The following is a 141,269-nucleotide window of genomic DNA, read 5'->3' as shown; positions in this document are numbered from 1 at the left end:
GGCCTGGTAAGTGCCACTGCCCCTGATGCCCTGTGAAGGCTGACCTAGAACAGAGACTGGGCAGAGCTAAAGAATGAAGTAGAAGGCCTCTGTTTATTGGAAGGCCTCAATGGATGCACCTCGGGCAGCACAAGAGCCTGGCCAGGGCTACACCCAAGATGAACCAAAATGGGCACAAAATGGATGACCAGTCACGGGGCCTCACACTTGTATAACTTTTGGTCCATTTGCACATTGGAGTTAATTGTCCGAGTCCCATCTTTCTTGTTTTTCTCTCTTCAGCCCACGATGTTTATGCTCTTGGGCCTGAGATTTGGATCATTTGTCCTTGGTCCCCAGCTAGAGAAGGAATTGTTTTGTCTCCCTGCTCTGTGAAGAGAGCTTACTATGCCGAAATATGAAGCTCAGAAATACACACTAAAGCAGCACAGAATCTGAAAAATATAAAATCTAAAATCTGAGGCATCACTCCTCCTAGGGACAATTCCCAAAGGATGGGTCTGGCTACAGCAGCGTGGGCACATTGAGAGCCCCTCTGCCCTGCACCAGTGGCTCCAGGCTTGATGGCACTGGAGGGTTGTGTTTGTCAACACAGAGCTCGTGAGGGACACGGTAGGAGCTGAGGGCACAGAAACACTGATTATAGCACACAGGAAAAGCAGTCCCATCCCAGTCCTCTGAAAATGGCCCTCAGCAGCAGGACACACACGGGCTGGAGGTCATCGCACCCAACACCACAATGCTTCATCCTCATCCAGCCCCTGAATCAACCCTGTGCTCATCCTGGGGCTCAATTCAATATCCTCTCTCTCAGATGTGCAAGCAGTCATGAGCAAAATTAATTCCTTCAAGTAGCTCCAAAGGACAGGCGATGTCTGTCCAGGATTAAATTTTGCCATTTTTAAATATGGATCTGAGCAGCACTGCAGAATCTGTTTAACAGCCTTAACTGAAATTAATTTAATAGTCTCATTTTATCACTCTAAGCAGTAAGATGCAAACCATTATTGGATTTTCACTGCTTTTAAGATCAGATTTGTTTTATATTTCATTTCTTTAGTCATTTCATAACAATCTCTCAAAACCCAGGACATGTTACAAGAATGCTTAGTTTGTCTTATCTGCCAGAATTCCTTGAGGCCTTTTGTTCAAAATTTTCTTCATTGTTTAGTTCACAAGTCTTGAGGGTAGAGCTGAAGTATTTTAAAATCAGACACTTCAGTGATTTTTTTAATCGATACTTTGACTTTCAGTTTTAGAAGTCAGCATTTATTTAACTGTTTCCTTTTTTCCTGACAAGATGTGTAAGTGACAGAAGCTTTGTATTTCAGCACAGAAATTAGGACACCATTTTCACTGAAGTACTGATTTATTTTTTTTCCCTACAGCTGCAAGCAAGGAAATCTGTAAACTCCTTTGGGAACCAAACTTGTCAAAAAAAGAATAGGCTTCATCTGAGATTACACAGGGAGAACAAAGCATTTTTCCCACAGATAGTATCTGTACAGCAGGACACAAGATGTTGCTATTGAAATGTCAAATAACTTGGATGGAGTTGTTTTTTATTATAACCAGCTTAATGACCTTCTAGGGCTCAAATCCAGTTCCTTGAAAAACTTAAAGTCTTTAAATTTATTTTTTTATAAACTGTAATGTTCACTGCTACTTGGAGTAGACCATAAGAGCTATTCAGATCACCTGTAGCAGAAGAGCTCAGCTGGAAGGAGAACACTGACTTTTTGCACCAAGGACTGGCCATTTCTTCTTTTCCTTGAGCATTCTGGGGCCCATAAAAATCAGATATCTTACCAATATATTTCCATAAAGTCCTTCATGCAGGACACACACTTCAAGTGAAAATCGGGGAGTCTGGAAATGTCCTGAGGAAAGCAGATCAAATGAAAATTATATCCCAGGTCCTACAGCCAAGAACTTTGGGAAGGGCCATGGTATTTCAAAGTTTACCTGGTTTTTGTGTTCTGACTCTAGGTTGAGTCTCACCCCAAATACTTTGCATACTAAAAATCTTCAATCAAGCTACTTAAAAACAAGTCTCAGTTTACAGTAAACTGTGTATGATTTCAGATGGTACCTGGGCAGCACAAAATTACATTAGTCAAGGTCTGAGTGAGGTCTGGCACCAACACCTAGCCCAGCTCTGTTACAGTGGTGATTTCATCTTACACTCTGTTGGGCCTCATAGTTCCCAAAAATAGTGTCCAACACAGTAAATATTTTTATCTTTCTTAATGGAAGATTTTCCACTGTCTTTGATCACTTCTTCTGCTTTATTTCTCTTCCAGACCCATCTCCTGATACCCTTCAAACCATTTAAACAAGAACAAAACAAAACAAAACAAAAAAAGCAAACTGGGTAATTTCCAACTCCCTCCTGCCTCCCCAAGACAGCAGCTTTTTTAGACCATCTAAAGTTCTCCCCAGTTCTTCACGTGACATTAAAAAAATTTCCTTTTTTGCTTTTTGTTCAAATATTAAACTGAATATTAAGTCAAATTGCCTGTCTATGTCCATGCTCAAATGCTTTATTGGATGCATACACGGATGTGAAATTATTTTTTTAAGAAAGATGAAGAGCTTTTGACAACTCTTTGTTTGATGCAGATTAAGATATTAAGGCATTCACCACCTGGTTTTGCTACAAGGAACTGTATTGGCCTTTATTTGCCAAAATTATCATTTTGTGACCAAAGAAGCAGGCTGTCTCACCACTATAAATTGTGATGAGAAAGTTATAATTCTATTTCTTCTCTTGTTCTCAGCCCTGTACTGTCCAGTGCTTTGGGATCCATCTTCAGCAAATGGGACCTTCCTGTTTTCACTCTGCCCTTCAACATTGTGGTGACCCTATACCTGGCAGCCACAGGACACTACAACCCCTTCTTCCCCACAACCCTCATCAAACCTGTAGCTGCAGTGCCCAATATCACCTGGTCTGACATCAATGTGCCACTGGTAAGCTTCACACCAGCAGGTTTATGGTATTTCACTGAAAAGGTGAGCATGAAGGTGTTCTCCTCTGGATGACGCTTTTGCGTGGGTCAGAATTCACAGAAGTACATGGGTTCGTTCAGTGCCACAGAATCCCCAGGGACAGTCCTGGTTCATCCAGCAGAAAGGCTGGTGGAGCCTCAGGGAGCAGAGAACCTGAGCCTCTCATTCCCCTCAAATGTGGGTTGTCCCAGAACTTGTCTTGAGTGTACGTCCAGCACACATCTGGATATGACCTCCTCCTGTCCGGGTTAAAAAAACATCAGCGACACTGTCAGTGGCAATATGAAAATTCAGAGGGAACATCAGGATTTCAAAGTGACAGAAACTCATTTATACCCAGTCCCCTCATGTCTAGCTCTAGCTCTGGAGGCTCACCTTCCCAAAGGAGAACAGGATAATTGATCCAGAGGGTTGTGGTCAATGACTCCCAGGTGGTCCCTCAGGTGTCCATCTGGCCACCAGTGTTATTGAATATCCCCATTAATGACACAGCCAGAGGGATCCAGGGCACCCTCAGAGGATTTGCAGATGGCACCAAGCTGAGAGGTGCAGCTGACACACCTGGAGGATGGGATGGCATCCAGAGGGACCTGGACAGGCTGGAGAAGTGGCCCAGGGGAATCTCACGAGGTTTGACAAGGCCAAGTGCTGGAGCTGCACCTGGGCCAGGACAGCCCAGGATCAACCCAGGCTGGGGATGGGCAGAGGGAGCAGCCCTGGGAGAAGGAGCTGGGGGTGCGGGGGGTGAGAGCTGGAGCTGCCCCAGCCTGAACCCCCCTGCCCTGGGCTGATCCCAGCGTGGGCAGCAGGGCAGGGGGGATCCTGCCCCTGTGCCCTGGGCTCAGGTGAGACCCCACCTGCAGAGCTGCCCCAGCCCTGGCTCCAGCAGCACAAGGACGTGGAGCTGCTGCAGCCAGTGCAGAGGAGGCAGCTAGGTGATCAGAGGGATGGAGCACATCTTTTATAAGAAAAGATTTGGAAAGCTGGGTTTATTCAGCCTGGAAAATATGGCTTTGGGGTGACCTAAGGCTTTCCAATACCAGGGGAGATTGTGCAGGAAATTTGGAGGGAGACGACTTACAGCTGGGGGGATTTTGAAGGCATTTCCCCCAAGGAGAAATGGCTTCAATTTGAAAGAGAGAAAGTTTAGATTAGATACTGGGGAAAAAAAATCTCTTCCCTGTGAGAGTGGTGAGGCCCTGGCACAGGGTGCCCAGAGCAGCTGTGGCTGCCCCTGGATCCCTGGCAGTGTCCAAGGCCAGGATGGATGGGGCTTGGAGCAACCTGGAATGGTGGAAAGTGTCCCTGCCCAAGACAGGGGGTGGAACAAGGTGATCTCTAAGGTGTCTTCCAATTCAAACCATTCTGGGATTCTATGAGGTGCTCAGACTCCAACACAGAGCCAAGGTTTCTTGCTTCCCTTTTCAGCCAACAGCTTGGACAAAACATCTGCTGTGTCCCTCAGGGCACAGACAGACATTAAATAACAAGCCCTTTTCTGCCATCTGCTGCAGCTCTTACAATCCATTCCAGTTGGGATTGGTCAAGTGTATGGTTGTGGAAACCCCTGGACTGGAGGCATTTTCCTTGTGGCTCTGCTCATCTCCTCCCCACTGATTTGTTTGCATGCTGCAATTGGATCAGCTGTGGGGATGTTTGCAGGTAAGAAACACCGACCAAATTATTTTTGCAACCAAGGTATCTTCATCCAACCCAGATTCTGTCCAGACTTTATAGTTGCATCGGCTTGGCTGTAGCTGGGACAACACTCTCATCTTTCAAACTGTCTCCTAATTTGAAAGCTCTTACTAAAGGTCACAACACAGTGGACACAAGAACAGAAGCAGATTTTCTTTAAATTTCACATTTTTTTGTTAGATTTGTAACTCAGCCAGGTGCTTTGTTCCATCTTACTTAACTCTCTAGCAGCTGGGTGTGATAAATCCCATGGAGATCATGAGGAAACCTAGAGAAAGACTTTCAGAACTGATTTCTTGCCACCACAATTTCTTTAAATGATGACCACAGGCAAAGGTCTGCCTCAGAACTAATCAGACAAGGAAGAGAAACAGACTTTTCTGGGATGCAGTTTGCTCAGCCCTACTGTGGATTTGCCAAAATAACAAAATGAATGCCACTAAAAATGTCCTGTTTCTCCACTAACCAGAGAGAAACAATTTTGAGAGACACAAAACAGACCCTAGAGGTTAGGCAATATTAATGCCTCTTAAGAGACCAATTTTAATAAATACAGATGATAAGTGTAATCTAATTCCTTGGAAAAGGCAGCAATCCAAAAATTTCTCTGTGCTCTGAAGCACTTAGTACATGAAGTAGTTCTCTTACATTCATAATTTTAAACAAAACTGTCCACAATTTGTATGGCTAAGAGCATATGGCAAGTCTTGTAGAGGTGAGATATTGATTCTAGAAGGGAAAGGTCAGGGGAAAGTTTCTGGGGACAAGCACAGTGATAAAACAGAGGACAGATGAGGACAATACAGAAGGAAATGCATTAATATTGCTAGTGTCAGGAAAGTTGTCTGTGCATTACATATTGAGCTCTCCTTTTCATTGGTACTCCTGAAGCCTGTGAGAAGTTTCTCAGAGGTCAAATTTGGGGCAGACCCCCAGCTCCCATCCCCGTGGAGAATTTCCACTACACAGGTGAAGTGACCATCTCTAGTAACTAGACCATATCTCACTAGGAAAAAATGGCAAACTCTGCTTGCTCCCACAAAAGACGTGCAGTTGTGCCTCTGATATTCAAAATTAAGGTGTATATGAGGTTTAAACAGTGTGTGTGAGCACAGCTTTCTGCAAGGAGGACGTCCAGGTGAGACTGTTTCCCCACACCATGGCTGGATCCTCCACCTGTGTGTGTGGATATAACACACTCAGTGAATACACAGGAAGTTTTGTCTGAATTAAACCTTTGAGACTGGGCCAAATTCCACCACAGGGACATTATCAGACCTCCAAAATAATGAGCCTCCTTTGACATCCTCCTTTTTCTGCGTGTGCATGTGTGAGAACAGAGAAACCCATCTTGGTGTTATGAGGAAGAGATGACAGATTGCTCCCGTAGGTTCCCCTCATACCTGAGCTCACAGCCTCGCCTTTGTCCTGCAGCTCTGAGCATTGCATCCCCGTTTGACAGCATCTACCTTGGCTTACACAACTACAACTGTGCCCTGGCCTGCATTGCCATTGGGGGCATGTTCTACGCCCTGACCTGGCAGACACATTTGCTCTCACTTGCCTGTGGTGAGTATCTTTTACATAAAGAGAAGGCAAAAATTTGTGCAGGTGGGCAGCTTATAAGGAGCTGTCTTGGTTTGAAAAGGCAGGTGTCCTCTAAGGGAGGCAGGAGCCTCCCTTGAAATGGAAAATGCAAACCCCCTCCCTCCAAATTATTATAATTTTGAAATTAAGGGGGTCTCAGGCAAAGATGTGAGAGTAGGAAAAACAGATCTTTATTAGGAAAAATATAAAAAATTAAAAGAAAAAATAAAAATGAAATGCAGTAATACAAAACAACACTGACAGAGGAAGAACAGGCCCTGACGCCATGTGGGTCAGGGTGGTGGCACAGTCCCATTCCATGGTGGCTCAGCCCTCCTGCAGTGACAGCTGTGGTTCTGCTGGAGCAGGGATCCTGCACAAGGGGGGAGTTTTCCTCTGAAGCTCCAGGGCTGCTGGAGATGGGCCTGCTCTTCCTCTGGGAATGCAGGGGAGAAGAAAGCTGCTCCTCTGAGAATGCAGTGGGAAATGGCTGCTGTGCTGTTCCAGACCTCCAATTATATCCAGGTAGGAATGCTTGGCTCCTCCCCTGGGCGGAGCATCTCCCAGTGGGATGATGGAATTTTATCAGTCATGCAGGGACACACACTGGCCCATTAACAGAATGTATTTTCCAGAGGGAGGATTGGTTGTGGAAGAGATTAAAAAAAAACCTGCCCCACCTGGTTTTAACTGGTGGCCCAATTAACAAAAGATAATTGCCCCATGTCTAACAGATGGTGACAGAATACACACCCTCCCCACCCACATCTTGCATTTCTAACCAAAGACAGGAGCACGGGCTTAGAGCCAATCATCATTCTGTCTGTCCACAAAAACAGGTACTGTGCAAGACCTGTTTCTCTGGTAGCATCAGCATTGGGCTTGATTGTGCAAGTACAGAGAGAACACTTTTAGACCCTGATAATATGGAAACACCTAGAAAGTGTGGAATTACTGTTTGTGGAATGAGCACAAGTTAATCCATGAGCATGTTTAATCAATTAGCAATTCAACAGATTCATAAAGGCAATCTTTTCATTATTATATGTATGACTGGGGGAAATGTATCATAAGAAGGGATCTGTTTCACCAGGTCAGTTTAAAACCCATCCACCCAAAGACCCCACATCCAACAGCAGCCAAAACCAGGCACTATGGGAACAGTTTGAGAAAATTCCCAGTTAAGACATTGCGGTGAAGACATGCCCAGGCTCCAGTTGTCTTTATCTCAGCGTCCTGAGCACAGTTTCTGGATTTCTCAGTAGCTTTACCTTCTTTGACTTAACCCTTGGGTGCCTGACCTTGCCTCCTGTTCTGCCATCCCTGGAAAACTGGGACAAAGAGACTCCTTGGTAACTGGTTATGGTATAAAGCCACAGGGCAGAGAATTTCTGAAGTCCAGCACCGCTAGAGAATTTCTGTAATTCCCACTGCATGTGGGTCAGGTAGTGCCAAATAAAAAGAAATTAAACATAAAAGAAATGCCACCATCTCTTCATCTTGACAAAACCATGTTCTTCATTCACCATCCATCTCTACAGAGCAGATAGGACCAAATGTAGTCAGAATCATTTGTGTTGGAAAATACCTCCAAAATTATCAAGTCCAACCGTGCCCGCAGCACTGCCAAAGCCACCACTGACCCACGTCCCCACATTCCACATCCACACAGCTGCTGATCCCTCCAGGGATGGGAACTCCACCACTGCCCTGGGCAGCTGTGCCAGGGCTGGACAGCCCTTTCTGTGAAGAATTTTTCCCTAATATTCAACCTAGATCTCCCCTGGTGCAACTTGAGGCCATTTTCTCTTGGACATTTCAACTAATTGTTGAACTCCAGCAGTGATCCTCACATTAGGTAGCTGGGAGGATATTTTGCTGTGCATTTCGACCATGTTGCTTTTTTTTTTTTTTTTTTTTTTTTTTTTTTTTTTTTTTTTAAGAGTTGAACAATGTTTTTCTCATCCTGAGCTGTCTTTGGTCTTCTCTTCTCAGCATTATTTTGTGCCTACTCTGGAGCAGCTCTTGCTAACGCACTCGCTGTGGTAAGTGTGGGGTTTTGTGTTTTACCTGAGGGGTTGTTGTTTTGGTTTTCTTTTTTAACTGCATCTTGATTTGTTCAGATATAATGTTAAGGAAATGCCTCAAAATTCTCCATGTCAGCTTTGACAACACTGAAACGAGAATGTTGCAGCCAGTTGGAAGGTCTTGTACAAACCCCATGTCAACTGAATTGTGCCCCTGAAGACTTTATATCTGATAATAAGATTTCAAAGACCGTTGGAGTATGTTATCCACAACAGGGTTGTGCACGTATATGTCAGTTACAGCAACAGGATATGGTTTGAGATTAAATACTTAGCTGAACATTATCTTTCAGCAATTCCAAATAATCGAAATTTTCATTTTCTTCATTCAAGGTCTTTCTCCAACACTGCCCATAAACCTTACTGATGTTTGAACTTATTGATGGGTATGAGAACTAAAATGAGGGGGGTACTGTTCTCTTAAGTACAAAGTTATTATATTTGGACAAATCAAGAAAGGAATGAAAACAGAAATGACAGGCTGTTTCTTCTTTAAGATCTGAGAGATTAAAGCAAAACCATATTTTAATTAAATTGATTTACTAACTTTGAAAAAAAATATTAGAACTAGCAGTTTCACACACTGAACATTTTCATCTGGCATCATCTCAGCACTATGCAGGTCTCTGCATATGGGCTGCTTTAAGCACACCTGCTTTTGGGAAGCATCAGGAAAAGGACATCCACTTTTTATCGCTGTGGTCTTGCTTTTGGAAGACCTCAATTCAGGTCCAGAGGTGGGGGAAACAGAGAGGGCTGAGGTTTGGATGCTGACAATATGATGCCAGCGTCATATTGTCATTGGGCAGAGGGAATTTGCATGAATAATACTCTCCATACACATTTTACAGTACAGGGAGGGTAGAATTTGGCTCTTCTGTTGGAGAACTCAGGTGTCCACGTGTGAGCTGGGTGTCTTGGCTTTCACTGAAGTGACCAGAGCTCTGGAGCCTGACCCAGTTGCTTCAATGCTGGTGCCAGGTTCCATCCAGCAGCAGCACTGGAGCCTTGCCTCTGACAGGACTGAGGTCTGCAGGGTCAGGTGCTTTGTGCAGCCCCACGCCCTCCGGCTGAAAAGCAGACCTCTGTGTGGCCAGCTGCATCAGCACTTGGTAGCCACTGTGTCTTCAGGGAAAGCAAGGCCCTCCCAGCTTCCCAAACGGAAGAGTTTAGCCACAGGCAGGCATAAGCACAGAGACCAAAAAGCGGTACCAAAGCGCTGCCCTGTGTGTGTTCTGTCCCCTGCCAGCTCGGGCTGCCAGTGTGCACCTGGCCCTTCTGCCTCTCGGCGCTCCTCTTCCTGCTGATCACCTCTGAAAACCCGGCCATCTACAAAATGCCCCTCTGCAAAGTCACCCACCCAGAAGCCAACCGGATCTACTACCTGAGAATGAGGAGAAGGGCCTCGGAGAGCAGGAGGGAAGAGCAGAAGCGAAAGGAGCAGAAACCCTCTGAGGGCTCAAAAATTATCAGTGGGGGCACCCCACTGTGCACCCCCAAGAGCCGCCACGCTCACTGATCGCAGGCACACACAACCCTGCAGCCTGGGGGCAGCTTGGGGGCAGCTTTTCGGACACCACCCAGGCACAGCACAGCCACAAACACCACTTTTGCCAGCAGTCTGCAGGCTGGGGATTCAGCATTCCGCACTGGAGAAATCGCAGTTTGCCCTTGAGCTAAGCTTTCCAAAAAGCACTCAGGTAACATAATAACAGCTGCCTTATCAATCCACTGGCTGTTAACTTGAAAGTCACCTCTTATCAATAATAATTATAAGAATAGGCAGAAGAACATTAAAGCTGACAAGAGGCTGCATTTAATTTCAGAGGTGTAATTTAACAAAATAAATATGCTGAGAAGGCATTGGTGTCTAATAATAATAAATAATGTAAGAACTAAGTCAAGAGCTGCACTTCAAATTAAGAGCATGTATATTTGAAAGTGAAATAAACAGACTGTTCTCTTCCTTTCTTGTGTGCCATCAATGTCTAACCCATTTAATACCTCTTAACAGCTACAACACACACAGGTAAATATTCTTACAGAGCACATCCTGTAGCACTTTTGGTGCCATCTCCTGACTCCTCATTAAGTGCCAAGGCAATGAATATATATGCTTTAATCAGACTAGAAGAGCAACGAGCTAGCAGTGATCAAACATTCTTCTTTTCCTTGAATAATTTTCTGTCTTGCAAATTGAAGATCTCTCTCTCCTGCTGATTGCAGGATAGCAAGTCTGAATCCCTACACACATCTACTGGGAAATAAAAAACTTCACGTAAAGAATGGGATAAACATTTACTGCTGGTGACAGTTTTTTCTCTCCCTTTCATAGAGGAGCAGATCCTTTTCATTAGATCATGAGAAATTTACGAGTCAAAGTTCACCACTGCCACTTCATGCCTCCTCAAAATCCTTACAGCAGGGAATCTCCAACTGCCCTAAGGAGGATTTTCTCAGGAACCTTTGCCAAAACCTCTGTGAAGAAAGCCTGACAGAAAGGCTTCCTCACTCTAAAGTTGTTTTAAAAGGTCAGTTTAAAATCACAGACCCAAGGGGTATGAAGATTTAAAATGCAAAGGGACTATGCAGCCACAAACACTCCGATCAGAAGCTGTCCTCTCTGCCTCACGATGTAGGGCTGTTTTGCAGATCCATGTGGGTATTTTTGAGCAGGTGGGATCCCAGCTACAAAAACCACTTTTTAAAAAGATGAGTCTGAGTGGTGCTCATGGGATTATTTGTGCTTTAATCAAACTAAAATCCAGCAGCACCAGCATTTGCCACCCCTCCAAATGTCCCCTAGAAACAGCACTCAAGAATTTATTCATCCTGGGATACAAAAGCATGGTGTTGTTTATGTTCAGATATTTGGTTTTTTTAAACAGGGGAGGCCATTCGAGGAATTCTGGTAAAATTTAGGTCCTACTTCCTCCCCTCTTTTCCAAGACATCCTTTGAGCCATGATATCAGCCATCTAATGCTAGCACCAAAACCTTCTCCCATGGTCACTGCAAACTGCAAGATCAGGGACATCCCCCTGTTGCTGCCACTGCAGAGAGACAGAGAGAGGCAGAATAACACAAGAGGTGACACACAACTGTCTTAAGACCTTCTCTCTGCAGCAGTCAATAAAATATGAAGCACACAGAAACTAGGAGAGGTTATTCATGAACAGTTTAATTTAGCTCATGCACAGCATTAGAGAAATATTTGAATAGTAGGAATGCAAGGTTACTGGAAAAATTACTGCAAAATAATGCTTTTCTTCATCATAAATGTGAGGAAAAACCACAACTGCAGTTAGTTATGCCAAACATATTGTTTGTTTTCCTAAAAATAACAGTGAAGCCCAGGCACAATATGGCTATAGGACAGGATTCGTCATGTAAGTGCCACTGCAGGCATTAATTCCTCAGCCACAAGAAAATCCATCCTAAAATCAATTAGTAAAGCAATTTCTAGAGTTGAAGCCTTCCATAAAAAATAGAGTATAAACAGCTTTTTTAAGTCTCTAGCTAATCAAAAGATTTGAGTAACTATTGCCAGTACTAATAATTCTTGAAAACAGGCAAGACAAATCAAGTGTCTCCGGCAAGGGAACAGCAGACAATAAAAGCACTAACTGAAGCTATCAGTGGTAGCCCAGCAGTCTGATACCTAGAGAGTTCTATAAAAAATTTCATTAAGAGAGAAAAAATGTACAGTTTTCAGTGGGACTAATAATTTTGCGACAGCTCCCAGAGGTCTAACATAAAACAAATATGACCATTAAAGGAATAAAAAAAAAAATCTCTTCTGCAGAGCCATCACTCCACCCAGCTCACCTCCACCTTAAAACAGTATTAAATAAATATTCCTGTACAAATGAACATCTGGCCCAGCCATAGCACATGAAAAAACCAACCTTCTAAAAATTTTCTTTAAAAATTAAAAGCAGAACAGACTTATCAAAGTGAAGGAATTTAATTGCAAGAGAGCTTCCCAGTGAATAAAGACAATTCTGTTATAAGGGGAGTTCAATGTAAAAAATAGTATATACACTATGCAGTTCCAAGAAAAATGTTTACTTTATTGCTTCAAATATTATTTCTCTTACTCTGGCATTTGCTTCATATCCCCTAAAAAGAAAAAAAAAGAAGGAAACTTTTCTCTTTGAGCGGAAGTTCTCAACTCTTCTCCCGTAGACATTGGTGCTTCTGTTGATAAGATCAGTCACAGAACTTTACAGAAAAAGCTGGGGCAAGCCCTTTAGATGTCTTGGCTTGGGTATTGGTGGCTCCAGGATGACTGACCTGGTAATGACTCCTCATTAATAATTAGAAAGGTGAACGGAGGGAACCTAGAGGGAAGGGATTTGCTTTCCCAGTGGACATTTGCAGCAGAGGTCAGAGCCACGCTGCCACCTGCACTGGAGCATCCTCTTTACTGGAGCACAAACTTTCCCTCCTGATTCACAGAAGCACAGAATCCCTCTGACTGGAGAAGTCCTCTAGGATCCTCAACTCCAACCATTCCCCCAGCACTGCTAAACTTGCCACTAACCCATGTCCCCAAGTGCCACATCCACACGGCATTTAAATCCTTCCAGGAATGGGTGGGATTCACTACCCACCACTGCCTTGGGCAGCTGTGCCAGTGTTTGACAGCCCTTTCCAAAATGAACTTTTACCAGATCTCCACTCTAAAACTGGTTTCCATCATCAGATCTTCTTTAAGACCCAATCAGCTCCTCACAGGGGTCAAGAGCAGATGGGAAGAGCAGCACACAGGGAGAACACAACAGGAGGTGGTGACAGCAGGGAGGTGCAGACCTGGAAAACCCAGTGCTGTTCTTCCAAACTGTGATGGGGAGCAGTGGCTGCAGCACTGCATGGTGCTCACAGGCCAGCAAAGCCTGGTGGGTTAAAGTTTGATTAACAGATTTTGCTATTGAACTCTCAAGCAACCAGAGCTGCTTTGCTGCATAGCCTGGACCCTACTCCTTGTTCCATTCAACACTGAGCTTAAAATAAATATTGTCATTTTTTTCAGCCCTTCTGCAATGTGACACCTCTTCTTCCCGTACCTGCAAGCAATCAGTGCAGACCTGCACTGATTCAGGAGCTTGAAATCATCACATACAGGGACAGTATGCATCTCTCCCCAGCACCTAGGCTGCTGGCACAGGGAGCCAGCCAGCATCCCAGCAGGCACCAGAAAATACCAGGAAGGGCTCTGTGTTCCAGAGGGGCAGTCGAGCAACATGGGGCCTTCCTACCAGCTGCAAAACCCAAAACTTCAAAACTTGTCAGAATAAGATAATTCCTAAAAATATCCAGCTGATGGGGAGTTGCTCTGTGCTCTGTCCGTGCCAGACATCTCCAGTCTGCAAAGACAGAGAAACTACAGAATTATTTAGGTTTTCTGTAGATCACATTTGCCAGGGTTGCAGAAATATCACCACTCTGAGGGGGAAGCCTGTTTGCTGAACACTTTCGCTCACTCTCTCTTCCTCTACATCAGTTTTAATTTGGGAGATGGAAGTAGTTCAAACAGGAAACAAGCCCTTGATTGCAGTTGATTTTACAGCTCTCAGGGGGCTTTTACAAGCTCCTACAGCTGTTGCCACAGCTGGAATTCACACATCCCAGTGGTGGGATAAGACATGGGATGGCTCTGTGGGAAGCAAGGTTTCTCTCACCACGTTTTGACTGGCAATGAGTTTGAATATCTCTGACTTCTCATTCAGCAGTCCTGAGTGCACTGAGTAACCTCTGTGCATTCAGAGCTTATAGTCTCACAGAGCTGTATCCTCACATCCACCTTCAGGGGTAGTTTTTGCATGGGCAGCTGAGGCAGACACAAATCCCTGCTCCCAAAATGTGCATCTTCACACAGCACAGCAGGATTGAAGCACCAAGTGTGTGCAGGAGCCCTTCCAAAAACATCCAACTGTGTCACCACCCAAAATGCACAGTTGTTGGGGCTGTTTAGCACGTCCCAGCCCCTGCAAATTAAACTGTGCTGTGCACTGAATTGCAAAAGGCAAAGACAGAGAGACAGAGGCATCCTTGACCTGCGCAGCTTAGGATGGTCTGGAGTATTTTTCCCCTGGCACACCCTGTCCTGCACCTGACGCTGGTTTTCCACACTTCCCTCATCTCAACCCAGTGCTGACAGGTCTGTTGCTCTGTCTTCCAAAAATCTCTGCTCTGCAGAACCACTCAGCCAGAAATCAGGTACAGACTTCCTGTCTTTGGAGAAAACAAAAAAGTCAGAGGTGATGACAAACTGTCAGCCAGCAATGGTTTCTTGCTGTTGCCAAGTGAGCTTAATTCATTGTGCAAATTAAATCACGTTTAGGACATTTGTCCTTCACAGAAACTGAGTTATCCAATAGATATTACTTACTCAGTCTGTTTGGGGTTTTTTGCCTACCTCAAAATATGCTTTTTTTTTAAAATGGATTTATACCTGTTTGTGCTTGTGCATGAAAATGTCACACTGTAGCACTGCTTGCAAAACCCTATAACCACCCACAGTCAGAGTACTCTCCCTCTATCCATTGCACTGACTATTAATTTTTAGTTGTTTCTATTGTCTGATGCTTCATTTCTGAATGCTACCAGTCCTCTTTCTGTTGTTGATCAGCAACCCATCCTATGTACATTCTCTTCCACTTTTAGTAAGAATTACTTGGCAACAAAGTAGTAATCACTGGGATTTATAGGCTGGAAGAGCTTCTTGCTGGAAAAATTATGGTAATCTGCTCTATGTTAAGGCCTAACACATACATCTCCTGCAACATACAGGTTTGTGAGGAAGGATTATTTCTGTGGAAGCAGCCATACCCTGGGTGACACTCACAGCCCTACCACCAGGGCAAGAGAAGCAGAAAGGGCAGGGGAGTTTATTAAGGTGAGAGTGGATGCAGAGAAGTGAATTGGCTCTCAAATTCCAGAAGTAAATGAAGAAGCAGGGAAACACTTTGCCTTGTCTCATAAAAAGAGGCAAGTCTGGCCAATTTTGTTGTTTCTAACAGGATCCTGCTGTCTTGAGGTAGGTTTAGAAGAAGAGCCTTTTTGAATTTGGGCTTTTCCTTGGAGCCAGGAGAACAGGAGAGGGGTTTGAAGCTGTAACTTAGAATTATTTGAGTTTCAATTTCCCATCTTTACTGAAATACAGCAATACAGTCAACTTCAGGCTTCCAAACCCTCCAGTATTTCAGACTGTTTCAATATAATGGTTGGACTCAATCATCTCAAAGCTGTTCTCTGAACAACTGTTCTATAATGCTGTGATTCTGATGTGGTTGATCCAGTCTGCCATGCTAGAGATGACCAGAAAAACAAATAGTCTCAAGGTTCAGACTCAGGCATGAACCAGAGAGCTTTTCTCCCTCTCAGCTTCTGAGTCCCAGGATTTGCTACTCAATCTCATCACCACAGGCAGCCAGACCAGCCTGGAGAAATGTCCATTGCTCCAGGAAAAACGACCTGGCTGACTGGAAAAAGGGAAGGGGAACAAAACCAAACAAGGGGAACCAGCCAGAACAATGCACTGGGCTTTTCTTTGACCTGTATTTCACTGGGTTTCATGACACACATGACTGTCTGGTCCTTCCTGGAGCCTCAGAAGGACCTTTCCTGAGCTGGACATCCTGGGAATCTTGACACTGGTGAATGGGATGGTTCCAGAGGGCAGCTCCTCATCACCAACCTGCTGAACCACCACTGCAGTCTTTGGCATGTGGTGCCTTTCCAAACAATTCCCCCCTCCCACTAGCGGCAAAGTTTTGAACAAATACCTTGAAAAACTTGCAGCTGAAACAGAGGAGTTGTTTTCTACCCCAGCACTCAGAGCACCAGCCTGCAGGAGGAGAGTCTGCACCTCTCTCTAAAGCTGCCACTTATTTTGCCATGACAGAGCAGAGCCTTTTTACACACTACCGTAGCTGTAAGACAACTACAACCTGCTCTTCACACATTCCTGCCCCACTCCTATCCCAGGATACAGAGACTGCCACTCCTAATCCATAAGCTAGCTTCCAGGTATCACTTATGCACTCTTGGAGCTGCATGGATTGAGAAGGTGAGTCATGAGAGCATGTCAAGGTGGACAGAAAGGACAGTGGGTCTCCAGAGCAGGTAGGAAGAGGAGGGAAGTGATGTGTATGCATAAGGAGAACTGGTAATTTTGGGAACATACATCATTAAGAGCAGTGCACATAGCAGCAGATAGAGTACAAAGAGTTTGGACCATGCCAGGGAAAGGGAACTGCTGTTTGTGAGCCCTCTGAAACTGGAGATGTGAATATTTGCTGCAATTTCCACAGCAGCACGTGTGGCTGTGCTCCCTCTCACACCACGAGAGGGAGACGGACACTGGAGCAGAGCACAGTCTGTACCCAGCCCCATCCCACTGCCACTCAGGGGAATGTCAAACAGCAGCTCTCTCTAGAGAATTTTCACAGGCCAAAATGCAGGGATAGAAGCTTCCCACACCAGCTCAGCTGTTGGCTCTGTATATACCCAAAACTATTGCTCTTAGCAAACAAGTCCAAGATTGTGACAGACCCTGTGGTGCTCTGTGCTGAAACAGATTTTTCCACTCTTCACTCCCTCATAAAAACAAGATGATGAAAAGCAAAGTGGCCACAGATGTTGGTGGGGGCTGACCTGCTCCTCCTGTGGGACAGGACAGACCATAGCTGGCCAGGGGAGCTGTGTCCTCAGCCAGGACACAGACTCTCTCTCACTCCTGCCATACTTCCATTACCACTGCCAGCTCTCCACACACCTCCAGAAGAGCCACAGACTGGCAGTACTTCTGAAAGTGAAACATTAGATTTGGTCACAGTCAGCCCACGTGAGCTGCAGAAGTTCCTTACCTCGCTGCAGCAAATTTGGAGCATCACCTCATTTTGACACTCTGTCCCATAACATCCTCACAGACAAGTTAATGAAGTATGGGCTAAATAAATGTGAAGCAGGTTGGATTGAAATTGGCTGAATGGTTGAGCTCAAAGCATTATAATTGGTGGCACAAATTGCACAGTTATTAGTGGTGTGAGCCAGCCATAATAAGTTTAACTTCTAAATTAAAGACCAGAATGTTGGAGCAGGGTGCACCCCCAGCAAATCTGGGGAAGGCACAAAACTTCCTTTTGTGCCTTCCCCAGATTTGGAGTAGTGTTGTAGTATACTACAGGGTTGTGTTGGCATCCAGAGGGTCCTCAGCAGGCTGGAAAAAATGAGCTGACAAGAACCCCTTCAAGTTCCAGAGGAAGTGTGAAGTCCCACATCTGGGGAGGAACAATTCCATCCATCCATGCATGCTGGTGGCCCTCCAGCTGGAAAGCAGCATGGCAAAAGAGGCCTGGAGGGTCCTGGTGGTCACCAAGGTGACCACAGTGCAGCAGCAAGAAAAGCCAATGTCTCTGTGGGCTGCATTAGGAGGAATGCTGTCAGCATTTCCAGGGAAGGGATCCCTCCCTTTCTCTCACCAACAATGGCCACATATCACATATCATACACCCCAGCCTAGCAAAAAAGCAGACCAGGACTTGGGGTTTAGCCACCTGCAAAGCTCCATACCTGGATTTACACCATTTTAAAGCACTTGTTGGAGCCCAAGAGCTGATGCAGCTCCCTGAGCAGGCCTATTCCCATGGGTAAAAGCTGAGTCAAGGAGCACAGCCAAAAACAGCAGTAAAAGCCAATCTGCTACCAAGCGGTTTCAATCCACCTCTTCAAGGCCACTTAGGCCTGAGAAAGGAGTGAAGCCAAAGTGTGTGAAGCTGAATTAGAGCCATTAGAATCTTTCCTGGCACAGCTAACCAGTTCAAGCTTTGTACCCAGCTGATGCAGCCAGACAGCTCCTGCTGGGTCAGCTAAACCAGTCAGGGATAATTCAGCATTTTTCTGGTGCTGTGTCTGGTTGAGATCCAATGACCAACCCCTGTTCTGACCACATCAAGCACTGGGTTTGGTCCAAGGGATCTTCCCAGAGAGCACAGAAGAAGAAACATCAAGCATCTTCGCCAGCAGAGAGCTGATGAGGTAAATCACAGATTTAAACCTCCTAAATCACACACATCTTAGCAGTCAGACACCAACACCAGCTGCCTTGTCCTCAGCACCAAGTGGTCTTCACACATGCCTAAAATCAAGAGGAAACTCTCTAGTCCCCTGTGGCACCTGCACAATCAACTTGCACACATTTACCTGGTCTCCCAGAGCTGGTGGCCCACTCTGGCCCACCCACCAGGCAGGTGATACGTGACAGCTACATGACAAACACGTGGCACATCTCAGTCCTTTTGCCTAGGAATTGGCATTGCAGGTTCAGTCTTCCCACCTTGAATCCCAAAAGATCAAAGAGAGGCCAGCACTGAAGGTTGGTGCTGGGCACCAGAACTGGTGCTGAGTTACACCTGGGAGGTTTTCTATCATTCCCACCTTTCTACATCAATCCTACACAGGGGAATCTCAGTCCTCAGGCAACCAGGAGGGCTTTGCCTAGGGCACACAGCTGCAGGCAGGCATTCCTGCATCCGCCTCTCCAATAGCTGGCTGCACCTGTGATCCAGAGATCTGTCACATGGCACTGGAGGTCTTCCCTGCTCTGCCTCCATCCCAGAGCAGGCTCTGCCAAGGGTCTCGCTCCCACAGGGGCATCAGCAGACTGTGATCCTGTTACTTATTAACCAGCTCTGATAATCCAAACAATGCACCACTCCAAGATATCCATCACTGACCCGCCAGCCACCGGCTTTTTTGTGTGTCGATCCAACCTGTCAAGCACCTCATTAAGGCACCAGAATCAGACAGAGCAGTCCTGAATCTGGTTCCTTTGTGCAAGGACACGTGGTGACAGGACAGGAGGGAGTGGCTTCGTGCTGACAGAGGGCAGTCGAGACCAGATGTTAGGAAGGGATTGTTCCCTGCGAGGCTGGGGAGGCCCTGGCACAGTCCCTGCCTGTGGCTGCCCCATCCCTGGAAGTGTTCCAGGCTGGGTTGGGCAGGGCTTGAAACAACCTGGGATAGTGCAAGGTGTCCCTGCACAAGGCAGGGGGTGGAATGAGATGGGCCCTAAAGTCTCTTCCAACCCAAAACATTCTGGGATTCCGTGATCCTGATATTAGCTCCGTTGGTCAGAGCATGGTGCTAATATCACCAATGCTGTGAATTCATTCCCTCTATGATCCATTTACTTAAGAGCTGGACTTGATGATTCTTGTGGGTCCCTTCCAACTCAGAATATTCTATGAATCATGTGATTCCCTCTTGTAGGATATTTCTTTCCCTGGAGGAAAGAGATACCCTAGAACACCATCCAGGAGTGAGCCCTGCCTGCCCCATGTGCTGCACCCCTTTGAAGGAGAGCTGAAAAGATGTTGCTTGAAATAACTTGAAGGCCTGGGGAACCCTGAAATTTCAGGCCTGGGGAACCCTGAAATATGAGAGGTGTGAAGATTAAAACTCAGTCTGAACAGACTCCCTGTGAGGCTCTCCCATCCAAATCACCCAATGCATTTCCCTTCTTTGGACATGCAAGGATTCCTTTCACCAGTCAGAAAGCAAAGACAGCCCAGGGAGAAATTAATGGTAAAGGGAAAATATGTTAACTGCACTAGAGTGAAGCAGCTTCCCCAGCAGAATTTCATGTTCTGCTGGGTGCAAAGGCATAGGATGACAGTGTCTGGCTCACTCACAAGGGCTGCTGCCTATTTGATCAGAGGAGGACTAGCTCTTGCAGCAAGGCTAAGCTGAGAGTTTATATCAGCTGTCCTCCTCTTAGGGGAGAAAAAAATCCAGTTAAAAACATCTCCATCAAAAGAGATGCACTCTGGGAATGAGTGCAGTGAGAATAACATCCCTCCAGCTCATGTGCATGCTGGGGCTGTTTCCACAGGGCTGGGGGAAGCAAAGTCATAAAGCTAGATGGGTTCTGGTTCAACGATAAACCATTCTCTCCTGAACCCAGATCAATTTGCAAGGTTGCTTCTCTCAGCCATCACTGTGAAAGAGTCCTAAAGAGAATTCTACGATGGCTTAAATTAGCCCATAAGGTCCCTCAAGTTCACCATCTTCTTCTCTGCCCTTTCTCCTGCATTACTATTCAAGACTTCTCTCTCCAGCCTCTTCTCTGTCATTTGCAGCATTTTCATAGCTTTGTGAACCTCTCAAATATGCCACACTTCTGATATTTCAGATTCCTCCAGTGAGATGGGGAGGGTAGGTTAAATTTTTTTTTTCTTAAAAAAAGAAAATAAAGAAAAATACCCCTTGAATTTCTCAAATAATTGATAAAAAGCAATTAAACATTGGAAGGTCACCAGGTCTTCCACTGCATTTCATTAACAAAGCAGTGCTTCTGAAAGCTACCCAGAAAGAGGAAAACATGGTAGGCTGCTGAACATAAAATGCTGTGTTGCACATTCCCAGGTCAAAACTTTGATAGGGAAGGATGCTAAGTTGTATTGCACAAGGAAGATAATGCTGAGGATTAACTTGAGGTCAAGCTCAGGTACACTGAGAGTCCATTTTAAAATTTTCTGTTCTTTTAAGGGGTAGAGAAGAAGATAGGACAAAGTTAAAGGATTTTTTTAAGGAAAAAGTAAAAATAAAATAATTTTTAAAAAAATAATAATAAAAAAAAAAAACACACCAGGAAAGAGGACATTCGGATAGATTGTTGGCAAGAGACCCAGGACAGAGCAAGAGGAAAGGTGGAGAATTCAAAGGGGAACTTTCTTAACATTCACTTGGAACTCACTAAGTGGGAGGAGAAACAAATCAGTAATATCAGGACAGGAGCCATGCTAGCCTATATAAGCTGGTGGGACATTTTCTTTTTCCCCACTTTCCTTCTGGCCTAACCAGCAAACCTACAGCTACTCCTGAGCTCGTCGGAGAGGTAAGAGCACTCTGTTCTTTCCTTCTAATGCAGCCTGTTACTGACTTACCTGGGTCTTTCCTCTCCCTCAAAACACCTGGCAAACAGCATTCGAGCAGTCCTGCTGAAGGAGAGCAGCTGAGGCTCACGAGGAGCACAAGAATATCAGTTATCAAGAAGCTTCTAGCAGGGTGAGGATTTATCAGTATTGCTTAGCCCAGGTGGCCGAGCCTTGGAGGAAATAGAGAAAAGAAATAAATTTTTAAAAGAAACAACCAGAATTGTTTAACATTTCCTTTTACTGCCTTTCCAGTCTGCCAAATGAAAATGCCAAGATAGTAATAATCACTGATGAGATAGTGTCTCTGTATTTTCTCTGTCCCTGAAAGACAGGTCTCTGAACACTGAATTGCATGTGAGCTTAATGAATATTTGAATCTGAGGTGTAAGCTTTCTTTTTAACTAATACTTTGAAATATATCTTCTATGGGAGAATCTGAACTATTTTCTTCCAGTGGGGGTCAAGTGCATTATAACCTGTTTCAAGGATTGTGCTTGTGCTTGCGTGTGTTCCCATGCCTAACACAATATTAATCCAGCTTTACTACACCCCTGGTAACATCGCAGGGGCTGTGCTGGAATTAGAGCTGCAGAGAGTCTGGCCCTTTCCTCCTATTGTACTTGGATGCAGGAATTCCTCTAAAAACAGGCTGCTCACAGAGCTTGGCTGCTGCAGACTTCACAGCAACAATTCAGAAAACGCAAGATACAATGGCTGCGATTGTGTGGTAGCAGGTCCTTGCACAAACAAATACCTCCCCATAAATTAAACCCTCAGAGAAACCTGGATTTTGGCAGGGAGAGAGGAAAATTCCAGAAAGAAGAGAATGCATTAGATGGCTTTGCTGCATTTTCACAGGTAAAAGCCCCATGTCCAAGCTTGGAAGCACCCATTACCTGGAGCATTAATCAGCCAAACCAAAAACTCTGCTCCTCTCCCAGCTGCAAGCCCAACGCTGCTCTTAGCATGCACGACACAAAACCAACCTGTGGCCAGGCTTGTCTGCCCCTCAGCAGGTGAATAAAGGAGTGTTTTCAGGGCCAGGTGCTGCAGGAGTGCAGGCCAGCACAGAGCCAGCTCTGGAAGGCATGACTGAGATGCCGTGGGTGCCACGGCGTGACAGGCAGTAAGTGTACACAAGTGGAAGGAAAATTGATTTAGGGAGACACGGGGTTGCATAACGTCAGTACTTTGCTACAGGACATTTATTAACTCTGAAAGGATGATTAAAAAAAACACGGTAGATTAACATCTCGGGCCTGTGATGATTTCATCTTCATGAAGGAGAAACACCTATGTTTTCTGCTTTGTTTCATGGGGAGCTCTCACTTCCCATGAAAATGGTTTTCAGTAGTTTCTCTGCACTTACAGCACACTACAAACCACTTGCACCACTGAGGTGAAAAGTGCATTCAGATGGCTCTGCCTGGGTTCTGCTGCTGCTCCTGTATCCACCAGTTACACACCAGTACTGGGAGTTTGCTCTGCAGGGCTGGAATACCTCTTGAGAGTTTATGTGAGACAAGGCAGCCTGCTCCAAGCTGTCTGAGAACAGGACTTAGTCTTTAAAAAAAAAAAATTTCCCAGATTAATAGAAATCAAGAATTAAAAAATTTCCAAAAAATTACCAAACCTACCCCCCTATAGAAGCCAAGCAGTCTGTTCCAGCAGAACAGACTTTTGCAATTATTTCCATTTGCATTATTTCCATTTTCCTTTTGCAATTATTTCCATTTCCTTGCTTTGTGCACTAAGAAAAAAACAACACTTTCAGCGAAAACCATGTGTTTGCATAACTTCAGCTGCAGGTCTTCCAAAGACCTGCTGCAGACCAGCACACATGAAATGCCCATCAGAACATGTACACTTCAGTCTGTATTATTATTCAAATCTCACTGGGTTAAAATTCTCTGAGCATATCCACAATTCTGAGATAAGACACCTTTTGCATTCTCTCCTTTCCTAAATACCTGGTATCACCTACTCCCTGAATCAATGTAATGTGTTAACAAATCATTCATCTATGCATATATATGAGAGGTACTGCTTTGTAAAATCACTAAAAATGCCTAAAAACGTTTATGCTGGTGCCAGTTTCCAAGTGTTTCACTACCTCTTTAAGCTCTTATTGGACAACTAGGTAGAAGTAGTGCAAGTCCTTCATACTTTGTGTTTCTGAATAGATGGGACAGGCCTCAGGGCCGTGGTGCCAACAAACCCCCTCAGACAGGATGCAGCCCCAACACAGTGCCTGGGGTGGGATTCAGGGAAGTCATGAAACCAGTGGGGCTGGATCCGGGTCTCTGCTGTGTCATGAAGACCCCGTCCCAAACCAAAGGTTTTCTTGGCCTACACCCAGTTCCCACCTGGCTGCTGTGCAGGTGAGGAGGCTGTTCAATAATGGTTTAATTCTCCCTCAGCATAAATAATCACAGAATGGTTGGGGTGGGGAGGGGTCTTTAAAGCTCATCCAGCCCCACTCACTGCCATGGGCAGGGACACTTTCCACCAGATCAGGGTGCTCCAAGACTTATCCAACCTGGTCTTGAACGTTTCCAGGAATGGTTCAACCACAGTTTCTCTGGGCAGTCTCTGACAGGGCTTCTGATCCTAATATGGAACTATTTCTTCCTAACGTCTAATCTAACCCTGCTCTCTCTCAGTTTGAAGCCACTGTCCCTTGTCCTGCTCTGCTGAAGGGATGAAATTCCTGTGCTCCCTCTAGAGAGACCCATCCCTAGCTCAAACGGGAGTGCCTGAGGGGTTGGAATAGGTGAGCTTTAAAGGCCCCTTCCAGCACAAAGTATTCTATGATTCTGTGACATAATGAACACGAGCTGAGCAGCCCTGCAGGACAGAGGGTGACCACGGTCACCCCGCAGCCCCTGTGACTCCGAAAGCTCCGGAACACGCTGGGCACTCACTGGGGGTGAAGTTGGAGACAGGTGAGTGCAAGTGACTCACCAGGTCACCTGCTCTGTTTGCCGTGCCAGCTGCAGTGAGCTGGCTCCATTCCTGCCCGTGGAAACGCAGGGCAGAGGAGCACTGCCAGCTCACTCTTGCCTTCATGTGGCAAAGCAATGCCTCCATTTCTTGGTGAATTCAGGCCCTCAGCCTCATCCATTTTTTGTCCCCACTGTACAAGTGGACTGGACAGTGACTCCAGCACTTCACATGGACATTACATCCCATTCTGCAGGCTCCTGAGTGCAAACAGCTCCTCACTCAGCATGCAGGGGAACACCCAGGGTCTCACAGCATCGCTCTGCACTGCAGCAGCACTTCATTCCACAGGTTAGAAACAGGGAAAGCCCAAGCTGCATAAAGAGGGAGATCCTTTGAAAGGAAAATGTAAATGCACTTTCACCAAATGGAGAGGGTTCATCTTGGCTGGAAATTTTGATTTAATTGAAAGTACATTCTGTTCACTTATTCCAGAATAAAGTATGAAAAAAGTGAAGGTTAATGAATTCATATAATGAGTTATAATAAACCCAAAAAAAGCCTTCCTGTATCAAGACACCATCCCTAGCACCACTCTTTCCTCCTCTTCTTTTCTTCCTTAGCCTTTTTATTCCAGGTCCTTACCTTCATGTCCTATACAAAGCCAAACTCTGTATATACTTTTCTGTATATACTGGTCCTGTAAACAGCCTCTCATATGAAACCTATCCTTTTATTAGCTGAGCTCTTCCAGAAAGCAGAAAAAACGTCCATTTCTTATTTATGCAAATATTTACTGCTTCCTGAAACGTCACCACCAGCCCTCCAGTACCATGAGAATAAGAAAATGGCCAGGATTAACCAGTGCTGCATTAGCCAGGCTTTCCCCTACACAGACTCAGAGCTGCTTAACCACATTGGAGAATGCAATGCCCAGGGGTGAAGCAGCTTAAGTACTCAGCACCTGTGTTTCTGAGCTATGGATTCTGTCCACCTGCTTTTTACAAGGCCTTTAATAAAGCTTTGAGAGAGTCAAGAACTAACACAAGACCTGTGTGTCTGTATCATCCTGTTTAGGCTTTCAGCTCCCAATATAAATTCATTACTTCTTGCACAAGCTGGCACTCACCAGTGAGACCTGAAGCACCACTGGTTCTGTATTCACACAACAACACACTTTGGTGTTTGCTTGGTAATCACCAAGAATTAGTTCAGGAAACAGAGTATGCTCCAGGAACAGGGATTTTTATTTATTTGATGACTTCATATTCAGAATTGGCTCTTAGACAAACAGTGAATTGGCTGTAGGCACTGATTTTTACTGTTATGTATAAGCCTCTGATCCATGTGCCTGAATAATGCTGTCCAGGCTGTATGAGGTGCCAAAGGTTATCCCAGCAACCCCTTATGCAAAGGGTGTGTGTCCCAAAGGGAACCCCATCTCCCAGTCCTGCACCCCAAACACCTTATTTAGGCCTAAACACCTTTGCTGGGCCTATAACAGTCCCCTACCTTATTTAAACTTCTTATATCACCTGGTAAATTTAATAAGTGTATTTTCATTAGCCTCAAGGGTTTCTTACTACATGCAGTCCCCAGTATTGTCTCAGCAAAGAAAGCACCTTAGAAAGACTAAGGCAGAGTGGAAAGCAAGAACTGTGAATTTGGACATCAAACTCTTGAATCAATGTTGGTTACTTCTAAAGATTGGTCAGCTTAAAGTGCAGCTCAGTGAGAAAAAGGAATGTATGAATGCATGTGAGTAATGGAATAAGGCACCATGGACCACCCCAGGTTAAGCCTGTGCTCATGAGAAAGGCTGAACTGATCCCAACAGGTGATTATGAAACTGAATTTAGGTGCCTGTTATTGATGGATGAATTCAAATTGGAAGTATGGATTAAGCAGCAGAGAAGCTTAATAAATGAGACATATTCTTATAACTGTGTGGAAGTCTGGTAGAACAGGGAATGTGAAGAGGGAATATGCTCATGGACACAAAAGAATCAGGTGCTCAGAGTAAGAATTTTCCTCTTTCTGGTTTCAAAGTAACATGTGGTAAGCAGTTATGTGGTAAAGAGAATAAACACAGATCAGAAAGAGACAGTATAATTAACTCCCTTTTTTTTCTTTTCCCTTGAATTTTACCAAAGGTTCAGAACATCAGGATGGAAAACTGTGTTGATGTCAAGATAGAAACCAAGGGGGAAAGAATGCCAATGAAGCAGAATCCACTGAGCACAGGTGGGAAGAGTTTCTGCAGAGCTGTGGGTTACCTCACTGGAGACATGAAGGATTTTGGAACCTGGCTGAAAGGTAAACCTACTTCATCATGACTAATGACAGTGGATTCCAAAAAAAAGTACATCAAAGGAGTAATAACTAACTTTTTAGTGATTTGATTCAAGTTAGAGTAGTACAGAAACTACCTCTACCCTGATTTATGTCCATTTTGTAGGGGAAAAAAATCAGCTTTGTGCAGAGATCCACATAATGCTTAAATCTTGGGGATGTCTGAGATGACATTTACCTCCCAGCATGCCATGTACAAAGTGAATTTAGTCCCACAGAACATAGCCCTGGATGGTTATTCTGTACTCTGCCATTCTTCTTAACACTCCATGTCCTTTCAGCTGAGCAGTTCCTGTCAAGCCTAATGCCACTGTGAAGTTAAATTACACATAGGTAGGTGTGTTTGGTCCCCGTAATAAATCAGCAGTGGGATACACACACAATTTGCCATCTGAGCCACAGACATCATAAATTAGCTGGTTCATATGAATCTGGTCCAGGGTACTTTATAACACAGGGTTCTGGCAACCTCACTGTTCATCTCAGTTTTCCAGCTGTAAGCCTTCACTGTGGACCATAATAAATCCCTGTCAGGTTTTACAGTCTTGTTGATTCATTGCTTCAGTCGTGGTGCCAAGTCCCACTGCCAAAACTTTTCCTGAGTTTCAAAAATACATCCCAAATCAGTACCATCTGCAGACTTTAGGGGGCTTGTTTTATTACTGGATTTGATCTTTTCCAGACAAACCTCTCATGATCCAGCTCCTTGACTGGGTGCTGCGTGGGATATCCCAGGTGATGTTTGTCAACAATCCCCTCAGTGGGCTGGTCATCCTCGCCGGCCTCCTGCTGCAGAACCCGTGGTGGACACTCACAGGATGTGTGGGAACAGTTGTCTCAACTTTAACAGCACTTATTCTGGGTCAGGACAGGTAAGTCCGTCCTTTTACCACTGCAGGTGGCCCCTCCAGTGCTGATTTGTGTGTGTTAGATGTTTGATGTGGATGAGAAGCCTGAACTTAGTGGGAGGTGTCCCTGCCCATGACATAGGGTTGGAACACGGTGAAATCTAAGGCTCTTTCCAACCCAACCCTTCCATGATTGTGTGATCCAGCCATGACTGAGCATGTATCTGTTCTGGTAGGACCAGAGAGGTCTCCCAGCAGCTGCACCTGGTGCAGGGGGACACTGGACAAACCTGCAGAAGGGCTAGGTGCTGACCCAAGTGTGCGAAATCGAATTTCGGTGGACGAGCTCCAGCAGGACATCCCCAAACAGAGCCACAGCTGGGGAGGGAGGGCTGATGTGAGCAAAGCATCCTCAGGGGAGAGGATTTCAGGACAGCTCTTCCCTCCACACAGATCAGCCATAGCAGCAGGCCTGTATGGATACAACGGGGTCTTGGTGGGATTGCTGATGGCTGTCTTCTCTGCTGATGGAGACTACAACTGGTGGCTCCTCCTGCCTGTGGCACTGGTGTCCATGACCTGGTAAGACAGACGGCTTCTCTGCTTCTCCTTCCAACTCCAGAGTCCCCACACCTGGGATTGAGCTACCGCATTTCTAACTAATACATATGTACTGTTAAATCTGCATTGTTATTTACACTTTTAAACTCAGATGTAATCCAGAAACAAATAAAAATACCCACATAATCACAAATAATCCCAGTGGGGAGAACAAAAATCAGTGGCTGATCATGTGTAATTCAATGTTCTGAACGTGAGTCATATTGCTGTGATGCATCAATTCATTTCTGTTTCAAGAGGAACATTATTTTCACTATTTCCTACCATCATCAACCACAAGTGTTTCATCTATTTAAGTCGCCATATAAAAATGTCATGAAAATTTACTTCTCCAAGTACAGAAGCTGTTCAGTGGTCCCAAGACATGATGGTTGACACTAATCAAAACAAACAACTAGTAATATTTTACTCGTATATATGACACCATAATCTGCTAGGTATTCGGCCAGCAAAAAATTTTGAAACCTGGTCTTTGACCCCAAAATGTCTAGCTTCAGATTGCTAAAACCACACATGTAATTTGTCTGCCTGAATTTCATGTGGTGTTACAGTCACTTTGATGTCAGCTTTTACTGCTGATGCACAAGCTTGAGCAAGGGCACCCAGCCACATTCACAGTTCACAGTTCACTCAGACCCAGCATAGGTATCAGAGTCTCAGTCCACCTCAGGTGCTAAAAAAAAAAGATAAACACTGAAATTGGGCTGGGGAATAACTCCATTAAAGCACTGGGTCCTGTCTCCTTCAGGTTTACCAAATTCACAATACATACTAACATAACATGACAGGAATTTGTACATTGATAATTGCCTTTGGAGAGGTAAAAAATTTATGGAGTGACCCTTTCTGTCTCCGATTTGATCAGAAAGACGGAGGAAATTGAACAGATAGAAGCAGAAGAAGAGTTTTTTGGGGTTTTTTTTGTTTAGTTGGGGTTTTTTGTTTGTTTTAAATAGACCAAATTTTCTACATTTGGGTTATGGTTGGATATGGTTCTGGTGTGATTTTTGCCCATCTGACAAGCTTAATTTTGTGCTTCTTTCAGCCCGATTTTCACCAGTGCTTTAAGTGCAGTTTTCTCTAAGTGGGACCTGCCTGTTCTCACCTTGCCTTTCAACTTGGCCTTGACTCTCTACCTGGCTGCTTCAGGGCCACACAACCTCTTCTTCCCTACGACTGTCATTCGTCCTGCAACGGCAACACCAAACATCTCCTGGGCAGATGCTGAAATCACAATGGTAGGATGCCTTAAGGGCGACAGTCCCCTTAATTTACAGTTAAAAACACTACAAAAACGTATTATCTGCCTTTATCTGCCTATGGGTTGGGTTGGATGGGACCACAAACGACCATCCAGTCCACCCCCTGCCATGGGCAAGGACATCCTCCACTATCCCAGGCTGCTCCAAGCCCCATCCAACCTGGCCTTGGGCACTGCCAGGGATCCAGGGGCAGCCACAGCTGCTCTGGGCACCCTGGGCCAGGGCCTGCCCACCCTCCCAGCCACCAATTCCTGCCCAACATCCCAAAATGTGTGCCTGCCCTGTGGCAGTGCAGCCATGGCCTGTGTGCTGTCCCTGCAGGCCTTGTCCCCAGTCCCTGGGCAGCTCTCCTGGAGCCCCTGCAGGCCCTGGCAGGGGCTCTCAGGTGTCCCTGCAGCCTTCTCTTGTGCAGGGGAGCAGCCCCAGCTGTGCCAGGCTGGCTCCAGAGCAGAGGGGCTCCAGCCCTGGCAGCATCTCCGTGCCTCCTCTGCACTGGCTCAAATGGGTCCACATCCTTTGTTACTGCATTATGGCCTGGCAGTACAAAACTTAATTTATAAGAGAACTATTATCCAAAATATAAGTGTTTACTCTAGGAATGTACATTCTGATAGCTTGAAAAGAATGAAGAGAATCTTTTCATGTGTAGTTGGATCCAAGTGTATAGATTATAATCTTCAAATACTCTCTTGAATCTAATTTCCCATTTTTATTTCTGATCATCTTCCCATAGCTAAGGTTGTGCTGAGAATTCTAGGTAACTCACAGGGAAATTTTAATTTTTCAGATACAAGCTGTTTATAAAATTACATCTTTCTGATTTGACATGAGCAAGCAGATATTACTGTGTTAGAAATGTTAAAAACTTGGGCGCAGGTACCCCTTCACATATTTTTAATTTATATTCAAGTGGGACCTTTCCAAAGGAACATTTTATTCTCCTGGATTGTACCATAAACAATACAGATATCAGAGTAACTTTTTCTCCTAAGGCTCAGCTGACTATTTTAAGGGGTTCCCAGGGAGTGATTAAGAAAATGAAGTTAATTGGCACTAAACAGAAACCCACAAGTGACATTTCTCAAAGAACACTTACCGTGGCACATAGTTTTATGGGGACTGTATGTAAAAAGTGCCTCAAAACAATCTCTAAGCTGTGACCAAGCTGGGCTCTGTCCCACCAGCCCAGCAACTCTTGCTCAGATTTCTAGTGGATCCCAACCATCCCCTAAGTTCACTCTCTATGGATATGCAGAAATGGTCCAGCCAGCAGCACATGCAAGAGGATGATTAAACCCTTTCACAAAATCTTTACCTTTGATCTTAGAGCAAAAACCTGGCAGAGGAGCTCAGGGCTAGGGAACAAGCCATGACTCATTTTCATGGAAGGGGAAACCCTGTGGAAATGCCCTGCTGTCATCTCCTGAGACCTGCCCAAATGTTCCACTTAAAAAGAAAGACTGCATCCAACAAATGCCAAACGTGAGCCTGGCCAAGAAAAATAGGTTTAAAAACAAACAAACTGAAAAAAAAAAAAAAAAAGGTTACAAAGCTGATAACAAATTGTCTTGTTTGGTTTGTTAATTTCTACAGCTCCTGCAATCCATCCCAGTTGGCGTGGGCCAGGTTTATGGCTGTGACAATCCCTGGACTGGGGGAATTTTCCTGATTGGTTTATTTATCTCCTCTCCACTCATTTGTGTCCACACAGTGATCGGCTCAGCAGTGGGGATGCTGGCAGGTAATGGTTTGGCTTGTGCCACAGATTTATATAAAAGCATGGAGAGTAAAACAGGAACTACAATAAGTGGAGCAATTAAAGCCACAAATATTTCTCCCAATGGAGAACAACTGATTGGAAACAAAATATGCTCAAACTTCTGTTTTAAGGATTCTTTTGATTCACTTCCCCATTTTCTTACCTTGTTTCTGAAGGTGGAAACCTTCAGAAGAAAAAAGTGCCTGTTGAGCTGAGATTAATTTTTACCACAAAATACTTAATTTCTGGGTGTATCCTGGTGGGTTTAGGGGCAGATCAATGAAAGTCATAGCCATCAGCCTGAACATGCAGGCCTCAGGGGTTCATTTAAGGTTCACATGTAGGCTCATTCACTCGTGTGTGTTCTGCTGCAATCAAATCAGCCAAGTCAGCTCAGCAGCAACAGGAAAATTCTGCCACGATTCCCTTAGACCCCTAGACCCTAGCAACACGACTACAAACAGCCCCATGTACAAATGCTGGCTAGAACCTTTGAAAATCTGGATTTGTGCCACTTCTCCAGCTCTTTCATCTCTTTGGCCAAGAAACGACACATTTCCCTGACTTTATTTTCCAGGGCTGAGCTTGGCAGCGCCGTTTGACCAAATCTACTCGGGGCTGTGGGGCTACAACAGCTCCCTGTCCTGCGCTGCCATCGGGGGCATGTTCCTGGCTCTCACCTGGCAGACACACCTCCTGGCCATGGCCTGCGGTAGGTACCTGGCAGGTTTCCACCTCCCCTTGAGGTGAGACAGGATGCCTTTGCAGCAGAGGTGGGCTGCGGCCAGATGGGCACTCCAGGCGGGAAGGCAGATGGATTTAGGTGAGGCTGACGAGTGGTGAGGCTGGGTGCTGGAGCCACGGCTGTAACACACTCTGTGCTTTCATTTTTGGCCAAGGGTTGTGTTTGAAGAAAGAGCTGTGATCAGTGGACATGTGTTAACTGAGGTCTTTGAAATCAGATGCTTTGTTTTTTGAGTCATTCGCTGTGTTTGTTCGCTCATTGCTGGATGAATCATGAGTGCTTTTTTCCAGCCACGGATACCAGCTCAAATTCCTTCTTTGAAGAAGGACATGCCTAATCTTTGAGAAGAGTGAAGCTCTGCTCTAGTTAGACAGCACACACTCCCCATTCTCTTGAAATGGATCAAAGGCATGAGCTAGGCAACGCAGCAGGATTGAAGAATTATTTATAAGGCAATTCCATATGAAATTTCAATATCAGAGCGAGCTGGGAGTGAAACTATTGCTCATTCAGTGCTCATATAAGAGAGATTTAGCTCTGTATGTCATTGACCCACCTTCAAGCCCTGGAGGCAGGACAGATGAGAGTAGAAGGCTTATTTTCCTATTTAACCCCATCCATCAAGCTACATACTTTCCGTGTCAGTGCATTTTTCAAAAGCCCATGATACCATTGCACATTTTTCATCACTCCAGTTTTGTTTGTTGGTCTGTTTTTGTTTGTTTGTTTTGGCCCTCCCATAAGCTCCAGGCTGGAGGGGACACAGGAAGGGGTTTAGCAGGGTACCAGCCAGGGTGATAATCGTTGGTTGAGCTACCCAAGGCAGGAGAGATGTTTGTCATTGCTGTTCTACTCCATCAGCAACTGAACTCACCAGGAACTGCCTTTCTTTTCCACAGCTCTCTTCAGTGCCTACCTGGGAGCAGCAGTGACCCACATGTTGTCTGTGGTAAGTAGTGTATCAGCTAAGGGCTGATTTCCCTGGCTTGTCAGAAAAAAACACCAAGATGTGGAGGAAAAATTCAGCCAAAGGCAGAAACAGTCTGGAAGAGGGGTTACTATCTGCCCAGGTGGTTGGCGTGATTCCCACTGGAGGTAGTGACTTGGAATTATCACTTGCCACTTTCCATCCTCAGAGTTCAGATGAACTTCCACAGCTCAGCTCTAGGAACTTATGAGATCACAGAATCATGGAATGGTTTGGGTTGGAAGGCACCTTAAAACTCATCAAATTCCACCCCCTGCCATGTTCAGGGACACCTTCCACTATCCCAGGCTGCTCCAAGCCCCATCTATCCTTGAACACTTCCAGGAATGAGGCAGCCACAGCTTCTCTGGGCACCTTGTTCCAGGCCCTCACCACCGTCACAGGGAAGAATTCCTTCTCCATATCCCATCTAACCCTGCCCTCTGTCAGAGGAAAGCCATTCCCCCTTATTCTGTCTAGGCCCCTCTCCAGCTCTCCTGGACCTGCTTTAGACACAGGCTGCTTGAATATCTCCCCTCTTTGAGATATTTACTTCATGCCTGAAGCAATTGGAAAAAGTACCCTACACATGTTAAATTAACATTGAATTTGGGTTAACTTCTTTTCTCAGTTGCCAAAAGTCAGTCAGTACCACAGCCCAGGGAAAAGCTGAATGTTTCTGGTATCTGCTCTCCTGTCTCATTGTCACCCTCTCCTACCTCATGCCCACCCAAGAAACCTTCCCCACAGCAGATGAGGCAGCCCTCTCACCAGAGCTGGCAGATGTTTCAGGCTGATCCACAATGTCAAGACATCATAAAGAAACCCAGCCTCCCTAAGGGAAAGCTCCATGCAAAACCGAGTCCAGACTTCCTGCAGAAGCCTTGTTCCAAAGTGTGTGGCTCTGGGTCTTACTCTAATAAAAGAAAGACACGTAGTAAATGGGTGGTTTGTTATTTTTCTTTGCAGTTTGGGGTGCCACCTGGAACCTGGCCTTTTTGCCTGTCGGCGCTGACCTTCCTGCTGATGACCACAAACCACTCTGCGATCTGCAGGCTGCCACTCTCCAAAGTCACCTACCCAGAAGCCAACAGAGCTTATTATCTGATGGTAAAGAAACACGAGAGGTCCTGCTGTGAGGCATAGAGACCCAACAAGAGAGAAACTCAGCTCATTTTAAGGCAGGGGCACGAGGTTTTTGCCCGACAGACTGTGATTTGTGTGCTACAATGTCCAACGCCACCCTCTGTGTGGAGAGACTTTTCCCACCACATCTGTTCGTTCTATTAAGAAGATTTCTATTAGGTAGGACTGGGCTGTGCTGGAAGGACCATTCCCCAATATCAACCTGTTATGATTTTAAAGCACACAGGTCTGAAAAGACACTTGAATTATAAGTAATGGGAAAATTACTTATAAGCTGAAAAGAAAAATCTCTCTCTGAAATTGAAGACATCAAAATCAGACGTAAAGAAATAAAGAGCATCTTTCAGCATATGAGGGGACTTCAAACTAATGGCTAAACATCTTATGACAGCAACAGGAGGCATCTTAGAGAGTTCCACTGTAGCAGAGAAATGGAATAAACAGCACTCCTTGCCAAGTAGAAAATAGGTTGTGAAGAATTCTACCTGGAAGACCTCTCAAGCCCCATGGAGAGAGATGTTCATTAGCAATCAACAAATATAAGATAGACATGATTTTTGTGATTTTTGTGTTAATTTCATGATTTCTTTTAATATTTGAATTTGGTGATGGGTTAGCAAAGGAGGGGACAGCAAGAAAGTCATTGCTGTCCCTTTCCTATGCAATAAAAGGGCTCTGTTCAGTCAGTGCACAAACAGAACTAATTTGAGCTGATCTTCTGAACTCCTCTCCTTACACTGTCCCACTCAGCCCAGGAATATCAAACAGCAAAATGCTGCACTGTCCCAGCCTGCTGCTGAAGCTCAGGAGGCTCAGGGGGCACTTGTGGCTCTGCACAGCTCCTGACAGGAGGGGACAGCCGGGGGACAGCTCCAAGGGAACAGGGACAGGAGGAGAGGAAATGGCCTCAAATTGTGCCAGGGGAGGTTTAAATTGGATTGGATTATTGGGGATAATATCTTTGTAGAAATGGTTATCAAGCCTAGGAAGAGGCTGTTTGGGGCAGCGGTGGCATCCCCATCCCTGGAGGGTTTTAAAGGCCTGGTGGCACATGGGGACATGGGTCAGTGGTGGCCTTGGCAATAACTCTGTGATTGTGTGATTCTGTGGAGCTGCTGCTCTGCCATCCCCCTCTGCCCCACAGTGGGAAGGGGACATTTGGGGTCAGCCCAGCAGAGCTCTGCAGGACACCAGCCGTGAGCCTCCTCTGCCCAGGCTCCCAGGGTGTGCAGGTAGGGAAGAGGGAAGCTGTCCTTGCACCCAGCAGTGGGGATCACCTCGACAGGCATTAACTCAGCCACCCTTCTGCCTGGCTCACTGACATACTCTGTCTGATGCTGAAGCTCATATCTTCACCAAAAATATTCCATGTGCTCGGGTCCTTCAGCTGACAGGAGCATACATGCACTGATGTCACACCAGGAAAAGCAAACCAAAACCTGTTCTCCTTGTAGCAGATGAAATAAAATCTAGCATGATTTTTGAGTTTGGGAAGTGGAAAAAAAAAAGACCCCAAACCATGTATTTTTGCAAACATCACAAAGACCTGAGTGTAAAATATTTGTGATGAACTGTTGGCAGTATCTTCTGGTGAAGTTTTAGGTTTTCAGATGTTCAACAGTATTCCTGTATGACTGACTCCCACTTGTAAAATGTAGCATTTCCATGATTTGCTTAATAAATAACTACATAACGTTCTGTGGAGTTAATTTCTAAAACAAACATTCATACTTTTTTGAGTTTGGTATAAGTTTCTCTCTTTTTATTATCATTAAGTTCTTCCAAAGATAGGTTACCTCTTAAACAACTAGTGTAGAAGACACTGGAAAATAAAATTTTTTAATGACTGTGTATGGGATACATAGGAAACTTTTGAATTCTGCTCTTTGTGCTTATCACAGAATCATGGAATCACAAAATTGTTTGGGTTAAAGGGTCCTTGTTCTATCCCTCCTGCCATGGGCAGGGACACCTTCCACTATCCCAGGTTGCTCAGGCCCCATCCAGCCTGGCCTTGGACACTTCCAGGGATCCAGGGGCAGCCACAGCTGCTCTGGGAAATTGGTGCCAGGGCCTGCCCACCCTCATAGCCAGGAATTCCTTCCCAATATCCCTTCTGTCCCTGTCCTCTGGCAGTGTAAGCCCCTGTCATTCCCCCTGTCCTGCCACCCAAGACTTAGCCAAAACCCTCCTCCAGCTCTCCTGAAGCCATTTTAGGCACTCAAAGGGGCTCAAAGTCCTCCTCAGAGCCTTCTCCAGGATGAACAGCCCCAGGTCCCTCTGTCCTTTGGGATTTGCAGCATCAAACCTCCCTAAACCTGCAAGTGCAAAGCCTGGCTCCATACAGGAGGCACAAACAGCCCAAGGCACAGCACTGGGTCAACACAGCTACAGAAACCTCCTCAAAACCAGGACTGGTTCATTCCTAGGGATGATGCTGGACAGGCCCCCAGCCTGGGGCTAGATGAGGTCATGTTCTGTCTAGAATATTCCTGGAGCAGGCACAGAGGGCCATGGAGATGCCCTGGGGTTTGGAGCTCCTCTGCTTTGGAGCCAGGCTGGGAGAGCTGGAAGTGTTCACCTGGAGAAGGCTCTGAGGAGATCTTTTTGTGGCCTCTCAGTACTTAAAGGTCTCTTTAAGAAAAATGTGGACAAACTTTTTATCAGGGCCCATTGAGATGGGGAAAGGGTTGATGGCTTTAAACTAAAAAAGGATCTATTCTGACCAGATGAAAAGAAGAAATTTTTCATGGGTAGGGTGGTGAGGCACTGGATCACTGCCCAGAGATATGGAAAAATCAAGATCCAGCTGGGCAGGTCTCTGAGCCACTTGGTGCAGTGCAAGATGTCCCTGCCCATTGCAGGGGGTTGGACTGATGACATTCAGGTGTCCCACACAACCCAAAGCATTCCCTGGTTCTGTGATTTATCAAACTGTACTGTAAAAGGGTATTTTAATGTCTGAACTGAGATCTCCCCACCCAGGACCTCGAGTGCCCCAGAGAGGCAAACCAACAGAGGCTGCTTTCACCCTTGTGCCAAAATATGCACACGAGCAAGAGAACACAATTTATGTCCAGTGCAAATCAGCAGATTTCCTCTGACTGGTGCTATTCAGCCTGCTGTTGCTGAGCAACGGGGACATTTTGGCAGTACCATAAAGAAATCATACACACAGAACCGAAAAACAACAAAAGATGAAGGCTATGTCCCAGCCATTTAGAAAGATTTTGCACATCATTCAGAATTAATTCTACATTTCACACTATCCAGTGAATTTATTCTTCCCATCACCTCTCAGGAAATAACAGCTATTTGGAAATTTGACATGTAAGTCAGTCAGAACATGCATATTATGTTTTTTCCCATTATCGTTCAAAACACTGTCTTTGCTAACAGAACTAATTTATCTTATTACTGAAACTGGGGGTTTTTTGGTGTTTTGGGGGGGTTTTTTTGTTTGTTTTTTTGGGTTTTTTTGGGGGGTTGGGTTTTTTGGGAGGTTTTTGGTTTGTTTTTTTTTTTTGGTCTTGACATCAGATAAATACTATTCAGATCTTCCTTCTTTTTCAAGCATTCTTTTTTCAGTGTTGTTTCTGCTACACAAGTGATACCAGACTCATAGGAAACATACTGAGCAGAAATTTTGGGGTATTTTCCTGGACTACCTCCCTCCCAGTGCCAGCAAAGAGATGTCATTGTGTTTGCAGTTCTGACAAGAAATACTTATATAAATAAAATAAGTAAATACTATTAAAAGTAATACATGGTGGAGAAATTAATAAAAACCAAATAAACAAACAAAAACATAAATTAAAAAGTAAAGTTTAAAAAAATCCTAACTACTGGGAAACATCTGCTGGGAGTCACATTTTATCCAAAAGTCTAACTCAAATGAACTGCCTGACTGCCACTTCCTAAGCTGCTCTCATTGATGATATCTGATGTGCATAATTCTCCACAAGACTCCAGTTTCATGTCAAGTGCTCAAATCTGGGGAAATGCAACAATGCAATGTCCTTTATCTGATCCTCCCAGCCTGCTGCAGGTTCTGTTTGGTTTTACTGGGCTGCACATGAAATATAAACAGTATAAAGAATGCTGGTGTTGATAATTATCTAATCTTTTGAATCTTGACACTAAGTGAGAAGGAATTTACACAGAATTTGGCCACAGCTGGGCATAATTCACCTGCCAAGAAAGATGCTACCCACGAGGAAGCAGGACTGTGCATTGAAAAGATTATTCTCAATTATTTCTTGATTGTTTCCCTCTCCCTCATTCACTGCATGACAGGTGAATTGTTGGGCACAAATTAACATCTTTCTGCAGTTTCTCTTTGTCTTGCCGTGGAAAACTGCCTTCAGGTAGTAAGGCCTATTTTGTTACCAGCAGCTGAGCTTTTTCCAGATTTGGAATGAGATGAGGAAACTGCACAACTCTCAAAGCAAATACACCTCGATGACTTAGGGCCCTCACTCTCCATGTTCTCAGAGGCACAGATAGACCATGGTAATTAATTTCACATACATTGAAACAGAAACTGTTTAAACAGGAGTTGGAGGCCTTAATATTTCAGGGATATGGGTCAGAAGGATCATTTTAGGTCTCCAAAGATGCTTTACTTGCAAAGGGGCTGTGAAGGTTGAGTTACTTACCTTGAGATTGAGGCCTGCTATCTCGCTATTACATTCTATGCACAGCAGAATCATAAAACAGAATCACAGAATGTTAAGGTTGGAAAATATCATTGAGTTCCCCCCAGCACTGACAAGGCCACCACTGGCCCATATCCCCAAGTTCCACATCCACACAGCTTTTAAATCCCTCCAGAGATGGGGTCTCCACCACTGCTCTGGGCAGGACCAGCCAGGGCTGGAAACTCTTTGAATTAATAAATTTTTCCTTAATATTCAACCTAAACCTCCCCTGGTACATCTTGAGGCTGTTTCATCAAAGCAAAATTAAAAAAGAAAAAAAAAAAAACCTCATAATGTTCACCATTTAGGTTGGAATATACCTGTAAGATCACTGGCATTAGGATTTCCCATAACAAATTCAAACTCTTAGAAGGGAGCAACAAAATCAATCCTGTGAACAAACAGAAGCACCTGTGAGGGAAATCACAGCCCAGTTGTATTTGGAACACTGGAGCAGTTGTTTTTATTTTTAGGGCCAGTGATGTCATCAACGGTATTTTTTTTAGTAAAATAAGACTACATATGTGCAGTTGCAAAAATGGAAGTTCAAACAGTTTTTTAGAAAGTCTGTATTTTTTTTTCCTTTTACCACTCATGATAATATATAGATTAGAAGAAAACCCATAGAAGCCATGGTCTTAGGAAACTGACTAACTACAAATCCCTTCACTTTAGATTAAACATTCTTGGATTGGTCATCAGTTTAATCGGATAAATCTGGGATCAGTGGGAGGTTAAGGATCAGATTTGCTAACGAGAACACTTAGAGAAATAATTCTAGGAAAAGCGTGGCCCTGGAATGGTGCACTGGGAAGGAAAAGAAAGAACTATTTCAAGTGGAATTTTCCAGCAAACCATCCTCGTGCCTCAGTCACAAAGTGGCTACAAAACTCATGGTAGTGTACAATTTTGGTGGGGGAGAGTGTGACACTGTAGGAAAGTGCCAGTGCAGAGGAGGCACGGAGATGCTGCCAGGGCTGGAGCCCCTCTGCTCTGGAGCCAGGCTGGCACAGCTGGGGCTGCTCCCCTGCACAAGAGAAGGCTGCAGGGACACCTGAGAGCCCCTGCCAGGGCCTGCAGGGGCTCCAGGAGAGCTGCCCAGGCACTGGGGACAAGGCCTGCAGGGACAGCACACAGGCCATGGCTGCACTGCCAGAGGGCAGGCACACATTTTGGGATGTTGGGCAGGAATTGGTGGCTGGGAGGGTGGGCAGGCCCTGGCCCAGGGTGCCCAGAGCAGCTGTGGCTGCCCCTGCATCCCTGGCAGTGTTCAGGCCATATGAGGATCCGGGATTGTATCTCCCATTGGATTCACTCCAGCATAACCGAACACATCACTTATCTCCAACTCTCCTTTCTCTAAACTGTGTGGGTGACTCAGCCCTGCCCACGTACAAAATACCTTAGAACACAAACTCTCCTTCCCCAGAGAGAGAAATGCCACTCAACAGCAGGCGTCCTGTGGTGGTGGCTTAGCAACCAGAGGCAGCTCTGTGTAGCTGTTCTGCCAGGCACCATGAGCAGTGAGCAAGCTTGCCACACACAAAAAAAAAAAAAAAAAAAAAAAAAAAAAAAAAAAAAAAAAAAAAAAAAAAAAAGTTTTGTCCACAGAACAAACAAATCACCTGAGGGATACTGAATTTCTGTTCTTTGCCCCAAGATACACCTCCTGTTTTTGTCTGTCCCATCGTGAATGGCTCTTTGAGCCATCACTCCCTTTTCCATTTCCCCAGTCCTGGATTGCTCACAGTGCATTGGTGGTGGTGCACATGGTCACCAACCCCTCTGGGAAAGAATTCTGACTTCTCCACATCCCTAAACATTACAAACCCACTAATCCTTGACATTATTTACCCACAACACCTCCAGTTTCTCCTAGAGCTTATCCAGTGTCTCCTTTCACCCACATTCTTTCACTGTCCATCTGCAGTCATCCATGGGCAGGATCCTCACTGGGGCTCACCCCAGCCCAGCTGCCCTCAGCAGCTCCTTGGAAAGTACACACCATCCACTTGCCTCCTAAAAAAAAAAAAAAAACTCTAAAGACACAGAATTCCATTTCTGTGGGATGCAGAATGATAAAAATCATGTAACCTGACTAAAGGCTCCACAGCTCCAGTGACTTGCTCCATCCAGGTGCAGGATCAACATCAGGGATCTGGGAAATCAACAAAACCATCACTGAGGCCTTCAGAAAGGGCAGATTATGTGTGATTTGACCACCTTTCAACCTCATGATAGAGAAGACACTTTTAGATTACACTAATTTTACTGGAAAATGCAAAAACAAACAAACAACAAAAAAAAAAACAGATTCAAGAAAAAAAATATTCACATAGCAGTGCAACAGAAGACCAAAACATAATGGGGTTTTAAATAAGAGAGCACAAGATTACACATAGCCAAAACATGAGTGGTACAGTTTTGGGATTAATTTGCCATGTTATAGCTTTATTTCACTAAACGTGAATGCTGATTCAAGGCAGAGAAAGAAGATAGAATAGGGCAAATTTGAAAGGGCAAATTCCCCTAAAATGCAAAATGAGAGATGTTTGGCATGGCTTCAAGTAGTTGAGGGAGTTGCAGATGTGCTGAGGGACAGTGAAGGGGGGTGTCACAGAAATTAGTGACATCTAACAACTAATGTCCTGCTTCAGACACGGGCTGAGTGAGACTGAGACATCTACCCACTGAATATCAAAGGCTTTTTTCACTATCACAGACGAGTTAAATTTTTTTTCATATTTTGCCTGCAGTGGAAATCCCAGAAGAATATTTTCCCACTGACTCGTACACCTGAAAGCAGAACTTGTCTCTCATCCTCAGCACCAGCAGGTGCCAAAAGAGGAATTAGACACAAGGGGTGCAATCTGCACAGCTCCAGCCTAAACTCTGCTGAGACTTTTTGGGATGGTCCTTCACAGCAAATCAAGCCATTTCCATTTCCCAGTGCTGGAAATCTCAGCTGTAAGCACATCACTCCCTCCACTGCAGGGTGGGAATTCTGCAGGGAACACACCATCCAGGCAAAACCAGTGCCACCCTTCAAGCTAGAACACGTGGCAGGCCTGGGGATTTTGAATCCTAAACAGCTGAGGAGGAATGTCCACAAGAATGCCATGCAGGAAAGTCACATTGTCCATACAACAATGCTTCTCCCAGAGGAGCCTGCTAACTTGTATGCTGCAGGTTTAGGTAATAAATCTAACGAGGCAACAGAAGCCCCATTTGTGATGTGACTGATAATCATGCCAGCAATTTTTGCACATTCCTTTGTTCCATTTTCCTCCCAAAGAATGATGGCTGTGTGTAAGACTTGCAGAAATACGTGATTTTAGATGAAGCTGTGAGAAAGCAACAGAAGAAAAGCACCCAAACAGCCTGGCTTAGACACGTGGGGCTGTTCCAGGGCTCCTCATGCACACATAACCAGATTTCCCACTGGTCACAGGAGGGGTAACCACAAACCAGGACTGGAGAAGACAGCTGCCTACAGGCATGTTACAAATCCATCCAAGATTTAAGTTCTCCTGGGAACTTATCCAAAAGCATTCGGAAGATAACTCGGAATTGTTTATATACTCAGGGAGAAAGGGCAAAACCCTGACTGTTCAAAATAACTGAACCTGACAGACAAATGAGCAATTGTACCTCAGAGGATGTACATGTCTGCTCTTCCTCTCATTGCTAAATCATGGGCTAATCTTTCCACCGTGTGATTATCTGCAACAAAACAATGCTCTTTGTCTATAAGAAATTGGCTCTGTTTCATCAACATGGGTTTAATCAGAAATTCTCTCTATGACAAACTGGCACAGGGTGCCCAGAGCAGCTGTGGCTGTCCCTGGATCCCTGGAAGTGCCCAAGGTCAGGCTGGATGGGGCTTGGAGCAGCCTGGGACAGTGGAAGGTGTCCCTGTCCATGGCAGGGGCTGGGACTGGATGAGCTTTAAAGGTCCTTTCTAAACCAAACTATTTTATGATGCTATGACCTGCATTCCACTCTTTCCAAGCCTGCCTGTGTATGGCCTTAGTCATCACCACAGAAAGAGAAACCTCCTTTCCACCTTAAATGCTGGGAACTGCAACATGGGCACTCCAGGGCCACATGTTTTTAACCCTTTACATGTTTAGGGACACGCTACAAGCACTTCAAGCTGCAGAGTGAATTTCAAACACCCCAAGGTAAGCCCAGACCCTGCCCAGTGGATTGTGGAAAGCTCAGGAAGAGCTTTCCTCCAGGGACTGCAGAGCTTGGTGAACTGCCCTGAGATCTCTGAGGATGTCACATGAGAAGCAGAGCTTTGTGAGAAACCGCCTGCCCTGGCTGCCAAGAAGTGCCATTAACTGCTCTCTCCATCCATCATGTCCACTCCCAACCAGCACAGTCCCTTCGCCACCTGCTTCACCTGACCTCAGCTCAGCCCACCCGTGTTTTATCTGCCCTGCAGCCTGGCCAGGTTTCATTGTGCTGATGCCCTGGCTCCATCCCACCCCACTGTGCTTTAAGGCAGTCTCCTCACAAAGGTCACAACGCATAAAGGGGGCTCAGGGCTGGAGACAAGAGGAATGACTGCATGGAAATGGCAGGCAGCAATCTCTGCAGGGACAGGACCCAGGGAATGGCTGGAGCTCTTCCAGGGGAGGGTTAGATGGGATATCAGGGAAAGGGTGCTGGGCATTGCCCAGGCTCCCCAGGGAATGGGCACAGCCCCGAGGCTGCCAGAGCTCCAGGAGGGTTTGGACAATGATCTCAAGCACAGGGTGGGATTGTTGGGGTGTCTGTGCAGGGCTGTGAGCTGTACTCCATGATCCCGTGGGTCCCTCCCAGCACAGGATCTTCTATGAAATACCCTCATGCAAGGGTCCCTCCTGCCCTCAGCTCCGTGGCTCTGCTGTTCTCTGATGGTGCAGCATCACCTCTCCAAGCCCAGGCTGCACCTCTCCTCCACCCCACCCTGCCACCACGCTTCCTCAGCTTCTCTCACTCTGCCACGCTGTGCCAAGCATCTTCCCTGCCCTGGGGAAGCTTCCCTTTCCAATCCTGCCTGGACAGGAACGCCGGGCTTCCAGCAAGGCCCTGCCAGGGAGCCAGCAGCAACGTGCAGGCAGGGCTGTGAGCAGGGAATGTAAATTGAGGAATGTAAATTATCTATTGTTTGCTCCAACCCGCATGAGGCAGAGAGTTGATATGAACAATGCACTCCCCACAGCACCTCTCCTCCGCCTTATCAGCCCCTGATCTTAATCCCAGGAGTCAATGCCATCATCAATCACTGTTAATGAGAGCGAGCTCCCCCAGGCAGGGGCCTTATCTCACTCTCTATCTCCAGAGCCACATGAGGTTATGTCAGTCTTGCAATTAAGTAAAGGTTACACTGGCCTGAAAGGGTTAGCACCGGCTTTTTTGGGAACGCTGCTGTGCTATCAGAGACCAGAGGAAGCAAAAGCAAAAAAAGGAAAGTGGTCCTCAAACTGAAAGAGAGGTTTAGACTAGATATTAGGAAAAATTCTTCCCTGTGAGGGTGGTGAGGTACTGACTGGCACAGGGTGCCCAGTGAAGCTGCAGCCATCCCATCCCTGGAAGTGCCCAAGGCCAGGCTGGACAGGGCTTGGAGCAACCTGGCATAGTGGAAGGTGTCCCTGTCCATGGCAGGGAGGTTGAAACTAAGTGATCTTTAAGGTCCCTTCTAACCCAATTCACTCTATGGTTCTATACATTCCTTTACATGCTACAGTTCACAGGCTACTTCCATTTTTGGTACTTTCTGATCCAGCAGACCTCAGCACCAACAGCACAAAACCAGCAAGTTTTGGACATTTACACATATTTTGCCACCTATTGCCACTAAATGTTCCATTCTTTACTAGAAATGTTTCCTGAGGTTAAGGTAAAGAGTAAACACAGCGGCAGTAACCCTGATTCTGTGGTTCTGAATTTCTGTGATTTTGATGTAGTAAATCCTCTGCAGCCCTGCTGCCTGCATCAGTCAGAAAACCACACCCACTGAGAAAAACAAACTCTAACAACTCCAATGAAAGTTGAACTGGAAAAAAAAAAGCCCACCACCAAACTGCTCTCTGGAGAACCCCTGCCACAAGGCAAAAATTACTCCTTCTCTTGCAGATCACTCCATCAGGGCAAGGGAAGTTGCTGCGTTCATCTCTCTCATCTAATTCCTGTCCCAGCTAGAAAGGAGCTGATCTTGCACTGACAGGCTCTGCCAAGAACTCAAGTCAAGGTCTCCTGCTCCAACAGCACTTCAGAGCACTGCTTGCTCCTCATCCAGGTCATGTGCTACCTACAAAAATTATTTGTTGTTGTCTCCTTAAAGGCACAAGTACCTAAAATGCCATTAAAACACTCTTGCCTCTGCCTATATCTCAGCTGCAGATTTAACAGCAGCACAGACAATCCTAGGACAATCAGGTCAAGGCTGTCAGTGAATATTGCCTCTGGACACAGTTCCTGGGGAAGAGTGATCACCCAGCCCTGCCTCATTTATTATCTCCACAGCTTGGCTTCAGGTCTGCAGCTCTCCCCCAGCCCTGGCCCAGCGCAGGGGCTGTGGGAGCTGTGCCTCCCCTGACATGGTAACTCAGCACCCAGGTCAAATCCAAGGTCTGGAATTCAGTTCAGGAGAAAATGGATGAAAACCCTCTATGCTATGCTAGAAATTACATAGCAGAACAGATCAGCAGATGCAGTGGTATCTTCTGGACTTTATTCGTTTCAAACTCAAGCTGGGCCATATTTAAGAGCAGAGGTGATCATGAGGTGCCCTTGCAAGGTGAGAAACCTGTGGATGATGCTTAGAACCTGTGGATGATGCTGAGGAGCAGTCAAAGCATTTCTGGAGGTAATGCCAAGTGGAGAAATTCAGCTGAAGTTCAACAGCAAGGGGAAATGGCTAAACAGTCCAGGTTTGGCCATTTGGTTAACAGACCTAGGTGCCAAAAAAAAAAAGCCACAAAACCCAACAAAAAAATATACAAACAAAAAAATCAAATAAGCAAAAGCCATGACAGCATTCTGGTTAAACTTTGCATTTAAATCAGTGAAAACACACAGGGTAGCAGAGCTTAGGAAGGACAAAGGACAAGAGGATAGAACATTTCTCAGAGAAGATGCCACAATAAATGCCACTCTAAAGGGCACAGGATCTCAGGCAAGGCAGGATGTGGGTGGGTGAGTGACAGCAGGAGTGTAGAGTTATTCCACAGAGGCACATCCTAGGGATGTGCCACATTCATTAACACAGATCTCATTCTGAGTGCTTTTGAATCTGTTTGGAACCTGTGAAGTGAGGCAGCAAAGCCCAGATCATGGATCAGACCCACCCTTCCCTGGCCAAGAGTGCTCTGTCAAGGGAAAGTTCGGGATGTGCTTCAGATACTGTGTGGCCTGGTGGGAAAAAACAGCCCACACTCCTTCCCAAAGGAGAGCAGCTCTCATCCCAGAGAAGGGCTATGAATTCTACAACTAGAGGAGCACAAATCTCGTAAATCACTAGCTGTGCCCATTCAGCAGGGAGAGACACAGCACATAAATCTCCAAAGGCTCACTTTCAGTCGGAAGGGTGGGCAGGGACCTCTGCTCTGGTGGCACTTCAAGTGCCTTTGATCAGACACGTCATTTGGATTAGCCTAAAGGGATGTGTGGTGTCTCTACCCTGCCAGCTGGCTCAGGCTAACCCCAGCATCACACAGAGACCAGGCCAGACCCTCTGTGCTTGTTTGGGTGGCAGAATGGCCAGGCCAGGAGAGGACACTCAGTCCTGGTGAGCTGGCATGGCTCTGAGGAGGGCTGGCAGTCCTAAAACGCTCCACAGCTGTCATTTAGCAAGCTGATACAGATGCCCTGTGAGTCAGAGGTCTCTTGGGGCTCCTGCAGTGAGTGGCCACGTCAGCACAAAGCTGTGGTTGTTGGCTGGGCTTGGCACCAGGACCAGCCTGGAGGAGGGAGCACCAGCACTCTCCTGGCCCCAGGATCATCCCCTTAATGGCTCTGACCTGCCTTGGCAGGGGCAGAGCAGAGAGCAGCACTGCTCTGCCTGTCTCTCAAGATCTCCTCTGGTCAGGTTGGGAAGATCCCAAGGTGTGTCTCTATTAAAAGCCTCCTTTCCCCAACTCAGCAGCCGAAGAAAAAGTCGAGAAGTCTTCGGTTGTCATCCTCAAGGTTGTTTATTATTTCTTTGTCTCAAACATTTTCTGTCTGGCCTGCCAAGGTCTGTTCTGCAGGTCAGTTCAAGGCACACCCACCACGTCTCAGGCTGGTGCTATCTTTCATACTAAAAACTACGTATACTATGTTTACAGTTATTTTCCAACACCTATCACCTATGTTAGACAGTGACTTTCTACTCTAAACCAATCTGTGAATGCCAACATCATCCTGAACATGGATGCCAGGGAGTAGAAAGAAGAAGGACAGGGCACGCCCAAATCCCTCCATCTTGGAACCCCTGACCCCCATGTACAGAATTCCAAACCCCCCTGTACCATGCTCCAAAATTGTTCCCTTCACCCTGTGATTGCTACTACTGTGCTACTTAAACTTCTGTGACCTGTAATTCTTCATATAAAGTTGGTAATTAGCAACATGAATTGAGATAGAATTTCCAGTGTCTTTGGCTTCCTGCCAGGGCTTTGAGCCATCCAGGGCATCCAGAGGGATGTCCTGGGTTCCAACACCTGTCTGCAGCTGTGCCACAGTCAGAGCAGGGCACAGGGTGAGAGCAGGCAGCAGCAGGGGCAGAAGGTCTTGAATTTGGGAGATCAGAGCAGCTCATGCACCTCAATGGATGTGACTACATCCAGCTACACCAACAGCTTGGAGAGAGACACTTCCTTTGCCTTTTTCCACTGCCACGCACTGCCCATAACACGAGCTGTTTTTTCATGCAGTAATTGCCCACTAGGTGCAAATTACCCAATTATACACTTAATTTGCTTTGGCTGATGCTCACCAGAGGCAACAAGGGTTCACCAGCACCCCTGCTCCAGCTCCATCAGCCTGCCAGCACAGCTTTGGTGATGGAGCAGCCCCACACTTGGAGCCATGGGATGGCAGGCAGGAGAACTCCCCAGGTCAGGAGCATTGCTGAGGGGCTGAGCAGACACACAGGTAAGAGACTGAACCTGTAGAATTTCAAGCCAGATCAGCAGGAGCTTGAGGCACTGGTGACAGTGTTCTGCAGCAACACCCAAAGCCAGCAAACAGGATCAGTGTCACCAACAACAATGGTGCCTGCATTTTACACCCTCCATCCTTTTCTACTTTCTCTGCTCTGTAGGTTCACCCATAATTTTTTTTCTGCCTCTTTCTTGGTGAGGATGAAGTGGACACAGAGGAGAGATGGGCAGCCCACAGCAGCTTCACAAAAAGTCTCCACTTTCTGCTGCTGACAGGGACCAGACAGAGGGAAAACCCCTCTGTCCTCCCAGCTTCACTCCCCAGGACTTCACAGAGCCAGTCCCTGCAGGGAAGAGAGCCAGCTGTGACAAAACACGAGGATTTGCTTTGAATTTGTGCAGGCTGGCACTCTCAGAGGACCAGGAGCACACATGATGCTGAAATAATTGAAGTAGAAAACCTTGGAGCTGAAACTAAGACCTGAAGGGAGGGAGGTGGAGCACCTGTCTTCTCTCTGGTCACTGAATAAGTGGGTGAATTGTCAGCACAGGTGCAGCTACACAAATAACTCTTTGCTTCAGTCCTCAGTGACAAACCTGGGAGCAGGAGGGATGAGCTCTGCCGTGCTCATCTCCAGCCACACATTGAAATTGGGGTGAAGATCATCACCACCCAACCACAGAGCCATGGAACTATTGAGGCTGAAAAGCCCTCTGAAACCATCCAGTTCATCACAAAACACAGCAGGAATTTCTTAGGGAGGCAGGAGAAATGTCACTATTTGCAGCCTTTAAATTTACTAACACTAAAACCAGTATTTGATAAATATGGAATGCATTCTGGTTTTGGTATTGGACCAGAAGCAGGCTTCCATACTGAAATCTTAGCTACTACTGAAGCACAGACCAGGGAAAAAAGGTCACAGAGTCTGTGAATCATCATAGCCATGGATGATTTTGTTTACAAAATTTTTGGCTGATTCAAATAACTGTAAATCTTTTCAGCTATACATTACGAACTCTGTATTCTAAACACTAAAATGCTTCATTCCAACAGCCATGGTCCAAGAAGAAAATCAGTCCACAGATAAAACTCAAAGGATTTGTAGTTCTGCTCTGATTTACCAGATATTTTTCTAGGAGATGCTGCAGTAAAACATTAAAGAGGAAGAGGATCATACTGGTGTTAACTGCAGCTTTTCTTTACATGAATCATTTATGCTTCACTGTAACAAGATGTTTTCAACATGGATTTCACTTTAATCTTTTACTTCAATCCACTGAGTCCCACTGTGCCACGAGTGGTGAAAGGCTTAAAAAGAGTCACACCACCAAAAACTTCGCATCACAAATAGATGAAATCTAACTGCACATAGGGGAAGAAGGGGGAGGGACACAGAGAAGGCACAAATCACAGATGTGGTAGGGATTACAGGTCTCTTACTTGCTCCTTCCACCACCCTTACCCTCGGGTTTCTCAGCTGCTGCTGGCATGAATTATGTTTAACAGCTACTAAGGATTCAAAGAGATTCAAAGCAATCAGACCACTGGTCCTGATGCTCCCGCTCAAGGATGACCTGCAGAGGGGACAGGACAGGGATCTAAGTGGGTATTTGAAAAATTAACACCCTTGGCTGTGTGGCAACAGGTCCAAACAACCCTGAATAAGAGCTGGGTATTCTCAGAGCCTCCTCCAAAAAGCCTGGGGAAGAAAGAAATCTCTCTCTTCACAAACACTGCAAACACAGGGAAGCAAAGGATCAGGAAGCAGAGGACACAATGCACAAAAAAAAAAAAAAAGCCCACTACTCAAGGTGCCCCTCCCAGGAGATTTTCCTCAAGCTCGGAAGGGAACAGAGGGGCAGGAGCAGGGGTGAAGGTCCAAGGGGAGCCCTGCCTTGCTCCTGGGGTGGGCGCTGGCTCCGGGCACAGGGAGAGCGGCAGCAGCGACCCTGCAGCATCTTATCCTGGCTCCGGGAGCCCTCCAGCGGCCCTGCAGCGGGAATCACGGAATTATTTGGATGGGAGGCGCCTGAAACATCATCCCGTCCCACCACGGGCACATTCCAGGATGCTGCCAGCCCTGCCCAAGCCGTCCTGGGGATGCTCTGTCCCTGTGAGATCGTTCTGGGACTCACCATTCCTCCCTCCCCCTGGCCTGAAGAAAAGGGGGAGGGAGGAATCATCAAGGTGATGAGCATCAAGGTGAACCCAGACAGGGAATTCGTGCCCCAGGGTTGTTAAATTTAGCCACCAGATCGCCACAAGGGAGATGGAGAGGGGAAAACACGAGCAGTTCCACACAGGCTCTGCGGGTGAGCAAACTGTCAATTTGCTAAAACCAAATCCAGAAGGAAAGCAGCAAGTGTTTGCACAAGGATGCTGGGCAAAAAGCTGGAATTCATCTCATTTCTCAGGAGGGAATGAGTCATCCCTCATCGGGGCCATGTGAGTGTGGACAGAGCAGGGTGCCAGGGGACACCAAACCACTCACCCACCAGTGAACCTCGGCACAGTGCCTTCAAAAGAAGAGTGGTTTGGGGTTTTTTTCTGCACCTGGGGATAGAACAACATCCAGTGAGCGCAAGGGGTAAAGCACAGCTGGTTTGAAGGCTCCAGGTACAGGAGAAGGAAGACAGGACAGCAAGAGTCTTGCTGGTCACAACCTCAGGCAGATTGCAAGGATTTCCTCTAGGCTGGTGAGTGGGTAGCAAAAGCCATCCCCTCTTGCCCCATCACACACGTGGCATGGATGTTTGCAGCTCCAGCCTGCAATTCCCTCCCTCTAGCTGGAAAATGGTTAACACTGATTCCTTCTGGTGTAATTCTCATATGACTGACCACAGAACTATTAATACCTGAACCCAGAGCTGCTTCAGCCAAACAACTCACTCCCTCCAAGGGGAAGAAAACCACAACTTCTCCTACCCCTGGAAAAACCTTTTGTCAGTGCAAGGCCAGCAGCTCAGATGCAACGGGAGGGGTCTGGCTTGCTGATGCCCCTCGGGGGAGAGCTCTGAGCAGCATGAGAGAGCTCGGCTTGGTGCTCCTGTGCCTCCTGCGCCTCTCCAGGAAGGGTGAGTCCTGAGCCTGCTGCCAGCCCCTGTCTGGTCACAGCTTCTCCCCTCACCCCAGCCCCAGTGCCAGAGAGCCACAAACTCTGCAAGAATCCCACTCTCCGTCACGTTGCTTGGAAGTATCCTGAAATTCCAAGCGCACGTAGCAACGCTGGGAAGATTCAATCTTAGCAATTGTCAGGGAGGCTGTCAGTTTGTGGGTTTTTTTGCATTTTTCTGTTTTCCTAACTTGAGCAGGAAGTTCACCTGACTATTCCCCAGCTTTGTTGGGTGGATGCAGCATTATCATCCCCGCTCTGCTTCATATTCCTTAGGAGTTATTATGCAACAGACACAATATTTTCCATTTAAACACTTAAGCTCACATTACTTCAAATTTGTGCTTAAATTCCATTAAACTCCACAGGATTTGCTTAGCTTCACTGCCAAACAGCATTTGCCAGAGCAGGGGTAGTTGTGAGCTGGTTTCCAGCTCTTGCTGTTGTCCTCATCACCTTTCCCACTGAGCACCAGCAGCAGCACTGACCTGACAGCTCCTTTTGGGAGTTACCTTCTGTAAGCTGTGCAGGCTGTTTGCCTCTCTCTTCCTTGTGAGAGCCCCAGTTCCACTAGCAAATGGAGGCTGGATATTAACAAAAGGAATGTGAAAGACCTGCCACGCTGAGGCTTTAGAGTTAAGGGTAAATTATACAGAGAAAGTTGACAGCTCCCTCCACTCATAACTAGGCAAACTGTGTTTCCATGGAAATGGGCGGAGATGCTAACATTAAAAGCACTTATTTTTAACATTATTTTTCATCTGGAAGGCAAGGGGGGGCTTATGTGCTTAAAAAAAAGAAAAAAAAAAGAAAAAAAAAGAAAAAAAAAAAGAAAAAAGTGTTCTTTGCTTAAGACTGAAAACTAAAAAAAAGAAAAGCTAATCAAAGGGGTGGCAAAAGAAGCAAGTCATACTGAAAAGCACACAATCTACAGTTCTCCTAAAGTAAAGGTTACAGTGACATGCTGCAAAATAACTAAAACAAGAGCAAATAAGCTAGAAAGCAATAGCAATCACTGTTTTCAGTGCCAGGTCTTTGTGCTCAAAGCCCATGAGCTTCATGAAGCTCCTGCAGTGCTGCAGCATTGTTTATTAGATTATCTGGGCTGGAAAAGGTGCCCATACCAGTATTGTGTATGACAGGGCAGCACGACTCCAGATCTCAGCAATCAAAATACTGGCTTGGAGCTGATGGCCTTTGTCCATTGTGTGACACACAATAGGTTAATACAAGCTGCACTGCCACGTAGGTGTTTGTCAAGTGTTATGGGCCACAGACACAGGAACAAAAAACAAATCTTATCTTTGAGTCTACAGGAGCAATCCGACAGCTGAATGCCCATATGGGGAAGCCAACAAGAGCAGGGATGGGTGGAAATACTTACAGGATGCTTTTACATTTTACAGGTATTCCCAGCTACTGAGAGCCCCTGATCCAGTGGAGTTTCATAAGACAGGAATGTAGGCACAGATGTGTTTCTGAAGCCACAATCTGCTGCTACAGCTGTTGAAAGCAGCAGAACAATGGGTAGATAGGCATGTCTATATATTAAACTGAAAGAGGGGACATTTAGATTAGGTATTAGGAAGAAATTCTTGGCTGTGAGGGTGGTGACGCCCTGGCACACATTGCCCAAAGAGGCTGCCTCTGGATCCTTGGAAGTGTCCAAGGCCAGGCTGGATGGGGCTTGGAGCAACCTGGGGTAGTGGAAGTTGTCCCTGCCCATGGCAGGGGGTGGAATGAAACTAATTTTAAGGCCCATTGCAGCTAACTATTCTGCAATTCTATGATCCCATCTTGCTTGTAGGTGTGCAGTGCAATGGCTGGTCTGTCCACGTCCCGTCTGACGTCACTGGAGAGCTTGGGAAGATGGTTATCCTGCCCTGCACCTTCACACACCCCTACAAAACATTTGACCGCGCCCTCACGGCCATCTGGAGGATCAAGGAGCCCTACAACGGCACGGTGATCTTCAAGTGTGTGAGCCAGAGCAGCAGCGAGCTCTGCAGGACTGCCATCAGCCACAAGAACAAGTACAAACTGCTGGGCAACCCCCGGCACAAGGACCTGTCCATCAGGGTGGACAACCTGACCTGGAGCGACAGCGAGAGGTACTTCTGCCGGGTGGAGCTGGCCGGAGATGTCCAGGACAAGTATGAGAGCAGGAATGGGATAAAGCTGCACGTGATTGGTAAGGGGGCCTGAGAGGCAAAGGAGGCAAAAGCCACCCTCAAGGGAACTGCCTCGGGGTGTGGGAAATGGCAAATGGCAGCAGGAATGAACCTGAGGTTGTTTTCCAAAGGGTTGGGTTTTCTTTCTCCATTGTAACAGACAAAATTCATTGTCCTCCTCAGTCCTGGTTTTCCAAAGGCCTGGGTTTTCTTTCTCCATTATAACAGGGAAAATTCATTGTCCTCCTCAGTCCTGGTTGTCCAAAGACCTGGGGTTTCTTTCTCCATTACTACAGGGAAAATACATTGTCCTCCTCAGTCCTGGTTTTCCAAAGACCTGGGGTTTCTTTCTCCATTACTACAGGGAAAATACATTGTCCTCCTCAATTTTGGTTTTTGCAAAGGGCTGGGTTTTTGTTCTCCATTATAACAGGGAAAATTCATTGTCTTCCTCAGTCCTGGTTTTCCAAAGGCCTGGTGTTTCTTTCTCCATTATAACAGGGAAAATACATTGTCCTCCTCAGTCCTGGTTTTCCAAAGGCCTGGGGTTTCTTTCTCCATTACAACAGGGAAAATTCATTGTCCTCCTCAATTTTGGTTTTCCAAAGGGCTGGGGTTTCTTTCTCCATTATAACAGACAAAATTCATTGTCCTCCTCAATTTTGGTTTTCCAAAGGGCTGGGGTTTCTTTCTCCATTATAACAGACAAAATTCATTGTCCTCCTCAATTTTGGTTTTTGCAAAGGGTTGTGTTTTCTTTCTCCATTACAACAGGGAAAATTCATTGTCCTCCTCAATTTTGGTTTTCCAAAGGCCTGGGTTTTCTTTCTCCATTATAACAGGGAAAATACATTGTCCTCCTCAGCCTTCCAACAAGAGACAGTGAGCACAATGCAGGGAAGGGAATAGGAACAAAACTGGTCAGGAAATGGCAAGGCTCTGGCAGCTGGGCTGAGAGCCCACCAAAAGCTGTGCATCCCACTTTGTCCCTGCAGCACAGAATCAGGGCAGGCAGCAGAGGGAAACTGGGATTAGCTAAACTGGGGTTAAAGACATCTGTTAAATCTCCACCAACCCTGAACTGGACAGCCCAGGTGCTGAGCACAAGTTCACAGGTGTTAGCACTACAGGGCTGGGTGGTAGCAGGGGATTGGAAAGACAAGACACCTGGTACCCAGGTGCCATAAATCCAAAATCCTCTGGAGCATGAAACACAAGCCTGGAAACCTTTTCTTTTTTTCCTGAAAAACCAGCTCAGAGCAACAAATGTCAAATGCTAATCCCACTTCCCAGGGCAAGCTCAGAGATCAAGAGGCAGCTAGGAGACACAGGAGGCCTCAGAAGCAGACTCAGATCTTACCCAGGCCATGAGGTTGGATGGTTTTGCTTTTGAGAGGGAAGCTCCTTGTGCCTGCTGTGCAGTGTGGGTGTCCAGATGGGACCTGAGGCTGAGCTTGGCTGTTTCTTGAGAAGTTCTGCACAGCCGAGGCTCTCCTTCAGTTGCAGCAGCTCCTGAACACCCACAGGGCCAGGGCAGGATGGCAGCAAGACCTCTCTCTCAGGGTCTGCCTGGATTTTAACACCAGAGGAATGATAACACACATTCCTGCTTGGGAATGGGCCCTGACACTGTAATTAGGAGGGGTTAATTAACGCTTAACAGGTTAATTTAAACATCAAAATACACAGACCCATGACACACAGCCTCAGATTCCTCTTGCACTGTGTGGAGTAAGAGGACAACTTGTAGTAGGCGGTTGCTAACTCTGTTTTTGTTGTCTAGTCTGAAAAAAAAATTAATTTCTGCTCTTCCTCTGTGAGGACACTCATTTAGTGCCCTTTGGTTTCCATAACACCTTTTTGAACACTTCCAGGGATGAGGGTTCCACCATTTCCTTGGGCAGCCCCTTCCAATATTAAGTCACCCTTTTTGTGAAGAAATTTCTCCTAATGTCCAACCTGAAAGTGACCTAGTAACTCTGGGGCTGGAAAAAAAAAAGTAATCAAAAATAGGCTGTGGCAAGAAGCAGATATTTTCCTTACAACTAACCTGCCAAATCTGGCAAGTCTCAGGCACTGAGCACAGGGCTCACACAAACAGGTCCACCCACGTGCACTCTGGAGGTCAGAGATCAAAGGAACAGCCACAAAATTGTGCAGAACACTGTGGGTGACATGTCCTGGACCTGGTGGAGATGCAGCCAAGTCCAGAAAGGTCAGCAGCTGCACCTGTGGGTGGCACAATGGTGGGTGGCACTTCTCTGCCTTCTGCCAACGAGGAAGGGCACAGCAGCTGAAGTTGGGCAAAGTTCGGAAAAATGTGTGAGCCATTATTGGGATAAAACAAACAGAGTTCATATCCGTGCATCCAGGCTTTCCTGGGTGAACCCTTTTGCCCCTCTATCCAACACAGGCTGGCTGGGGAAATCTAAAAGTGCCAAGAAAAAACAAGGAAGGAGAGGACTGATCCCAGCATCCATAGAGTCATTACATCGTTTATGTTAAAGAGAACCTTTAAAACTCATCTTGTCCAACCCCCCTTGTACTAGATGATGTTGCTCCAAAGTCTGTCCAACCTGGCCTTGGAGACTTCCAGGGATCCAGGAGCAGTCACAGTTTCTCCAGGCAGCCGTCTTTTCAAAAAAATTTCTCCTTATATCAAACCTAAATCTTTACTCTTTTAGCTTCAAAACATCAACCCTTGTCCTGTCACAAAAAGTCCTGCTAAAAATGTATCCCCATTTTGCTTGGAGCCCCTGCAGGCCCTGGCAGGGGCCCTGAGGTGTCCCTGGAGCCTTCTCTTGTGCAGGGGAGCAGCCCCAGCTGTGCCAGGCTGGCTCCAGAGCAGAGGGGCTCCAGCCCTGGCAGCATCTCCGTGCCTCCTCTGCACTGGCTGCAGCAGCTCCACGTCCTTGTGCTGCTGGAGCCAGGGCTGGGGCAGCTCTGCAGGTGGGGTCTCACCTGAGCCCAGGGCACAGGGGCAGGATCCCCCCTGCCCAGGTCCAGCTCTCACCCACCAGTATCCAACTTTACCCTGACAGAACAACGCTGAGTGTCCACCACGACCAAATCTTCATTCCAGCTGTTTGCACCGTACCTTCCCTCGCAGCCTGATCCTCTTTCCCTCCCCGCTGCCATTCCCACAGCCGCCCCCAGGATCATTAACATCACGGTCAGCTCCAGCAGGGACCACACCTTCCAGGCCCGCTGCACAGCCGAGGGGGAGCCAGCGCCCACCCTGACCTGGACGGGACCCCCCTACAGCAGCCTGGGCTCCAGCAGCAGCTCCAGCCACCGCGTCACCAAGGAGCTGCACTCCCTGACCCACGATGGGAAATACACCTGCACGGCTGTCAACAGCCACGGCAGGGCAGAGGGGGCCGTCTACTTCTACAAATTCAGGGCTTCCGACAGCTCCTCCTTCATGGTCCTGGTCTTCGTCCCGCTGGGAATCAAGGTGGTCATTTTGCTGGCGATACTGAGCTTCACTGCTTTCTCCAGAGAAGGTCAGTGTCCTGACTTGCCTCCATCCACTGGAAACCAGGGATGGATGCGCAGACAAATCACACAGGAGGGGACTGGGTTTGTTTGGGCAATGGAGTGTCAATGATTTCATGATTTTCTGCCCTAGGGGAAGGACAGTTCTAGCAGGAAACCGAAGAAGAGACAAGAGCTCTTGGCTTGGCCTGCCGAGAGAGGAAATTTGGAAATTTTCTTTGGAAATTCAGAGGTAGCAGGGGTTTCCCTCAAGAAGAAATGTTAATAAACCAACGGAGGGGAAATCAGCAGAGAACCCACTGCCTACATAACCTCCTTTTATTTTTTCCCTTGAAACAGGCTAATTACTATCTCTTCCCCTGTAGCCCACAGCCAGGATTTACCTTTGCTGCATCCCACACAAGTCCAATCTCCTGGGATGGTCATCCTCATTTTAAGACCATCCCTGTCAGTCCCCCAGGACCTCACTACCCAGTACTTCCCCAGCATTTGTGAAATCCCATTTTCCAGCCACGCCAAGGCTGTGAGATCAGGGAGTGCCCAGCCTACAGGAGATGGGAATCAGCCCATGGACTGAGGGATACCACATCCCAAGCATGCGGGAGGCCGCTGGTCCCCAGCCCTCCAGCGCTGCTGAGTGGTGGCATGGGCAGCAGGGAACTGAGGAGAATGGGATGTCACATCACTGTCACTCATCTGTAGGGACAGTCTGATGTCACACTCATGGAAGCCACCACTTGTCTTGAACAGCAGAAGTTGTCAGACCAACCAAAAATGCTTTGCTCCTTATATTCCAGTGCCTAATTCCCAAGCACACATCAGGGCTTCTTCCCATTCAGTGGAGTGCCATAATCCCCCTCCAGTGCAGCTTCCCAGCAGCTCCAGGTCACTCCTGGCTCCCCAGCCCAGTCTGACCTCTTTGCTAACCCACATCATCATTTCCACTTCACAGGTCCCCCCTCTGCTCCACCCAGCCTGGCCAGGTAAGGATGTCTTGCCTTCTACTCATGTTATCCTGCAGGAGAGAGAGGATGGCCAAGGTGAGAAATGCAGCGTGTCCTTGGTCTTGGTAACAATCTTCTGGCCTCAGAGCAGGCTGCTGGGGCAGGGAGAGGGTTGAGCTGATGGCCAGGTGAGCCAGGTGAGGGAACAAGGGCTGCACACTGCTGGGAGGAGGTTCTGGCTTGGGCACAGCTGAGAGGAGACCCCAGTGGAGTGAGGAGAAGGGACTGGGCAGCAGTTTGGAGAGACCACAGCCCATGGCTGCTGTACCAGCAAAGGGCTGACAGAAGTTTAGATGTGCCATAAGCCCAGAGCATGGCTGGAAGGCTGAACACAGGCTGGGAGAGCTGGGGCTGCTCCCCTGCACAAGAGAAGGCTGCAGGGACACCTGAGAGCCCCTGCCAGGGCCTGCAGGGGCTCCAGGAGAGCTGCCCAGGCACTGGGGACAAGGCCTGCAGGGACAGCACACAGGCCATGGCTGCACTGCCACAGGGCAGGCACACATTTTGGCATCTTGGGCAGGAATTGGTGGCTGGGAGGGTGGGCAGGCCCTGGCCCAGGGTGCCCAGAGCAGTGGATGGGGCCACATGAAGATCCAGGATGGTATTTCCCACTGGATTTAGTCCAGCACAACACAACACATCACTTATTTCCAATTCACCTTTATCCAAACTGTGTGGGTGACTCAGCCCTGCCCACATACAAAATACTTTAAAACCAAACTCTCCCTCTCCAGCCAAGTGTGCAGGGAAGGCATGGAGAGACAGCAAATATCCCAGCTCAGGTGAGACAGGGCCTGATTGTTGGGCTGGCAGCCACACCATGTTCCCACAAACTCCTGGAGTTCCCCACAACCCAACACAAGACTGATCTTGTGTTGGCCACTCCTGACAGCTGGGGTGGCCAAACTTCTGGGATGAGAAAATTTTTAAAAATTAAAAAAAAAAAAAAAGCACACAAAAAACAAATCCCACCAAAACCAATCCTCCTTGATCTAATGGTAAGAAGACTTATCTGAAGTCAAGGATAATTACATCTGCATGGGGTGACTCCCTTTCAATCTGAGTTATTTCTTTGTGATACTTCCTTCCTGAGTAAGCCCACATCTCCTTCCCTGACCATTCCCCAGAACAACAGCCATTCCAGCAGGACAGTCAAGTGTATAGGGCACATCTAAAGAAACAGGGAATTTAATCCTACAGTCAAATCTGTAATTTCTTATTAATTTCTTATAAAAAACCACAGTTTTGCTGATTTATCAGGGTCTAAACCACATTGTGCCCTTGGTTATATTTGCATAGAAGCCTACAGATAGGAAGGCTAAAGCCAACACTTACCTGAGAAGATCCTGCTCAGGAAGTTTCACAGAATTCACACAATTCACAGAATCACTGGGTTGGAAGAGACCTTAAAGGCCATCGAGTCCAACCCAGCCCTAACACCTCAACTAAACCATGGCACCCAGTCCCACATCCAGTCTTTTTTTAAACACATCCAGGGACAGTGACTCCACCACTCTCCCTGGGCAGACCATACCAGAACTTTATCACCCTTTCTATAAAAAACTTCTTCCTAATATCCAACCTACATTTCCCTTGGTGTCACAACCTCAGGAGGTTCTGGGCCGCACAGTAGCACAGTGGATGCTAAAGGTGCAGGAGGTTGCTCTGCGTGCTTTGAGACGTAAAACCTTTAGGGTGTAAAACAGCAGCTGCAGCTGAGGCCCTTAGAACCCACTGTGAAACAGAAGAGGCTCTGTCACAGATGCTTCCCGCTGGCAAATCCCAGAGCAGAACGCCCTCACCTTTCCCACCTCTCCTCCTGGCAGGCCCCAGCAGCCGGAGTGCACCTACGAGAACTGCGAGCGCGGAGGCAGCCGGAGCCGGCCCGCGGCTGGGGCAGCGCCCCGGCGCAGCTGAGGGGCCACAGGCACCATCCCCACGGAGCTGCTGCCTTCCCCAGGGAGCACAGGGGTCACACCAGCCTCGGGGAGGCTGGAGCTCCCTCACCTCCAAGGGCCCTGCCACGGCGCTAGGAGTTCCAGCTCTGCTTCTCCTCACAAGTGAGAGCAGCCTTTATGGGGGAAAGAGTAATGGAGCTGGAAGGACAAAACATGGTCAGTTGTAACTTACCTGTGTTTTCAGCCCCTTATCAAATATTTAAGCAAGCAGGCAATGGTATAAAATTGCCTCAGAGCTTTTTGCTTTGGTATTTTTCAAACATCGCTCTGAAAAGCTTTTTCACCACTCCGCTTCTCCAACCACATCCAAGTGGGCTACTGACATGACAGAAATCCTAGCTGTGGCAAAACGCCACTGGGATTTCTGATGGGGCTTGTTCCTTTTTTAGAATCATTGTTATTATTATTTCTAAACACCCAGAAGAGTTTATTTTAAAGGAAATCCTAACTTTAAAGAGGAGTCCAATCTTCCGAAAACTGGTAGAGCTGAAAGCAGGACATGAGAAATCTAAACTAGTCTATGTTCTAACTCTGCTTCAGCTCCCAGTGCCCAGAAACTCAAGAGCTTTATGATAAATGTCCCAATACACAAAATTGTTGGGTTGTTGGGTTTTTTTTATAGTTAAAAAATATTTCTAAACCATTTCCACCTCTGTGTTACATAAAGGAGCTTCTTTAAGGTCTGGCTACTCATTTCTTAAATCTCTCTCTTCTGAGATGAAGTCACTACTGCAAAATCACAAAGGCCAGCCACAGAGAAATCTCTTACCCAACTATAAACATCCTCCAAGATCAGGTGAACAGATCCAGCTTATGGCACAGGGCAATGTGGGTCAACCTGGAGTCCTGGAGAGGCAGCCCAGGATAGGGCTGGAGGCAGCAACAGGTTGGTTTACATAAGGAGGAAAAGAAAGAATTATGAAAGCAGGTGGCTTGAACTTACTTTCACGTTTATACTGCTGGATTTGATGCTGTGTGCAACCATCCCAGGGCAGCAGCTCCAAAACTGCTCCCCAAACAATCCTGCTCCTGGTAACAGCCACCAAACTGTTACTGAAATACCATCAAGCTTGCAGGCCCAACCCCAGGCTGGGAATCATTATTTTAAAGTTCACCTCTTCATATGATCTGCACCAGGAGAGCACAGCAGAATTTTAAATTACTTGGCCAGAATGATAAGGGGGAAAGAAAAAATAAATGGGAGGATATATTTGAACCTGATCTTTTAAATCCCTACTTAAAATTCCAGCAGTGACAAAGCCAGATTTAATAAAAAATAAGAGATGCAAAGAGAAAAGGGAACAGCAGACAGTGACTACAGCAGACAGTGTAGTCACAGACCTGTAAGCTCAGTTTCACAGGTGTCACAGAGGAAAGATATCTCAGAGATAGCAGTTGGACAAACTGAATTGGATTTCTGAGCCCTTATGATTTACAGACATAACAGTAATGAGAACTCACTTCTCCTGTGCATGGGATTTAGGCTTGGCTTTCTGAATTTTTCTCTAAAAAAGTTACTTCTTTAATTCAAGTAGTTTGGGTCCAAATAGAAGCATCAGACCTCGTGTCCCAAAACCAACTAGTTCCCCCTGGTCCTCATGGGAGACTCAAACACCCACTCAAACCAGTATAAACTGGAGGGACAAAACACAGCAGTGCACCCACCAGGATGCTTCTGGTATTGAACTCATCTGGGAGACGCAGGGAATGGCAAAGCCCTTCCAGTAAAACTAGAAGGAATGAAAACTCAATCAGTTGGGCACCACTTGGAAAACAAGGCCCCAGGCTCTGGAGTTCACGTGTGCACAGAGAACTGCAATACAGGTCCAGACTTCAGCCACTGCCACGCTGATCATGAAGGCACAAGACTGATCTGCAGGGGGCACATGAGCAATTATGTGTGGTCTGATGTGGATCCTTCTACCAAGGTGAAAATATCACAGTGTCTGTCACCAACTGCTTGATTTTCCGTTTTTATTTTGCATGGTCTTTGCAGACAGAGCATGTTATAAATACAACATTTGTAAAAACTCAACAGCTGAAACAATTCTTCATTTTGAAAGTGCATGTCAAACACGTACTTCTGACTTCTTCACATTTATATGCAACTGATCAATAACATTTAACCTAATAAACCCAGTGCTTTTAAGTCTTTGGGGGGAAAAGCAGCAGAATGAATTCCAGACATGAATTTTCCAAAAGAGTCTGTTAAAAACCATGCTGCATTGGTATCTGGTTACTATACAGAGGGATGTACATATATATATTTATTTATAGGCTCGCAGATAGAGCAAAGAACTCTAAGACCACATTAAAATGACGGTGATCTAATGACCCAGCTGGCATAATTAGCAGAATCTGCCAAGAAGGAAAAGGTGATCTGTCCTCTAGCACCAGAACCATGGTTTAAGAGCAACAGCTCAAAGCATCATTGACCAGTAGGTAGCACATTTCTATCCCCTATTGACCAGAACTCATGTTTTAACGTGCAACCATGTCAAAAAACACAAAGGCACAATTAATGGAGGAAGAGAAAAAGTGATCAGTTCCTTCACAGAGCTGTAGGGACTGGGACTGCAGGACCTTGGAACAGATCAGTGATTAAAGGGACATCAAAGAAGCACCAGGAAAAATTCGCCTTCTGCTTTTCCTAAACAAAAGTGCATCCTGTGATCACACAAGGCAACAAAACCAGTGATCATTCAGCTGAAACAACAGATTTACAGGCTCATGGTTCATGCTTTGGCAACAGAATTTTAACAAGTGATCAACAAACTGAATGCAACGAAAATGCCTCTTCACAGTGTCATCTAAAATCTTGTCATATCATGTCCAGCCAGGCAGAAGAAAATAAGCTTAAGTGGTGGTTGTTAAACTTTTCCTAAACAACCTGACTTAGGAATTAAGGAATCCTATTTAACATGATCGTAACTGACTGTTCCCCTCTCAGACACTGGAGATCCAGAAAATATGTCTCTGGACTTAAATCCCCTTGAACTTGGCTTGAAGTTACTTGCATTTAATCAAGCAATACAGATGCAGACACACTATATTTAGAAAACAGGAAAAAACAATGTTCTTAGTTCCCATTTGTGCTGATATTTACAGAAGTGGGTAAAGATTGTAGGCATGCTCTAAACTACGGATTTCTGTGGGATAGCAAAAAAGTCAAGATTTAAAATACCATCCTTTCAAATACAGGGATTTCACAAAAATTGCTAGACACACACACTCATCAGGTAAGACTCAGAGGTACCCTGGTTAAGAAAGTCAAACCTCTTTTACACACAATCCTCCACTCACTTTTGAACTGGCCTGAATGATGACACACTGGAAAATTAAAAAAGGCACCAAGCAAAAACTTCAGACACTACAGGATGAGCTGTGCTGACTAGTGATTTGTACACCTATCCCCAGGCACCCTTCTCTCCAAAGGACACCACACACAGAAGATATTCAAGTGCTTTCAGTCAAAAAAAAAAAAAAAGCCAAAACAAAAGCCCCAAAATGCAAACCATTAAGCAATTCCACAGGCCTAAAAATCAAATGGAAAGCAAGAAAACTTTGAAGTGGAGAAAACTTGACAGTGTGCAGTTGTTCTTATTCACAGGTCTGACTTAATTAAAGTGGAACTCTGAAGGTAAAAATCATTTGTGCAATAAGGACACTGTTTGTAAACCAGAGCCACTGCCAGCCCCACCACTGCTACCGAATGCTGTCCAAAAAATGCACTTCTGGGTACAGCGTGTTCACCAGGAGGGACAGGAGGTTATTGCCATCCTGAAGGCAGTGCTCAGGGTGCTTGATGAACAGACAGGCCTGGGAGAGCTGCTCCTGGTAATCCATGTACTGTTTGTTGGATGACATGGCTTCGAGAGCACTCAGTGCCTGCGGGGGAAAGGGAAAATTCTGTTAGTTTTGTGTATTTTGGTCCATAACACAACACCATCTGCACAATTCCCCTAAAGGATCCTCACCTACTACAGAACACAGAGTACTCACAACAAAACAGTTGCAAACTGCCATCTCCTAACACTGTTTCAAGTCAACTTGTATTTTTCAAGCTGTTCTTTCCCCAAGATCAACACAAAAACTGTCCTATCATTGCTTCCTAGGATTCTGTAACCCAAATATTGTCAAATATCTACTTCATGAATTCAAGACACGGTTTCACAGAAATTATGTCAAACTACAAGCTGCAAAACACTTAAACCTTCACTTTAGGTTGTTCTTATGAATATACTGACTTTCATGAAAGTATTGTTTTGCTCCCATTAATAGTATTAAAGTTAGATATTAACTGTCAAGTTAAAAATTGTATGTAGAGAAGTCTGTTGATAGCACTAGCAAGAGCAAATGTAGAAAATATTTCTGAACAAGTTTTGTTCTTTTCTTAGAGAAACAAGCTGTACCAAGCTACTTTACTTTGGTTTCTAACCAACTCCTCCTTCCTCTTCTCAGGCGCTTACTGAAAGAACACCATGGTCAGGGCACATGCTAAAGGGGGAATGTTTATTTGTCACAGGCCTTTTAAGCCCTGACCTCACATAAACAAATGTCAGCATGAGTGTAGCCCTGCTTTTATCACTGAAAAGCAATGCAAACCAGAGCAGCACTGTTTTTTCCTGTTTGCTTTAAATTCCTTCTACCTGCTATGCTCCAAACTCTCTGAGTCGGGCTTTACAGACATAAGTTCAATCTGCCCCTTTTAAATGTGTAAGATTCAAAAATGAATTTTTGAAAAATAATGAATTCTTCATATTAACACAGAGCACCATATAAAGTTTTACCCAGGATCACCTTTAGGACAGAGTCAAACACACAGTCCTGCTGCCGAAGTGGAGCAACAAGGTGAAAGCAGGATTCACCTTGAAGAAATGCTTGCAGTGACTCTTACAAAATTCACAACAAAAGCTAAACAAGCACGCAGAGAGGGGCACGTCAAGCAGCCAGAGATGGGCACATCTCACCTGCTGAGCCTTCTGAGACAGCCTGGGCTCCGAGCCGGCCTTGAGGCGCACCTGGCTCTCCGCAGGGATCTGCACCAGGAGGAAGGCGGAGAAACTGCGGGCAACCACGCGGAACCTGCACGGGAGAGCACCGAGGGGCAGGGTGACACCAGATCTGCCAGCCTCAGCAGCAGAAAAACTGTAGGAGCTACCCCCGGGGCACCTCTTGCATGAGGAACTAAGAGAGGAGCTATTCCAATGCATCAGAAACCACTTCAGTCTCACAGAATCCCAGAATGGTTTGGGTTGGAAGGGACCTTAAAGCTTGTCTTGTTCCACCCCCTTCCACAAGACCAGCGGCTCCATGCCCTGTCCAACCTGGCCTTTAACACTTCCAGGGGTGGAAAGGGATCCCAGCTTCTCTGGGTATACACACAATAGGACACAACACATACTAGGAGATGAAGTAATACCTTTACAGGAAACACTGCATCTGTTTCAAGCCTAGCTGAAATACTCCTCAGGTGACAGAATGTAAAACATTACTATCACCCAAATCAAGGGACGAGTTGAAAGACACCAAGAATTCAGGGCAATTTGAACAGCAATGCATCCCAGAAGGTCTTTAAAAACATGAAGTTATGCTTAGGTGCAGCGTTGAATTGCTGTTCCAGAAACATTTATGGGGTTTTCCCTCAGTATTCTTTCCAGAGTGAACTTGATTTTGACAGCTAACAATCAAACTTGGTGTCTCTGTTTAGAAAGTAGAGTGAATCACAACGCTCCTTTGCACATCTCTTAACATTTCCAATACCTCAAGGTTAGGACAGAAATTCCAATGTGTCTGTTTTAATACAAAATCTTGGGAATCAACTGAATTAGTTTTCTATAGATCAGGTGGAAGTACCTTCCTCTAACACACAAACTTTGCTTGAGGGGGGCATTAAGTCAGATTTAGAACTGCATTTTCTTTCCTTTCCCACCACAACCTTTGCAGAGGTTCATACTTGCTTCTTAAGCTGCTTAACACACTCACTGTGCTGTTTCTGTGACAGACCCAAAGAACATTACAGATCTGGGGGAAATGTGGATTCTGATCCCCTTTTAACACTACACTGGACCCAGACCGGGCATGCTAGACCCAGACTGCAGGTTTTTAAATACCATGCCTCAAACCAATTAATCCACCACAGCTCCAGCCCTCACCTGGGTGACAAAGGAGACCTCCTGCCCAACCCAATAGCACCAAGTATTCCAGAAGTGAGTCTCTCTTCAGCCAGCTGGCTCTGCCGGGCCTGGATGGACAGCAGGGTCCTGATGACAGATTCAACCAGAACGGGGTCATCTTGCTCCAGCTGCACCAAGGACAGCTGCATGGCTTTATGCCACCAGAGAAACAGCTTTGCCTCTTCCTTTGCTGAGCTTTAGGTAAAATTTAAAGAAAAACGTAAGAGAAAATAAAAATTTAAGAGTCAGAGCATAGGTTAAGAAGTTTATTCCCCTCCTCATTAGGTCCATGAAGAATTCAGCTTGTTAATTAATAACAGCTAATTTTATCACATGAGGATAGCATAACTGTACCCCACCAGTAATTATACTGCTGTGACTGCTACTGTTATGGATTTGATCCACCAGCTAGCAGGTTTTAAGGGCCTGGACAAAGAACAGTGCTTCCTTTTAAGCTTTACAACTGGAAATGAATGATACTGCAGTCGTAAGTGGATTTAAACTTGCCTAAGACTTGGCACAAAAGGAATGAAGCTGTATCTCTACTCGTTTGTTCTTTTCTTTACTTACCAATAAAACGCTTTAGGAAGCACTGGATGTTGTTACCACAACAACTTAGATGTTTAGTATGATCCTTGAGAAAAGGAAACATTGAAGCTTTTTGTTGAGTAGAGCCCAAAGTGCAGTTCCCCCTATGCTATTTTTAATCTTTCCCCAAACAGCTGGCAGTTTAAGTTAACAACCTCAGATTTTCCACATAAAGCACCATCATGAGTTTTCTCAAGCATCAGACTACCCTCACATTACTCCTCCCAGTCATTTCCCATCACAGGCAATCTCAGATCTGATGTTTAGAGCAAGGTTTAGTCTGCTTTATGTGGTGGCTTTGCTGTCTCCTTCATGCCTTGGCAATGAAATTACTACAGTACCTACTATGGTGAAAGTATTTTTTTTGTATTTCAAGAAACAGTGGGAACATACATTTTTCCAAATTGTTCTTTTACAGAAAATATGAACATTAACATGGGAAAACAATAATCAGGTTTGCTAAATCCTGGCAATATCAGGAGCAACTCTAATTACCATTGCTACATGCATTAAATATTTTCATTTTTACCCCAAAGCTATGCATCCTTTCCCCTCAGAACCCACTTATCTAAGATATCTAAGAGGCTGCTAACCCTGAGCATCCTGTCATGCACTGGCTCCAGGTTTGGTTCAGAGCTGCTGCACAGTCCCCATCCAGCAGCTTCCAACACCAGGTCTCTCAGAGTGCCAGACTGAATATTCAGCACATAACTCATCCCACCTTGTGGACACGCTGGGAAGTGTAACCCAGAATCATTCAGGGTTTGCTTTGAGTCATTTTATCTGAGCACAAATCCTGGCTGTCATTGCAACCAAGCTCATCTGACTGAAAAATGACTGAAGCTCACTCATTTTCTAGCAGATTAAATTCTTTCTTCCATTTAACTACCACAACTACTTTCAGTTGGCACTGCAGGTGGGCAGACTCTGTATTAGCAGATATAGAAAGACAGGCAATTTCATCCAGCATTCTGTTGAAATTAACTTAATTAACCAGGGCTACCTAATTATACCAGCTATACAACCCTAAATAAACTTTAATCTAAATAACAATAATAATAATCCAAAAGTCCAGGCACATTCAGAATCTCCAAGTTTCATACCTGGGGTACACTTGCTCCAGCCATTTGCTGATGGTCAGCAGAATTTTCATTTCATTGGCAAGGGTTTGGTCAGTGTTCAGGCATTGCAGCAGGTAGACATAGAGTGTCAAGTAACTTCCTAAAGACAGGCACTCCTGCAGGAATTCTTCCATGGTTAGCTCAGGAACTTGGAGGGAAGCAAGTATAGGGCCCCAGCCTAACTCCTGGTGGTGAGGGGAATCTTTGAAGAAAGAAGAAGGATAGAACAGAAAGCATGTGAGAAAGCAGCACTTGATAAAACCTAAAAACCAGGACTACTAGTTAAGAGAATCTGGGTTGGTTAAGCTGTTTTTCAGGTAATCAGCATGTCATGCAGTTCTGATGGAGAGAACAGAAGAATTCCATTATCAAAGGACACCTCCTTGAGGTCAAAGTGAGGTATTTTCCCAGCATTCAGCCAGGACTAAAATTTGAACCTTTTTGCAATGGAATTAGAAGTATTTCCCTCAGGTGTACTGAAATCTTCCACACAGTGAAAGAAACAAAAATGTAGTTCCACAAGGATTACGTAAACAGAACGAAGAAGTAAAGGAAAAAAAAATCATGAACACCACACTTTCAGAGTTTTACCAAACTGGAGTGTTTTTTTCTTAAATTAGCTTACAGAACACCAGAGAAGGGGAAAAAAATGTCTTCAGTTCTCCTGGGGTGATTTTTTTTTACAAAACCACTTTATCTGGAAAAATGGCAACACTACAAGAACAAATCACTTTTCACAGAGACAGGTATGGATATTAGGAAAACACACAATTAGGGCAGCTGTAAGACCCAAACCACAGTCACAAAATCCCAGAATGGTTTGGGTTAGAAGGAACATAGAAGACCATCTTATACTATCTCCTTCCACAGGCAGGGATGCTTTCCACTATCCCAGGTTGCTACAAACCCCATCCAGCCTGGCCTTGGACACTTCAGGGATGGAGAAGCCATAGCTTCTCTGGGAAACCTGTGCCAGGGCCTCCCAATTCTGAAAGGGAAGTACTTGTCTCTGATACTGCATCTACCCTTGAAACAGTGTGAAGCCAATTCCCTGTGGCAAAGAGGCTGGAACAAGGTGATCTTTAATGACCCTTCCAAGCCAAACCAGTCCATAATTCCAGAAAATTTGTGCTCAGTGGCATCCCATGTCAGATTTCGCCCTTTTCTGACCCAGAGATGGGGAAACTGAAAGGCATTTTAAAAACTTTTATTCCATTTTCAGTCTCATGTGAAGGGTGAGACAATACAAATATAATCCATGCCATCACAATCAGAAGCCAACGATTTTTTAATTACAGTAAGTGTTTCTTGGCCTCTCACTTTTTGCCACACCATGCTGTAGATGCCTTAAAGCCAATCATCTAAAATTACCCCTCGTGGGCTCTACTACAATGCATCTTTCATAGCTCTATTTCTCCAAAGTATCCAGTCTTATTTGCAAGGCCATCCTTCGAAACTTGTTTCTTGCTCTTTCTCTCTCAGCAATGTCTGTCCTATTCCATGGCAACTCTAAGTCAGCATTTCTTGTCTCAAAGTTTGCACACACAGCAGGCCCACACACTATGAGAGAACTCTCTACAAATCCCACAACCCCAGAGTACCCAGGAGCTGTGGGACAGACACAGGCTGGTACCTTTGCTGAAGTAGGAGGTGATGCAGGCCTCGGTGGTCTCGGCCATGTGGCGCACGGAGGCCAGGCTGTGGCAGGCAGCCGTGAGGAGGGGCATGGCCAGCAGCCCCTGCACCCTGCTGTCGATCCACCTGCGCAGGCTGCCCCGCAGGGACTCGGCCGTGGTGATGCTGGAGTTGTTCAGCATCATCAGCGTCTCCGTGAACAGGCTGCTGAGGGCCAGGTGACGCGTCTGCAGATCCATGTCTGCGAGGCAGGAAACAGAGAGACCTTTCAGGGAAAGACACTGGAACCCAGATGCAGCTTCAGCACTGGGAAAAAACTCTTCCTCATTACACAGCCATGGGCAGGAAGAGACATGACCCCTCACAACAATTTCTGTGGCGTACAGTGAGACACGGATTTCACCTGAACTCACAGACTGACAGAGGTACCCCCAGGATGGTACTAGTACTAAAAATGAGACCTAAATGACCTCAACACACAATCCTGGATGTCTGGATGTGTTATATCACTATGGCACATCAGTATACCTCTTCTACTTCAGCACTGTCAAGTTTTCCTGGTTTTACAATTTGGAACCATTTCTGAGTCACAGAATCATAGAATATTAAGGGTTGGAAGGGACCTTAAATATCATCTAGGTTCCAACCCTCCTGCCATAGAGGAGGGTTGGAACATAGATGATATTTAAAGTCCCACTTCCACTAGATCAGATTGCTCTAGGCCTTACCCAATGTGGCCTGAAGCACTGCCAAGGTTGAGGCATCCCCAACTTCCTGGGCAACCTGTGCCAGTGTACCACCACCCTCACAGTAACAATTTCTTCCTAATACCTAACAATCTTCCCCACTTTCAGTTTGTACCCATTGCTCCTAATCCCTCAGGACCAGGAGAATGGATTTGTGCCACTCTTCCCTTTAAAAAAGAGGTAAATGAGAAGTAAAATAAAAATTTTTAAAAAACGCCAAACCACCAGATGACAAAGAAACAAATCGCTCAAGCTCCTATATGTCAGCCAGTTTTACTCACAAACTTAACCCCTGTTTTTAATGTTGGTTCTGTCACTCCTGACAGCTCTATAGGGCAAGATGCATATTTTTGCTTTGTGCTAATACACCACCTATGTATCCATGACCAAAGCACCATGCCCTGCTGCCCATAAGGGAGAGGTGACAGTCATGTAAATAATTAAATCGTCACAGATGTTCACCAATCCATTCCAAGGAATAAAGGATTTTGACAGCTTTCAAGTAATTTGCCATTTCCTCAACACAAACCTGGGGGATTAAAGATGACTACATCATCTAGCAACTTGGCCATTTCTTGTTCCAAAACTGCAAGGGTTATCTTTCCACTTTGTTCTAAGGTGCTGAGGAACTGAACCACCTGGCGAATGTACACTCGGCACTTCAGCGTTGCATCCTGTCAAACAAAATTAAAATCAATTAGGGACAAAAAAATTTAAAAAGAGAAAAATCACACCTAGAAGTCTTTCCATATTCTGTAATATAAACAAGCAGAATTTCACAAAAGCCAAGAACAGCAAGGAGATGCTTCAAAACTAGTTCAACTCACAAGGTGGATGTGACTATCTGAAGATGCCCCAAAGCCTGCTGAGATTTTCAGGAGCTTCACAATCAGTTCAGCTCCAGCATCCTTAGCAAGGATAACAGAGGGAGGGTAGTGACTGTTGCAGTAGCTGATGATGCTTTCATAGGATGAAATGCCCACAAGCTGCCAAGGAAGGGAGGTGGTCTGTCCAAGAAGATTTATGAGTGGAGATTCCTGCAGATTTAAAGACAATAGTTTAAGCTGCACCTTCTTTGCAGTTTTCAATTCATACTCACAGTACTCAATATTGGAAGGAAGCTCTGGCTTTAGAGAATTTGAAGGAGATGGAGCTGAAAACCCACAGAAACAGATGACCTTAGGGAGTCTGTCTGAAAAGCAATTCCTTATTCAAGCAGTAAGCTAACACATGTACTTCATCTCCAACACTTGCAGAACTGTATTCAGACTGTTGCAGCAGCACAACTGAAGTCAGTGAAAAATGTTAAGATTTGACATGTAAACCTGTAAAGACAGCTAGGAATAAATGGAGACCCATCAAGTTAAAGTCACTTCAGTACATGTTAAAAAGAGGCGTTAATCTATTGTTTTTGAAAATACATTAATGCAAGTTCACAGGAGAAACTGTGTCCCTCATTTTCCATTTATTGAGTCATCCACCAACCTGGGGACTCCTCATGCTGTTATTCTCATAAATACCACCCTGAACAGCACAGCAGCCCCACAGCTCACACAGGCAGTGCAAGTCAGCAGATGTAAAAGTCTCTCTGTCTATGAGCAGTTCCCATCTATTCTTAAACAACTGCAGTGAAAAAGAGCCCCCACAGAGAAACACCAGCTGGTATGGAACTTTGTTAGAAGTTTAGACTGAGTATCAGGGAAAAGCTCTTCTCCAGAGGGTGCTGGCACTGCCCAGGCTCCTCAGGGAAAGGGCATGGCCCCGAGGCTGCCAAAGCTCCGGGAATGCTTGGACAGCACTGCCAGGGATGCACAGGATGGGATTGTTGGGTTGTCTGTGCAGGGCCAGGGGCTGGACTGGATGATTACTTCCAGCTAAGGATATTCCATATCCTATTCTGTGTTTCTACAGGTTTTAGAATGAACAAATACTGAAATTGAGGGGACAATCCAGAACCAACCCAAATTACCCTACTTCTACAAGAATGTGACACTGGTACAAAAAGTACTCCTCAGGTTGCTCGTGCCCTGGAACACAGGGTTGAGAAAGTTTGAGATTTAGATCAAGGTGTCACAGAAGTGCTCTGGGAGGCAAAAACCTCCTGACAGTGGGTCAGTTTAACAGACTGCTGGAGGGAAGGTGGGAATTCCTGAGGCTGACTCACACTGTGTGCAAACAGCTATCTTCTGAAGCTTGAGAAGCTTCTGATAAGCAAACACATTCAGGTCAAAGCACACGAACGCTGGTAATTTTCCTAAACTGAAATACAATCATGGTCAAAGGCCGCCAGTGACATCTTGGTGCAGCACCTTGTAATGCCTCAGAGGAAATGGAGAGCAGAAGATTCTGCAAGTGGTAGAAAGCTGACAGGTGTGAAATGGGACTTTTCAAGATGATCAAGACCCTCTGAAGAGTTCTCCAGAAGCAATGAACTGGATTTAGTCACAACATCTTATGCCCTTCCTAGTAAAGGATTATTTTTCTTTTAAGAGAAGGGTATGAACCTCCACAAAAATTACCTCTTCGCCTATAAGCTGCTCCTCCTTTGCCAGCAGGACCATCATGTACAGCAAACAGACAATCATGCTGTGAGTCTGAGGGTGAGGGTTGGGATTCCAGGCATCAGAGAGGACACTGACCCAGTTTACTTCACATAAAACATAACCCAAGAACAAGAAACAACTCTTGGGGCTGCCTCTTTCAATCTAGGAAGGAGAAACAGACACGCATAAAATGATGCAAGACATAAGTACTTTTATATTTTTGCAGTTCCTTAGCCAACTGTAAATCTACAGTAGCACTTTAGGTCAGCAGAGGAGTAGACAAATGTCTTTTCTCCATCATTTTGTTCCCCATCTTGCAGTTTTACCTTGTCTCAGACGACTTGGAAGTTAGAAAAACATGGCAATAGCAAAATATATTAAATCTAACTAAAAATATTAAATACATAAACAAAAAAGGAGACACTCCAGCAGATCAACAAAGAGGGAGCTGTACAGCTATCCACAACTTTGTCTAAGACTCAAAAGCACTCCTTCACAAAAATCCATCTCAAGCTGAGCAGCTGTGAATGCTAAAACCAAATGTTTTTGTATTAGAAAGCCTGCTTTCTAATAGAACTGCCTCCTGCTCTCCAGCTATTTTCAAGGGCAGCACTGACCATGAACTTAATTCAACAGATGCCACAAACTCACCTTAAAGAACTCTTCCATAAGCATCTGGTCTGGATGCATTTCCTTCCATGGAAGCCTTCTGAACTCAGTGTGGAAAGCATAGAGAATAAACTCTGGCATTTTGGGGGCTGTGCAACACTCACAGTAATGCATTAGGTGTAACCAGAGAGCCCCATGGTGGCTTGGCAACAGCTTTTCTAGAATCAAAGAAAATGGCTGAATTAACAACAGAAAAAAATTCAATAAAACTTGATTACAGAAGAAAGTCTATTTTTGAAGATTAAAAACTTGTAAGTTACACTAAAAGACACTCAAAGAAAAAAATGCACACTAATCTTCAGTATTTTTTTCCTCCAAACCAACAAGTGGGAAGGCTGAGGCTTTCATGCTCACCTTTGAAGCTCTCATGCAAAAGCTTGACGCAATCTGCAAACAGACAGACCATGGTGGAGGCTACAGGAGTGTCACTCTCCAGCCAAGGGTAGCAGGGCTGGCTACTGAAAAGAATCATAACACAAATTTCAGTGTTCAGTTACCTGAGCATAAATATTTGCAATTTAAATACTCTAGAGCAGTGAAGTACAGGTATCAGCAGTCCTCCCAGTTTCAGCTTTTTGGGACTCTCATCTTCTTCCTTAGAAGAGCTGCATAGCTCACTATGCCACTGAAGATCCACTGAGTAAGCAGAAATAACTTGTTTGTTTGATATTTCATAACAGAGTTGAAACAACAGAGCTTTTCAATGATATAATTCACCAAATGCAAACTACCTTCTAACTTCAGTGCTGAAGGCTGCACTCACAACTCCAAAAGCTTTCAATTTTGAAAGCAAGCAAAATTTGAATGTGTAGTAACATAAGTAACTTTTCATGTGAAGACAGAGGTACACAAGGCAATAGATCATCACAACATTCATTTAGCCTGAAGTTTCTTTATGTATACCACTGGTGTTTGGGGTTGTATTTGTTTAGCTTTTTTGTTTTCTTTTAAACAGGTATTATAGATATTATGGAGGCTAAAAAAACGGGAATCTGGAATTCAAGTTTCAGTGTTTTTAAAACTGAGTGAACCCTTCAAATAATCAAGCCTTGCTCACATTATTACAAGATCTTTCTCATATCTAAAATAATTATTCTATCCAAACCTTGGAAAATTTAATGTAGGTCATGAATTAGTTCTGTAATTATTAAGGAAATTACAAAGTGAGAGCTATTTAAATGGAAGGCAAGACAGTCACAAATTATTAAAAAACAGGTAATAATGAAAACCATTCTTACAGGACTAAAGTCTCTATTTTAGCAAAAATTCATTTAATTTTAAAATGCAATATATACCTTGCATCTTCTTTCTCCAGGACCAGTATCCATGGTTTAAAGAGTCCAGCAATGACTGAGTACAAGGACTGCAATGCTAAAAGGAAACAAAACAAAGTTGCTTTTTTCCTTCAAATCAAAAACAGAGAACATATTACACTTTTCTAAATGTGCATATAATATCTGTTTCTCATTCTAACATTCACAGAATTATAGAATAATCAAGACTGGAAAAGATCTCTAAGATCATTGAATCCACCCATTCAATCAGCCCTTTCTGGTCAAATAAAAATTTAAAATACAATATGCTTAATAATAGCTTAAGTTAACAATAGGGCTGTTTTAACAACCATCATAAGCATTTTGCATTGTTAAGATGTTTTATTAATACACTTTTAATAACAGACCAGAGATTGTGGGGGCAATAACAATTCACACTTTAAACCTGCACGTATTAAAATGTGTTAATTAATATTTAAATTTAAATTACTTTAAAAAAAAAGTAAAAGCTGACTTTTTCCAGATTTAAATCATGCATGATGAAGTTCAGTAGTGTCTCCTTCCAAACCTTTGCTCAGAGCAAAAGACTCCATTTTTCTTAAGAAAGTACAATCGCCTCATAAAATAATTTTGAAGCAAGCTCAAATATTAAAAAAGTTTCCTTTCATATTACAAAGCATAAAGTCCTACATGGCCATGAAGTAGCCGCAACATTTCCCATCCGTATTTTAATATTATCATTATTGCACAAATGCAAAGTAAGAAGATTTTGCTGTATATTTAAATGGCCCTTAACAGAGAGAACTGGAGAAATCAGGTGTCTGTTCTTAAGTAATTTGCTTTTCAGAGACATTACCTGCTAAAATTCTGCTGCTGCCAACAGGCTCTTGGGCTAAATTAGCAACCTCAGTGTCAATCAGTCGTTTAATGAGATACTGCAGGAATGTGTTCACTGCAGCCACATAAGGAGTCCATTTTGAAAACAGGCCAAAAGTCCTGAAGTCCACCGAGGCCAGTCGGAGTTTGCAGAAGGATGTAGAAAGCCATTCTATTGTCTCCCTGACCTGTAAAAACAAGGAGGCTATGAATGAGCTGCAGAAGGGCTGCACAGCAGTGTTATCTGTCACTGGAGAGCATCTGTTTCCTCTGAAAAACAAACCCAAGAGGCACCCACCTGTTCTGTGGAGAGCAGAGTTTTTGCAGCATCCCTCACCACAGGACCTTCAGCAGAATCACTTTTCTTGAAACTGCCCTGCTCAGTCACTGATGAATCACATCCCAAAGCCTGAAGTGATGCCTTCCAACAGTCAGGGCTTAGAAGTTGCTCTGATGAGCCTTAGGAAGAAGAAGGGAATGCATTTGTGAAAACCAGAAAGATGTCAGTCCCTTTCTCCAAGCAAGTCAAACAAGGCTGAAATTAGAGCTCCCCGCTTCATGTAAAATTAAGTGAAGTAGGAGTTTAAAAGCCCCAAGTTTAAGGGTGAAAGATCATCTCTAGTTTGCAAATATAATCAACTCAACATCTCCTTTTGGCACATGTTTCTCTTCTTAGACAGCTTCCCAGGCACTTTGTACACTCCTGACTGCAAACACACCCTGAGAGACAGCTGCTCTCTCAGCAGGTATGGTTTGACAAAGAGAAGCACTTTTGTTCTCATTTGAGGGGCACATCAGAATATGGGTGGCATCAAATGTCAACCAGGACATTTTCAGCAAATTTCAGCATCAGTTAACACATCTTCATAATTCCAGCTCTCCACCGATACTGAAGGGTAATCAAAAACAAGAGTTCTGCATTACAGACCATGGCATAATCATCATTAAGAGGTGCTTCCATAAACAGAAGACTCTACTCCATCCTTCTCCTGTTACATGGGCTGAAAATCTGTTGCCACTGATGTGTGTGCCTTGACCCACAGAAAAGCTACAATATGTCTGAAAAAACCACATCACATAGCAAGGCACATAAAAACACCCAAGGCAGAAACCGAAAGAAGTGTAAATAGTTCTGCAGTTTAACTCTGCTGCACAGGGTTCATATTTTTAAGCCAGAAGGGCTCTGCACAAAGCCTTAGGATGCATCACCTCAGATACTCACTCTGCACAAACAACCTTAAGAAATCACTGTAGTGGTCAGGGAACTGATACTGGAGAAGGTTAGTCCAGTGCTTGCAGAAGATATTAAACGGCATCAAAATATCTTCTTCAGGTTCCAGGCCACATGCATTGAGAGCCAAGTGAATGGACTCCAGGAGCTGGGTGCGTTCCGAGAGGGGCGGCTTGGCCACGCTCAGCCACTGTGTCAGGTCAAACTACAACAGAGCACAGGGAGCATTTGTGAGCAGGAGATTCAACAGACACAACCGCTTTGGGAGGAGGGAGAAGTCACCAGGGAAGTTAAATCATGACATTTTTATGTATCTAAGAAAAACCTCATGAATTTGCATCTTGTTGGCCCCAACTCCAAACCTCACTCTCCAAAGGCTATTGATTTAGCATACTGCAAAAGTCTCTAAGATCTATGAAACAGCCCTTGGCCAAGGGACTCAGGTTCATAAAGATGAGTCTGAGTTTCCACACAAGCATTAAACTGGACTGACGCCCACAGTCCATACATTTTCAGGAAGAGGAGCAAAGCCTTTGTAGCCCTTTATCACCTGCTCGGACCTTGGTGAGCAGGGACAATACTGCCACCATGGACAGCTCAGAGTCCTGCCCAGGACAGACTGCCTGCTGCTCCCAGCTGTCCCCCTGTAACTAAAGAGGAGAACCAGAGCAGCATCAAAGGCCAAGTGTTACACTAATTTCTCCACTGGCAGTATCATGAGTAACAGGAGATGTGCAAATCACATCTTGGTTTACCTTACTCTGTTTTATGACAGGCAGGAAGGACATGGGTACCAAACAGAGCTGGAAAATGCAGACACTGTCCCAAATTTTGGTTTGACTGTTAGATACCTGGCATTCACTGGCTATTGTAATGAATGTCTTTGCAGAGACACCAAGCAGAAGAAGTCATCAAGAGATGGTTTTAATTTCAGCAGTAAGCCCTGGGAAGCACATACTGATTCTATCTAGGCTAGAAAAGGCTACTTAAGCTATTTCCTTGTGACTCCAGCCCCTCCAGCTTAAATGTAACACTTACCATTCAGTACGACCAACACAGCTCTACGTAACCTGCTATTTTAAAGCACCAGATTTGCACCTCTTTCCTCTTTAGCTTAAGGACATGGTCTTTAGGCAAAGAACAACCACAGACGAGACCTCACCTTTGTCAGCAGCATGAAGACAACGTCGCTGTTATCCTCACTCAGAAAGGCCACGACTTTCTCATATAAAGTCACAAATTCACTGGGAGAGGCTACAGGAGTGAAGTAAGGAGAAAGGAGAGTACAGAGCCTCCGATTCTGCAGGATGGTCTGGAGCAGACGCTTGCACTCTGATTTGGTCCCACTGATGAACACCTGAGAAATGTCAGAATGGTGGAAAAAAACCAGCCAAATATCAGTCAACTGGAAAATATACCTCTTAAGCTTGTTGTTGAGATACCCACAGTTTTGGTTCTTTTATAAAAAAGGAAGTTTTTCTCAAAAACAAGAGACTGAGATTATAAGATTAACACCAAGTAAATGCTGTTATTCCACAAGATATAACACAAAAAAATATGTCTTCCTAGCTCACTTTAGACTGGTATTTGTGATAACATGTGTTGTCTAAATATACCCAGAATTACCATTTTTTCTGATGGAATAGCTTAAGAAAATGAATCCTGATTTCACCATCCCTGCTTGATAATAGGAAAAATTTAATAGAATTACATCTGTTAAGAACTTCTCAGTATTTCAGCTCTTAGAGGTGTTCAAGGACAGTTGCACACTGAAATAACCTGTATCTAAGATAAAAGTAAGTATCTGGACCCAAAGCAGAGGCTAATGATTTTCTCAGAGCACAAACAGAGCAAACATTACCACCACCACCAAGGACTTGTCTTCTCCACCAGCAAAGCTCTGATATAACTCACTACACAGAGAACACTGCAAGGCTGTGGAAGAAAGGTGTCTAAATACAGAGGCTGACAAGATGTGCATCAACCAGAAAGTGACAGGTAAAAGCAAAGTCTATGCTGAAACACACTTTTATGAACTGAAAGTATCCAAACCTTAGTTACCTGCCCAAAACTCCAGCATTTAACTAACACAATGACAATTTATTAACACTAAGCAGAGGCACATCAGAGCAAGTTTTTATTTTGCTTAAATACAAGCTTCACCTCTCCTAAAGACTGTGCACATTACACAATTAGCTGAAAACAAAATGGGATAGAAACTCAGAAATTAAGGTTTCTGAATTTGTTTGGGACCACCTCCCCCCATTAACAGCAGTGAAATTGGAATAAGCGTCAAAAATCAAATTAAAAAAATTTAGAAAATATTTTCATATTCAAGAAATAAACTCACTTGGCCCAGAATCTCAATGCAGGACGTGAAGAACTGTCTTGTGGGAGGATTACGTTGAGTTTCATCACACACATATTCTACTAATGTAAAAAACAAACCAATTCCAACTTTCTTGATTGCAGGCATAGGCTGCACCTTGTAGATATTTATCAGGGCCCTAAAAAATTAAGTTAAAAAGGCAAATTAAATTTACATATGGAGAATAACCTGTGACAATAAAGAAAGGTTTCTTGCCAATATATAACCTTGAGAGGAGTATTTGTGACACTCCCTGAGTATCCCTCCTTCTCATATCCAGACTGAAAAGTCACAGATTTAGCTCATGTAATTTTGCTGGCTGAAATGGATACTTCCAAACCTTAGAAAGTCTCCATAATCAGAGTCAGAAAGTGAACACTGAAAGATTTCCAAAGCATAGATCCAATGGATTATTTCTCCCTTTAATCATGTACTTCTCATATTCTCATGGCATCTCAACTGCCCTTGTGTTGCAAGAAAAACTACCCCATTTTATTTCACAAGCTCAACAATAAAAGAATTATAACAGAATCAGTCTTTTCTTGTGCACTGCCAAGTAAATGTTTCATTGAGACCAAACCCCTGTCTTCACTAAATCTGAATTAAAACAGGTGAAGAAGATACAGTTCCACAGACCTAAGTCCAAAGAACTAGCTCATCCACAGATTTTTTTTCAGATTAATGATCAAGAATGAAAAAGTAGTAGTGCATAAATCCTTTTACTTGTACAATCATTACACTCCATGGTAAACCAGCTACACTAAGAGAATCCCAGCAGAAATCTGGAAGATTGAGATAAAGTTGCTAAAGTGGACCTCTGGGATAAACTGTAAAAGTGAGGAAGAGGGCCTTGGATGATCCCATTTTATTCATACCCCCCCCCAAAAAAAAGTGGAATTATCTAGCCAGCTTTCACTGCATCATTTCGTTTCACCTATTCAAAAACTACTTCAAATTATAGCACTCTGTTAAAGATTTATGTCCTGCACTATAATGAAGAAAAACCCATAGAGAGTCATATTCACATCATGTAATTTAGCCTATGGCTGAGACAGCTGTGGTACAAGTTTGCCACTTCCTAAAGATTAGCACAGCATCCTTGTCATCTCAGTGTCCTTTTAAAGGATTAGGAGGGCTATTATAATGCACAGAACAATAAAAATAAGTAGAAAACAATAAACAGAAGTACAACACACTACTGTGTGCCCTGCTGAACCTGAGTGACTCTCTGATAGTAAGAATTACTGTGTCACAAACACAGAGGTCTCAGGATTCCAGCTCTGTTGCTGGCCCGAGCTGACGAGCATGACGAAAAACACACAAAGAGGTTCCACATGTTACCTCTAACACACTAAAATGGAATCACAAACACCACCACCCAGGGCAGCATCTGAACGACCTACGTTATGAAATTCTCCACGTGTACAGCTGCTTCCACAACACCCAGGGAAGGTGGCTTCATGGCTTCTGCCTGCAGCTGTCTCACTTCTTTACGCAAAGCATGAAGCTGCTGGCTCACTGCTTCGTTTTTGTGCTTCCCTTCAAACTAAATGACAGAAAGACATACATTCATTGCAGAATAAACACGGTTTTGCTAGAACTCTTCCATGTTGCAGCTATTTCCAAAAACAAAGCAGAGCCCACTCAGAGAACTCTGAATTTGGATGGCTTTCCCCCCTGAGAGCTTTCATCAGATTTAGTACAATGTGCCCAAGCACACATCTTGGTCATGCTCCTAATTAATTATCACACACACATTAATAGAATTCATGTCTTTTATCTGAGGCTATTAATCCACAGGGACTGAAACTTATAGGGATCAAAAAATTAATTTATTAAGCAACATGGAAGTATTTCCATAAACATTTTCATGCTTCTATTCCTATCAGCAAGCAAATTCCCCCATCCATACACTGGGAAGCAGTTTAGAATGGATGCCATGAGCAAAACAAATTATGCAACGACTTATTCTTCAGCTGTTGATCTGCTTCTCCTTTTGAGCATTACACATTAAATGTTTCAGATCACTAATAGGTGTGTGGATTTATTCAGTCAAATGCTACCACTTTTATAATAATTCAGCCATTTCACACTCATCCTGTATGTTCACCAGCCCCCAAACAGAGGTGATGCCATGCCCCTGACCTGGATGGTGAGCTGAGCTGCTCCCTGACAGCCTTTATTTGAAATTCCCCGGCACTCCAGGTGGAGGGTGATCTGCTCCTCCCTGTTGACATACAGCTTAGGCACCGTGTCCAGGATCTCACTGTTCAGAGCAACGTGCTGAGACTCCCAGAGAGCTGCAGTTCTGAAAGGCATTTATTAACAAAATTACCAAAATCTTTCCTGAAAACAGCAACGCTGAGAAATTTTTAAGAGAGGAGATTTCAATTTAATGTGCTGTTTAAACACTCATGACACTTTCCCGGAAAACATAAAAGGTTATTAAATGAAATTGAGCTAAAACTTCAAAGTAATACCACTTCAAAGTCAAAAAAAAAAAAAACAGGTTCATAAGAACAAGACTACTCAAGTAAGTGTGAGTTATTTTGAATTGCTTGATATGACAACCTGGAAGGAAACTGAACAGAATAATCTCTACAGGAAATGCAATTTTCCACCAGACCAAAAACAAAACAAAAACAAAACCTCAAATAAACAAAACAAAACAGAAAAAAGAGAACCCAGCTAAAATTGATAGTGGAATTGTTTAGACACAACCTCTTGGGGGCTTAGTAGCTTTTGTTCTGGTTCATAATATTGTTATTAAATTACTACATTAGGTAAGAACAGCTATAAATTGACCAGTTGTGCTTGAAAACAATTCACCTGGATTATCTGAGTTGGAATATTAAAAACAGAAAGTCTCTTTCATTCACAAAGCTACCAGAACCAGAAATCAGCTTCTCTTTTGGGTGCTTCACATTGCAACTACTACCTTAGTGCAAAAGGGTTAAATAATTCATTGTCAACAAATCTAGCCTAAAAGGAGGCTTTAGTCAGGAAATATGGCAAATGAGAAAATAAGTTAGATGCCATCTGATGTAATCTCAGTCATTAGGTAAGACCTGTGCACTCTTATGTCAGTTGAAGAAGTAGAATAATAACCTGATAGAACAGAAGAAGCAGAAGTCAAGTGTACTGACAGTCTTGTGCTAATACCATAAATGAGGCTGCAGTGAAGGGCAGCTTTAGGAAGAAACTGCTCCCTGTGAAGGTGCCCAGGGTGCCAGAGCAGCTGTGGCTGCCCCTGGATCCCTGGCAGTGTCCCAGGACAGGCTGGACAGGGCTTGGAGCAACCTGGGACAGTGGAAGGTGTCCCTGCCCATGGCAGGGGTAAGATGTGGTGAGCTTTAAGGTGCCTCCCAACCCAGGCCATTCTGTGACTCCACAATAATTTTAAGGCACTGCTGGACCCACTGGCGAGGCACAAGGAGCACAGACATGACTCACTTGGCGTGCTGCTGCAGCATGTTCAGGTCCCTGCGCATGAGCTGGATCGCGTCTTTCTGGCTCACCAGAGTGGCAGAGGAAATCACTGGCACAGGAGCTTTCATCGTCTGCAGAGGCAGAGGGGGCTTGGGAGTATCCAGCTTCTTCAAATTATTCATGATCCTCACTTTGGCTACAAAAACAAATTTTAAAAAGCAGAAGCAAGTTTGGTCAATAAGAAAAATTTAGGAGAAACTGAACAAAAACATTAGTTTCCATGCATGAAGTATTTTTAACTGCAGGCAAATATTTCTCAGGTTTCTCCTTTTAAAAAATATCACTCAACTAATGTTCTTATTTCTGTCAAACTTCATTTCACACAGCTAATTTTCATGACCAGCTCTTCCATCACACAAAGATTATGATCAAAAGACCCACTGGCTTCTGTGTTTTCCCCAAACACTCCTAACTTCCAGTTTTCCTGTCACTCCATTTATTTTACTCATCTAACACATGCACCCAGACAAAATTCTAAGCAAAATTCATCTTCCTTTCCCTAAACTGACCCTCACCTGTAGTCTTGTCAGCATCAACTCCTTCTCAGCACAGCCTCTATCTGGGTCAGCCTCCTCCTTCTGCTGATTTCCATTCAGTTTCTTTGTCCAAGCAGTTATGAAACTATTCCAGTTCCCTTCTATTTCCTCACTCCTTCTTCTTCTCTGGATCAGCCCCAAATCCAGTCTCTCCATGTCCTTAATGTACCAGCTATGATTATCACCCCTTCTGTGCTAGAACAACCCTTTCACTGTGCCAAAATTCCAGGGGAAACACACAGGGGAAAAACAACACAAAAAACAAACAAACTAACTAAACTAAACTAAACCCCAGAGACAATATGTCTTCAGGTACAGTAGGTTTTACCTTTGCTTTCACCTGTCTCTCTCTAAATTTTGGGAAAATGTTCAGAGGACACTCTGTGCAGAGGAACTTTCATGGAGCTCACCCATGATTCCCTAGCTCTGCTCTGTGACACAGCAAACTTGAAGCCAAAAAGCATCAATGTTAGCCTCTCACATGAAAATCTTACTGAGAAAACCATGACACCTTCATAGAAAATATTGTGCCCACAGAAAACAAACCATATTAGTATCTTTATTGACAGGTATCATCAAGCTCCTAAAGAAACCAGAGTTTTGGCATTCCAGGAATTCTTTAAGGCGCAGTTCCTTAACAGTACTTTTATCTCTTACCTGACAAAGGGTTGGTGAAATCTGTTTCCCCTGCAGAAGCACAGGTTGGATGTGTTTCAAGCTGAACCTGCAGCCAAAGGTTCAGAGCTTCCTGAAACTCATGGTGTATGAGTTCCACATTGACATATTCCATCCACAGATCCTGGAGCACAAAAGAATTAAATTATCATTCCCCATTTTGGTCAGCACCATGTGCTGTCCACCCATCCTAGTAGCTGTGGAACTAAAGTAACTACATAAAATACATACCTTGCAGTTTTAAGTCACAGGAAATTTATTACTAAGGGCAAAAAAAACTAAACTGAAGAAAAACACTGAACTATTTTTATTACATATATAGATATCTACTGAAAAGCATTTGTGACACTTAGAGATGAAACCTGGCACATGGTATAATTTCTAACACATAAGAGACAAAGGAAAAGACAGATTATTAAAAATCTACTCCTAAAAAGGGAATACAAGAGACCAAAATAGTCTAAAACATCATGGCATGATTAACTGCAGCCAGGCTAAAGCAGGCTGGATTTACAGTAGTCACACACACTGGAAGAGGGAAAACAAAGCAAGCATAAAGAAATGCCTTTGCAGAATAAGTCTTTAGGCTTGAAGAATAGAATAATAGAAGAATAACTGAAGAATAGAATAATACACACTCACTAACTTGTATTTGAACCCAACATTTTACAGACTACCAACACAAGCAGGTTTTGGCTTCCAGTCTTTAATTACTTAAAGCTGCACTTAAATAATCCTCTAACACTAACTTAAAACATAAAAAGAATTACAGAGCAGTACAAAAAAAGCATTGTGTTTCAAGAAATGACAGATATGCAAGGAATCTACATCTGAGTCCTCCTTCAAACATAAAGGAGGGCAGTTTGGGATAACACAGGATTTTAAGAAAAAGGTTAGAGCCATGAAGGTATCATACCTGCTGTATGTATATTACAGACCACATATATTAAGTAACACAACTCTCTCACTGATTTCAAAGACTCATTTTAGGAAGTGGACTTTAGATTTCATATTTTCAGTGTTATTAGCAACCCACCTGTTGATTCTGCATGACTTTAGCAAGTCTATGTGCATCATACTGCTTTGGTAAAGAGGGAATGTATGTATCTCCTTTCTGGAAACTCTCTTCTTCCAACCACAAAATTAAAACATTACAAAGCCTGAGGGGAAGAAAAAAAGAATATAAGAAAAAAAAAATCAGTGTGAATTTGATTGTTCTAAGGTTAGAATGAGGGCAATTAATTATGCCACAAGGTGGCATGGTTAAAAAAGCTATTTCAGGTGCATTTGCACTCACTTACTGCCAAGTTAAAGACCCACAGTGGAAAGAAGGTACTTAGAAAAATATGAAGGGCAGCAAAAAAAAAAAGAGAGGATAAATTCTGAAAAGGAAATAATTTATGCAATCTAGCACAAGACCCAGGACTGGAATAGTCTCTTATGTCAGAAAGTATCACCACAATCCCATTCAGAAGACCAGCAGAATAAACAGAGAACACATGAGCAAGTTTGGCTTCTCACCCCAGAACCTCTCTGCAGTGCGTGCTCCAAAAAATCATGCCTGAGTTAAGTCACATATTTTAATTTATTTTCAGAGTCTCATTCATGACTAGTTCATTCTCATTTCCTCCTTTGTTAAAACTTTAACATAAATACACTTTTTTTCAGCTGACAGCATTCCACTGACTGCTACCATTTTCACAGTCACACCATCCAAGCCTTCCTGACAAGGAAGCACTAGAATGCCATTAAATCTTCACACTGTGGTATTAAATATCACTAGCAAACTCCTGCTTCCTTCATCAGTGTCACTGGTGAAAAAATGGAAGTAGACCAACTCCAGGAATCAGCCCCTATAAACCCTACCAATAATTTCCCTCCTGTCCAGGAAACTAGACAGGTCATTAAACTTCCTGTGTATAAGATTTATTTGGGCGTAGAGTACTCTGGTTTTCTGCTGGAGCAGGAAACTTATTTGAAATCAAAGACTGAAAATATTAATCAAGTTCACCCTGTGACCATCTCTGGATTATTTTTCACAGACAATCAAGTGGGATTTATGGTCTCCCTCGTTTGTTTGTACAGTACCTACTGACTGCTGAGGGGAGCACTGAGCAGAAGCTCAGATTCCACACGTCCATGGCCCCTTAAAAAGGGACTCTTTTCAAATATTTCAGATAATCCTTTCAACTATTTCCTAGCAATATTTACATACTTCCTCAGATTTAGTGTACATGAGGTACTATTCCTCACAAAAGTGGGAATTCCCCAGCTGAGTAGCAGTGAGTGACTTGTCTCTCTCCTTAGCCTACTCCTAGACAAAAAGCGAGTCCTGTGGTGAGGTTTTGGTAAGCAGATTTACCATTTTCCAGGTGGCACAGAACACGTCTGGCAGAGCTAACCTTTAGGTTGCTAACCAAGTAAACTGCTTGAACCATGTGCTGAAGACAACAGTAAATTATCTGAAGAAGTAATCTTACTCAGACATAAATTCAGCCTCTGGTCTGTGACAAACATATATACATACCAACTAGCCTTTTACAGTTATAGCTAGTGATGTACATACAAGTAGCAAATATGCCTAAATAATAAATATTTTGCCACCATGGGGCTACCATTCATTAAAAAGCAAAGCTCTTCCCCAAAAGGAAGTGACAAACCTATCAACAATGTTTTATTTTTAGTAGTAAAACCATCCCCCTCTCAAACTAAACAAGTTATGCAAACAGAAGAATGGATTTGAGCCCAAATATGCACGTGGGGACATGGGCTAGTGGTGGTCTTGACAGTGCTAGGTTAAGTGCTAGACTTGATGATCTTTAAAGGCTTTTTCAAATCTGAATGTTCTCTGATTTTATGCTTTTAGTAAATGCCTCCAGTACATCTAAGGTCACATACTTTCATTACTCACACAGCCATGACCGTGCTGTAGCAGTTACTCAGGCAGTTGCATTGATTAACATGGAACTGGGCAGGCTTTTTTCTTTTTTACCTGACAAGTTCCTTATGCAGCTCAGGTGAAGTCAGGTAATCAGCTGAGCAGCTGGCCTTCTCTGGTGACCCGTCACTGCCCTCAGGACTCTCCACTCTCAGTGCTTTACTGGCAGCGTGGTGGAAGTCTGCCACCTCCGTCAGCCGCTGCTTCATGTCATTTAGCAAGTTAACATGAGCTGCACTCTGAAAAAAGCGTCTTCCAATACAGCCATCTACAGGTAATCTAAAAATGAACAAGAAAGCATCACTAAGCCTTGTTGCAAATGTCAAATCAGCATTTCTGCAGACAAATTGGCTCACCAGAGAAGCTGCTGGCACCCACTGCTTGCGGGAGCAGTCAGTGTAAGGCACTGACTCTCACTTGCTGTGCACTTAATTAATGCTTGATAATGTGCTGGAGCAGGTCAGACTCACCCATACTGTGGTCCTGGTCGGTGAAGGTACAGGAGGAAGAATTTCTGCCAGACCAGTGGCATGAGAGGGTGATCTGCAGGGGTAGCCAGGGCCTGGTGAGCCCAGCGGTAAATCATGAGCCTCTGGAGGGAAGGGACGATGGGCAGCTTCAGCTGGGTCTGGGCTTTCTGCAGAAACAACATTTCCAGACAGTGTGGTGCTGTAACAGGCTGTCACAGGTTAACTGAGCAGATTAACACAGTGTGAACACTTGGTAATTACAGAGGAGAAAACTCTGTAAGCAGTCACACATCTGTTGCAGGCCTTGAAGGATGAGCTGCCCACCTCACAGTTATGCTGAAGCAGACCTACATCTCTGGTGCTTACAAACCCCAGCATGATGGCTCTGACACAAGGCAAACATATGGGCCCTGGTGTTAATTACAGTTAATTACTGCTCTTCCTCACAGAAGTAGATGGCCCCGGTTTAGACCTCCAGCATGCTACTTTTAGCTTTTTCCAGATTACATTTAATACAGCTCTAGTGAAAATTTGAAATGCATAGTATAATTAATGTGAAGAGAGAACACAGAAGCATAAGCAGAACAAAAGCAAAGCAAACTATGAGCAGCAGCATCCCATCTTAGCAACCCCTAACAGACACACTAAATTATTAAACAGTCCCACTCCAAGCTCCCCTGGACTGTGCCTGAAGCAGGGGAATGGGAGGCCTTTCTGAGTTCCCAAGACTGGGAGCAGACTTCTTACTTCCTCATCCCCTACACCAAACCTGTTTTCCACACTCTTTTTGTTTTCCAGCTAAATCAAGACAAGCAAGCCAAAGAACAAATGCTCTCCAGACCAGCTCCAAGGATGCAAGACATGTACTTGACACAAGCCAAGCAAACCTATTTTCACAGGGACACCTCCTTTATTGAAACACACCAAAAGAGCTGAGACAAAGGACAGGACAAAAGTTACACTTTGAGAATGGACGGCTTTCCACTTGCTTCACTCCAGAATTTCTAACTGAATTTGGGCAAAGAAGCTGGAAAAGGCTGCAATGTAGCCTGAAGTAGTTAATTAAGTGCCTTGTTAAAGGAGCGACCTAAATAATTTTGAAAGCCCTGGAAAATAGTTCAGAAAGCAAGGAAAAGTAAAGGCCAGTCTTCTGCACAATTCAGGTCATCTGAGAAATCATCTGCTTGGAATACAGACACATCTTCCCACCTGAAAAATAAGCACTCCCCATATCAGGGGTATAGAATAAATCCACTGAAGGTTGTGAGGCATTTAGATAACCCAGAAAATTATGCAAAAGCACAAATTAGCTTTCTGTAAATATTGATATAATCAGGTATTTCCATTGTAGCTTTTAAATGTAAAAGAACTCAAATACACTCAAAAAGTAAATTAATATTTCCCTGCAGTATATTTTCTCCTGCACAGCCAAGTAAAGCATTATTTATACATTTATCCTGGTAAGAAAGTAGTACATAAGGGAACACTTCTCTCCAGCAGTTCTCTCTAATTTTAATGAAAAAAGATTGAAAAGTTGTCTCACCTTCAAAGCTTGATCAGGAGTTAAAGCATTGATAACCAGCTCCCCCTCCACAACTCTGCGAAGCTGTGAATCTTCTTCAAATATTGACTCCATATTCAACACCGTCCATGCAAACCAGACCTGGACAACACAGAAGTGACAAAAATATTGATAACAAAATGGCAGGGGCAGGATCAGGAAGCTTGATGATTTCTTAAGAGGAGTAAGTGTTTGACAGATTCTCATTGCAGAGTTGCAAAAGGCACTATCACATCTCAACAAGAAAACCTCTTTATCCTTAAATTCAAACTTCCCCTTTGTACCATTTTGGGAAAGAAGGGGAAAAGCAGACACAACTGACAGAATCACCCAGGAAGCTCTGGAAAGTAACTTGAATTCAAAGTATTTATCAGATAAAGACTGATCTGAAAGAAAAGTCAGGCTTTACGCATTTCTATCTTCTTAAACAGATCAAGAACAATAGTAGATTACAAGAAAATTTAACTAATATATCCTATTATATTAATTCTTTGATGCAGATTAAACAAACTCTCCCTGTGCAAAACATCCATGTTCCTTTTAGTGCAATAAACCCACAGCATTCTCTTAGGCTAAACTGAGATTTTATCACAAGAAAATTCTGGGACAGGAAGAAAAAGTGACCAAGAGAGAAAACTGAAAAAAAAAAACAAACCAAAGGGAAAAAAAAAGAAAAAAAAAAAAAACCAAAGAAAAAAAATCCTAGCTGCTGCTTTTCCCATCACAAAACACCACCATATATCTCACCTGAGAGGAGTTGGCACTGCCCTCCACAAAGGATGGTGTGACATTCCCTGCCACAATCCAGCTGACCAGTGAGGACAGCATACCCTTGTCACAGTGATAGCCCAAAGCATTCTGCACAGAAAGAGAAAACATTTGGGGTTTTTCATCAGCAGGTGATTTAGAAGCTACAGGAGGATCACTCAAATTTTATCCAGGTTCTTTTCCACCTCCTGTTGCTACTTTCCAACCTCAGCTCAGCCAGGAACCAATGAAATGCCTGCTTGGAGCTTCTATTTCAGTGAAAAAGTCCTGTTGCAAAAACTGTTTGGTTTTTTTCAGGACAGGGTGCTCCATTTTGTCCTAAACACTCCATCAAAGATTTGAAATGCAAAGAAGATAAACCACACTAGAACTCATACGAATGAAAACTGTGTTCCAAACTGGTTTTAGTAGCAATTATCATCATTATCATTAAAATATCAGACATTTCATTAGTCTTGACTGACTCAGAAAAAAATTTTCTGGACCAACTCAGAAAAAATCAGATAACCTCCTCACTCATCATGATGACTGGCTGTCCAGAGAAGCTGTGGCTGCCTCATCCCTGGAAGTGCTGAAGAACAGCTTGGACAGGGCTTGGAGCATCCTGGGGTAGTGGAAGTTGTTCCTGGACAGTGGAACTGGATGGGCTGTAAAGTCCCTCCCAACCCAAACCACACTAGGATTTCACAGTCGTTCTTGTTGCACTTCAGGAAAATACACTCACATCAAAATCTGACTGTGCAACACACGAGCTGACCATTTACCCAACAGCCACACCAAAACACCACAGCTCTGTATTTACCTTGTGCTGCTGGTAAAGCAGCTTTTGCACACAGTCCTCTTGGCTGTACTGAAAAGCAGCTTTGCACAAGTCATCCAGCAGGCAGAGCGTGGCCCGGTCCCTGTGCCACAGCTGCTGGCTGGTGAGCACCTGCACCCAAAACTCCAGGACTGCAGCTGGCCCCACTCCGTTTGGATGGTCACTCAAAAAAATGTGAGTCTGACAAATTAAAGGGTAAAGTTGGTCAACAGATCTCAGCTTTGAGCAAAGCTTTAGAATTTATTGTGGGACTGTTTGAGTTGCTTGAGGCTGTGGGGCTATCCTGAAATGAAACAATTTACAGCAACACTCTCTATACCCAAGTAAGGACAGCTTTGTCATCCTCAGCCTGCAAACTTCTGCAGATTCTGAAGCCTGGAGAGCAGAGAATCTTGTGCAATCAGTAAAAACAGACACAGAAGCCTTAAGAGCCTTAAGCAGGACACCTGCAGGCATAAACAGCACCTACTTCAAAAGTCCAGGCTGCTGTTCCTGCAAAAGGCCTCCCCAGAGTAGGTCTGTTTCCACCATCCCTTTCTATTGTTAGAGGGCCTTGGGTTTTGACCTCTCTGCACTTAAAAAAAACACTACTTCTCCCTAACTCAAGAACATTTTTCCATTCCAGTACCCTAAATTAATGGTAAAATGCAGAACTTGCAAACATTAATATCTCTGCTGCATTCCTCAAATAACACAAACAAGAAAGAAGCGCTGCATTTTACATTTCCTTTTTTACACAGTTTTGACCTGGTATGGAAAAATGAATTTTCCAAGAAGTCTGAAAGGTAAATACTGTTGTTAGTGTCACATGCACTGCCAGATTTAGCAAGTTTAAGAAAGGTTTGGTTTCTTGAAATTCTCCAACTCCTAATGTGTGATACAGGGTATTCTGTGACTGAACTGCCACGTTCAGTATCCTTTCTAACCTTTAACACTAACTCAGTCAAATAAGCTTGGTTTTCAACACTCTCTCCCCCCTTTTATTCTTTAAATAATCTTCTTACCTGTATCATACTACTGAGCAGCTTAACATTTTCTCCATAGTTCACTCCTGTCAAGTGCTGTGTCACTTTATGGGTAACCTGCTGGGTGACTCCTTGAGGGACTCCACTATCCAGATGAAGGAACAGTTCCACATAAGATAAAAACCTAGGGATGTCAACAAATGAAATTGAAATATCTCTCACTGCATATTAAACAGAAAGCCTGCTTCTAGAGAATTTAAAATCAGCTCAACATCACCAGTGAGACACAAACAGAAAGGCTTTGATTCACAACCACAATGCAGATTTAATTGCTCCAGTTCAGCCATACACTGGGCACAGTATGAACATTTCACACCAGCCTGTAATTCAAGGCAGCTCATCAGGACTACATACCAGCTCTTGATCTACATCAGCACCCAAATCTTACTCAGGATTTGTCTGGGAGACTGTCAGATGTCTAAACCAAAAGATTATTATTAACTTTCACTGCAACTGTGAATAAATTAAACAAATGTATAAGATTAAAAAATGAACATATTATGAACATATAATGCTTACTGTTCATTCTTCAGGAGGTAATACTGGCAAGAGTAAAACAAGGGTAAAATTTTATCCAGCACATGGACTACTGTTCTCAGATGTTTAGACTGGACTAGTACACCCAAAAGAGGGATCCCTTCAGCACAGAATTTCTCGATGCTGTCAGAAAACAAAACAAAATAATTTAAGAAAAAACATATTCACTAGCAGCAGAAAGAGAGAGAATTTATTTAGTTTTTATTAACTGAGATGTAAATACATTCATAACTTTACACTTTATCTTTGAAAATCTGAATAGCTAAATACAGAGTTTTTTCCTTCAGCTGCAGGAGTCATTCAATAGCTGACAGATTTGCCAAGTATTTCCTTCTCAAATATTTACTAAGTATCTCCTTCCTTCACAAATCCCTTTTAGGGGAGCAGCCTCCCATCTTCCAAAAATCACTAGAGATGCAAGCCTTCATCAAATTACTATCACTCACTAAACTCACTATTCTTGACTAACTTGGACAATTCGCCTCCCTCTCCAGGTAAAAAGCAAAGGCCAAACAGAGAAGGTGCAGGGGAACAAACTGAGGAGGTTCTTTGGTTTTCTATTTAATGCTCAAAGTTATGGAAAAACTTCCACTCTCAACCCAAAATACCTTAATATCAGTCTCAAACTACTCCAGTGCTTTAAAGTATCTATGGCACAATCTTATCATGAAGCAATGGCTTCCTTGGGGAAGGAGAAGAAAGGCCAGATAATATTTCCTTGGAAGAGTAACATAGCATTATACATAGAAAACAAGTTAGTGGAAATCTTGAATAGCACAGCACATAACCAAAGGGATCACAGACTCAGGGAAAACAGTTCTGGTGAGAACTGATAAAATTTTGTGTGGCTCTGTACATCAAACAAGAACATTTGATTATGTCCAAAAGCCTTACCCACAAACCAGCTAAATGCACTGGAAAAGACTGTGTTGGAACACAGTCATGGCTAAGAGGTTCACTGCTCTTATAATGCTCTTTATTTACCATTCCCAGAGGAGCGGGTTTTTTCTCCTCACTATTTTCTGAATGCAGTGCTGCCCTGATAAAAGAAATTACCTCTAGAACAACCCTTTCAGTAAGTGTGGTTCAAAGTTACTCCTGTCCAGAGAAATTACTGTTAACCCTCAGCTTCAGTACTATTTCTTATGACTGAACCCTAAAATGAAGAAGGCAAAAAAGTACTACTAGCAAAAAAAAAGGAAATAGCATGTTGTTTGAATGAATTCAGGAATAATTTCTTCCCAAAAAGGATTATTAAGCACTGGAACGCGCTGTCCAGGGAGTTGCTGGACTCTCCATCCCTGGAGGTGATCAAGGAACGACATGGCACTCAGTGTTCTGGGTTGGGTGACAAGGTGGGGATTGGTCACAGGTTGGACTTGATAAACTTGGAGGTCTTTCCCAACCTAAATGATTCTGGGATTCTGTGAAACTACAATCACAGAATCACAGAAAGGTGGGGCTGGAAAAGACCTTGCGATTATCCAGTCCAAACCCCTCCAAGGCAGTGTCACCCAGAACAGGAGACAAAGGAACGAGTCCACGTGGGTTTGAAATGTCTCCAGAAAGAGAGAATCCATGAACTCCTTGGGCAGCTGTTCCAGGGCTCTACTATCCTCAGCATAAAGAAGTTCTTCCCCATGTTGAGGTGAAACTGCTTGTGTTTTAGCTGAGGCTATTGCTTGCTGAAAAGAGTCCAGCACCATCCTCTGGACACCTGCCTTTGAGATGTTTATCTGCATTAATGAGATCCCCTTTTGCTCTTCTCCAGACTGACCAGCTCCTCCTCACAAGAGATGACAATCTGCTCAATCCCTTGTATCACAAGCCCTTTACTCTTTAAACAGGCACAAAGCTCTTAACAACCCTCAGCTCAGCATTAGGGAGTCTGCTCAGTTCCTGGGGCCGAGGCAAACACCCAAAAGGCCTCACCTGTGTCCCAGGGTGGTCATTGCCAGTGCCAGGTAGCAGCCGATGGGGACGTTTGCCTTCACAGCCTTGAGCAGGGGGTGCAGTGTGACCGACTCGGCCGCGTCCAGCGCGCTGTCGCAGGCGGGGACAGCCAGCCCACTCTGCTGCACCCCACGGTCATTCCTGTGCAGCTTCAGCCTCAGCACCAGACTCCACGCCCACTGATTGAAGGAAGTCTCTGGTGTTTCCCCATAGCGAACGATGCTGGCCAGGTAGGAGACCTGGAACAGAGCAGCAGGAGTGAGAGGAAGCACAGCCGTGACACAGCACGTGTGGCACTGGACTGGGATTTGGTCCTTGGAAGGGGACCTGGGTGATCTTTGGGGTTCGTTCCAACCCAAACCTCCTGGGATTAGACCAACAGCAGTTATTTTTTAGACATACCATGCAGTGTATCTAACCACTATCCTCCTATGGCCTCGACTTCCACCTCCCTCTTCTTCCCCCATCCCTTTAAGTAAAAGTTATCAACTTACACTGTCTGCTTAAATTTTTCCAAGACCTTTACCTAAATTTTAATTTTAATACTGAAAAAAAACACCAGACACAGTCTACAATAATGTTTAAAACATTTAAGACTGCTAGTGAAACAGAAAAATCCATGCAAAAATACTATCTGTCAATGAAAAGCCTAAAGCCTGGCAGGCCCTCCCTAAAAAAAGCCTGTATGTGGACAGGCAGTGTCACATGTGTAAGTGTCCACTGTCACAAAGACCATGTCTAGATCACAAGGAATTATACATCTCTGGGGAAAAAAAAAATGTACATGTTCTGACAGAGCAGTGTAAATTGCAGAGCTGGAGGGCAATGCATACACTTTATCCTCTCAGAGTAGGGGTACAAGAACCTAAGCACTATTTTCTCCAAATTCTAGTTATAGGCTCATGCAAGTCAGGACAGATTCACCAGCATAAGTGGCAACTAGGGCTGACATGGGCTTAAAAAAGAGAACTCATCTGGCTGGCACAAGACAACAAACCATGGGTAAGAAATGCAGGGGAGCAAGTCAGAACAGAGCAGAGACAAGGAACTGAGTATGGGAAGAAAAGGCTGGGGGGAAAAATACAGAAGAGGACAAAACATCATACAAAAAAAATTGAGAAGACAAAGCCCAGCACAATGTTAAAACCTCTGAATAAATAAATAAAAGCATCTTGGACTGAATATACAACACAAGGATTTTTTAACTTTGATTTTTCTATCCTTTAATTTGCATTCTGTAACTTGGAGCTATCCTTTCCTGAATCCAGTGTGCTGTAAAATCAATTTAATAAATGTGGTGTGTTCAGGTCACATAACACTGCCCACAGCTGAAAAGCTCCAAAAGGGATTATCATTTGAGTCTTTAAATAAGATAAGAGCTGGAGTGAGTTCTCCTATGCTCACCAGTAATGAAAAATAGCCTTCCTATTTTACACAAGTACTGTCTACCTCTGCATGAGTAAAGGAGGAGCAGTTTGTGACTATTCACAAACCTATTCACAAGTGGGTCAAAATTAAAATTCTATTTCAAGAAAGATGGAGAGAGATTGTTAAGAGCATGGAGTGACAGGACAAGGGGGAATGGCTTCAAACTGAGAGAGAGCAGATTCAGATCAGATCCTAAGAAGAAATTCTTTCCTGGGAGGGTGGGCAGGCCCTGGCCCAGGGTGCCCAGAGCAGCTGTGGCTGCCCCTGGATCCCTGGCAGTGCCCAAGGCCAGGCTGGATGGAGCTTGGAGCAGCCTGGGACAGTGGAAGGTGTCCCTGCACAAGGCAGGGGGTGGCACTGGATGAGCTTTTTAGTCCCTTCTATCCAAACCATTCTATGATCCTGTGATTCTCACACGGATGCTCAACAGAAGCCTGACAGTATTTTCAAATTCTGTTCTGTGGGTGCAGACACACTGAGTGTTGGTATGTTACAAAATTCTAGTTAGACAAAGAACAGTTTTATATAGAAGGGAAAAAAAAGTGAAAACAAGATCCTGCTCTGCAGCTTTCCCCATTTATAGCCATCCATAAGTTATTCCACTTAAGTAACAAGAAAGGATACCTGCTTTATGCTTTCAGAAAGCAGCCCAGCATATGGTTTTTGGGAGAGATATTTCTGATACGCTTCCAGGACCATCAGTGCAACTTCAGAATGGACAGCTGGATCCAGGTGAAGAGTATTCTGCTAAAAACAGTGTCAGAACACAAAACTTTGAGTCATTTAAGAGGTCTCTACAGCTGTACACTCAGCTGCACCACAGAGAAATAAATCCTCATCTTTTTCTGGCGGTTCAAATTAATTATTGCAGTATCAAGGCAAAAATCTTGCCCAATGAAAAAAATTCAGCTCAATGTTAAAGAGTACTAGGCTCACACTGGGAAATACAAAGCCCAACAACTAGATTGTTTTTAAAAAGGCATCATAATATTCACTTTCCATGTGCATTTTATGAACATATGATAATTAATCCAAAAATCCATAGATGCCATTTCCAAATTAGATAATACAGACACTTGAACTCTTGCCTTTAAAAACAAAACCAAATTCGATCACCATGTTTTTTGTATGAAAACACAGCAATTCCTCTATCAATTTACACATTAAAGAGCCATTTTTCCCCACATCAAAGGGTACAGACATGGTGTTGCTATTGCACAGCAAAGAATTCTGTTAATTTTCCCTAACATTCATTTTTATTTATATGTCTACAAGAAAGAGGGAGAAAAAAGTGAGTCAGTAGTCATGCACAACCACCAGCACAGCAAAGAGAAGAGTTCAGCATGACCAAATGCACAGAATGCAATGCTGAACTAAACCACTGAACACATGCAACATTATTCCACCAATTTATTTCTGTTTTTCTCTGAAACAGCACTCAACCTCAATTATATCCTGAACTCATGGAGCTCCTGGAGCAACCCAATATTATGGAATAATTCCCCATAATTTAAATGATGCTCGGAGTTTTGAAATGTCTCATTTCAATCATTACTTTTCTTGCACTGTGAAAAACACACCTACATGCAAATTATAGTCACACCAGTCTCCTACACATTTTTTGGAAGATTCCTCTATTTCTGCAGCCAAAAGCATTTTAATCATGTGACTCATAAAAAAATTGTCCTGTCAGCTATTTCTTTGTTTAGAGAAGTACAAAATCCCTGCTTAAATATCTCTTTTAAACTCACCTGCAGCACTGTAAGAAAACAGCACAAGCAAATCCTCAGGCAGAGTGCTGTAAAATTATTATGAAATTCCCATTTTGTGCCATTAGGTGTACAACCATAATATAAAAGCATGCAATTAACTGTATACAAATTCTGATCTACTCCCAGGTGGAGTTAAACTTTTCCTCTGAAAAAGTGAGGAGGTTCAGGCTCCTGTTTTCAATACCTACATGCTCACCAAATCCCCAGTTCAGCCCTTCCAAGATAATGCAAGCCAGTTTATTCTCCACTGCTGTCAGGCTGTAATTTAACAACCAGTCACGGATCAGGGCTATCTCAGATGAAGAAGGCTTCCACAGGTACAGGGGCAGTTCTTTAAACAGATATAAAGAAACCTTTGAGGAAAGAGAGCAGAAAGTGCAAATCAGTACTCAGCACACAACAATAATCAGCACTGTGCCCTGCAAGCTGAAAGGGAGGTATAACCAAAAACCCCACAGATAGCTCTTTAACACATCCATTCATAACAACCTGGTATGGCCTCTAAGTTTAGCTGCATGTCTGATTTAAATTATTTAAATTATAGATGTCAGCACTTACCATCCCCACCTTCTCAATGGTCTCTCTAATCCGATCCAGCAGTACAGAAATGATCTGTGTGTGGATGCTGGCAATGGCTCCCAAGAGCTCCCGACCAACCTTGGAAAACGTCTCTCTTGTGGAAAGACTAACATAGGACACCTGAGGAGATGAGCAGGGAGAAGTTACTGCTGCTGGCTGACCTCCACTAACATGGAAATAAAATGCCTTTTGGAAAACAAATTGGTCTTGGTTATTGAGACAAAGTTGATAAATGCCCATATGAAAAGTGAAACTGATTGCCCTAAAAGACCAGGAAAGTTCTGTGTCACAGTGCCAAAAAAAATTGTCCAAAACTAAACATAGGAACAACACAGCCACAGGAACTAAAAACAAAACAAAAGAAAACAAACAAACAAACAAACAAACAAAAAAAAAATTAAAAAAAAAAAAAACACAGAAAAAACAACGAAGTCCCACCAAAACCAATGAAAAAAAACCACCACATAAGGAATTCCAGAGCTACAAGCTAGACCTGCATGAGAAAAATAAAACAAAACAAATGTATTTTTATTTATTTGTTTCATTCTGGCTTCGCTTACAGAAAAGCTATTCTTTTTCCCAGAAAAAACAAGTACTTCAGTAAATTTTAATTCAAGGCTTTTTTTAAAAAGCAGGACTTTTTTAATTCTATGGAAGAACAAATTACAAAAGCCATGAAAGTCTCATACCTTCCACTGTTACAAATAAAAAAAGCATTTTCATTCTTTTCCTGAATAAACCAGTAACATTACTCACCTCATATATCTCCAAAACAACAATTTTGATAAAATCCTCATCAACATCAGCCCGTTTGGTTTGTGCCATCTGAGCAAATGTAGTGAGCAGACAAATTTCTTCTGAGCAGTTCATTGACTGAAGATACTTTTCAAACTGTGCAAGGTGCTCTGGATCTAGAAAAAAAAAGTCAAGTGAAAGAAACGTGATAAAAGTGCAATATGAAACTCATCAGCAGCATTTATATATTTATTCACTCAAAATCCCAGAGAAGTAATCTGTGGAGACCATTCCATGCCAACTACAAATTAAAATTCTGCAAGTATCTAGCCCCAGGTCTTGATTACACCCAAGAGCTATAAAGAAAGGCCAGTTTGAGCTTCCCAAACACAATACAAGAAAAAACATTTGTTCGGAATCTATCTGAAAACAGAGAACTGAACCTGTACAAGCAGGAGGGCTAAGACATGCTTTCACTCAAATTTAAGGCAGGTTTCCTCTCTAAATCCAAAAGAGATATTGCTAAAATCAAATAAACATTCCACTCCTCAGGGTGTGGGACAATAGGAAGGTAATGATAAAAAGGAAGCTGTACAGGACTTTAAAATGTTTTTTTTTAATTTCTTCCAAATAACTTTAAAGAAAGTCTGTGTAGCAAAACAAGCACTGAAAGCAGCATTTGAGCTGTAAAAAGTATTGAAGAGTGACCTGCCTTCTGTGAACCACAACATGCCAACAAACACTGTTTGCAGTGATTTTATCATAGCAGCTGAACATACAGAAAAAGCATCCATTGTGCACTCAGCTACCCAACCTGGGCACGCATGTGCTCAGTGTGCTTGTGATCAAACCCTTGCACTAAGGTTACATTCTATTTTAAGGGCTTTCAAGAATTTTGCAACTCTACTCCAACCTGAGAAGGTCAGGCCTGTACAGGCAAAACAGCTCATGGAACAGCACGCTAGAGGATTGTGCAATTTAGGAAAACGGTTTCTTCCAAACAGCAAGAGAAACCACACTGCTGACAGATACAGCAGGCAAACAGAGGGTCCCCTCATCCACTCACCTCCATTTCCTAATGCTGTTTTTTATCCTTAATGCTGAAGTTACAGACAACTCTGTACTTCAGGGTTTTTTTTAACATGATGGGGAAAGACATTAAAAATGACAACATCATGATTGTACCTAAAGGCACTTCAGGTACATTATTGTACCTATAGTCAGGAGAAGGGGTCAGCTGTGGGCTCCACACTGACCTCAAACCCACACCAAGCCATAGCCTGGGACTGAAGATGGGGACAAGGAATAAGGGAAGCAGAGAGACTCCACCAAAATCCTGTCCTCTCGTAGTGGAGAAATAACATCTTCACCATCCACTTGGTACTTGACCCTCTTCCTTTCCTCTAATCACACCACAATTCAAGTTCAGGACGCCCTAAAAATCACTGACTTCTCAAACCTTGATATTGGCAGCAAAGAAACTGTGACCACAAATAAAATCACAGTATCCTTGGATTAAAGGGATATTATCTTGTTTACAATCCTTGCCATGGGCAGGGATGCCACTCACTAGAATAGCAATTATGCTCCTGATTGCCTTAGGATTTTAGTTTTTATATTTTTCATACATTCTGCAATTCTTTAGTGTATAACTCTAAAATCCATATACAGTTAGCTACTGCTTTCCCATTTTGGTCAGACAAAACAATTCCTCTCTAAGCCTGGGAATCAAGGGAATATGGGAATCAACCTTACTGCCTCAGACCATGAGAAATGTAAACAAAAGTGAATTGTGGGAGACCAAACTTGGGGTAAATGCTTTCATTACCTGAAGCTGTAATTGGAAGATTAATCCCCAATATGCAAATGGACCAAATTTATAAAAATATGAAAACCCATGACCCACCATCCATTTTGGGTGTGGCCCTGGGGGGGCTTTGTCTGCCCTAAATGTACCTGAAGGCCCTTCAATAAATATAACTGCTTTTTATTCCCTTAATTTTGTCTGCTTTTAGGTAATCTCAAAAAGGCATTACTCCCATCCCTATGGATTTGATGCCTAAAGCTTCCATCAATTACCAAGGCTTGCTTCCACCTGTAGATTCACTACCCTTTTTTCATGCTTAATTTGGGAGAGGAAATCACTAAAAATGGTTCTCTCCCAAGAGAGAGAATGTTAATGTCATGATCTTCCAGGGTAGGAATTACAGGAAATTAAGCATTAATTTGTTAAGTGTCCATTGAAAGAAAATATTTCAGAAGATTAGATGGATTTCACTGGAAGAACTGTTGATATTCCCTGTCTAGGTCTAGACACTGGTGGAAAACAGTATTATGCTGACAGAACACACTGAGGAGAATGAAGAGGATAAAGAAATCCTGAATCAGCATACCAGGGACTTTGAAACATAAGAGTTAGCTAGAAGCAACACAATGCCTGAAAAAGATAATTATACTTTTAAAAAAAAAAATCTGTGTTTGTTACTGCAACCCATAATACACGCAGTAAACATTTTCTAGCAAAAACAAAAATAAAGATGTTCTACAGTAACAGTTACTGTTTTGGCTGGCAAGTGCTTATCAGATCAGCACCTCATCAAGTGCACACAACTACAATCTTCGTATCTCTCTCCCTTTCTGTGTAAATCACCTTAAATGTTACCTGAGATTGCACAGAGTCAAGATACTCAGTAACCTCTCAGAATTACCATTTCCTCCTGCTTTTCCACCAAGACTGGGCAGATGGGGTAACAGCTACCTGGGATACCAGCCAGCTGAGAAGTAAAACTGACAAAAATGAGATCTGCTCTCCCTGAAGACAGCAAAGCTGTGAAGCAGGGAGCAGTAAACTGTTTGTTTACCTGACCCCCTGTCAATCATGTCCTGAAATATTATCCATGAATGCAGCAGGAGAGGGAAACTAGCATTCCAGCTAGCCTCTAAATAGTTCTGCTATAGCTGAAGACACCACGTTCACTGTGGAGATCAACATGGGACAAAAGTCAAGAGGATTTAAAAATAAAACATGCCACTGAGGACAAGAAATGCATGAAAAGAAGTCTTGAGATAAAGGAAACATAGTTGGAGATGATGAGCAGACTCCCACAATGTGAGTTACTAAAACCAAAATTAGCAAACTTAGTGGGGAAAAAAAGGAGGACTCTAAAAATACATTATTTATAGAAGTACCAGCAGCTCAACAGTCAACCAGTCACAAAAAGAAACAAAAAACCAAAACTGCCACACCAACCCTAAGTGATGCAGAAGCCTGTACTTCAGGATTTAAACCTCACTCTTCAAATACTATTGAAGGTCAAGATGAGAAGTCATGCAAGAATACACAAGAGGTACCTCCTGCATGCCACTCTTGCAGCTCTGAGGCAGCCACAGAGAAAACCAGGACAGTAAATCTATCAGTTGCTGTTAAATGACAATTTGGGCAAACAGGTACTGGAAAACCATTAACTGCCCAAGACATTTCAGCAGCCACTGGACCAGTCATGCTGCCAAAGGTGCATTTAACAATGCAGCCTTCAAAGAGTTAAACCCACAGCTGAAGCATCAGCAGCTGACTGGGTTAGAATTGGTTCTGTGTGGGGGAGTTTTACCTTTGAGTCTCTGCTTGTAGTCAGCAGGTTGAAGAGTAGAGCAGAGCTGCTCCAGGTGCTCGTTCTCAGCACAGTGCATGACAAAGAAGAGCCTCCAAAGCATGCTGCTGGACAAGGTCCCATAGGGCATCTCAGACATGAACAGCCAGACTCCCAACCTGTTGGATTTGAGGAGACACTTAGGAACAGTTCCACCCTGATAAATCCCAGCATTTGGAAAGGAGGCATCTCTGGCCCACACCTCTGCTATACAACAGAATTAGGAATGTGAGGATGTGTATTACCACCTCATATTCTGAGCCAACCTCATTGTGAACTGACCAAGATTTCAGAGCTTCTGTCAGTTGCTATAATTCATGGCCTAATTCCTCCCCACCCTGAGGCTACCAATGCACTGAAAAATCCTACTTATTTCAGTCTTGTTTAAACCATTAAGTATTTAAAGCTACTCCAAATCCCAGTTTCAAGTATTCAACTCCTCCAAAACTAAGCCAGTGAAGGGATTACCCACCTTTTTGCCTTCAGAACATGTAGAACAGCTCTAAAAAACAGCTCATCAAACTCTAGTTGCAATTTTTCCACAGAGTAGGGGTGTTCTACTGATCCATATTGTTTATTGCCACTAACATACTGGGCCCAGTGGTCACTCACATGACACAGTGTCATCCTACACCGCAGAGAAAACAAGACAAAGAAGGATCATTAAGTATGTCATCACCACAGGAAAACAAAGACAAGGGCAACCAGATTAGAGTCTAGCCACAAGAGACATGTCCAAGATTTTGCCTTCTAGGTTCCAGAGGTTTCCATATAAATTGTATCAGTCAAATTTCTGTGTTCTCTTTCCTTGGTTTTGCAAGCTCGCAAGGCACAATATTCTGTTAGAACAAATTGGTTTGTGTATAACCTTTGGTGCCTTAAGGTAACTGTACAGGATGAAATGGCAGTACATACAGAAATCTCATACAGGAATAATTATACTCCAAAAGTTACTGCCTCCATAACACAAAGCAAAAGATGGATTTTGTTTCTGATTTCACTGTATTCCCCCTTGAGATTACACTCGTAGAAGCCATACAGAGTGAATGATAGAGATTTAAAAATAAAAAGCAGCATTTAGGCTTCAATTACATTTACTTACTGCAACAATAGGACAATTCGCAGGGAGCAAACTAAAAACCCCAAAACAATTCTGGGTAACAAAGGAAATAAAGCAGTAACATCATTTATAGATAGGGGAAATTCAATTTTTGTAGGGTTTCAGTGAGTACCCAAGACAAGCCTAACAACATCACTAATGTAAGTCAGCCTGGTGTTCCACAGCTCACCTGGCTCCTCTGCACCCACAGCATTTAGATTTTGCAATTCTCCATTTCAGATTCCCAGACTGGCTAATGTTGAAGTGACTAAATGTCAGAGCAAAACCAACCTGAGAACTGTTTGGGTGAAGGTTGGATTTTTTGGTTGTTTGATGGCTGGTTCTGGGGATTTTTTAGCAGCTCTGAATATCTAATGTATGTATAAAATACATTACATTCAATGTGATTCAATCACACCACAGAAAAAAAAAAAATCTCTTACTTGATGAGCTGACCAATTCTCTTCACAAACTGTCGGTACCGTGCTCTGTTAAATGTTTCTAAACCCACGGACAGAAGTTCCACTAAGGAGTTTGCAAAGGCAAAAATCTTCATCATCTTCTGGGGAGATGTTTTTTCAGGAAAATAAGCACCTAAGATAGAGACACAAAAAATAAGAGTCAAAAAAGTGTGAATTTTGTATTTTTAAGCAACTTAACAAGCACTCAAAGCAACAATTCACCATAGAGTGAACTGGAATGTATGCTTTGTTTATGAAATGAACAATAAATACCTGCTAAGTATGAAAGTGCAAATAAACTATGCAGGTAGTAAGACCTCTGGCAAGCAATTACAAATAAGAGGTGAGGGAGAAAAATAGTTCTGAAAGCACTTTTGGGAGTTGACTGATAACTAAACCCAAACCAGGGGAAAAGACTCTAATGTTTTGCATATTGCTAAGAGGTTTTTATTTATCCCATACACATGGCATACACTTCCATCTCATCTCTTTAGCCTGCAAGCTGCAGCACAAGTTCATTAATATTTTTCTCAGAGAGTTTCACAATACAGTAGCACTCTTGGCAGTGGCAGTCATTAATATAACTAGCATAAGCAAAATGAAGAATAATTCTCTAGCAACTGATTTACCTTCAGGTGTAAACCCAAGGAACTGCTGAAAGAGCTCATGAAATGGGAACTGTGACAACAGAGCAATCAAGTCATCTTCCAAGAGCAGAATCCAGCTTGTTTCAGGATCCTCATCCTATAGATAAACACAGATATTTTCAGTAGCTCTACAATAAAACTAATAGTAAAGGGCTTCACTGTTGTACTAAGTACAGTTTTGTGAGAAGTAACTGAAATATTTGAATTCTCTCTGCTAATACTCACTACTGGAAGCTCCACTCTGCAGTTATACCACAGATATAAAATGAGACTAAAACAAAAGCAAATTCAAATCATGCTTTTTAACTTAACAAGTCGAATTTTCTTCACCCATTTCACAAAGATCAATGATCTTGAACAAAAGCATAAAGGACAAAACAAAGAGGAAACGAAAGAAGTCATCTGCTGTACCTCTTCTCCTCCTTCATCTACCAGAGTCCAGTTCCCAGATTCCTTCCCAGAAGAAGAGGAACTTTTCCTTTCACTTGGTTTCATATGGCACATGAAGTCCACACGATTTCTGGTTTAAAGTGAAAGTAAAAAATTAGAAAACTAAAAATTCTGAATTCAGTAATCTTTCAGTTAAGGGAAGAAATTAAAAAATCCAGATGCAAGAGGAAGAAATCAGCAAGTAAAGCAGAAAGATGCCTGGCTGGGAAGGCCCTGGGTGTGTTGGTGCCAGCAACTGGACATGAGCCCAGGGTGCCAGGGGGCAAGAGGCCAATGGCCCCTGGGCTGTCCCAGCCAGGCTGTGACACAGCCCCAGGGCACAGTCCCTGTGCTGGCCCTGCTGAGGCACCTCCAGTGCTGGGACAGCTCTGGGCCCTCAGCACAAGAGAGACACTGAGGGGCTGGAGCGTGTCCAGGGCAGGGAACGGGGCTGGGAAGGGGCTGGAGCCCCAGGAGAGGCTGAGGGAGCTGGGAAGGGGCTGAGCCTGGAGCAAAGGAGGCTCAGGGGGGACCTTGTGGCTCTGCACAATTCCCTGACAGTAGTGCACTGTCCCCCCTGGGACAGCTGGGGAGGGCTGGACTCTGCTCCCAAGTTCCAAGTGACAGGACCATATGTAGCCTCAAGCTGCACTAGAGGAGGTTTGGATTAGACATTAGGGAAAATTTTTTCATGGAAACTTGGTCAGGCACTGCAACAGGTTGTTTAGGGCAGTGGAGGAGTCAACATCTCTGGAAGTACTCAGAAGGTTTGTGGCTGTGGCACCAGAGGACACAGTTCAGCAGTGGAAACAGTGGCTCTGGGTAAGGGTTGGACTCAACAACCTTAAAGGTGTTTTCCAACCTAAACAATCCTGTGATTGTAAATGACCCTGGGATAACCTGGTTCCTGACATGCAGGAGCTGTAACAGATAAGCCTCAGCTCTTTTACCAGTAAGAGCAGACCCTGTGGAGGCTCTGAGCTCTGGTATCAGCATTTAGAGCAGCACCCCAGACACATTAAATTGGCCCTGTTCCAAATACAAGTGTCAAAATGCACTGGCAACACACATTCCCTCAGGATACACTGGTTTTCCCAGGCAGTTCTAGAAATTAAATGTAAAAATGAAACCCTTTAAAATAACAGCTTTCAATAACAACACTCCCACTTAACCCAGACCCAAGCTATCAAGATTACAGTGACAACTCTAAATACCAGCATGACAACTCTAAATACCAGCAGTCTGATTCTTTGACCTCAAAATTTGGGCAGAATGAGAGGCAAGTTATTTATTTTATGTGGAGAACATAACTGCTTTCACTCGTGGCTGATTTCATTAAGTACCTTCTCCAAGCACCACAGCCCTACTAGATTTTAAATTTTTTTTTAAAAAAGGATGAAAAACATATCAAGACATCCAATCAGTGTGTACACCATCCCAACACCTTTACTTGGGGGATTCTATTGCAGAGACAGTATAAAAAACAGGCCATGTTGCAAAGTGAGAGGTTTTTCAGAAGCTACAGTAACAAAATGTGTGGGTTTGTCAGTCTTCACAAGCTATTTCACAGCTGAAAGAAAGCTGCATCATACTGTGTACAGCACAAGGAGGTACTGCCAAGGCTGAATTTTAAAATGAATGAGTAAAAGGAGCTTGAATTAAACTGTGAATCTATTTGTGCCCACTTTGATGACTTTGCCTGCAATGAACTTTCTGAGTTTTACAAGCAGACTGTATGTTGTGTCTTCTACTCTTAGATAATCAGAACATACTTATAAAATCATGTTCATACTTACTTGACAGGAGACATAAGCAAGGCAAGAGATTGCATGAAATGAAAGACACCTGATGGGTTACCCAAGACTTTGATCTGAAATTAAATGCAAAAATCTAAGTAAACGTCAATAAGCAAAGAGCAAGTTATTCTCAGCAGAAAAACTCACATTTCTCACTAGCTTTTTGTTAAGACTTCGAAGAATCCATAAAAGACAGCATCCACACTCTGAATAAAGTATTGCTATGGCAAAATATTGAATCTTGTCCAAAAGAATTACTTAGAAAAATTAAAGGAGGAGTGGGAGGGGAAAAACCCAGATCAAAAGCTCCACCAAAAAAAAAAATATACTGTGTGCCACATGACTCTCTTTGTGCCACATGTAGGTCTGGGCACCAGGGGGTAATTCAGACACTGAGCACAGGGGAAGATAAAATCCTACCACAGTAGGTTAATTGGACTCAATGATATTAAGGGTCTTCCCCAAGCTAATTTATTCTATTCTATACTTGTATTGCATTGTTTGCCTTTCCTGTTAGTGTAATTTTCCTGTGACTAGATTTCCAATATTTTCTCCTCTTAGAAGAGAAAATATGTTCTTTGGAAGAACACCGTGGTACCTTTGGATATACATTCACGCTCCCTCTGACCTAGACGAAGTGAATCCTTTGTCCCTGAACTGTCAAGGGAAACCAGTCCCACTTCAATGTATAGGATATAAAAAAGTGTGTTCTCCTGATCCCTTGCACAGCACAGAGCTGGCTTCAATCTCACTTTTCATATACAGCTGCTGCTTCAAGTCTAAATATGCTGGGGAGTGTTGGAGAACACTCCCAAAACCTTGTGCATAAGGCCTTGACTCCCTTTCAGGGAATCTCTCCAGTCAAGAGTGAAGTGTGTTCCCCTGTCAACCTGCACATGGTTGGCCTAACGTGGAAAAACGCATTCCCTGACAAACCCCTCAGTGCCACCATGATTCCACACATCAGGAAAGGCAGTGTGGGTCATGAGGAATTAAGCAGGCACAAGACACTCTCCTACCCACCATGCCACCCCCACTCCAACCTGCTGACAGTAAAGAATTAAACATTCACACCTGAATGAACGGACAAGCCCACTCGCTGATGCCAGCTGGACACCGAAGGATGTGGTTGAAGAGGAAGAGATGGTCACCTGGGCAGCCAATTCTCTGCAGCACAGACACCTAGAGGGAAGCATATTGAAATCAAGTAAATAGTTTTGAAGTTCATTTCCTTACAGTCTTGCTAACTAGAGTAATAATGTTCATCTCTCACCCTAACAAACCTGAATTTTCAGAGCATGTTACAGGAGAACAATATTTAAAATCTGTTTGCTTGCCTTATGAGCCACAAACCATTTTTTTTGGTGTAAAGTAACTATTTTTTCTACAACTGCATTAAAATCTGATTTATTTAGAAAATTGGCAAGAACAAAGGTTTCTCCAACATGGCAAGTCTGAACAGCTCTAGTTTCAAAATAAATAAAAGCACAATGAGTATTATTAAGTTCACTGTGAGTAGTATTGGCTGCTTAGGTGCCTGTCCTCACTAATGCTGCTTGACTTTATCAGACAAGGGAACCAATTCTAAAGATATCCTCAGAGATTCTGTTCCTCAAGTGGAACAAACCCCACCAAAAAAAACATTGCCCACGAGACAGGAAGCAAAACAGTAACACTTCCAGAAATTATTCCCGAGTTCATCCTGTGGATCAGATATTCCATGTCTACTCCCTCACCAGTCTCTGCAGCCACATGAGAAGGTCACTGTGAAACTGAGGATCTTCAATAACCCTGCGAGTGAAGCTGAAAAGGACACTGATACATTCCTTCAAGTGGCTCAAGTCTGAAGACAGATTTTCTGACTGCTTTGAAACTGTAAATTAAAAACAGAATTAATGAAGCTCTGACATGAAGTAGCAGCATGAACAATGGGTTTGGGGCTGGATATAAAACTACTCTCTCTATCTGCACACACCAAAAAATTTCAACACAGCTGCCTGCTAAATCTGTCAGAAGAGAATACTTGGAGTACTTTGTTTAATCTTATAATTAAGCTCTGGACACTAATTATAAGAAGAATATACTATGGTTATTCTCACACAAGGCCTTCCCTCAACACCAGCTTTGTAAAAATCACCATTTACCATGCACATAAACTATCTGGGAGGCGGAGTGCAAAGGGAGAAGCAATAAGAAAGAAAAATATCTGGGCCAGGAGGAGAAAAAATACTTTAGCTACAAGATTATATTGGCACGAACTCAAACACAAAACTCAGAATGAAAACCAAAAATATAATTCTAAATATTAAGAGCTTAAGATTTCAAACGCCTTCCGATAGAAAGTAAAGAAGGAAAAACATCCAGGTCATTTTAGAATTGGGACAAAGAACTATGTTAGAAATTGTCTTGGACAACAAAACATTGGGAATTTGGGTGTCCCACCCACAGAGTGTTCCTGTACAGTAATCAGTGTCAGTCTGTAGCCCAGACAGCAGAAGTCACTCCTGCATCCAGCTTTTACTGCCCAGGTGAAAAGTTAAGGGAATTGGAAATTTTCCTGTGAGAAAAAACTTTTACTGATCCCTACATAAGACTAACAGTTTTTTGTAACACAGGAGAAACACTCTGGCACACAAATTCCACCACAAGAGCCTGAAACTGCAGCCACACAAGGTGCTGGGCACCCTGACCAGGACTGGGAGCTGCCCAGACCAGCGAACACACCTTGTTCCTGCTGCTGCAGGGCCACAGATCTCAGCAGGGACGAGCTGCTGAGCAGCCTGTAAACATAGGACTCCACTTGCAAGCGGGACAGCACCGAAGTGTAGGAGTGCAGGGCCAGGGTCTGGTGCACGTGCTCTGCTTTGGCCTCAAACAGCTTCTTCAGCTCCCCCAGCACGCCCTCGTTCAGCTCCACTGTCTGGTAGCGGTGGTGGCCCGTCACCTTGCACTGATCTGCACACACACCCTGAAAAGAGAGCAAATATTTTAAGTCAGTAGTTCTGACGTTTTGTTGGGTCACCTTAACTGAAATCAATCGTGATATAACCCTCTCTCAAACAGATTTCAAGGCCTTCATAAAGTGGGAGGTTTCATAAATGGAAAAGACAAATATTTGGCAATATCCTATGTGCTTTTTAGAGGTACCAATCGCTGAAGATTCATATCCTTGACTTCTGAAGAAAAAATATTTCACAAACCCTCAGTAACTCAGGTTTGGAAACAGCCAGAAGTTACAGCTTCTGCAGCACTGAGAGATGTGAACAAAACCAGGTGTCTCACTCCCAGTGAGCGCACCTGCTTCTTAGTTTACAGATTTCCATATACATTTGGACCTGCTATTTTAAAGCTGAAACATTCACTGGAACAAAATAAATATTTCCCAAACTCCCAGGACTAATAATTTGCAGCAACTCCCTACTGCATGTTTAAAATGTTTTCCTCTGCCTCATCTCTACTTCTTCAGCACAAGAAAAGTACAATAAATAACATTCTTGCTATTCCTAATATAAATAACATTCCTGTTAATCTTTTATGCAATCAGGAAACATTCCTAAGAACCATCACTGGGAAAGCTTACCTTGAAAGCATTCCTCTGTTTTCTAAATTAGTAGAGTAAGAATTTTAAATTGGTATACAGACAACAATTATTCTGCACACGCAATAAATATATAGTGAATTGGGATGAAATAAAGCAAGTATCAATCTTACACAACTCTATGAGGACCTCAGAAGATGCAAGAGTGAAGCCAAACTTGCTTTTGGTACAGAAAATGATCACTGCAAACCTCAGAATCCAGTGAGGCTCGGTGTTATTCCCAAAGAAAAAGGAAAGAATTCAGATGTGTTCAGTTCCTCAGCTCTGATGAACTGCACTCACAGAAAGAGTAAAATCTACTCTATGCATAGGTGTTCAGCATCTTTGGACAATTTTGATGATGTGTGGGCTACAAACAGGATCAGAACGATTTCATTCACTCCCACTGTAATGCTGAGCTCCAAAGGCAAGTGTCACAGGAGTCTGGGGGAAAACTTTTCTGATGTGTGCCCCAAAGAGCTCCATAAACCCCTGTGGTTTGCAGACAAAAACGTTACAGAGTACCATGCCCATTCTGGAGGTAAGAAAAACCACAGCTACACTTATGGAACAAGACACTGCAAGTGGAGGGCACTAATATGAGCTGAGCTATGGGGCTGCTCCTGAGCACAACTCCAGCTCCCTGCAGCAGGAATGACATCAATGGAAACTGTCCCTACAGCTGGCAGCAGGCCAGGTGGGACATCACTGCTCCAGTCACTCCACCACTGTCCCCCACGTCTGCTTGGAGTGCTGTGAAACTTCACCTGACACCACAGACAGAGCTGGGTGTACACAGCTCGTCCTTTCTGACCCCAAAAGAAATCAACAACATATATCCCACTGCCCTGCACACAGAGGGTAAAAATCAAACAACAAACTGTCTTAAATTTCAAAAGGATGATATTCTGAAGTACTGGGTGTCAGTGGAGAGAAAGCAAAGAAAACAATTTTTGGGCATGGAACTGTTAAAACCAGAGGAAGTCCAGAGGAAGCAAAGAAGTTGGTAAGGGGACTGGAGCAGCTTCCCTATGAAGACAGGCTGAGAAAGTTCAGTCTGGAGGAGTGCAGAGACCTCACAGCACATTTCAGTATCTGGAAGGGGCCTACAGGGAAGCTGGACAGGGATTCTTCATCAGGAACTGTACAGGACAAGGACTAAAGGGACTAAACTGAAACAAGGGGACATTTAGGTTAAATATTAGGAAAAAAAAAGTCTTTACTGTGAGTGTGGTCAGACACTGGCACAGGCTGCCCAGGAAGGTTCCCCCAGTCCTGGCAGTGCTCAAAGCCAGGCTGGATAAAGCCTTGAACAACCTGGTCTAGTGGGAGGTGTCCCTGCCCATAGAAAGCAGGGTTGGGATTAGATGATTTTAAAGTCCTCTCCAACCCTTAACATTCTGTGATTCTTTTACAACAAAACACCTTAACTACGATAAACCTGGCAAGTAAAGTTAATTTCCACATAGTCTGGGTTCAAAAGTAGCTTCAGCAACAGCACCTGCACAGTTTTCTGCTGCTCCTTGAAAGTCCATAATCTCCCCTTCACATTTTGGCAGTCTGTTGTCATGGCCTGCAGCTCTGCCTCAGCCAACAGCAGCTGCTTCCTGCAGCGCATGTAGTTGAGGAGCAGCTCGTAGAACTCGTGCCTGTCCTGGTGAGCCACACTCTCAAATTCCTCGGCATAGGAGTCGACGTTCTCCAGCCACGAGCAGGGCTCAAAGATCTTCAGCTGCTCCCTGGTGAACGGCACCAGCTCTGGCTCGGAGGGCAGCTCTGGGTACAGCCTCTCGTGGTGCAGCAGGGGCTTCACTGCCATGATGGTGGGCTTCTCGTAGGACAGCTCCAAGGACAGGTCTGGATAAACCGGCCGCGGAACACGCGCCTTGGATTTCTCAGAGCGCTGCGAGGAGCTGAGAGGAAGTTTCTCTGAAGAGCAGGAGAGAGGATCTCTGAAGTCTTGTCTGTTTTCAGCTCTTCTGCCCTGTACAAAGCCCATCACTGACAGAGGTGGAGCAGCACTGGACTGAAAGGTACTGCTCAATAGATCAGAATTTCTAGATCCGCTAGCAGCGGCCTCCACAGGGCTCTGAGGTTTGTCCAGCTTGCTCTTCTCAATATCCTCCACACATTCCTGCTGGGAAGGATCAGCTGTGACCTCTTCTGCATCTTTGGGAGGCTCCGGAGTCACTGCCAGAGCCCCTTCATTTGCTGAAGATAAACGACTTTGGGGGATGTCAGACACATCATTTACAGTTCTCCTGCTGTCTACTTCATCTCTGAGCTGAATTTCTGTGAATTCTCCAGGATGTTCCACTTGCACTCTCCCAGCTTGAGAAGACCCTTCTGGCACAGGAGGCAGGAAAACATCATCAGGCTCTTGCACCCGGGGCTCCTCACTACTTTTCTTCTTTTTTTCCTAAGAAACACAAAAAATTAACAGTGTCACTGCCAAGTGAATCTCTTCATCTTGCATCCCAAATCCCACCAACACCAAAAGTAGTATTTGTCAGCGTTATGACTCCAAAAGCCCTTTTAAACATACTAATTTTCATAAATTTAATTATTATTATTTAATTATTTATTAAATATAAAAACAAATATACCAAACAAATCTCTGTTCTTTAGCTGCCCTACGAAAACTGTCTGCCAGTGTGTGGTTTTGTGCTCTTGCACAAGGCTTCAACACTTCTAAGCAAAAATCTATAAATATCACAGGACAGACTGTTTCATCAACACAGAAAATAATCAACATAACAGGTCCCTGACACCTAAGAAGAGTTACTCAATTTCACCTATGGACAAAAAAAAAAAAAGTTGAGTTCTCCTAACTCAAAAGTTACTCTGTGATCCAGACCCACCTTCAGTTTTACAGAATATTTTAATGACTGGAAAAATATTTTCAAAACAGTAATTTCAGAACAAAACAAGTCTGGAATGCAACCCTTAGTTGTACTCTAAAATCATGGTAACATCTAAACAATTACTGAAATACCTGTTTTAGCAGGCAATACACACTAGAGACATAGAAAAACTTAACTTTGCCATAAAAACTGTAAATCAATTTAAAATTACAATTAGTTTGAGGCTAAATAATTCCCATAAACCTAATCTAAGGTGTAGATTAGCTTCCTTCCCAAAAGCACAGCACAGGAAATTAACTAAGATTTTGATAACCTGTAAATCATTTGCCAACTTGTAAAACAAAAAATTGGCAAAGCAATTAGCCAGTCTGTGAATTGTGTAGACCTAGCATTGTGTGAGGAGCAAAAATGAGGAGTTAGGTCACAGTGCTCCAGTTTTGGATGACCCAGATAACGTAACAATCAACACAGGTGAAATGAGTACAAGCTTTTAATTTGGGGAAATAGTAATAGGAAAAAGACGACAGTTTTGGAAACTTGCTTACAGTATCACACTTATTTTTACTAAACATCTGAATGGTTTTGCCTTCAGAGAAAGCATAAATGAAAACAGCTCAAATCAAAGCATTAGCACACCTTTATCTCAAGACCAATTTTACTCTGAACATATGGTCACACGTCCTTTACTAAAAAAATGAATTATTCTGGCTTGCCTTTCATACTGTTTTCTGGTGTATTAAAACCTGTAAACACTTCACAAAAAAGCTCTGACTCACTAGCTAAAGCTGCAGGTGAGAGGCTAAAAATACATCAGTGCAATTCTTTAAGCCAGGACTTGTCATAATAAGCATCTCCTGACAATTACCTCAAAATCAATAACTTCCACAGGATACTGTATCACTAAATCATGTTTATACAGTGTATTGATCCACACACTTCACAAACACATCCTGGTCCTCTCCCCTCTACAATCTCAACGTTTCCTCTTGCAGTCCTCACACAGAATAAACTCCCTTTATCTCCCAGTATCAGCCTACATCCCTCCCAGACCCAGCTGTTTTTTAAAATTTATGTCCCTTTCAGTTCTTACTTTCCTAGGCAAAAAAAAAAAAAGGCATCATCATTAAAAGAGATTTCATCTGAAAAACAATGAGAGCAATCAAGTTCTGAACTAACACGGAGGAAAATTCTGCTTAAGCCACATATCAAAAAAGCCCAGAATGGTTTGGGTTGGAAGAGACCTTAAAGACCACCTCATTCCATAGGCAGGGACACTTGCACTAGACCAGGTCAATCCAAGCCCTGTCCAGCCTGGCCTGGAACACTCCCAGGGATGGGAAAATGCTCATCAGCCTTGCCCCGTGCCTGATGCTGCTGGTGCTGCTCAAGTTTAACTTTGGGGCTGCTATTGTCAGAAAGCCCTGGGCTCCATTCCACCACTTGGCAGCTCTGCAGCTGAGCCAGCCTCTCCCTCAGCTCACAAGAATTCCAGCTTTTCAAAGGATTACACTACAGCTTTTTCTGTGGCATGGGAATGGAAAAGTCCTTAACGTGACTGACCCACAAACTGCATCCTCAAGCACGCCCGGGTATTAACAGGGGTGAGCACAGTAATAGCAACAAAAACACCAGAAATGGGTCATGTGCAGCACTGGAGAATTCGGGGTTCTCACATGTGACACCTGCAGTGAATTGTTTCCCGGTGAATTTCACCTGGAAGGGATGGCTGGGGACTGGAGTCACCACACACATGTCCCTAATGAAACAGCAGTGTCATCCATGACTCACCACCTTCCTGCAGGGAGCCAGTTCTCTCAGGCAGCAGTTTGAAGGTCTGACTGCCTTGCACACGCCAGGGGGCTGAATCAAAACCAAAACAACGACACAGTAATTCTTCTGGGATTGCTCTTCCCTGCAATCTTTACTTGCCTTCCATTCAGGAAGCACACCCACACACACCTGACACTTAGATTTAACCCTGGTTTTACAGAACACTGGTCAATTAATTCAGTGTTTTCAAAGAGCTTTCACAGTCATGACTTCAATGTCCTTGCTCTATATGGTTGTCCATAGGGACAACAAGAAAGAGGTCAAGAAATCAAGGAAAACATTTCCACTATGTCAGGTAGTTCAGATCATTTCCATAAGCACTCTGTATAAAGAAAATAAAGCCCTCAGAAAGCTGTCAGTACTAATATCACGAACAAGGAACACACTCAAAATAGGATAAAAACCTAGAAATAGTGATACTTAAAAACGGCAGCACCAACTTATGAAGAAGCAGCACTATCACGTGTCACACACAGCATCATGTTCTCATTTCAAAGGCAAACGCAGACAAGATGGAGTATCACAGAATCACAGAATTATTTGGGTTAGGAAGGAACTTAAAGACCATCTCATTCCATCCCCTGCCATGGGCAGGGACACCTCACACAATCCCAGGCTGCTCCAAGCCCCATCCAGCCTGGCCTTGGGCACTTCCAGGGATCCAGGGGCAGCCACAGCTGCTCTGGGCACCCTGGGCCAGGGCCTGCCCACCCTCCCAGCCACCAATTCCTGCCCAACATCCCAAAATGTGTGCCTGCCCTGTGGCAGTGCAGCCATGGCCTGTGTGCTGTCCCTGCAGGCCTTGTCCCCAGTGCCTGGGCAGCTCTCCTGGAGCCCCTGCAGGCCCTGGCAGGGGCTCTCAGGTGTCCCTGCAGCCTTCTCTTGTGCAGGGGAGCAGCCCCAGCGCTATCCGTAGGGCTCTGTCCCCGCAGGACAGTGAAACACCGTAAATTCGGATAATTCCACCCCTGCACGCTCCCACAGCACTCAGCAGCCCCGCGGAGGCCGCGCCACAACAAAATAAAAACCTTGTTTACATCCTGCTACAGCACAAGGCCTGTCACCACCCTCACACGCCTGGCCAACACTAAAAACCCATGGGCACGGAGTGCAGAACAGGAATATTTTTACGGAACAAAAAAAAAAAAAAAACAAACCCACAACAACACCACCCACACACGCTCCCCCACCCTCCACCATTAGAGGCCGCACAAACACGGATGTAAACACGGCCTGGCGCGGCCGCCCCCACCCGCGGGCCGCTCCCCCGCCCCAGCGGCCGCGGAGCTCGCCGCTCGCCCCCCCGGCTGCGGTACCTTGGGGCGGGAGCGGGCGCGGCGCGGGGGCCGCACGGCCTCGGCCATGGCCCCGCCGCTGCCCCGCGCTCCGGCGGCGCCGCGCCGCGCAGGGACGGGCCGCGGGACACGCCCCCGCCGCGCCCGCCAATCGCAGCGAGCGACGGGCGGCGGGGCACGCCCCCCCCGCGGCAGCGGCCAATCATGGAGCGCGGTTGGGGAGGGGCGGGGCCGCGGCCGTGAGGGCGGGGCGGGGCGGGGCGGGGCGGGCTGAGGGGGTGAGGGAGCGGAGGGGGCGGAGAGGGGCGGGGAGCGACGGACGGACGGACAGACAGATAGACGGACGGACACACACACTCTACAGGGACAGACCGACACACAGACTCCCTATGGGGACAGACAGACACTGCATAGGGACAGACACACGGACACTCCGTGGGAACACATAGACACTCCGTGGGGACACACAGACAGTGCATGGGGACAGACAGACACACAGACTCTCCGTGGGGACACACAGACACTCCGTGGGGACACACAGGCACTGCATGGGGACACACAGACACACAGACACTCTATGGGAACACACAGACACTGCATGGGGACAGACAGACACACAGACTCTCCGTGGGGACACACAGGCACTGCATGGGGACAGACAGACACACAGACACTCCGTGGGGACACACAGACACTGCATGGGGACAGACAGACACACAGACACTCCGTGGGGACACACAGGCACTGCATGGGGACAGACAGACACACAGACACTCCGTGGGGACACACAGACACTGCATGGGGACACACAGACACACAGACACTGCATAGGGACAGACAGACACTTATGGGGACACATAGACACTCATGGGGACAGACAGACACTCCATAGGGACACACGGACTCTCTATGGGGACAGAAAAACATTCATGGGGACACACAGACACTCTGTAGGCACACACAGACATTCTATGGGGACACACAGAAAGTCCGCAGGGACACACAGACACTACATGGGGACAGACAGACACTCCATGCGGAGACACAGACACTCCATAGGGACACACAGACACTCATGGGGACAGACAGACACTCCATGTGGACACTGACATCCATGGAGACACTCAGAGCACCCATGGGGTCACACAAAAAGCATCCATGGGGACCCACAGGCCATCCATAGGGACACAGAGTATCCATAGGGACCCACAGAGCAGCCATGGGAACTGACAGGCCATCCATGGGGACACCCAGAGGATCCTCAGGGACTCACCAAGTGTCCATGGGCACACGGACCTGTGGGGACCCCTCAGGCCATCCCCAGGAGAGTGGGATCTGCTGTGGAAACCAGCCTTAGGGACACACAGATTGTCCATAGGGACTGACAGAGGCTCCATGGATGAGCAGGGTCCACTGTAGGGACCCAGAGATCATCCACAGGGACATACAGACCATCCATGGGGACTGACACAGGGACATACAGACCATCCATGGGGACACAGGGACATACAGACCATCCATGGGGACACAGGGACTGCCCAGAGGGACTCACAGAGAGTCTTCAGTGAGCCAGAGACTGCCACAGGGACTCAGAGACCATCCACAGGGGCAGCCCAAGCTCCTGCCACAGGGAATGTGGGATGAGAAGCCGAGCCCCCAGGCGAGCATGGGGAGTGTAAGGCCACTTCTGTCTGCCCCAGGTGTGAGACACCTCCAGCAGGAATGCTGGCTCAGCCCCAGACCAGGAACTGGTGTCCCTCAGACTGTCCTGGCACCCAGCCATCCCCAGGGAGCCACAGCTGGAGCAGGGGTGACTTCTCCCCATGCCCAGAGCTCAGTGGCACTGTGCTGCACACATCACAGTCCCGTTAATGGCCTTGAGCAGGCACTGCTCTCTCCCTGGGACCTCTACTTAGGGCTTGAGAAGTCCTTGTGTTACTAGAGTAACCTGGAATTTGTAGTATCGACGGGAAAGGTAAACTGTTTGTGGGTGTAAGGGGAAACCTTTCCCAGCACCCCAAATTTGGGATTACTTCTGTGCTTTCAGTAAATGTGCAAGTTTTAGCCTCACCGGGCACCTCTGCGCCCAGAAAAGCCAAACAGCATCTATTGTGCTCAGTCAGTGGAAAAATCCCAGAAAAGAAACCATGCAAATTTCTGCAGAGCAGACACTCCCAGGGCAAACAGCCCTGCACGGTCTGCAGCTCATGGCTAATGACAAGCACTTCTCATGCCGTTCTCTTCTGGGGTTTTATCTCCCACTGCCGGGTTGCTATTGAGCAAGGACTGAAATAAAGGATGTGGTCTTGTAGGTTTCCATCCAGGAGAGACTAGGATGCTTTGCATGCATCCCAAACCCATCCCCCACAGAAACTGAACATGACAACTTTAAAAAGAACACATATCCAGAACACAAGACTCAAAACTTATTTTTTAAAACATACATTTATAGAACTAAGACTACAGCAGGCTCCTTCAGAAGAGTATTTGTATCCTTGGTCTTTCAGAAATAAATAGGATAGCTGATTCCTTGCCATGTGCACTCTGCACAGCTCATGGTGAGGCAGCAGGGCAGATGTTAGAGCTCATTGCCATCTTCCCCACACAAATAAATCCAGTAAAAACCCCAAGCACCGGTGGGCTGAGGCACATGCTGAAGCCACGCAGATTCAACTTGAAAAACATCATAAAAACATCAAATCCTGTTGCTCCAGGTCAGTGACCTGGCACCAGGTTTAGACAGGTAAACTGTGTTTATCCCCATGTCCTGTGTCCCTGTATCCAGTGAAATAAGGCAGCGAGGAGCAGTGAAGCAGCACTGCACACAGGGACATCAGAGAGACCAGCAGCCCCGAGGCATGTAAGCTTCTAATCAAAACCATAATCATATCTATATATGTGGTAACAACAAGGGCAGGAACTTTCAGGAGAAGTGGTCAGAAAAACAAGTTTCACGGCTTCAGTAGTAGATAGGTTTGTTTCCAGTGGTGCATAGTCAGAACAAGTCCAGAGTTTAGAGAATCACAGAAGTTAATTAAATGATAGAACCAGAGAATCCCAGGATGGTTTGGGTTGGGAGGGACCTTAAAGACCACCTAGTTCTGATGCCTTAGGATTTTAGCTTTTATATTGTTTATATATTTGTAATCCTGCAATTCTTTAGCGTATAGCCCTAAACTCCACATGGAGTGTTAGCTACAGCTTTCCCATTTTGGTCAGACAAAGCAATTCCTCTCTAGGCCTAGGAATCAAGGACATCTCACTTCTCAGGCCCTGAGATATGTAAACAAAAGTGAGTTGGGCGGAGCAAACTTGGGGTAAATTTCTTCATTACTTGAAGCTGTAATTGGAAGATTAACCCTCAATATGCAAATAGACCAAACTTACAAAAATATGAAAACCTGTGATACGTTTTTCCGGGTGTAGACCCTAGCGGGGCTTTGTACTTTTATACCTGAAGACCCTTCAATAAATATAACTTTTTATTCCCTTAATTTTGTCTGGCCTCTGTTTTTAGGTAGTCCCAAAAAGGCATCAGTTCCAACTCCCTGCTATGGGCAGGCTCACCTTCCACTAGACCAGGTGGCTCCAAGCCCCATCCAGCCCAATCTCCAGAGCTTACCAGGGACAACCTGATAAACCTAAAAGCCCACAAGACCCTCAGTGGCTGGAAGAGTTGAAGAAATTCCTTCAGATCCTTCCTGGGACCTCCCAGCAGGTTGGATGTGACACAGCCCCTCCCTGGGTAGATGCAAATCAGCTTCCACTTAAGCCTGGAGCACACAGCTAAGCCAGATACATGGTGCAACTGCTGGTGCCCCTCTAAGTAAAATTTCTGAGGGATTTGAGTAAAATTTGACCTAAATGACAAGTTTAATCCCCACTAAATAAAAGACTTCAGGTATAGGCAAGACCCTTTAGGAACAGGCAAAACCTGAGATCTGAGGGGGATGCACATAGCTTGGACACAAGCCAGTGTGCCCAAAGCGTCGTGCAGCACTCCTCTCAGCACATACAACTTCTTGGTTACACAGAGAGTGGGAGGCCCCAGACTTTCTAGATGGCTACACTTTAGAAGAACTTCAAATCAAAACCTTCTTCCAACACAGGTCACCGCTGTGTCTGGTCCTTTTCCTCCTCTGAGTGTGAAGATCCATCCAAGGAGTTTGCTGATCAAAGGCGTAGGTTTTTAGTAAGCGCTTTCTGAATGTACAAACAATTATCAGAGTCCTCAAATATTCTCTTGAAAAGCAGAAGCACTTCAGCTGTATGTGTCTGGGAATAACTGAAAACACCATCTCTGCCACGCTGGTCAGACCAGCAGTGTCTTCTGCCTTCTGGAAAACCTAGAGAACATGATCAACAGCGTCTAAACCACAGCTACAGCTCAGACAAGAGATGGGAGGGCTGTCAGGAGCTCCACTTCTAATTAGTCACCTCAAAATGTCATTCCTTAACCAATGGCCTTTCTTTCTCCACTGTCCCTCCTCCGTGTAGCTTCATCTCATATTAAATCCTTTCTTACAGAATGCCAGAATGGTTTGGGCTGGAATGGCCCATCAGGACCATCTAATTTCAATCCCCCTGCCACGGGAAGGGACATCCTCCACTATCCCAGATTGCTCCAAGCCCCATCCAACCTGGCCTGGAACACTTCCAGGGATGGGGCAGCCACAGCTTGTCTGGGCAGCCTGTGCCAGGGCCTCACTACCCTCACAGGGAAGAATTTCTCCCTTCTAGCTGATCTAATCTACCCTCTTTTAGAATAAACCATTCCCCCTTGTCATTTTACTATCTGCCCAGGTAAAAAATTCCTCCCCCTCTTTCTTTTAAGCCTCATTCCATCAAAAGTGGGTACTCACTGTGACTGTTAGAAATGTACCAAGCTGTAGCCATCAACTGTGGCATAATCAGGCTCCCCTGAAACACAGAGCACAGAAAATCCCCTTAGGTTTCCCATGAGAAGTGCTCATTATGTGTGACTAAACAGAGCAGAAGCACCACACACTGGCCATCCATGTTGAAGGGGTGGGATGCAAGAGTGAATGAGGCTCAAGCTAGGCTGGGAGAGCTGGGAAGGGTGCACTTGGAGAAGAGAAGGCTCCAAGGAGACCTTAGAGTTCCTTCCAGTGCCTAAAGGGGGTCGAAGGGAGCTGGAAAGGGACTTTGAGCAAGGGCTGAAGTGACAGCTCCCATGGCCAGAAAGCCCATGGAGCAGTAACTCACCTGGTGCACTGGTCGGGGTGGGCAGAGGTCCCCTCCTGCACAGAAGGAAACACAGAGCTGAGGATCTGCATGGCTAAAGGACTCCCTCTGCCCTGTTCTGCATCCCCCAGCCTGGGCTTTATGGAGACCTGACAAGGCAAGTCATGGTGGGCCCACCACGCACGGCCCACTTGGCAAACACAGGAATTGAACCTGACACAGTGGGGAAGACAGAAAAATAACCAGAAAACACTGACTCAGGGAAAAATTGACAAGTGAGCCTCAGGGCATGTCTTTGTACGTGCCTTTGCCCAGAGTGAGACATCAGGAAGCTGTAATTGGACGTGACTCCTCTCTCAGCGTGGCAGCCAAAGTGACAATTCATCCTTAGCATGAGTCTTGGCCTCAATCATCATCTTGCCCCTGACAGAAAAACCCTTCACCCTGTCCCCCTTGCCCAGCTTCTGTCCCACGAGAGTGAATCCAGCTCTGCAGTTCCTCCCTCCACCACAAATGCTTTTAACTCTCCTCAGATCTCCTCCTGTAATCTGTCTTGGTGACAGATCACACCAAGAGCCACACAAGCAAATATTTTCCTCCAGTACCCTTAAGTTCAGCTTCCAATAGACTGAAAGGAACAAAATATGCCTGCTTTGGGGGAGCAAGCATCATTTGCAGTAACAATTGCAGTTGTACATGTTACACACCTTACCTTGATATAGGTACAGGAGCTGGACTTCTTGCAGGAGTCACATTTCTCTGGGCATTATAGTAGTTTTCATAAACAACAGGAGCTAGGAAAAGTTGACAGTAGTGAAGTACAAGTCTCTTACAGGCATAAAATACTTGCTATACCAACATTCAGCTGTCTTTCCCCTCTCTGAGAAAATGGCTGATCAGGAAACTAAGAAACTATGGGACTATGACCTCCAGGGGCTGTCAAAAGTGGCAGAGACTAGTGTTGCAAGGCAGTGAATGAAATGCAAAATGAGTGTTTTCTGCACACAAAATGATGCTGACCAGAGCAGCCAGCTCCATCAGGAGTACACAGCAGTCAGCACTACTTTCTGAGATTGTACTAAGCTCTTACCTGGAGCCAAACTTCCAGTTTTGCGTAAATTTACGAAAAAATCAACATCCTTCTCAATGCTGCACATTTCTAAACTCTTGCGGATTTCCTCATATTTCTGCAAAAGGGAAATAAAGTGCATTTGTATACATCACGTCAAAAAAACAAGGCTTTTCCTCTTTGCTTACCACACACAGGGTGAAAGCCCAGTACTCACACAAGCTTCAGCATCAGGGGAATCACAAAATCCCAGAATACTTTGGATTGGAAAGGAAATTTGAAGCCCATCCCATTCCATCCCCTGCCATAGGCAGGGACATCTTCCACTAGATCAGGTTGCTCCAAACCCCATCCAGCCTGGCCTTGGACATTTCCAGAGATCCAGGGCAGCCACAGTTTCCCTGGGCACCCTGTCCCAGGGCCTCACCACCCTCCAAAAAAGTGGAAATCCCAGAGGAAACCTCATTTGCAAGAGTTTTGGCCAATCCTTCTGCTTGCCCACTCGTGCTGGTGTCTGTGGTCAATCAAGGGGCAACTCAGCTGTAACACAGCTTAGTGCACAGGAAAACAAACTGGGCTTTGCTTTCTACACAGAAAAATGAAGGTTTTCAGTCGAGGTACCTCATCATTCTGGACACAGCCCAGGGAGAGCTGGTTGACATGGAGCCAGAGGGCATTACGGAAATAGTTGATCCGCTCGCACTCCTGAGTCTCAAAGAACTGAAACAGACAAAACTGTCCATAACATCTTCAAAACGAGGGCAAATCTCTTTTGTCCTGATTGCTTCTCACCCCCACGTGCCACAACAAAACTAACTGCCAGGAGCAGCTGGTGCTGGTCTTCTGCAGGAAGCAAGGAAGCTGTGAGTCCTCCAGCTTGTCCAGAGGACAAATAATCCCTCTATGCAGCCAGGTAATTCAAAGGTGAGTACTAAGCTTGGCAAATCTGCAAGACTAATGGGGAGGGGACCACCCAGCACATTTCTGCCTCTGGGGAGACCAAGCCAGCTTCCTCAAGGCAGTACAAGTTCCCACGGTATCCTGTGCTCCTGCGGTCCCAGCCTACTTCCCTTACTGAGGTACCCTTAAACCCCAGAATCATTTAGATTGGAAAAGCCCTCTAAGATCATCGTATCCCACCGTTACTCCTGCACTGCCAAGACCACCACTAACACACTTCCCCAGATGCCACATGTACATGGGGTTTTTTTTAACATTTCCATGTTCTAAATGTGGAGCAATAAAAAAAAAAAAGGCACTGTGATGTACGAAAACAAAGGTGTTTAGCCTTCTTGCTCTTTCCTACACAGTCCTTTTCCAAGCAGGTTTGAACCCTTTTGAAATCTGCTGTCTGGTACACCTCAATTTCACAAGTTTTTACATGTTTCTGTGAACACCCACACTTGTTATCACTTATGACCTTTGCAACACACAGAGAGGAAAACTTCCACATCATCCATCTGCAAAAATGAAACTGCTACTTTCCACTCCCCAGCACAGAATCATTAGGGTTGGAAAAGCTGTCTAAGGACATTGAGTCCAACCACTAAGACAGCACTGCCAAGCCCCACTAAACTGTGTCCCCATCCTAGAGGCTTCCAGAGAAGACTCCAAAAGCACGTCAGCACAGAGACACCCATGCATGCACACAAAACAGAAAATTCAGTTCAAAAGGGAAAATTGGAAGAGCAGCCTGAAGAGAGGTAACTTGGAAGGGATCAGCCCAGCTGGGAATGGGAAAGATGGCTGCAAGCCTGAAGCAGATCTGAGATAAAATCTGTCTTTGCAGTCTCTGTCCACCTCTCAGTCACAGATCACAGGCCAGCAGCAGAGCAGCTGCTCAGCCCTCTTGCTACCAGTCTGGAATTCCCCAGTGTGTGCTGGAAATCCCTGCTGGTCCACTTCCCTGTGAGGCAGTCTGCTTCGGGCTGATACACCCACTCAGAGGGGCTCCCACACCACTGCATGGTCTGTGGGACACAAGGTGAAGAGCTCTTGGCACAGTGTGCAAGTGGAGATGGCTTCACCCGCATCCCCAGCCACCACCAGCCCCTGCTGAAAAGTCATGCAGAGCTTCAGACAGTCTTCTGAGCAACAAAGGTGGTGTTGAGGCTCCAGGACATACTAGGCTGGGGTCACTGAGTATACAGAGGTGACCACAGCTGCTCAAGATGATAGCCATGCCACACTTGCAAGCAGGTAGTGGGCAAAAATGTCACTACCTTGACTCTGTCAATTTTAGAAGTAGTGGAAAAATAAAAATAATAAAATAAGAGCAGAAACCTTGAAGCAGTGGGGCCTTGAATCCAGAAGCCATGCTTGAGACATACACACAGGGTTAGCTGCAATACATCCTGCTGCTTCACTGCCAGGGGAATACAAATCCAGGAAATCTGTACTGTCCCTGAGCCCTGCAGCCAGGATTGCAAACCCAGAGGATCGCACTGCCATGGGGAGGTGTTTAGGGGCATTTACCTCACAAGCTTTGATGTGCTCATTCTGCCACTCATCCCGGATCTTCTCCATGGTGGTCACACTCTGCTGGTAACTCCTGTCTGTGAGACAAATCATATTTTGGCTGAAGGTGTCTCTGCCCACGGCAGTGGGGTTGGAATGAGACGACCTTTAAGGTCCCTGCCAACCCAGACAATTTTATGATTCTGTGATTCCATGATTAACATTCATTAAAAAAATCCTTTCACTAGAAGATAATTCTAGGGCTGGGAAAAAGGCTGAAAAGGGTGGGGGATCAGGGATAAAAAGCAGAAGGACATGGCTTTGGTGGGACCATGCAGGCTCCTCCGGGGATGTTGCCCACTGCTGCTGTCTTGGGCGTGTGTTCCTGAGGAGTCATGCCTGACGCAAGAGCTGGAGCTCACCAACGAGCCACACCACGGCTTCACATCACCCTGACCCTGACTCTCCTCACCCTCCCAACACGGCATTTCCACACTCACCAGTGTCCTCCAGTGCTGATTTCGTCTGAGCCAGCTTCAGGAACAGCTGCCAAAAACAGGAGAGACAAGGAGGGTGAAGAGGAGGCTGTGTGCGTCACCAACGGCACCGCATCCCCACAGCACCAGCCTCCCCGTGTCACCCCAAAACCCAGAGCTGGGACAAGAGCCATGGGGCACGTGAGCTGCAAGCAAAGACATCCCTTTCCCCCCCCTTACACCGTGGCCACCCACTTCCCTGGGTGAACGCCTCCCCATACCTTCTCCTGCTGCTTCTGCGTGACCAGGTTGGCGTTGCGGTGCACGGCCTGCTCCGCCTCGTCCTTGTCCCGGCAGCGCTGCTCGTACAGACGCTTGGCCTAGGACAGACACACCTCAGGGAAAAGCTCAGCCTGCGAGGCACCAGGGAATGGCACAAAAGGTGCCCTGCAGCTTGGGAAAAGCCTTGCAAGGCAGGCTGCTCTTGGATTGGGGTGAAAAGATTCTGGCAATCAAGGGCAGGTCCAGGGAAGGGCTGGGGAACAGGCAGGAGCACAGGTTTGATGAGAAGCAGCTGAGGGAGCTGGGAAAGGGGCTCAGCCTGGAGAAAAGAGGCTCAGAGGGGACCTTGTGGCTCTGCACAGCTCCTGACAGGAGGGGGCAGCCAGATGGGGGTTGGGCTCTGCTCCCAGGGAACAAGAGACAAGAGGAGAGGAAGTGGCCCCAAGTTGCATCAGAGGAGGTTTAGACTAGATATTCAGAGAAACTTCTTCACAGAAAGGGTTTACATGCCCTGGAACAGGCTGCCCAGGGCAGTGGTGCAGTCACCATGCATGGAAGCGCTCAAAAAAGTTGGCAAGTGGCACTTGGGGAGCCGGGTTAGTGGTGGGCTTGGCAGTGCTGGGCAAATGGTTGGACTCAAGCATCTTAGAGGCTTTTCCAACCTGAATAATTCTCTGGTTCTAAATCATTTGTATCCAACCTTGCAAGGCTACCACTAGCCTTGTCTTTGGCACGCTCTTCACTGTTTCTGAGCATACCCTGCCCACCATTCACATAGATACAGCATCAATAGTCACAGCAGAGGAGAAACCCCTCTCATTTAAGCCTGTCCCAGTGCTCTGTATGTGTGTGAGGAGCAGCATTGATCCAAATGGCAAGAAACAGCAGCACATTTGCTTTACCTCCATGGTCTTCTTGTACTGAAGATTCCTGTTTTTGTGAATGGCCTCCATTATCAGCTCTATCTGTGAAGACAACAGACCTGGGGTCAACACATCACTGACCATCAAAGGTCCAGGACAAACTCTGTGGGTTACAAGAGGAAGAGCCACCGACCACACTGAGATGTGTTTAAAGACCTTCATCCACCCAAATCATCTTCACAAAACTCAGCTTTTGTGCTTCTGCCTAAGCCTTGAATTGTAGGCAATTGCAGCCTTTGTGTATGCAAAGGAGCTCTACAAACTAAATTCTAGCAATATATAGTACTGTACCATCTCCACAGACTCTGGCAAAACCGGGAAGCCCACTCCACTCTGCTAGGTCCAAACCAGTCCCTGGTTCTAGCAGTTTTCCCTGGTTTTCCAGACAAAGAAATCTCAAGCCAGAAGTTAAAAGGCTTGGCCATTTTAGCAGCCTCTTTGGAGATCATACAGCATCATGAACAAATGTTTTAAAAACATTCCAGTGTTGTGGATAGCCCCAAAACACAGACAAAGATGTGGAAGTGAGAAGAAGGAAGTTGGAGGTTACTACACAACACAACACAGTTACAACACATAGGAAAGAGTTCAGTACTTCCCAGCAGCATGGGCACTGGGGGTGTTGGCAGGGGCTGGGAAATGGCATGAGACAGCACCAGGATCAGCCCCTTGCTGGGGCAGGATCAGCACCCTGCAGGAAGGCAGGTCCTCCCGTGGTGCCTGACCTTCTTCCGATGCAGCTTTTGCTTTTCCCTGAAATCCTCCATCTTCTTTGCTTCCTCCCGAAGGGTTTGCGCCAGCTGGATGTGACCTTGTCCCACATTGTCTATCTCTGCAAAGAGAAAACAAATGCATTATTTTTATATATATATATATATATATATTCCTAAAGAGGCTGTTTCTCAAGTCAGCTTAGAGCACACCACACACCCCCTTTCACAGATGTGAAAAAGCTCCAGCTTGTTTGAAGCAGCCTCCAAGCATTGCTCACCAAAGTAAGGATCAGTCCTGCTGGGACCTGCTCCCCAATTTGAGAAAACTCTCCCAATCATGCATGTAAATCTAGGCATGTTTCAACACATTGCACTGCCCCAGGCCAGCAGGCAGCAACCTGGGGCAAAATGAAGGCTAAAACAATCTCAGGGTCCTCTTGCTGAAGGCAAGCAGCTACACTGTGAAACATCACCCCAGGATCCACCAAGGGAGCAGAGCTAAATGACAGCTCCGGATTCAACCCCCAAGGCTGCTCCAAACCCACAGCTGTGAATTGTCAGCAGTGATGAGGGCAGAGCCCTGTTAGGGAGGTCCACAGGGGCAGCAAAGAAACCTGGATCAGGCAAGGGATGGACTGGGCACAGGACAGCAGAGTGCTCACCCTCCAGGTGCTGTCTGATGGTACCACGGCAGGATGTGACACATAACAACATAGAGTGGCCAAAGCACCATCTTTTAGATGCTCCTTAGAATCACACACTCATTTAGGATGGAAAAGCCCTCTTAAGATCCTCAAGTTCAACCATTCCCCCAGCACTGCCAAGGCCACCACTGACCTATGTCCCCAGGTGCCACATCCAGACATCTTTTATATCCCTCCAGGGATGAAAACTCCCCCACTGCCCTGGGAAACCTGTGCCAGGGCTGAACAACTCTGTCCATGAGAAAATTTTCCTAAGATCCAATTTAAACTTCCCCTGGCCCAGCCTGATGCCGTTCCCTCTCCTCCTGTCCCTGTTCCCTGGCAGCACAGCCCGACCCCCCGGCTGTCCCCTCCTGGCAGGAGCTGTGCAGAGCCACAAGGTCCCCCCTGAGCCTCCTTTGCTCCAGGCTCAGCCCCTTCCCAGTTCCCTCAGCCTCTCCTGGGGCTCCAGCCCCTTCCCAGCCCCGTTCCCTGCCCTGGACACGCTCCAGCCCCTCAGTGTCTCTTGTCCTGAGGGCCCAGAGCTGTCCCCAGTTTTGAGGTATGAGTTACAGCGTGTTTGTGAAGAGGATAAGCCTGTCCAACAAACTCCAGATGAGCTTCCCATGCACAGCCTCCTATGCACAACATAAACATGCCCTCTGAGCTGCAGCCAGACCTGAAAGCCCAAGAGATCCCAAAATGATGCCCTGTGGGTCTCCTCTCCCACACATGTCCTGGCTCTCTTCGTCCCAAGCCTCACACACTGGGATGCACCAGGCCAGCAGTACAGCCTTTGCCTGGCCTCAGCACTGCACAGCTTTAGAGATTTCTCTGCTACTTTCTTCCCAAGCAATTGCCTTCAGGCTTTAGTGTCCTGGCAAACACAAATAATTACTTACGTTGCTTGAAAACATCGAGGGATCTCTTCAGCGTGCTGAAAAACACAGGCAGGGCATTAAAAGGGTGGAGAAGCAGAGTCAGGCACAGGCATCAGCAGAGCACCTCTTCCAAAACAGAGCTCACTCAACAATGGCCAAAGAACCTCAAAACACATTTGTTTACCCTTTTAGCAACTCCAGCTTTTTCCCTCTCAGCAGGTGTAACACAGCTCACTTGGTGTGACACCCACTTTACATCTTTCTGAACACTGGATGCTATTAAAAATTCAGAGTTTCATGTTTCCAGCAACCTCCTAAAACCATCATTTGGAACAGATAAACAATTTCAACATGGTGTATTTGCCAGTGGTTGGAAAAATAGGGAGCTTTTCTTCCTATTAATACTGCACAGTAAAGATGGCAGAAATGTTTTAAGTGACACCTTAATACGCAACTGTAAGTAAATGACCAGGGCATGTATAAAGTGCAGAAACAAAGGAGGAAGCAGAAGGCACTGAGGGTCACTTGGGAAATGGAGCAAGCTGTGGTGGCCACAGCATGCTGGGCTCTAAAGATGTGCATGGTTTGAGTCAAGGAAGTACCTGTACTTCCCTCTGGCTACAAAACCTGTCCAGAGGCAACCCAAGGTCTCACTACCCCCAGCTTTCTGCTCACCCACCAGCCCACGCCCCCCTGAGCATCTAACAGTGCTTTGGTTCATCTGTGACTAAGGGGAACTTGGTGGGCTCCAGCTCAAAGCCAATTAGAACCCAGCTGGGCACTGCTCATTCATGAGAATGATTTCAGCTCATCTTCTGAATGTCTCAATCACGTTTCAATTCTGTTTTGTCTCACAGCTTTCTTCCTCCTCTTCCTCCTTCACTGCTTCAGGGACACCCATAAAAGCAACCTGAACTTACTTCAGCTCTGTCTGCCCACAGGGCTTCTTCTTTGACAAGTTAATGAGCTCCTTGCCATATTTTTCTTCTATAATTGCTCTGTTGGGAAAAGAGAGACATCAAATAATAATCAATTGGTTTGGGTTGGAAGGGACCTGAAAGCTCATCCAGTTCTACCTTCTGCCATGGGCAAGAACACCTTCCACTATCCCAGGGTGCTCCAAGCCCTGTCCAAGCTGGCCTTGGACACTGCCAGGATGGGGCAGCCAAAGCTGCTCTGGAAAACCTGTGCCAGAGAGGTTCCCACCACACTCACAGCCAGGAATCCCTTCCCAATATCCCATCTAGCCCTGCCCTCAATGTGTGGCAATAAGTATTCTCTGTACCTGGCACTAATCCTTAGGGAGAGCACCTGAAAAAAAGACCAGATCTTGTGAGGAACATAATTAACATCTCTGAGAGACCATGTTATCTCCCCTTCTTGGAAGAAAGGAAGGAGGAAAAGAGGTCCTGTGTTGCAGTGTAAGAATAACCATTTTTTTGCAGCTGCTTTGAAATCACTACAGACCATCAGGACTGGAATTGCTTGGTCAAATGTAGTTCTCTCCATGTGGCCAGCAGAAAGGAACAACTACTGCTAGAGGCTGCCATTAGATCATCTACTGGATAAAACAAATAACTTTCTAAAATGCCTTAACTACTAACACAGATGGAGACTCCTGTGTGGTTGATTTCTGGAGTTTGGCAATGAAATTCACCTACCTTAACTCTAAAAACTCCAGAAGCTAATAGGGAAATTGAAAAAAAAGTATTATAGATTGGTATTTTTTTTTTATATATACCTAGCAACATTCCCATGAACACAAAACATCCAGCAGGAACATTTTCCATAGCTGGAAGTGTGTAACAGCCATGCTGGACAACTGGGCCAAGTCCAGGGAGTGGCAAATCCAGGCCCAGGCTCTGACCTCCTCCTGGCCAGACATTTCAGTGGCAACCTACACCTCCTTCAAGACCAAAGAGGGCACAGGGTGTAGAGGAGGCTTTTGGCACTCTGCATTGTCACTGATGAGTGGGACTTGGTTCTCAGGGTCCACTTCCTCGTGTGGAAGGTCCAAATTGTCCTGGAACATGGGATTCCAGCCTGAACAGATGTAGGTGCATTAGACACTTTCAAGTGCAGCTCTCCTCCTGTTCATCCCCATTTTGATTGTTCCAGGATGCTCTGTACTGAGTTGTGCAGTCAGAGGTTGGTTTTCTCCAGCTGTCATTACCAAAATGACATTAATTCAATGTACAGTTCTACAATGCTCTTCATATTCAGCCACTGATAACAAATAAAAAAGGCCAGATAAAGGTAAAATACATGGCCAGACCATCACCAGCCACAGAACCTCTGCTTATGTCATCTGCTCTGATTAATAATGGCAGTACCTAACCTAACTTCTTAACACTGTTCTGTGGGGTGTGGAGAGACAAAGACAGGACAAAGCCATGGCTCTCCTAGGCCAAGATCTTCTAACCTGACCTTCTGCAAGGAAAACAGCAAGGTGAACTTCATGGGACAGCCTTTGAACATCAGTCAAGCACGGCAGAAATCAAACTGGGAATGCCAGGAGTGGGAATAGTGCCACAGCACCACTCCCAGGCTCAACCCAACCCAAAGCTGTCCGAGGCTGCTCCCTACCTTTCCTTCAGAAAGTCTTCAAACTCTTTGCAGTTCTTCCTGCCATCATTCAGATGCTGAATGATGCTGTCGTAGCCAACTGTGCTGGTCAGATCCGTGCTCTGGAAACACAGGAACAGGAGTCATGTCCTTGCCAGTGCAATCCATGGCTGCTGCCACCTCCTGAGGCATTGGTGCGGCCACGGCTCAGTGGGAGCAAGCATGCAAGTGCCAGTTTATGAAATAAAATATTTCATTTTAGGGGTGGGATTGACTCCAGAATGAGAACAATGGTGGCAATTTGGGACAAGGCACATCTATGCCACCCACACTTGTCATAGATTCTGAAGGGTCATTTTCTTCCAAATTATTCCTTAAAAACATATATTGTATGGATGCATGTAGGAAAAAAAAAAAGAAAAAGTAAAGAAAAAGGAAAAGGGAAAAAAAAAGAAAAAGGAAAAAGAAAAAAAAAGAAAAAGGAAAAAGGAAAAGAAAAGATAAAAGGAAAACAAGAAAAAGAAAAAAGAAAAAAGAAATAAAAAAGAAAAAAGAAAAAAGAAAGAAAAAGAGAATGAGAATGAGAATGAGAATGAGAATGAGAATGAGAATGAGAAAAAGGAAAAGAAAAGAAAAAAGAAAAGGAAAAAATGAAAAAGAAAAAGAAAAAGAAAAAGAAAAAGAAAAAGAAAAAGAAAAAGAAAAAGAAAAAGAAAAAGAAAAAGAAAAAGAAAAGGAAAAGGAAAAGGAAAAGGAAAAGGAAAAGGAAAAGGAAAAGGAAAAGAAAAAGAAAAAGAAAAAGAAAAAGAAAAAGAAAAAGAAAAAGAAAAAGAAAAAGAAAAAGAAAAAGAAAAAGAAAAAGAAAAAGAAAAAGAAAAAGAAAAAGAAAAAGAAAAAGATGCAGTAATGATGTAGGCTGACTTACTCTACCCCATTCTTTCCCCATTCCTATGCCTGGCTGCAGAAAAAGGAGCAATAGTAGAAGCAGGTATGAAACTCAGCAACAGGAAACAAAAGCCACAAAAGTTATCAAGAAACCTGAAGAGGATAGTGGCAGGATGGAGAGATTCAGGAAATGGTTCAAAGGCAGGACGAGAGTATGCAGAGATCTGGCATAACAATGTGGGCAGCAGAAGAGGGGATTTCTCAAGAATTTGTTCCTGGTGCAATAAAGGAGAAGAAACAGGGCTGGTTAATTAAGTGGAATTCCCTATTCAAGTACTTGACTGTCAGTGACCAGAAAGCAAGAAGTGAAGAGGAGATGTGGTGGAGTGGGACAGGCAGAAAATCCACAGGTATCCCAGATCAGCTTTGCATGGGAAGACAGGACTGTAGAGCAGGACCTAAGCAGAAACCAAACTTCCTTTACAAAGTAGAGATGTCCCTGCAAAACGAGGTTAGTACTGATAAAACCACAACCAGCTCTCAGGTTGTTCCAACCAGCTCTGTGAAAAGGGAACACTGCACTGAGCCAGGCTCCATCTCATTTGCAGAACACAGGAACAGCCTCCCTTGAATTCCTGTGCCCACTTTCAAAGGAGACAAAATGGATGCAAAGCACAAAGCTGCTGGCCACTGCAAGCCAGGCAGGAGGGAGGGTCAGAGCCCCATCACTGCACATCCAGGGGCACCCAGAGGCTCCTGCATCCTGCTCTGCTGCCTGGCACACTTGGGCTCTCTGTGCCAGGCAGAAGGGTCAAGGGGAAACAGAATCACACAATTGTTTAAGTTGGAAAAACCCTCTGAGATCATAAATTCTAAACGTTCCCCAGCACTGCCAAACCATTCACCTGGCCACATCCCTGAGTGCCACATTTATATAGCTTTTAAATTCCTCCATGTGAGTTTTCCACAGGAGGAACTCCTGGCCTAGATGGAGCTGGGTGGGGCTCTATGGTCAAATCATGCTTTGCAGAAACCTTCTGGGCAGGTTTGGCACAGAAAGAGTCAAAAGAACCAGCATGGCTCGGGGTGTTCAGCTGGAGAAGGCTGCAGGGACACCTGAGAGCCCCTGCCAGGGCCTGCAGGGGCTCCAGGAGAGCTGCCCAGGCACTGGGGACAAGGCCTGCAGGGACAGCACACAGGCCATGGCTGCCACTGCCACAGGGCAGGCACACATTTTGGGATGTTGGGCAGGAATTGGTGGCTGGGAGGGTGGGCAGGCCCTGGCCCAGGGTGCCCAGAGCAGCTGTGGCTGCCCCTGGATCCCTGGCAGTGCCCAAGGCCAGGCTGGATGGGGCTTGGAGCAGCCTGGGACGGTGGAAGGTGTCCCCTTCCTGATCTGCTGTCTGGATTTGCACACAATGGACTCAATAATGAGAAGGAATTTGTGTGCTGCTTGTGATGTTTTGGGGTTTGGTTACACTTTCAGCCAAAAGCAGGGCTAAAATGTTCTGCCAGGGGTGTGAAAGCACGTCATGATCCTGCCTGAGTCACAGCCAGCTGCTGAGCTTGACACTTCCATCTCCTACCCCACTTTACATGGAAAACCCCTGCAGACACACACTCTGAAGAAAATGACAGTGGAGAAATGTTTCAATTAGAAAAATCCTCTAAGATTGTTAACTCCAACCACCCCCCAGCATTGCTCACCCCACCACTGACCCATCTCCCCAGGTGCCACATCCACATGGCTTTTAAATCCCTCCAGGGATCAGGACACCACCATTGCCCTGGGCAGCCTGTTTCTAGGATTAATAACCTTTGCCATGAAAAAATTTTCCTAATACCCAATCCAAACATCATTTTACACAACCTGAGGCCGTTCCCTCTCCTCCTGTCCCTGTTCCCTGGAGCACAGCCCGACCCCCCCGGCTGTCCCCTCCTGGCAGGAGCTGTGCAGAGCCACAAGGTCCCCCCTGAGCCTCCTTTGCTCCAGGCTCAGCCCCTTCCCAGCTCCCTCAGCCTCTCCTGGGGCTCCAGCCCCTTCCCAGCCCCGTTCCCTGCCCTGGACACGCTCCAGCCCCTCAGTGTCTCTCTTGTGCTGAGGGCCCAGAGCTGTCCCAGCGCTGGAGGTGCCTCAGCAGGGCCAGCACAGGGACGGGCCCTGGGGCTGTGTCACAGCCCCTGGCACCAGCACCCCCAGGGGCTTTCCCTAAGGGCCCTTTCCAGCCCCTCTGCCCAGCCTGGAGCTGCAGGATGACCCAAGTGCAAGACCTGGCACTTGCTCTTGCTGCCCCTCACACCTCAGCCCCTGGATCCTGCCTGTCCAGATCCCTCTGCAGAGCCCTCCTGCCCTCCATCTGTCTGTCCCAACCTTCCCAAACCGAAAGGTTTGGAGCACTGCACATGTTCATGGACCACCTCTTGAAGGATCTATATTTATTCCAAGCTCTCAGTGTCTTTCCTCAGCCTTGTGCACTTAGAGAAACGCACCAGAAAATGGTACTATTTTAGTAGTCAGAAGCACTGTGCAACTGTAGCTGGCTGTGCTGTCTTTGCTCAGTCAGTGCAGCCTCAAAAGTCCAGCAGAAGTTACTGAGACAAAGAGAAGTGCTTTATGCTGGTCCTGCAGGGAGCAGGGTGAGGAGAGGCTGCAGCTCCTCTCCACCCCACAGCCAGGAGGGTACAACAGGACAGGCAAAACTCACTGCAGAGAGGAAAAGGCCTCGCTGCAAATCCACCCACCTGGGACCAGCATCCTGCAGAAAGCAGCTTTTTGATTAGTAATTTTCCATTTGATTAGAAATTTTCCATTTTCCTTCCCCTACGCCAGCACCTTCCCTGCTCGTCCCAGAGACACAAAAAGCAATGGACTGCTCTGCCTTGATGCAATTTCTTCTTCCCACAAATCCCACCTTGTTCCTTTGAAACAACGACCTGGAGGTTTCACAATGCCTCTGCTAAGCTCCACCAAGCCAGTACCCATTTAGAGAAGGACAAGCAGGGGGAAGGGGAAGTGAAACAGCCACCATCAGTCAGCAGCCAGGGAATAAACCCAGGAATGCAGGGCTGCATCCCCCCAGCCATGGATTATTTTAGCAGCATCGCTAAAAACACTGCAGGGAGCAGAGCACTGCCTCATTGAAGGCAAAATTACCAAAATTTCACTCTCTAAGCTGCAACCTGTTTAGCCCACAGATCAGAATTAGAGGGGTTCTTAGCATTACTGTAATTTCTATTTTTACCATATGGTTTTACAACACCAAAGTGCACTGACGAGACCCAAGACTGTTGGGTTACCAGAAATATGTGTGAGAACAGGCTTGTGGAAAACAAGGCATGTACAAAGACAGTGAAAAAAAGTGAAAGAAAAGACCTCACAAAGTGAAAGAAGAAGAGCAGATGGCAAAAACAAATGAAAACAAAATGTCAGGCTTTCCCAATTCGTGCCAGTCACTACAGGCAGGACAAGGGCAAACAAACACGAGTTTTGGGGTATTTTTGTTTTTGCACAGCTCCCTCACAGGCCTATGGGAGTGAGTGACATGGGAGTGCATGCAGGGCAAAAAATGTTCAGCTTCAGGCATGTCTGGACTTCATCCCCTGAGCAAGCAGAAGCTGCAGTGGGGTGCCAGGGAGCAAACATCCTTATTCAAGAAAATTCATCATCTTGTATTGAGACCCGGGAGCACAAGCAAACTTCAGTGCAGTGAGCCAAGTGAGCCTGTGTTTTCCTGACAGAGCTCATCAGGAATATCACACCATCAGCTCCAGCAGTGCAGAGGCAGACACAGCACCCACTGAAGGAACCAGAACTGCTGGGGTTTAAAACGAAATCAATCCCCAGGGGAGGCTGGAAGAACAGAGCAAAGGGTGGGCTGCAGCTTAGCCTCCAACACAGAATCCAAGAATGATTTGGGTTGAAAGGGACCTTAAACCTCACCCCATTCCACCCCCTGCCATGGGCAAGGACACCTTCCACTATCCCAGGCTGCTCCAAGCCCTGTCCAGCCTATCCTGGGACACTTCCAGGGATTCAGGGGCAGCCACAGCTGCTCTGGGCACCCTGTGCCAGGGCCTGCCCACCTTCAGCCTTACCATCCTGTCCCCACAAAGAAATTTGGAGGTCATCAATCACAATCAGTCACATGTCAAAGCTGGGAGATCCAATACCAAAACTGGCCCAGGTTCTGAGAGTTTGCTCATTTTTTAGACTTTGTCCCATCAGGTGGAGCATACTTCCCCTGGGACACTCCCCAAGTCTCCTCCTTCTCATCAGGCTTCCTAACCACCGAGAAATTTGCTCCCACAAGAATAACATACATTTTTCATAGTATTTAGGGATTCTGCAGATAGAATGGGACGATGAGTTAATTTGGGGGGGGGGGGGGAAAGGACGTGTACATTTTGTTGGACCAGGAGATCTGAAGCTGAGCCACTGAACCATCACCACTAAAGAACAGCATGTGGCAGCATCTGCCACCTGCCCACGATTGTGCAGCAATGGCCCTCTTGGTCTCACCTTGTCTGGCAGGTGAAGAACCTACAGATAACAAAAGTTGTGCCTCACCAAGCTCTATGTAATGACAGGACAAGGAATTATTATTTTAAACAAAAAGATGGGAGATTCATATTAAATACAGGGAAGGAATTGTTTAGATTGTTTATGACTGAGGTTATTAAAACACTGGCACAGCTTACCTACACAAGCCACACCATCCCTAGAAGCATTCCAGGCCAGGCTGGACAGGGCATAAAACAACCTGGCCTCGTGGAAGGTGTCCCTGTCCATAGCAGGGTGGTGGACTAGATGGTTTCTTAGGTCTTTCCCAACCCAAACTGCTCAATGCTTCTATGATTCTAAGAAATCACTTGCTTCAGCAAAGACTTCTCCTTCTATTTTTGCCTTACGCAAAGCAATCTAAGAGGAAAATTGCAGGAGGAAGTGCTTGCCCACTCACAGCACTCAGCAGCAGGTGGAAGCTGGATGTGCAGCCCTTCACACTTCATCTTGATTTGGTTTTTTTCCTTCCTATCCTTACTCACCCCTCCTCCCCAGCCCTCACAGCTGATGCACAGTCACCAGTACGTGGTGTGGCAGCTGCTTGGGGTGGTACCTGCCTTTTCCATGGGCCCAGTGACCACAGAAGGGCCTCAGTCTCTCCACTGAGTCACATCCATCACGCTCCCATCCAACCTCAGTCAAGGGGCTTGGAGCACACAGGCTTCAGAAAGGACAAAGCCCAGGAAAATCCCTGGCAGCACCAGTGGTTTGGGGCTCGGCAAGAACCAGGGATTATTCAGAAAGTAGCCGTGTTTGCAGTAGAAGTGATCAAGCAGGAGTGAGTGCCCCATGAAACACCCCACATCCTCCTTGTCTTGGGAGCTGGAGGCTGCTCCTGTCCTGGTGTTTCCTCCCACTGAGCCCCCTCCTCCAAGATCCTCCTTCAAAAAGCACCACACCACTGCTGGAGAGGAACAAACCGGGCAGAAACAGCCGAAGTCAGCCCTGCGGCGAGAAGCTCTTCTTCAATCCCGTGTGCCACTGAGGCACAACAAACCCTGCCTACTCAGCCTTGCTGGCATCACAGTTGCTCCTCCAGCCCAGGCGGTGCTGCCACCACCACCCTCAAAACCTCCCCTCCGCACGTCTGCAAAGCACAGGGAGCACTGTGGAAAACTGGTGTGCAGCAAATAGCTGGGAAGCAGCTGCCAGATGCAAAGTTGGCTTTATTCTCCACAACAGGTTTGACACCTGTGTGGGATTTGAGTATTTGACAACACTATGCCAGTTAACTCGTTAATGATGCTGGGCGAGGCTCTGCACTTTCTCCTCAACACTCAGGAGCCCCAAACCTGGTGCCAGCTCTTCCTGGGGCCTGTGCTTCTCTCCCACATCCTACAAGATGGGAGATGCTCCCAGGCAACATCTGGGAAACCCCAAGCACCATTCACAGATGAAGATTTTCAGCCCCAAAAGACCAAATTGGGTAACTTACTTCCTGGTCACCAATACCTAGAATGAAGGTCCACCACAAGAGGAACAGAGTAGCCACAGAGTTTAAGCTTTGCAGCAGATATGTGGGTTTCCTGCACTTCTCCTTTTATAAAAGCATAATTCAGACTGAAAAGAATAAATTGTGGTTTTCCCTGAACTGTGGGTTTTCCTCCATGGCTCAGCAGCTGGCAGCAGCACCACACTGAGTGGATTGCTCCTAGTCCAGGATTAGCTCCACAACAAGAGAACATTTTTCGCCATGGTGTCTTCAAGTAGTTCACCAATGGGAAATTAATGGTATCAAACCCTTCAGCCTGGCACTGACTTCCTCCAGCAAGGTGGCAGCCACTTGCTGGGATTATTTTGGCTGCATGGAGCCGGCTGTAAAGCCACAACTCTCAAGACATGCATGGTGGGCAGTGCCTGCTGGGGATCACAGAATCCCAGAATGGTTTGGGTTGGAAGTCACCTTAAAGCACATTTCATTCCACGGGCAGGGACACCTTCCACTAGCCAAGGTTGCTCCAAGCCCCATCCAACCTGGCCTTAGACACTTCCAGGGATCCAGGGGCAGCCACAGCTGCTCTGGGCACCCTGTGCCAGTGTTCTACCGACCCAGAGCATTCAGCAAAGTCACCCCACGACCACAACCGCTGGCTTTGGAGCCAACTCTAACCAGACAGCAGTGATTCCCTCCACCCCGAGCTGCGCCCCATGATTCCGTCTGGCTCTATCCCCTCTGTCCCGCCGTGCTCCCACTCACCCAGAAGTTGTCCCTGAACCGCGCCTCCCGCATCCTGCTGCCGCCGCCGCCGCGCTCCGCCGCTGCTGCCCGGCCCGCCCGGCCCGGCCCGCCCCGCGGAGTCTCCTCCCACGCACGGTGCTCCCGCCCCGGGATGCCCGCGGCCGGAGGAGCGGGACGGGCTGCGGCAGGCGGGTGGGAGCGGCGGGAAGGCGGCTCGGCAGCAGCAGCCGCGGGACGGAGCCAGCGGGAGCAGCTCGGCCGGCGGCGGCACAGCCGGGCCCACGGCACCTGCAGCACCCTGCCCGCCCGCCTCGGGGCTTCAGGGGCTTCAGGAATACTTTGGGAAGGTTTCACGGAATCACAGAATTGTTAAAAAAGCCCTCCAAGGTCATCGAGTCCAGTCATTCGCCCAGCACCCATGCGCACCCATGTCCCACACATCCACATGCACAGGACGTTTTAATCCAAGGATGAGGACTTCACCACTGTGATTAATCCAAGGATGAGGACTTCAACACTGTGAAGCCTGTCCGAGGACAGGAAAACTCTCCAGGTCAAGAAACTTATGTAATATCCAGTCAAAAACTATCCTGGCACAGCTGCAGGCTGGTGCCTGTCCTGTTCCCTAGGAGCAGAGCCCGACTCTCCTCCAGGCTGTCCCCTCCTGGCAGGAGCTGTGCAGAGCCACAAGGTCCCCCCTGAGCCTCCTTTTCTCAGGCTGAGCCCTTTCCCAGCCATTCCTGAACACACACAACCCTCCTTCACCACACACATCCCGTGTCACACAGTTTATTAGGGGCCATTGCCTGACACAAGGCACTCCATGAGGGAGCTCTGAGCAACACTTGGAAAATATGAAAGCAAAGATGGGACACTATGTACTGAAATGCCTCAGCCGCACCCACCACACTCAACTGCTGCCTCTGCTTGAACACAGGGACAGCTAAAACACTCCAGTAGTGTAAAAAAAGGCATCTTCAACTTACAGAAATAAGTGTATAAGTCTGCTGAATTGTAAGCTGAGGCTGATTTAGGCAGACTAACCCTGTGTGTAGCCTCCTGACACAAGAGCACAAACCATGGCCATGAATCCATACCAACAAGTACATAAATGGGCTCCAAAAGAGCTGGAGAGGGACTTTGGACACGGGCATGAAGTAACAGAGCAAGGGAGAACTGTCTTCCCACTGAGAGAGGGTAGGGATAGATGGGATGCTGGGAAGAGACTCTTTCCAGAAAGGATGGTGAGGCCAGGTTTCCCAGAGCAGCTGTGGCTCCCCACTCCCAGCAGTGTCCCAGGCCAGGCTGGATGGGGATTGGAGCAGCCTGGGATGAGGTGCCCTGCCCACAGCAGCAGGTGGACATGGATGATCTTTAAGGCCCCTTTCAAACCAAACCACTGTGATCCTGTGATCCACTCACTACTTCCCAGCTTCCCAGCCCAACCCTTAGCCAGGGCAGCCCGTGGCACCACTCAGGAACATTTATCTTATGTTAGCAGAAAAAAATACCATCTGTTTTGGACTAAGATACTTTTGAACTCAGGACTTTCCAACTACTGCAGCACGTGAGTGAAACATGGCACAGGAACATCAAGTAGTAACCAGGGTTTAGTCACTAGGCAGAAAGAGAGTCACAAGCTGTAAAAGCTGTCCTGGAAGGAACGTGATGTTGGGCAGATCTGAGTGGAAACGTTCCACAGCAGCATTCCCTCACACCTGAGAGGCCCCCCAGCCACCTCTTCTGGGGCTATGGGGTAAAAGAAACGAGATGGTGAAAGACCACGGGATCCTCCTCCTGGAGCACAGCACTGTTCCCAGAAACTGTTATCTGCCATCTCTGGTTTTCAAGTGTGTGTTCATTTTTGCCCAGTACTGCAGAGCCCACTCTCTCAAAGCACTCAGGCCCTGAACAAGAGCAGCTTGTTAGCCTGAACCACACAAGAATGTTCCCAGCTGCCAGTAACTCCACAGGTTTGGAGTGGGAGGCAGGACACTGCTGTAGAGGAAGTTAACTGGGGACAGCACACACACCAAGAGCAGTCCTGCCCAGCCTGAATCCCCCTGCCCTGGGCTGATCCCAGCGTGGGCAGCAGGGCAGGGGGGATCCTGCCCCTGTGCCCTGGGCTCAGGTGAGACCCCACCTGCAGAGCTGCCCCAGCCCTGGCTCCAGCAGCACAAGGACGTGGAGCTGCTGGAGTGAATCCAGGGGTGGCAGCAAGGTGATCAGAGGGATGGAGCAGCTCTGCTGAGGGAACTAGGACTGTTCAGCCTGCAGAAAAGGCAGCTTTGGGGTGACCTAGTTGCAGCCTTCCAGTACCTGATGGGAGCTGACAAGAAAGATGGAGAGAGATGATTTACATGGGCCTGGAGTGACAAGGAGCAATGGCTTAAGTGACCATTGAAGAAGCCAAGGTTAGATTGAAAATAAATTCTTGGCTGTGAGGCTGGTGAGGCCCTGGCACAGGGTGGTCAGAGCAGCTGTGGCTGCCCCATCCCTGGAAGTGTTCACAGCCAGGCTGGACAGGGCATGGAGTGACCTGGGATAGTGGAAGGTGTCGCTGCCCATGGCAGAAGGGTGGAGCAAGACAATCTCCAAGGTCTTCTCCAAAACCATTCTGGGATTTTCAGATTTAAATCTTTAGCTATTACTGCTGTGACAGCTACACCTGCAGTAGTCCT

The 141,269-nt window shown here is 45.3% G+C and overlaps 5 protein-coding genes and 4 long non-coding RNA genes across 19 annotated transcripts in view; 3 read left to right on the top strand and 6 right to left on the bottom strand.

Annotated features, from left to right (window-relative positions):
* LOC135289834 (uncharacterized) overlaps nt 1–618 on the bottom strand; it is a 30,036-nt gene extending 29,418 nt beyond the window's left edge. Inside the window, exon 1 of one of the 3 annotated variants that reach the window (XR_010352571.1) lies at nt 1–618. This exon is cut by the window's left edge and continues 199 nt beyond it. This is a non-coding gene — a long non-coding RNA (uncharacterized LOC135289834). The other 2 variants (XR_010352570.1, XR_010352569.1) reach the window with 2 other exon arrangements.
* LOC135289831 (urea transporter 2-like) overlaps nt 1–10,354 on the top strand; it is a 13,345-nt gene extending 2,991 nt beyond the window's left edge. Inside the window, exons 3-8 of the mRNA XM_064403691.1 lie at nt 1–6; nt 2,781–2,973; nt 4,527–4,674; nt 6,145–6,279; nt 8,293–8,342; nt 9,634–10,354. The exon at nt 1–6 is cut by the window's left edge and continues 123 nt beyond it. Coding sequence (XP_064259761.1) covers nt 1–6; nt 2,781–2,973; nt 4,527–4,674; nt 6,145–6,279; nt 8,293–8,342; nt 9,634–9,903 — 802 coding nt within the window. The 3' untranslated portion in view covers nt 9,904–10,354. The remainder of the gene's footprint in view (nt 7–2,780; nt 2,974–4,526; nt 4,675–6,144; nt 6,280–8,292; nt 8,343–9,633) is intronic.
* A 2,081-nt stretch (nt 10,355–12,435) lies between these two features.
* Nucleotides 12,436–21,407, bottom strand: LOC135289838 (uncharacterized). The gene is made up of 2 exons (XR_010352577.1): nt 21,337–21,407; nt 12,436–14,620 (listed from the first exon to the last, which is right to left on the bottom strand). It is a non-coding gene; the product is annotated as an uncharacterized LOC135289838 (long non-coding RNA).
* Nucleotides 21,140–35,325, top strand: SLC14A1 (solute carrier family 14 member 1 (Kidd blood group)). Of its 4 annotated transcripts, none has more exons than XM_064403693.1 (10): nt 24,217–24,272; nt 24,527–24,621; nt 26,424–26,586; nt 27,305–27,494; nt 27,924–28,052; nt 29,137–29,329; nt 30,947–31,094; nt 31,690–31,824; nt 32,757–32,806; nt 33,794–35,325. In XM_064403693.1, the coding sequence occupies exons 3-10, from the start codon at nt 26,439–26,441 to the stop codon at nt 33,968–33,970; spliced, it is 1,170 nt and encodes a 389-aa protein (XP_064259763.1). In that variant the 5' UTR covers nt 24,217–24,272; nt 24,527–24,621; nt 26,424–26,438; the 3' UTR covers nt 33,971–35,325. The 4 variants fall into 4 exon arrangements, with proteins under 4 accessions (XP_064259765.1, XP_064259762.1, XP_064259763.1 ...); XM_064403694.1 differs by lacking the exon at nt 24,217–24,272 and adding an exon at nt 24,315–24,423; XM_064403695.1 differs by lacking the exons at nt 24,217–24,272; nt 24,527–24,621 and adding an exon at nt 21,140–21,287.
* LOC135289835 (uncharacterized) lies at nt 22,515–24,191 on the bottom strand. The gene is made up of 2 exons (XR_010352572.1): nt 23,867–24,191; nt 22,515–22,890 (listed from the first exon to the last, which is right to left on the bottom strand). It is a non-coding gene; the product is annotated as an uncharacterized LOC135289835 (long non-coding RNA).
* LOC135289836 (uncharacterized) lies at nt 25,670–33,014 on the bottom strand. 2 transcript variants are annotated; one of them, XR_010352573.1, is made up of 3 exons: nt 32,732–33,014; nt 29,197–29,315; nt 25,670–28,049 (listed from the first exon to the last, which is right to left on the bottom strand). It is a non-coding gene; the product is annotated as an uncharacterized LOC135289836 (long non-coding RNA). The 2 variants fall into 2 exon arrangements; XR_010352575.1 differs by having other exon boundaries at nt 32,774–33,014.
* Nucleotides 35,326–50,352: 15,027 nt separating the features above from the next.
* On the top strand, nt 50,353–59,678 carry SIGLEC15 (sialic acid binding Ig like lectin 15). Its single transcript, XM_064403020.1, has 5 exons — nt 50,353–50,882; nt 52,728–53,111; nt 56,238–56,597; nt 57,542–57,572; nt 59,420–59,678. Exons 1-5 carry the CDS (start codon nt 50,831–50,833, stop codon nt 59,508–59,510), a joined length of 918 nt encoding a protein of 305 aa, XP_064259090.1. The 5' UTR covers nt 50,353–50,830; the 3' UTR covers nt 59,511–59,678.
* Nucleotides 59,679–61,511: 1,833 nt separating this feature from the next.
* EPG5 (ectopic P-granules 5 autophagy tethering factor) lies at nt 61,512–115,842 on the bottom strand. 4 transcript variants are annotated; one of them, XM_064403016.1, is made up of 44 exons: nt 115,731–115,842; nt 111,222–112,139; nt 108,868–109,111; nt 107,880–108,016; nt 107,218–107,325; nt 106,144–106,217; nt 104,330–104,438; nt 103,901–104,015; nt 103,254–103,404; nt 102,184–102,339; nt 101,673–101,830; nt 98,086–98,240; nt 97,309–97,449; nt 96,939–97,103; nt 95,603–95,725; nt 93,530–93,789; nt 91,580–91,720; nt 91,040–91,184; nt 90,018–90,215; nt 89,195–89,305; nt 88,430–88,549; nt 86,887–87,053; nt 86,471–86,695; nt 84,515–84,638; nt 83,461–83,602; nt 82,232–82,403; nt 80,924–81,086; nt 80,182–80,324; nt 78,761–78,917; nt 77,573–77,767; nt 76,402–76,615; nt 75,478–75,638; nt 75,160–75,367; nt 74,325–74,400; nt 73,384–73,487; nt 73,012–73,187; nt 72,337–72,522; nt 70,645–70,854; nt 70,347–70,491; nt 69,070–69,312; nt 67,419–67,638; nt 65,707–65,922; nt 64,522–64,636; nt 61,512–63,439 (listed from the first exon to the last, which is right to left on the bottom strand). In XM_064403016.1, exons 1-44 carry the CDS (start codon nt 115,776–115,778, stop codon nt 63,257–63,259), a joined length of 7,722 nt encoding a protein of 2,573 aa, XP_064259086.1. In that variant the 5' UTR covers nt 115,779–115,842; the 3' UTR covers nt 61,512–63,256. The 4 variants fall into 4 exon arrangements, with proteins under 4 accessions (XP_064259086.1, XP_064259088.1, XP_064259087.1 ...); XM_064403018.1 differs by having other exon boundaries at nt 73,384–73,484; XM_064403017.1 differs by having other exon boundaries at nt 95,603–95,722.
* A 2,293-nt stretch (nt 115,843–118,135) lies between these two features.
* Nucleotides 118,136–138,668, bottom strand: PSTPIP2 (proline-serine-threonine phosphatase interacting protein 2). 2 transcript variants are annotated; one of them, XM_064404371.1, is made up of 15 exons: nt 138,607–138,668; nt 130,985–131,085; nt 129,319–129,396; nt 128,420–128,454; nt 126,847–126,953; nt 126,101–126,163; nt 125,198–125,296; nt 124,941–124,986; nt 124,459–124,538; nt 122,605–122,703; nt 122,005–122,101; nt 121,627–121,708; nt 120,936–120,970; nt 120,572–120,629; nt 118,136–120,055 (listed from the first exon to the last, which is right to left on the bottom strand). In XM_064404371.1, the coding sequence occupies exons 1-14, from the start codon at nt 138,637–138,639 to the stop codon at nt 120,580–120,582; spliced, it is 1,005 nt and encodes a 334-aa protein (XP_064260441.1). In that variant the 5' UTR covers nt 138,640–138,668; the 3' UTR covers nt 118,136–120,055; nt 120,572–120,579. The 2 variants fall into 2 exon arrangements, with proteins under 2 accessions (XP_064260441.1, XP_064260440.1); XM_064404370.1 differs by lacking the exon at nt 138,607–138,668 and adding an exon at nt 133,568–133,609.
* Nucleotides 138,669–141,269: the final 2,601 nt, after the last annotated feature.

Source organism: Passer domesticus, chromosome Z (assembly GCF_036417665.1).
Source record: "Passer domesticus isolate bPasDom1 chromosome Z, bPasDom1.hap1, whole genome shotgun sequence".
Classification (NCBI taxonomy): Eukaryota; Metazoa; Chordata; class Aves; order Passeriformes; family Passeridae; genus Passer; species Passer domesticus.
Note: the sequence above shows the minus strand (reverse complement) of the source record. Positions and strands in the feature narration are given on the sequence as shown.

Coding starts and splice junctions, on each gene's coding strand:
- SLC14A1 (XM_064403695.1), top strand. CDS start 26,439: ATGGAAAACTGTGTTGATGTCAAGATAGAAACCAAGGGGGAAAGAATG. Junction 28,053..29,136: donor GCACTGGTGTCCATGACCTG/GTAAGACAGACG, acceptor TGCTTCTTTCAG/CCCGATTTTCACCAGTGCTT. Junction 29,330..30,946: donor CAGATGCTGAAATCACAATG/GTAGGATGCCTT, acceptor TAATTTCTACAG/CTCCTGCAATCCATCCCAGT.
- SIGLEC15 (XM_064403020.1), top strand. CDS start 50,831: ATGAGAGAGCTCGGCTTGGTGCTCCTGTGCCTCCTGCGCCTCTCCAGG. Junction 53,112..56,237: donor GATAAAGCTGCACGTGATTG/GTAAGGGGGCCT, acceptor CCATTCCCACAG/CCGCCCCCAGGATCATTAAC. Junction 56,598..57,541: donor CACTGCTTTCTCCAGAGAAG/GTCAGTGTCCTG, acceptor TCCACTTCACAG/GTCCCCCCTCTGCTCCACCC.
- EPG5 (XM_064403016.1), bottom strand. CDS start 115,778: ATGGCCGAGGCCGTGCGGCCCCCGCGCCGCGCCCGCTCCCGCCCCAAG. Junction 97,450..98,085: donor TTGTTTTGGAGATATATGAG/GTGAGTAATGTT, acceptor TCATCTCCTCAG/GTGTCCTATGTTAGTCTTTC. Junction 80,325..80,923: donor CAGCTCAGCTCACCATCCAG/GTCAGGGGCATG, acceptor TCTGTCATTTAG/TTTGAAGGGAAGCACAAAAA.
- PSTPIP2 (XM_064404371.1), bottom strand. CDS start 138,639: ATGCGGGAGGCGCGGTTCAGGGACAACTTCTGG. Junction 124,987..125,197: donor CGCAGAAGCAGCAGGAGAAG/GTATGGGGAGGC, acceptor TGTTTTTGGCAG/CTGTTCCTGAAGCTGGCTCA. Junction 120,971..121,626: donor GCTCCTGTACCTATATCAAG/GTAAGGTGTGTA, acceptor CCTTCTGTGCAG/GAGGGGACCTCTGCCCACCC.